Source organism: Trichomycterus rosablanca, chromosome 1, assembly GCF_030014385.1.
Source record: "Trichomycterus rosablanca isolate fTriRos1 chromosome 1, fTriRos1.hap1, whole genome shotgun sequence".
Classification (NCBI taxonomy): Eukaryota; Metazoa; Chordata; class Actinopteri; order Siluriformes; family Trichomycteridae; genus Trichomycterus; species Trichomycterus rosablanca.
This window is the reverse complement of record NC_085988.1, coordinates 59596515-59720568: the sequence shown is the minus strand read 5'-3', so window position 1 is coordinate 59720568 and position 124054 is coordinate 59596515. Positions and strand designations below refer to the sequence as shown.

General features: G+C 39.4%; 2 protein-coding genes across 2 annotated transcripts; both read left to right on the top strand.

Moving 5' to 3' along the window:
* The first annotated feature begins 8564 nt into the window (after positions 1–8564).
* c1h11orf98 (chromosome 1 C11orf98 homolog) lies at positions 8565–11703 on the top strand. Its single transcript, XM_063004828.1, has 4 exons — positions 8565–8644; positions 8888–9012; positions 10900–10997; positions 11596–11703. The coding sequence occupies exons 1-4, from the start codon at positions 8609–8611 to the stop codon at positions 11682–11684; spliced, it is 348 nt and encodes a 115-aa protein (XP_062860898.1). The 5' UTR covers positions 8565–8608; the 3' UTR covers positions 11685–11703.
* A 27479-nt stretch (positions 11704–39182) lies between these two features.
* On the top strand, positions 39183–111029 carry lrp6 (low density lipoprotein receptor-related protein 6). Its single transcript, XM_062994695.1, has 23 exons — positions 39183–39262; positions 44081–44480; positions 63937–64134; positions 65673–65869; positions 66794–66928; positions 70925–71321; positions 71714–71885; positions 80709–80925; positions 81711–82000; positions 84523–84749; positions 88830–89014; positions 89581–89907; positions 95980–96182; positions 96366–96577; positions 97003–97193; positions 102041–102250; positions 103675–103800; positions 103945–104181; positions 105337–105447; positions 105799–106029; positions 106130–106266; positions 108467–108564; positions 110412–111029. The coding sequence occupies exons 1-23, from the start codon at positions 39208–39210 to the stop codon at positions 110713–110715; spliced, it is 4860 nt and encodes a 1619-aa protein (XP_062850765.1). The 5' UTR covers positions 39183–39207; the 3' UTR covers positions 110716–111029.
* The last annotated feature ends 13025 nt before the right edge of the window (positions 111030–124054 follow it).

Sequence of the window (124054 nt, the reverse complement as noted above, 5' to 3'; positions counted from 1 at the left end):
TGATTTATGTTCCCTACATAGTGCACTAGATAGGGAATTAGACAATTGGTTATGTTCCCTACACAGTGCGCTAGATTGTATATCAGATAACGGATTTAAAACACGATCGGAAATAAAGTCTGTGTCGCCTGTGTGCGCGTTTATGTGCATGAAGCTTGTCGTTACTGGCAACGCATCAGCGAAGTAATACAGTTGTGGTGTGAAAAGGCCATGCTGTTGTATAAATATATATATATGCTGATGTATATATATATATATATATATATATATATATATATATATATATATATATATATATATATATATATATATATAAATATATACAGTGTATCACAAAAGTGAGTACACCCCTCACATTTCTGCAAATATTTTATTATATCTTTTCATGGGACAACACTATAGAAATAAAACTTGGATATAACTTAGAGTAGTCAGTGTACAACTTGTATAGCAGTGTAGATTTACTGTCTTCTGAAAATAACTCAACACACAGCCATTAATGTCTAAATGGCTGGCAACATAAGTGAGTACACCCCACAGTGAACATGTTCAAATTGTGCCCAAAGTGTCAATATTTTGTGTGACCACCATTATTATCCAGCACTGCCTTTACCCTCCTGGGCATGGAATTCACCAGAGCTGCACAGGTTGCTACTGGAATCCTCTTCCACTCCTCCATGATGACATCATGGAGCTGGTGGATGTTAGACACCTTGAACTCCTCCACCTTCCACTTGAGGATGCGCCACAGGTGCTCAATTGGGTTTAGTCCATCACCTTTACCTTCAGCTTCCTCAGCAAGGCAGTTGTCATCTTGGAGGTTGTGTTTGGGGTCGTTATCCTGTTGGAAAACTGCCATGAGGCCCAGTTTTCGAAGGGAGGGGATCATGCTCTGTTTCAGAATGTCACAGTACATGTTGGAATTCATGTTTCCCTCAATGAACTGCAGCTCCCCAGTGCCAGCAACACTCATGCAGCCCAAGACCATGATGCTACCACCACCATGCTTGACTGTAGGCAAGATACAGTTGTCTTGGTACTTCTCACCAGGGCGCCGCCACACATGCTGGACACCATCTGAGCCAAACAAGTTTATCTTGGTCTCGTCAGACCACAGGGCATTCCAGTAATCCATGTTCTTGGACTGCTTGTCTTCAGCAAACTGTTTGCTGGCTTTCTTGTGCGTCAGCTTCCTTCTGGGATGACGACCATGCAGACCGAGTTGATGCAGTGTGCGGCGTATGGTCTGAGCACTGACAGGCTGACCTCCCACGTCTTCAACCTCTGCAGCAATGCTGGCAGCACTCATGTGTCTATTTTTTAAAGCCAACCTCTGGATATGACGCCGAACACGTGGACTCAACTTCTTTGGTCGACCCTGGCGAAGCCTGTTCCGAGTGGAACCTGTCCTGGAAAACCGCTGTATGACCTTGGCCACCATGCTGTAGCTCAGTTTCAGGGTGTTAGCAATCTTCTTATAGCCCAGGCCATCTTTGTGGAGAGCAACAATTCTATTTCTCACATCCTCAGAGAGTTCTTTGCCATGAGGTGCCATGTTGAATATCCAGTGGCCAGTATGAGAGAATTGTACCCAAAACACCAAATTTAACAGCCCTGCTCCCCATTTACACCTGGGACCTTGACACATGACACCAGGGAGGGACAACGACACATTTGGGCACAATTTGGACATGTTCACTGTGGGGTGTACTCACTTATGTTGCCAGCTATTTAGACATTAATGGCTGTGTGTTGAGTTATTTTCAGAAGACAGTAAATCTACACTGCTATACAAGTTGTACACTGACTACTCTAAGTCATATCCAAGTTTTATTTCTATAGTGTTGTCCCATGAAAAGATATAATAAAATATTTGCAGAAATGTGAGGGGTGTACTCACTTTTGTGATACACTGTATATCCTTTGGTGTGTGTGAGAGCTTTTTTATTTCTTTTTTTTCTCTACGGAGGTTCTTGACTTTTTCTTCTTCTTGTTCTTACCTCCCTGAAATGAGTTTTTGCAACTTGGGATGTCTGCTTTGTAGTGTTAAACTTTATATTCGTTGTGGAACTACTTTTTGGCGGAAGGTATTGTCAATATTAAAGCATATTTATTATGAAATTCAGGGCTTCTTTGATTTATTTTCTTTCTTTATTTTGTAAAAACTGTTGTATAAAAGCAATAGAACACTTGAGGTCGTGTGTTATCGCGAATAACACACTCCCTCTCGTGTTCTATTGCTTAAATATACAGTGGGGCCAAAAAGTATTTAGTCAGCCACTGATTGTGCAAGTTCTCCTACTTCGAAAGATGAGAGAGGTCTGTAATTTTCATCATAGGTACACTTCAATTATGAGAGACAGAATGAGGGAAAAAAAATCCAGGAAATCACATTGTAGGATTTTAAAATAATTTATTTGTAAATTATGGTGGAAAATAAGTATTTTGTCACCCACAAACAAGCAAGATTTCTGGCTCTCACAGACCTGTAACTTCTTCTTTAAGAAGCTCTTCTGTCCTCCACTCGTTACCTGTATTAATGGCACCTGTTTGACCTCGTTATCTGTATAAAAGACACCTGTCCACAGCCTCAAACAGTCAGACTCCAAACTCAACCATGGCCAAGACCAAAGAGCTGTCGAAGGAGACCAGGAAGAAAATTGTAGACCTGCACCAGGCTGGGAAGAGTGAATCTACAATAGGCAAGCAGGTTGGTGTGAATAAATCAACTGTGGGAGCAATTGTAAGAAAATGGAAGACCATTGATAATCTCCCTCGATCTGGGGCCCCACGCAAGATGTCATCCCGTGGGGTCAAAATGATGAGAACGGTGAGCAAAAATCCCAGAACTACACGGAGGGACCTGATGAATGACCTGCAGAGAGCTGGGACCAAAGTAACAAAGGCTACCATCAGTAACACACTACGCCGAGAGGGACTCAAATCTTGCAGTGCCAGGCGTGTCCCCCTGCTTAAGCCAGTACATGTCCAGGCCCGTCTGAAGTTTGCCAGAGAGCATATGGATGATCCAGAAGAGGATTGGGAGAATATCATGTGGTCAGATGAAACCAAAATGGAACTTTTTTGTAAAAACTCAACTCGTTGTGTTACAAAGTATTGAGTTGAACTTTTGTTATTGACCAAACGTCCAAACGCACATGTATAAACCGGGTGCTGCATTTTGATTGGCTGCGCTGAATGTCACTCACATCTCACCACTACAATATTGTAATATATTAATAACGACCTGGCGAGTGCAGCCAATTAATGCGGTGGGGGTTGATTTCATGTCGTGGAGGGCCCCCCCACGCCATGTGCCCCAGTGCACCTGCCCCCCCCGGTAGTTACGCCCCTGCTTCCCATGTCTGTGTGGGTTTCCTCCTGGAGCTCCGGTTTCCTCCCACAGTCCAAAGACATGCAAGTGAGGTGAATTGGAGATACAAAATTGTCCATGACTGTGTTTGACATTAAAGACTTGAAATGATGAATCTTGTGTAATGAGTAACTACTGTTCCTGTCATGAATGTAACCAAAGTGATTAAAACATGATGTTAAAATCGTAATAAATAAATCAACTGATATCAGTGTGAATTGTCATATTAATGAATGCTCTATTCACCACATTTAGTGAGCTGCCTTGCTGTCTTACTGCCTACATAGGCAGCTGCCTAAGTAGAGAGGATTCTAATAAGTCATTGACTTATAAGGCATGTTTTTCAAATGCGCTACCTAGACAGCGATGCCATCAGTTTTTGCTAACAAAGCTAACACAGTTAGCCTTATGCCATTCAGACCAATGGGATGAGATGGCACAATGCGCTAGCATGTCAACTAACATCTCCCTTCGTGTACTGAAAACGGTTAAATTAGCTGACAAGCCCAAATTTGCAAATAATTGACACTTATGCAAGTTTATACAAATTAAAAATCAATGATAATTTATTTACATTCGTTTCTCTGCACCATCCTCCATGTTTTGTTTTGTTTTTTTGTGAGAAAAGTTGTGCTGCACTGAATGCTGGGATTGCCTCCACCGCTAAGGCCGCATCGAATGCTTCCTCGTTCTCCTGTCAAAATAGCATTGAAATTTTAAGATACCTTACTAGTGAGAATATTAAGGCATTTAGGATTTCGAACAGGCTTCTTCGCGCATAGGATGACGTAAAGTGCTTTCATGTAGAGAGCTCCCTAGGTTTTCGAACACACCCTTAGCATGAAATTCATCTTTCCAACCCTTCGGAATGAAAGGGTGGTGAGCCAACCACTCAGAGCTTTACTTTATTTTTTGCATGCTGACAGCATGAACAGTTATTAAAACATAGTAATTAACTAGCATTTTAAGGCTGGATGTTCCGCAATAAAGTGGAGGATGTCCTTACAGAAAGGGGTTGCGAGTAACAACCAATGAAATACAAGTCATTTCTTTTGACAAGTTCATACAGCCAATAACAGGCAAAATAACTATTATTGTTATAAGCATATGGTTAGCTTTCAAAGAAAGACAAACAGGTGTCCGTCCAGGTATTACGCTGGACTGCAGACAGGCAGTGAAAAACCATAGTTTCTCCATAGTAGCTCTATAGTTTCAGCTCTTTCGTTAACCACTTCATCCTGTACAGTGTGGATACAGCATCATCCAGAAAAGTGCAAGAAAACACTCTAGAATGGGTGGCAGTTATCACAGCGCACACACTTATAACACACACTTTTCCACTGCATGTACCCTATAGTATGGTATGTTTTTAAATCCATGCTACCACATTTATTGTTTTTTTTCACTGCTTGGTGACCCATACTGTACCTAAGTACCAGTGCTAAATTTAATTACTCCTCTTGACCATGGACCAAACATACCAAAGTAGAGAGAGAAACAGTGGTTGACTGCTCAAACAGAATTGCCACTGGAGTGATAAAATACAAGCGACATATTTAAACCCAACTGCAACTGATTTTATTTAAGTTGTGTCATGACAAACATAAACACTTAAACAGGACTACAGCAAATTAAGCATCGGGCAGCATGGTGGCTAAGTGGGTAGCACTGTCGCCTCATGGCAAGAAGGTCCTGGGTTCGATCCCCAGAGGGGCGGGGCGGTCTGGGTCCTTTCTGTTTGGAGTTTGCATGTTCTCCCTGTGTCTGTATGGGTTTCCTCCGGGTGCTCCAGTTTTCTCCCATAGTCCAAAAACGTGCAAGTGAGGTAAATTGGAGACACTAAATTGTCCATTACTGTGTTCAATATAACCTTGAGAACTGATGAATATTGTGTAATGAGTAACTACCGTTTCTGTCATGAATGTAACGTGTAAAACATGACGTTAAAATCCTAATAAACAAACAAACAAACAATTAAATGAAGCATCAACACTACCGCATTGAGGCAAAATAAATATCATCCTGTTGTTGCTACTGCTATTGTTTACAGTTAATCATATTTGCTCTTAGCTTCTGGTGGAAAATGCTGTCACAGCCTCACTTTCATCAAACTCCTCCTACTTTCATTAATACCCTTGTGCAAATGGAAAAGCCCAATGGGACATTAGATATAGCACAGATAGTATTGTGCAATGGAAAAGGGTATTTTACTCACACTATCACACTTAAGGACAATTTAGATTAGCCTATTCTTTTTTTAACTTACATACAAAAAAGCTTACAATAATGTGCTTGCATTAAACTAATAAGCTAATATATTTTGCCGAAGCACCTTTTGATTATGAAGCATTCCGTCTTTTTTGAGTAGGAGTGTCTTTGTGTGTTTATAAGCACTGTGCCATTTGTTAGCATAATGCCCACGGTCCTTCTGGCTCAAACAGGTTTTATATTTTGTTTAGATAGCATTCATTGTCACATATTAATAGCAATGTGAGCATCCCAATGCGACCAGTGTATGTGGGCTCCACATTTCCAAACAGTGGTTCTGGTGGTGCGACATAATAAGCAAACAATTATGAATATAACCTTTGAATACCTCTTCATTTTAGATTTTAAAGAAACTGTTGCATAAATTAAAGCACCTGTTGTTAAATGAATACATGGTAAACATTACCGTATCTGGTCATTACATCTGGTCGTCATTAATTAAAATTAAACCAAGGTTACTTGACTCTTTATTAGCTACGGTCAATGATTCTGTTGATGTAGGCTGCAGAACAATGGCCACAACCGGATGCTAGACTGAAGCTGGTGGGTTGTTCCACGGCTTATCAACCTGACGTATGGAAAACGTCCCGTGAGGGAAAGCAAGGCAACAGACGCACTGACCACCATCCTTACACTCCAATCGAACATTGAGGCATTACACTGGGAAACACATTCTCAATTTTAAAGGAATGCAAGGACTGTCCTTGGTCTGTTTCAACCCAACATACTTCTTCTGAACACAGCATACACAAAGCCTCATCACAGCATCCTCCACCAACACCTCTGGTTGTGGGAGATTCCGTGGTCAAACATATTAGAAGATTTTTGGCTGTTGTCCACTCGTTTTCAGGAGCCAGAGTTGCAAACATTCATATACAGCTTCATATACAGTCATATACAGTCTGCTAGATAAGCACAATGTGCTAGATAAGTAGAATGTGATTATCCAAATTGGATGTAATAATATCAATGACCAGAGGCTGGAGATCGTTAGATCACTTGCGTCTAAAGTCGTAATTGTAAATGAAATAATCACAGATGACTGCCTTAGTATACTTTGTCTAACTGAAACCTGGACTAGCCCTGATAAGTATTTAGGTTTAAATGAAGCAGCTCCTTCTGGATACAGTTATGAACATAAGCCACGTCTTAGTCTATGACAAGGACATAGGCCTTACTGTAAAAACAAATTATATACATAACTCATTTGAAGTACTCGTTTGCTGATGTGGCAAATCAATCTTTATTTAATAAAAAATAAATAAAGTATGTTTAAGCTAATTACTATTTATCTGCCCCCTGGTCCCTGTTCTATAAAGCGCTACATGGACTTGAGTGAATTCATTGAGCACCTCAACCCAGCACATTTACTTTGTTCACAAGGTGCAGGGCTACTTATAGTTCCTAGAATTAAAATATTACATCATGGGGAAGAGCATTCTCCCCACAAACTTGGTCACAAACTTCAAGTCTAGATTGAAAACATATTTACTGTACATACTCAAACTTTTAATTAGTCTTCTCAAACCATGAAAGTTATTTTTTTCTGCTAAGCTGTCATAAATAGGAAATGGAGGTTCATGCTGTATTCTGCACTGCTGACATCTTATTGTAATGATTTTGTTAGTTTAAAAAATAAACCACTTCTTCTGTGTCCTAACTCCAAGATGCCTCTCACGTGAACCATTTCACTGACCTGAGGTGGAAGCACATGGAAGTTTAAGGCTGCCATGTGTTGGAAATCAGCAGTGACTGCACACACAATGTGATTTATGTTTTTCACTTAACCTTTATTATATTATTGATACATACTGGAGCTAATCTATTTCATCACATTGTAATGAACTCAATTATCCTCTAGGCCTCCTAAGGAAGATGTTTCTGGTTCCTTTCAAGGTTTCTTCCTTCTAAATTTAAGTTTTTTCTTGCCCCTGTTGCCCTCAGCTTGCTTATTAGGGTTTTCTTGGTCCTGAAATCTGTTAAGTTACTTTTGGACAATGTCGATTGTAAAAAGCTCTATTCATATAAATTTAACTTTCCTGCTTACTGTCTCACACAATTGTGGACAGGCCAGAAAGTTTCCTCATAATTTTTCCTGACTCAGGAGCAAGTTTCTATCAGTCTGTTTGTGTCTAGAAGAACAAAAGAGTAAACTGTAAGAATCTGTGTTCAGGGATCTGCTATTACAAAACATCACTGTTTCATCAGATAAATAATTACCAAAGCCAGCCAGTGGCACAGCTGGTATAGGCAAATTCTAGGGGTGCAGTCATACCCAGTTGAGAGAAAAAAAATTATTCTAATTTTTACTATTTTTTGTTCATAGGTACAAACTATGCAAAACAATTTTGAATTAAGCCCAATTTGGCTATTGATGTGTGTATTTGTGAACCGACCTTATTGCTGCCATGTTTCCAGCATGTATCTATTGTAAATGTTTTAGACACAAAGAAATCTTAATGTGTTTATATTTAATCTGGCGATTTAAATCTGGCAGGTAAAATGTGGTTTATCGCGCCCCCTGTTGGGTTGAATGGTAAATTGCTGCGTCAACAGCTCTGCCCCCAGTGGAGAAACTTGGTTACTTCACCTGACACGTGGACGAATTTAATCTTATATAGTATAATTTTATGTCGTATAAGTTAATTAATTATATTGTTAATTAATTAATTGTAGTTTTTATTGTAATATATTTTCTTTTTCCTTTTAGAGATTTTAGTTTTGAGAAAAGACTATTAGAATTAGAATGTATTATTTACAAAAGTAATTACACCTGGTAACTACACTGAAACTGGCAAAACATTAAATGTGTATTTTAAATTCAGAAACATTTAGTAGTAGTCAATAGTGACATGCTATGTATATAATAAAAGCATATACTGTACAGTGTGAAAGACTTTTATTGTAGTCTAAATGAACCGGACGTACGGCGGTACTAGTAAGGAGATCACGTTGTTATTAGAAAGCATGGCTCCAGGTGGGAAGATCAACAGACCCAAAACTGTACGTCTTTATAGTAATGCTGCATATATTTATTTATGTTATGTGGAGTGGGAGTGATTTGCTAGAAACGTCTAACGTTGTGTTTCCAGGATTATTAGATCTGAAGTTAAGCTTTAGAAGCAGTTTGGTTGCTTTATTGACATTACTGTAGCCCACTGATCACTGCCATTCTGCGTTTGTCAAAAGTCATTTATAAATGTCTTAACATCCTACTAATTCACTGTATTTGCACGTGTCCTTCAGGAATTGGGGAAAAAGCTCTTCAAGAGGCGAAGGCTTTTGACCAAGCAGAAAAGAAAAACTCCTCGCATTGTTGGAGCAGTGGTGGATGAAGGACTCATAACAAAACATCACCTGAAAAAGAGAAGGTGGATCAGCTGTACCAGATCAGAACCATCATTACTTACCATGTTTAAATTATGCCTTACTAAGTTTGTAACCAGTAAACAAAGAGCCCAGTAACAATAAGCAGTAGGGTTCTGGAAGTTTGTTTTGTTTTATTAGGATTTTAACCCCATGTTTTACATTTTGGTTACCATCATGAAACGGTAGTTATTCATTACACAGGATTCCTCAGTTCACAAGTTTAATAATCAAACACAGTCATGGACTGTTAGTATCCCCAATTCACCTCACTTGCATGTTTTTTTTGACTGTGGGAGGAAAACCCACGCAGACATGTGGGGACCGCCCCACCTGGGGATCGAACCCAGGACCTTCTTGCTGTGAGGCGACAGTATTACCCACTGAGACACTGTGCCGCCCGGTTCTGGAAGTACATGTTATGAATGTTAAGTAGATCGATATTTACACCCAGCAACACTCGCCAACCATGAACCAAGAGTTTGATGATCAATGATAAACACATCAGTTTTAGCCATAGAACAGTTAGATTTAAGTTTTTTTCTATTTAAATTGTGGTTAATTATTAAGGTAATACATTGCCCATAATCCCATAAAAGTAGATTCAGAGACTTTTTTGCACACTTTCTGTTCTGTGAATTTGATTTTTGAATGGATGTGATTGCCACTTGTACCCATGAATCTACCCTTAATCATCAATAATAAATTCCAAAAAGCAATTACAAACCAAGAACTGTAATCTCGTATTCACAAAAGTATCTGTAAAAGTATCTGTAACTTTTATACAATACTTTGTTGAAGCAATTACAGCTGCAGTCCTTGGTTACATCTCTAGATTTGAGCAGTTTATTCTATTCTTTATGGCACTTCCCAAGCATCTGTGAATGGCCTTCAGGTCTGCCTCGTAATTCTTCTTCGGCTTGGGCACTCGGGGACATTCAGAGACTTTATCAAAAACCAATCTGTTGTTTTGGCTGTATGCTTTGGGTCACTGTTGCATTAAAAGATTAAATGTCACCCCAGTCTGAGTTTGCATATGTGTTGAAGGGGGCTTTCTTCAAATGATATTCCTGTATTTGGCTGCAGTCTTAGGTCCCTTAATTCTTACCAGTCTCTTTGTCCCTGCTGTTGGGATGCACTCTTTAGAATGCCACCTACATGTTTCACTGTAAGGATGGTATTAGCCAAGATAGTATTAACTCAAGATATTTAATGTTTGGCTGTTCAACTTTATTTCATTTGTTTTAAGTTATAAACATATATTTCTGCATTCCCTTGCTGCAACACATTAAAAAAAAGTTGGGACGGTAGACCATTTACCAATTTGTAATGTTGCTGTTTTCTCTCACTTCTTTTTGGCACCATGGATACCATGTGATGAAGTGTTTCCAAACTGTTATTTTGTCCCATTCTTTCTGCAAATATGTCTTAAGGTGTGCAACAGTATGGGGTCTCGTTGTTGCATTTTTCATTTTAAAATACTGTAGTAATTCTCTATTGGGGACAGGTCAGGACTGCAGCCAGGCCAGTCCAGTACTCACTCGTCTTCCTCAGCCATGCCTTTTTAATGTGCTTATTTGCATTTTTCTTACTGTCCCAACTTTTTCTAATTTGATTTTGCAATTAATGTAAAAATTTGGACCAGACCCACTCCTAAACATTGTTTCCTTTTTTAAATACAAAAATGTAACTTTATTTATTAATTCATTAATACATCATTCTTGCAAGTTTATCTTTCTATATTGTAGCTCAGGAAAAAGGCTTTTTAGTATTTTAATTGCACAGATGCACAGACTTTTTCTTAGTAGCCATTCTCAAAGAGACAATTAAGTTACTTTTCATTTAATACATGTTTTATTATTTTAATTTAATATACCTTGTCTTTTCTACAGCTCAAGCTCAAGAGCAAACATTACCCTATCTGGAAAGAAAAGACGAAAACTGCTGAAGCAGCTGCGCCATATGGAAAATGAAAAATCAACCATGCAAGGTAGTGTCTTTATCCAACCTTAAGTATGTTGTTTTGATCAAAAACTTGACCAAATGATGGTCTGTGAAGCATGTAGATGGCTGCATATGCTGCTGCAAACTGCGTATGTACACCGTTGTATTAATGGTGCCTTACAAGGGCCTTATGCAAGTTACCCATGCCATTGGCACCAACTCACTCCATACTATAAAAAGTTCACACTGGCTTTTAAACTTTGCGTTGGTAACAGTGATGCTCCTTATCTTACTATATATACTGTTTATTAAGTAGCCTGAAGACCCAAACAAAAGAAGTGATGTTTCAGAGAAATAATATCCATATGGTAGCCAGAAGTCTGAATTTACTTGATGGCACTTAATATACCTAAATGTAGAGCTGTTAAAATCTCATTCCTGAATTAGTGTGTATTACCCTTTTACATATTCATTTGTGTAGATTTCTGGGTTTGGCAGTTGGCGTGGTCTAGTATAAAATATTAAACTTGTTACGAACAGGTGCCATTAAATGCCACATACTAATCAAATAACTAGATTGCTTAAATAATATCTAAAATATATTTTCTATGTAATCTAATATTGTTTTATCGTTTATGTTACAGTTAAGATAGAGCCACAGAAGAAATCGACCTCTGCTGACAAAACGAAGAAAACAAAAACTGCTAATGTGGAAATGATGGATATGGAATAATTAAACATATTGAACTTTTTATTGCTGCTATCCAGTCCTTTTTTTACATGCAGACTGGATCTGCACATCAAACATCTACAACATACAAACATCAACATGTGCAAAAATGTTTCCCAATGTTTTACTGACCAGCTTTATTAATTCATTCACTGTTTGTTTAACCAGTGCTTTATCCTTGTCATGGTGGCTGTGGGTCTGATTCATTGGGCTTAAGGCAGGAAACACCCCATACAGGTTGCCAGTCCTTCACAGGATACACACATTCATACAAACCCTCCCACATATAGGTCAAATTTCTGTAGCTCCAGTTGACCCGACTGCATGTGTTTGGACTTGTGGGAGGAAACTCGAGCACCCAAACACATGGAGAACATGCAAACTCTACACAGAATGGACTCTGGCTGCCTAGGGGGAGAATCGAACCCAGGTCCTTCTTGTTGATAGGCAACAGCTCTACCCATATCACCACAGTGCAGCCCTTGAACCACTTAATTGCATTTGTAGAATTGGCTTCCTGCAACACACTTAAAAAGTTACATCACCTTTTCTGTTGATTATGCTTTGTCATTAGTATCCTCAGTGACCAAGTGTTGTTTTGTAAGTGGAACTTATTCATATAGCCTATTCTTGCTTGATACAAAACTTCTACAGTGTTATGGTTATACAGTGGATGGTAAAAGACCAAAATTATTTGCAACCTTGTGGTGTTAAGAAATTTGTTTATTTAACCAATTGACAATTCTGTTTCAAAGTTTGACATAAAATGGTAAGCTACAAGCCATCTGGTAAAGATTGGATTGTCCTTATTATTGTGGATTTTTTTGTGGATGGTGTAACTTAAATGTTCCTTAAACTTTTTATTCTTGCTCCTGCCCCAGTTTTTTGAGAGTGTTGCATGTATTTAATTAAAATTGTTTTATATTTACAATGAAGTTGGTCAGCCAAATATTAATAGTCCTTTCTTTGTACCTAAACAGTTTAATACAGTTTTGAAAGAATGGTTTATTGTATTTCACAAAATGTCTTAACTTTTCTGGAAATGGGGGTTGTGTAATTATCACAACACCATATTGACTACATTGATAATGCACATAACGAACCAAAAAGATCTGAATTCAAGAAACACTTTCAATTTCTGTTAAAAAATAAAAGTTAAACCTGTCATTGGCTGTCTGATACTGGCTGGATAATAAATCACCCAGTCCAAGCTAAGCCTTTCACCTTATTTTGTGATTTAAATAACTTCACCCAGCATGTATCTCAATAATCAGCATTTCACTGTTATTTTTTTATTGTGTGTAATAATTTTAATTACACAGTCTGTGTTTGTCATTGTCTCAAACTGAGAATATGAAAATGCAAATTATACATCAGATACTGGAACCTCACAAGTGGTTACATAAAGGACACTGGTAGCTCAGTTGTTAGGGTACTAGTGATCAGAAGAAGCTAATTGGTTCAAGTGCCAAATGTACAGTGTAAATGTACAGCTGAAACCAAATGTTTACCCACATGTGGGGGGCATATTTGTAAACCTAAATGACAAATGAAATAAATCGTTCACACTACACAACTGGATCTTTTGTAATCGGGAGTCTTTCGAGTCAGATGGCAGAGATGAGTTTTGGTGAGAATTCTATAACTTGAAATAATTTGATCCGAATTTCAGTTGGCATTTGTATGTGAATATGTCTTTTGATTGCATATAATGCCCTACATGCTTTCTCATATAGCTCATTGACTGTTGGACTGAAGTTTCCAGCTGATAATAACTAATCTTCAATCCTAAATAACCTATATATCCTATTCTTAACTCCTGACAGGTGTCCAATTTGTGTGTTCCTAATATAAAATAGGATATTTTCTTGAGAAAAATATTATTTATTGTTTTTGGTCGTTTTCAAGTGTACTGCCAGGGCCCAAGTCTGGTAGTATTGCTCATCAGGTCTAGGTTCTGCTGAAGACCCTGTTCTGTAGGGGGTCTGTGATTGCTTGGGTAACATACGGGGTTTTGAGTAATGTGTGTCGTCATTGCTCAGCTGGTCGCGCGGAGGACAAAAGAGCAAAAAATGGTAGACAGTCCTGAAAAGGCTTTATTGCTTTAAACCATCTATTTCTTATTCAGTAACGGAACACAACGCGCTCGGTTTAATGAACGCTGCGTGGGCGGTGGTGCCTTCAAATGCAATCTCATTTCCGTTCGTTGTGTAATTGCTCGGTGCGTTGTGTCTCGTTCTGTTGTGTAGAAATGGGAACCGACAGGAGTTTTATCTATTAGAGTGATCTAAGATGTTCACGGGAAAGAATTCTGCATTTGTAGACATTAAAATCTGCTGTATACTTTTGGGATCTTTTGGAAAGAATGATGTATTCGCGTTTTGATGCTGTACCTGAATGCACCATTTTAGACGGCAATGACTGTGTGCATCTTTAAGAAACACAACGAAATGAGCAGTGGAAATCGAGACTGAAACATTTGATCCAATAAGATTCACATAAGAAGAGCAAAGCCATTTACTGGATTAGGAGTTTTGCTGGTGTTATTTGTGAGAGCTGTTTCAGCGCTTTCAGTGAACGTAAGTAAATTGATGTTACAGAAGCTCGACAAAGATGATACACTAATGGAATTTTAACGCGTGGTTTAACAAATCTGCCATCCAGTAGGAAATTAAAAGCTTTTTGGCCTTTAAGAAGATAAGCGTTACATATTTCATTATAATTGCATCACGGGTTTGGAATTACAGCAGGTGGCGCTCTGTACTGTATCCTAGCGACGCATCAACATCAGCACCACGGCCATCTACAATATACACCGATCAGCCATAACATTAAAACCACCTCCTTGTTTCTACACTCACTGTCCATTTTATCAGCTCCACTTACCATATAGAAGCACTTTGTAGTTCTACAATTACTGACTGTAGTCCATCTGTTTCTCTGCATGCTTTGTTAGCCTCCTTTCATGCTGTTCTTCAATGGTCAGGACTCTCCCAGGACCACCACAGAGCAGGTATTATTTGGGTGGTGGATCATTCTCAGCACTGCAGTGACATGGTGGGTGGTGAGTTAGTGTGTGTTGTGCTGGTATGAGTGGATCAGAGTGAGTTTTTAAACACCTCACTGTCACTGCTGGACTGAGAATAGTCCACAACAGCTCCTCGTGGGCAGCGTCCTGTGACCACTGATGAAGGTCTAGAAGATGACCAACTCAAACAGCAGCAATAGATGAGCGATCGTCTCTGACTTTACATCTACAAGGTGGACCAACTAGGTAGGAGTGTCTAATAGAGTGGACAGTGAGTGGACATGGTACTTAAAAACTTCAGCAGCGCTGCTGTGTCTGATCCACTCATACCAGCACAACACACACTAACACACCACCACCATGTCAGTGTCACTGCAGTGCTGAGAATGATCCACCACCCAAATAGCACCTGCTCGGTGGTGATCCTGTGGGGGTCCTGACCATTGCAGAACAGGGTGAAAGCAGGCTAAAAAGATATGCAGAGAAACAGATGGACTACAGTCAGTAATTGTAGAACTACAAAGTGCTCCTATATGGTAAGTGGAGCTGATCAAATGGACAGTGAGTGTAGAAACAAGGAGGTGGTTTTAATGTTATGGCTGATCAGTGTATACTATCCTATTTTAGTGATTTTATCAAATATATGTTACATTATCTTTTAATAATGAGCTTTAGAAAGCATATTGCATGGTGCATATTAAATGTGCACTGGTTATTTTTTAGTAGTTCCTTTGTTAAACATTGCTTTGTTTAATGATCTGAATTAATTTAGAGCAGTGGTTCTCCGTTTTTTACTTCTGAACCAGACTAATTCTTAAAATAAATATATAAATATGAGCATGATGTATTACACAAGGCAGTACGCACATCACTTGCATCACTTGCTGCCATTTCAAAACAGCCAGATTTGCAAACAGAGAAATATCTTAAGGTTCCACATAGTAAGGATGTAGAATTTCCCCTATATTTATTAAAAATGAAAAACCAAAATCTCTTAAAAGTAGGGATGCATCAATACCATTTTTTCCCAACCGAGTACGAGTACAAGTACATGTACATGTATTTTTGTACTCGCCGATACCGATACCGATACCTATTTAGAATGATGCAATCTGGAGCATTATGGGATAGTGTAGTTTTTAGAGTAAAATAGTGCAGTGGAACAGTTGCTTCGGTTGCCATCACTTGCTAAAAAAAAAACACCGCACAGACATCATTGAGAAAGCTTCTGACAAGCTAACGTTAACGTTCATTAATAAACGCACGTAATTAACGTTGTGCACATCATACATGCAATGCGATTCTGCTGATTGAAATATTTACTTTAAAAAGATAATACAGTCCGATCCCATCTGAGCCGATTCTATCAGCACGTACATTCGTGGTTCACCTCGGTAAATCGTAAACGACTCTGAGTCGGCTCCCGCTCTGTGGTAATAACCAGTATAATTAAGCCTGAGCTTTATAAGGTAAGCGAGTCACACAAAATGTTCTGTAGTAGTTGGTGTTTATTTACAACCGCATCGTTCATTATAACAGTAAACACTGATAATTGACTGAGAAAAGAAACTTACGCTGCGCTTAAAACGAGTCGACTCATGAATCACTTGTATCGACACTGTAAACAGAGTATTGAACACACACACGTCCTGTAACAGCGGTCGCTGCTTTTGTAACCGGTTATCTTCACTGTTAGCTCTATTTTAAAGGGTTTTTTTTTTTTTTCTCAAACGGAACTAAATAACATTAAACGTGTGTGTGAGCGTGGTCAGTGAGAATAATTCAGTCTGTCTCCTGTGGGTGAAAATGAATTGCTTTAGTTTTAGAAGTGAAAAAATCTCGTAATGTCACGCCCCCCGGTCAGGCACTCGCGCCCCACAGGTTGAAAATCCCTGCGTTAACGCAGCAACGTGCACTAGGTACACGGTATCGGATGTTAGTATCGGAGCCTCGTTTGCGAGTACGAGTACGAGTTAATGAGCGCGGTATCGGGCCGATACCCGATACTAGTATCGGTACTCATCCATCTCTACTTAAAAGTATTAGACCCTTTGTTATGGCACTCCAGATTGTGTTTAGGTGCATTGTGTTTTCTTCAAATCTCAATTCAACCTGTTGCAATTTAAACTGACTGGACAGTTTGGAAAGACACACATCTGGGCATATAAGGGCCCACAATTCACACTGCATTATCACAACAAAAACCAAGGCATGAAGTCCAAGGAACTTTCTGTGGATCTCTGTGATCAAATTGTGGCAGAATAGATCAGGGCAAGAATATAAAACAATATCAGAATCATAATCAGGCTTTATTGGCCAAGTATGCTCACACATACAAGGAATTTGAATTTACACACACATTCATACCTGTAAACATAGAAAACATTGTAAACATCAGCATGTGCAATTCACATTGTGGGTTTAAAAAGGTGCAGTGTTTTGTGCAATATAAAAACTATAGAAAAATATATAAATAAAAAATGGAAGTAAATGTGAAAATCCTGTGTATGCCATTACATAAATTAAATAGGTAGTTTTTGATGTTCAAGCGTCCCGAGCATTAACATTTCTGTAGTGTTCAATTGTTCATGAGCAGAATGGAGTTTGGAAAAAAGCTTCTTTGTAGCCTGGTCGTTCGGGTCTTCATGTGGCTGAAGCGTCGGCCTGAAGCGTATTTAAGGCTTTGAGTGTTTACAGGATCACAGCCTCAATTATTTTGAAATTAAAGGAGCTGGGCACAATATTGAACCTTCCTTCAGGCAGGAATGTCCTTGTTCAGAGCGACTTACAGAAGTGCTTCCATAGTAAACATTACCTTACTCTAGTTTAAGTAGACAACAGTACAAGAACACAAATCTTTTAAGTAAGTAAGTACAAGTCAGCTTAAGTGCTTAGTAAAGAGGTGATGAAGGTTTTTAATCGTTTTTTAAAGACAGCAAGAGACTCAGATGTTCGGACAGACAGAGGAAGTTCGTTCCACCACTTGCAAGTACAGAGAAAAGCCTTGATGCTTGTCTTCCTCTAGTCCTGGGTGGAGGATCAAGTCAAGCGAGACTGGGGGCTCGGAGGTTGCGTGGTACAGAGCGGGGTTTAATTAGACCTCGAAGGTAGCTTGGGGCTGGTCCATTTTTGGCTTTGTAGGCGAGCATCAGTGTTTTAAACTGAATGCGTGCAGCTACAGGAAGCCAGTGAAGAGAACGCAGCAGTGGGGTGATGTGGCAGTGTTTGGGCTGGTTAAAAACCAGACGGGCAGCTGCATTTTGAATGAGCTGCAAGGGTTTAACAGTGGACATAAGAGCAACTGTCAGCAGGGACTGCACAAGAATCTGTAAAACAGCTCCAAAAGTCTTGTGCAAAGATAGGAGAACCTTTCGTAGCACTTCATAAAACAGGCCTTTAGCAAGATGGAAGCACTGATGGAACCTTACCATTCTTGCACCAGACAAACCACTCATCCATATAGCCAAACAGTTCAGGTTTAAATTTTTTTTTCACTCAGCAGAACTGTGTCCCAAAACTCTGCAAGCTTGTCCAAATTCCTTCTGGCATATTTTAGTTGACCCTTCATGTGCTTCTTGGGTAAGTGACATGTATCATGGAGTTTGGCCATGAAGTCCTTGGTTGTTAAGTGATCCTCTTATTGTTGCCTGTTACTGTCACATTTGTTTTGGCTTTTTTTCAGGTCAACAAGTCTTTGGCAGTAACAAGGTTTTTTATCACTGTCATGATCAGATTGTAAAAGCCTCTAGATAAAATTTTGAACTTTTTCCCACACTCATGTATGAGACCTTGAGAGACACCATTGGGAAGTTCCAAGCTTAAATCAACAACAAACCTACATGAGTGTGGGAAAAAGTTTGTATCTAGAGGCTTTTACAATCTGATCATGACAGTAATAATTATTGTATATTGTAGTGCAATACAATGACCTCCTTAGTTTTCACCAATAAGATCAGCAATATTTTGTTGGGGTTGAATAATTGTGACATGGAAGTATTAACAAAATATCCTGCTACTCTTAAATACTACATCATTCATTTTCTTTTTTTCATTTGCTGTGTCATTCAACTACGAAGCCCCTTATGCCAAGTTCACACTACACGACTTTCCAAGTTGTCAGGTCGCTGTACAGTTCACTCTACACAGCTGGATCTCTTGTAATCGGGAGTATTTTAAGTCGGTGTGGCTTTTACACTACACGACTGATCGGCGATAGGGGGTTTCACACTACACAAACTATCACCAACTTGAATCGCAGGCAAGCTTCACTGGTCTGCATGTCAACAAGCGAGCGATTAAAGTTTGTGCGCTGATGTGTAGCGTAAAAGCAAGGAGAAAAAATAAATGAATCCGAGTGGATTGGGCTACACGACCAGCAGGGTTTGTTCTATAGTGAGTTGGAGATTAATAAATATTTTTTGCAATGCAGTGTTGGTATTATAGTTTGTAGAGAACGATAAGGTCAGAAATACTGTAAAACGTGCGTGCCGATATATTCTGACATAATATATTCTTTTTACAACTCTTCCCGTGTTTCCCCTTACACCTTATCTTGCGTTCATATTGGCTGTTCGACATAGTACTCATTGCCAGTTGGGCGACTCATATCCAAATATTTGACATGCTAGATATCTCTCTTCGGATCGAGTTGTTGAGTAGTTCACACATAGTGACTGAGAGCCGAGTTTCGATCGGTTTAGTAATCTGTACTCACGGATTTGTAAACTGTACCCACAATTTAGCAAAACTGTGCCCACTGATTTGTAAACTGTACCCACAGTTTTGCTGAATTGTGGGTAGTGTTTACAAATCTGTGGGTACGGATTGCTAAATTGTGGGTAGAGTTTACAAATTGTGGGTACGGTTTGCTAAATTGTGGGTACAGTTTACAAATCCGTGAGTACGGATTACTAATCCGTGGGTACGAATTACTAAACCGTGGGTACAGATATTGCTCTCTACATATTTTTTTTTTCATTAGTGACCCCTAATAAAAACTTCATTTAAAGCAGAATCTAGCTCTGCAGAAAAGTTCTGAGATATAAATCATTGTTTTCTTTGAGGGGTTGAATATTTCCAACTGTGAAGTGCACAAGGTGCACATTTATAAATTATAATAAGAAAAAATATTATTTAATATTTTTAAAGTAATTGGGCTTTTGGCTTTTACCAGGATGCACAGTGTATTCCCCAATTTGGGCAAAAAACATCATTTTAAAGTACTTCCCAACACAAGGAGTACGGCAAATGGCACATTATTTTGTCAAATATTCATTTGCTTATAGCCTTGTAATGGTATTCATATTGAAAGTGTAACAGACCTTTTATTCATTTCTGATTACTTGACGTTAGGTACTGTATTACTACTGTATCAAAACAAGCTATTAAGATAATATAAAATATGTTACAGAAAAAGGAGCAAAGTTCTTCTACGATAAAGGAGTGTACATGAACTGTGGAACTAATGGACTTCAGACTGTCTGGGAGAGCTTTACCTGGATAGAGCACTGGTCAGTACCATATTTAATCTAATGTTATTACTTTTCTGTAAAATGTTAAAATGTTCTTTTAATATTTAATTTAGTTAAGAAACAGAAAAGTCATCAGTAAATAATTTAATGTTAATTAAATGTTACAAATAATAATTGTTTAGTTTGCTTATAGGTTTTTCTGTAAATCTGGTTAGTTACACAAGTTAAGTTACATATTTACATACATATTTACATAAATGTGAAGTGTTTTGTGGCATATTATATTAATAGTAAGTACATCTATGATCAGGTTGCTAAAAGAGCCATTGGATTTGTGAATAATGACCAAACCAACACTGAAACACTGTTTTTAATTGACTACACAACTGATCTGTATGTTTTAATCCTTATTTTGGTGTAACAAATACAGTTAATAAAAGTTATGGTATATAAAGAAAGAATTAAGTAAAGAATCATTTGTACCTACAAACCTTAAATCAGAAAAAGAAAACAAAATACAAAATGCAGTGTTCCTTACATTTACTTTGACTTTTATTTGATTGCAGACAGGATGAACCTGAGATATTTCATGTTTTATCTGCTCAACTTCATTTCATTTGTTAATATACCTCCATACCTGCATTTCAGGCTTGCTACACATTTCAAAAAAGTTGGGATGGGTAATTTAGAGCTAGTAATGAGGTGTAAAAACCAAATAATGATGTGATTCCAAACAGGTGATGTCAACAGGGGATTGTAATCATGGTTTGGTACAAAAGCAGCATCCAGGAAAGGCTGATTCTTTGATGAGCAAAGATGATCAGAGGATCTCCAGTTTGTCAACAAACGTGTGAGAAAATGATTGAAATGTTTAAAAACAATAAACCTCAAAGAAAGATTGGAAGGGATTTGCATATTTCTCCCTCTACAGTGCATGATATCATTAAACCATTCAATACGTAAAGTCAAAAGTGCAAGCTTTGATCCCTCAGACGGCACGGCATCAAGAACAGCCTCTCAACAATAGCTGATATAACCACATGGGTGAGTGATTACTTTGGCAAACCTTTGTCAAGCACTACAATACGAAGTTACGTGCACAAATGTCACTTAAAACTTTACTGTGCAAAAAAGAATCCTTATGTTAACCATGTTCGTAAGTGGCGTCGACAAAAAGCACCATCCAGACTGTTATTAGCAACAAGTCCAAAAGCCAGGGTCTGTCATGGTATGGGGCTGTGTCAGTGCCCTTGGCAAAGGTCATTTACACTTCTGTGGTGGCAGCATTAATGCAGAAAAGTACATTGAGATCTTGGAGCAACATATGCTGCCTTCAAGACGTCATCTTTTCCAGGGACGTCCATGCATTTTTCAACAAGACAATGCAAAACCACATGCTGCTCACATTAAAAAGACATGGCTGCGGAAGAAGAGAGTACGTGTACTGGACTGGCCTGCCTGCAGTCCTGACCTGTCCCCAATAGAGAATGTGTGGAGAATTTTGAAATGAAAAATGTGACGACGACCCCGTACTGTTGCACATCTTAAGACGTGTTTGCAGGAAGAATGAGACCAAATAAAAGCTGAAACACTAAATCACTTGGTATCATCAGTGCCAAAACGTCTTTTAGATGTGGTGAAAAGTAATGGCAACATTACAAAGTGGTAAATGCTGTACTGTCCCAACTTTTTTTGGAATGTGTTGCAGGCCTGAAATGCAGAATGGATGTTTATTAATAAATGAAATGAAGTTAAGCAGATAAAACATGAAATATCTCAGGTTCATCCTGTCTGTAATCAAATAAAAGTCAAAGTAAAATTTTTTCTATTATTTTTATTTTCTATGCTGACTCTTTTTCTGATTTGGGGTTATAAAATGTCTGAGGAAACCTAAGTTAAGTGATTGTGTGATTTTCCTTACTAGCCTTTTACATTTGTCATCCAGCAGAAATTAATCCACTCACACCAGGACTCTGAGAAACCATTGAACCTTCTGAGCCATATAAGCCATGTTCCAGACCCATAAAGACTTCTTCAGGGCAGCTATGCTGCTGCTTGTGACTTTGCTATTTTTCCAGGCTGGTTCTACCTTAAACACCAACAGCGAAACATGTTACTCCAGACAGCATCGAGAGACCAATGTGAATGTACGCATGGCACTGAATAATCAAAAGACCATAATGGAAGCCACTCTGAAAGAGGTTGAAAAAGACTGTATTTTAGCCTGCTGTTCAGAAGAGCTGAAACCAGGTATGTTACAGAGGATGTTAAAAATAGGCTGTGGAATTTAACTGCCCATTTAACTGTTGTGTTGACCTTAGGGACTGTTGACCAAGCCGCACCTCTTAAATAATAATGCCTTTTCTTTAGGAAAGCGCCTAACTCGGAATGGTTTTATTTTTCAGCATGATGACAATCTCAAGCACACTGCTAATGCAGTGAAATCATGTTTGGAGAGAAAAACAGCTGATAAACACTGACAATAATGGACATATTTGAATATTATAGAGGCAGCATGGGATCACCTGAACAGAGAAAGAAATACAGTAGTCTAAATCTAAAGAAGAACTTTTGGCAAGTGCTGAAACAAGCCTGGTATAATATACCAGAAAATTACTGCAGAAAACTTCAGGACTGTGTCCCTAAAAGAGTTTAAGATGTGCTTAGTGCCAGGTCACACTTAATACTGGCTTTTGTCTGTAGAAGTCATTTTGCTTGTATTTTCTGTTTAAGACAAAGATCGATAAATAAATAAAATAAATAAATATGTATAGTCACTAAGTACTGCGTATGCACATTGATCAGCCACCTGCCTAATACTGTGTCTGTCCCCCTTGTGCTGCCATAACAGCATGACCCTCTGAGGCATGGTCTTGTGGTATCTGGCACCAAACAATTACAAGCAGATCCTTTAATCCTGTAATTTGAGAATTGAGGCCTCCAAGTATCGGACCTGTTTTTTTGGCACATCCCACAGATGCTTGATCAGATTTCAATGCTCCATGGTCCAGCTGTAATAAGTGCCCAATGTAGGCGCTTTCAGTGGTGGACAAGGGTTATAGTGGGCTCTCAGACCGGTATGCAGCTATGCTACCCCATACACAGCAGGTTGTGATGCACTGTGTGTACTGACACCTTTGAGTTATAGCCAGCATTACATTTTCAGTTAATTTACATTATAGTAGCTTTTCTGAAAGATCGGACCAAACAAGCTAGGCTTCACTCTCTTTGCTCATTATTACTAACCTCGGCATGCCAGAAAGACCTTGTAAGACCTGCTGTTTTTTAGATGATCTTATACACATTAGTTGGCTCTTGTTAACACTGCTCAGATTGCTTGCCCAATTTTTCCTGCTTACAACACGAATACAATAACTGATTTTTCACATGATGACTAATATGAGGCACCATTGTAACAAAATAAGCAGTTATTTACTTCACCGCTCAGTGGTTTTGAAGTTGTGGATAAATAGTGCATACAGTGGTAACAAGTCTCCACACTCCTGTTAAAATGCCAGGTTTTTGTGACGTAAAACATAAGACAGAGATAAATCGTTTTAAGGTTAATTTACACTTTTAATATGACGTATAATCTGTGCCACTGCGATTACTTTCTTACTGGGGATGTGGCTGTGGCTGTTAACCAATCACATTCAAACTCAAGTTTACAATAGTAGTCAGTACTCACCTGCTATCAATTAAAGTGACTCTGATTAACCCCTCATAACATGAAGCTTTTCTAGTAGGATTTTCCTGACATTAACTTGCATCTTACAGCAAAAACCATGGTCCTCAAAGAGCTATCAAAGAGATACTCAAAGAGTATCAGAGCATTCATTTAGGCCTCAAATGATGCAAGAAAATCAGTTGAGTAATAAGTATTTGGTGGGAAAAGCTATCACGGTTTCAGTCCTACCTTTCATGTGTCCTGGCATGCTCTCCAATAATCTTTTACATTGCTGTTCTGTGACTTCATCTAACTCCTGGTTAAAAATTTCAATCCTTCTTCCTCTTGATCTTATTAAGATTTTCATTGGGGTTCAGGTCTGGAGATGCTATTGGCCTTTACAGGATCTTAATCTGCTGGTCCCTCATCCACACCTAGACCTGACTGTGTGGTATGGAGCATTGTCCTGCTGGAAAAATCTACCCTCCATGTTGAGTATTGTCATAGCAGGAGGAAGCAAGTTTTCCAAGATTAGCTTGTAACTGGGTTGATTTATGTGTCCTTCACAAAGACAAATGTGCCCTATTCCAGCCTTGCTGAAGCGCCTCGTGATAATCACAGATACTTCACCAGGTTTCACAGTGTGTGGCAAACACTGTGGCTTGTAGGCCTTTCCAGGTCTGTGTATAACTATTAGACGACCAAGTATATGGCCTTCTGTATATATACTTCTGTATATGGCCCTTTATTTTATGGCCATTTATTGCTGAGAAGGTCCTTGATTCTGATGTCACATTTTGCACTTTAATAATCCTAAATAAGGAAAACAATTCTGAGAGCATGAAGATTGGCCTTCTTTATAATAGTTAAACAATGGCTGCCAATTAATTAAATGAAATGAGCTGAGTGTCATCTGAGCTTGTTTAATGGAAATGATGATCCAACCTTTTGTACAAAGGAATTGACCATGTTCTTGTAATTACAGTGCTTAATGGTCCACCATCTAAACATAATCTGGTCAGAGGGTGTCATATGGGAGTTCCTTTTAATTAATACATGGGTTACAGGGGGATGACAATGCGTACAGAGCAACAGATGGGCTATAGTTAGTAATTGTATATGCATAAAGTTAGTCTTCATGGTGGGTGTAGCTATTAAATAATTGTGCATACCAAATAGAAGTGCTTAGTGATTGTATAGAACAGACTATATTTGTTATAACAAGTCTTAAAGTCTTAATTAACATTTTGATATTAAATGCTTTAAACATTTGTTTTTCAAGTATTGTATATTGCAGGGACATAGTAGGCTTTATATTGTGATAATACCCTATCTACCTTTAGCAATCAGCCACTTGTTATTCCTGGTAGGCATGACAATTAGTTTACCAAAATTATTTCAATATTTTATAATAATAATTTAGGCATTGACATACCTAAAGTAACTCCTACTTTACCTTTCTCACAGGGCAAAAGTGCAATATGGTCGTGTACAAGCCATTTAGCCAGACTCTTATTGAGAACTGCTACCTGTTTTATTGTGAGACTGAGCAGGACTGCCCTCTGATGCCAGCCAAACCTGGAATCAACACCTATAATATTTTCAAAGGTAATTTCTCCACTAAATGCACAAAGTAAACTGTGGGATTTACCTTATTAGTGACTAATGGAGGTTGTTTTATGAGAATTATAAATGAATATCATTTTACAGTAACACAACTAGAATTATTTTAACTGTTGATGAATTTAGACCCTGTATAATAACTCACTGGTTTGCATGCTTGGTATAATGTGATGGCTTTTTTTGTTTGGTGATAAATGTGTCAGTTAATGATTTATATTTTTTGCAAGGCATGACTCATCCTGCTGCAAAAGAAACTGATAGAAAACCCTCCATGACTACTACCAACAACACACTGAGTACTCAGCCCAACACAACAACCATGAAACCAACCACTACGACAACCACCACGACCCAGCCCACTACCCAAAATAAAACACAGCTCCCTACAACCACTTCAACCACATCACCTACAACCACCACCACCACCCCCAAAACCACTGCCCCTCCATCTACAACCTCCACCACCATTGCTTCCACCAAACCTGCCATTATCCTTCTTACAATGCCTGCTGTAACCATGCCTATAACTACAGCAACTCCCACTACCACTAAAACTACCACTACTACTGCAACTACCTCTACAACACAACACATCACCACAGCCACAAAAGTACCTTTCAGTACACCACCAAGCACCACAACAACTTCAACACCACCTCAAGCACCACATCTACCCCCAATTCCAATCAGGCCTCCTAAAAAGCCTAGCAAACCATCAAGAAGGCCAGATCCTCATGGTAAATCCAACCCCCAGAAACAAACCACACATAAAATGAGTACACATATTACCACTTCAACAGCAACTACTACAACCCCTACCACAACTAAAACTACAACTCACACTACCACTACAACTACTACTACAGCTCCTACCACCACTGCTACTACTCCCACTACCACTACTACAACTCCTACCACCACTACTACTACTCCCACTACCACTACTACAACTACTACAACCACTACAAGTATATCTACAGCTGCCACCGAAAGGACAACTTTAGTGGTTGTGGAAATGAAGAATTATCCAAAGGATGAAGATTCAGGGTCCAATTCTTTGATCCATCCACTAGCCACTACACCAGATAAATCGAAGGAGTTGCGAACAATTTGGAAGAACAGCCTTATTGTTCTGGTGGTACTCACAGTCATCATCCTCTTGTTGATCCTAGTCATCGTGGGCCGCAAAGCCATGGAATCCTTTGACAGGAGACACTACACAAGACTAGAGCTCAACGACCTGCACTATGAAATCTGAAACCTGACCAGACCTTTGAAGAGCAAAGAGACAATCCTGCTCTTTTAAACTTTTAAACTATTTTTTCCCGTCCACTTGCTCATTAATACAGGGCATTTTGGGTGAGAAAAAATTTGTTTTAATGTGTTGTAAGTTCAGGAGAGACTTAAACAAGATGGAGACCAAGAGAGATGCAAGGGTAGAGAAAAACAAAAAGCAATACTTCAACCTCAGGAAGATTTTAAATTTAGAATTTAGGACTAACCTAAAGTTGGGGATCCTTTGCTATGGTAATGCAAGTCATTACCAAGGACACATGCATTAGTCATTTATGTTTGCTTGGTGTAAAGGTCTAAATCATTTTATCTCTTTGGCTTGTTTTGTGTTTAAATTCAGTTTAGGTTAAGTTTGCAGTTTAACCGTGCTATGAACAAACTTTGGGTGAATGTTGTAGTTAAGGTAAAAAATAAGGTGAATATTGGTGAAATGGGATCATTTTGAAATTATAAGCAAATAATGCTAATGTTATTAGAACAGTAAACAGACTTATAGACATAAGATTTACAAGTCTAAATTTTGTAATGTTTTTGATTGAAGTACTTTTTCCTCTATTTTATTTTTCAGATTGGCAAACTAGGACAAGGTATTACTAGTAATATAACACAGGGTATTACTTTTAAAGGATGACAGCAATTCAAGTCAGTAAGGTTTATACACCGATCAGCCATAACAGTAAACCACCTCCTTGTTTCTACACTTACTGTCCTATTTATCAGCTCCACTTACCGTATAGAAGCACTTTGTAGTTCAACAATCTGTTCTCTGTATGCTTTGTTAGCCCCCTTTGCTGTTCTTCAATGGTCAGGACCCCCACAGGACCACCACAGAGCAGGTATTATTTAGGTGGTGGATCATTCTCAGCACTGCAGTGACACTGACATGGTGGTGGTGTGTTAGTGTATGTTGTGCTGGTATGAGTGGATAAGACACAGCAGTGCTGCTGGAGTTTTTAAATACTGTGTCCACTCTATTAGACACTCCTACCTAGTTGGTTCACCTTGTAGATGTAAAGTCAGAGACGATCGCTCATCTATTGCTGCTGTTTGAGTTGGTCATCTTCTAGACCTTCATCAGTGGTCACAGGACGCTGCCCATGGGCGCTGTTGGCTGGATATTTTTGGTTGGTGGACTATTCTCAGTCCTGCAGTGACAGTGAGGTGTTTTAAAACAGCAGCATTGCTGTGTCTAATCCACTCATACCAGCACAACACACACTAACACACCACCACCATGTCACTGCAGTGCTGAGAATGATCCACCACCTAAATAATACCTGCTCTGTGGTGGTCCTGTGGGGGTCCTGACCATTGAGGAACAGGGTGAAAGCAGGCTAAAAAGTATGTAGAGAAACAGACTACAGTCAGTAATTGTAGAACTACAAAGTGCTTCTACATGGTAAGTGGAGCTGATAAAATGGACAGTGAGTGTAGAAACAAGGAGGTGGTTTTAACGTTATGGTTGATCAGTGTAGAACAGAGTGCTCAGGTGGCACAGTGGTCTAATGCGCTAGCCCACTACCACTGATATCTCGAACTCCTAAGAAATATAGGGGAAAATAAAACAAAACATTATAGATTTACCAGTGATTACAATAATTAGTAGTTAGTAATTAGGGATATATCTCTTTTATAAAATGTGTAAGTATGGTTATTATATAACTCTGTACAGACACACGAATATAAAAGAGTGTCACTCAAATTAAGATTCAAATCAATACTAGTGTTATTGCTTGATTTTAGCTTCTAATACTGTAGACAAAATGTGAGTTTTTTTGTTCCTATTTTTTTACATTGGGAACATTGTTAAAAGTGACCAAAAAAGCATTTATAAAAGTGTGACATCTTTTAATATTTTCCTCATTGTGTAATTGTATATTAGATTATAAATTTTTTCTTGTATGTTAATTGTGATAAAGTGCTATTTATTTGGTTAATGTCTTTGTTAGTACTATCAATACATTCATAGACTACATTACAATTGATTTTTATTCTTTAAAAGCAACTTTATATGGTCACAATCATTTAATATAGTTTTCCTAGTTGAACACAACTACTCTTTAGAGTTTACTTATTTGCTGTACATCTATTATTCCTTATTGTATTTTTACTGTGATCTTCTGCTGTATTTACACATATTGCATTGATTCATATAAGACTCTCTGATGCAACATTCATATTCGTAGTGCACTTTTGTTTGGTGTCAAGATATACTAATTCTTAATGTACATTACACTGGATGTGCACTATTTTCATATAAATATTTTCTGTAACAGTTCTAAACATGTGCATAAACTTTACAATGTTAACGCTGTGTTTTGATACTGATTTTAACATGTCATTAATAACTACCCCTGCTGAAGTGCAGATTGACAACTGTTTCGCATGTTTTCCTTATTTATGTGGGTTTCCTTTGGGTACATTATTATTCAAAAACATATTTTAGTGGCCGCTCAGGTGGTGCAGTGGTAAAAACACATGCTGGAACCAGAGCTGCGATCTCGAATACATCGTATCGAGTCTCAGCTCTGCCTGCCGGCTGGGCTGAGCAGCCACATGAACAATGATTGGCCTGTTGTTCATATAGGGGTGGGATATTGGGATGGGATATTAATTGCCGGATAGGGACTCCTCGTAACTGATGCAATTGCGACCTCTGCTGGCTGATTGATGGCGCCTGCACAGAGACAGGAAAAGAGTGCGTCTCTCCGTACACAGTGCTGATCCGCATTTCACTTGTCAACGAATAGGTGACAAAATGCATATGGCTGCTGCCCACGTGTCGGAGGCGGTGTTGGTTAGCTTCGTTCTCCTCAATCAGTGCGGTGATCGGCATTGGTGGAGAGGAAGCGTGACGCAATCGAGCAATTGGACGCGGTAAAAAAGGGGAGAAAAATGCATAAACAAAATATATTAAAAAAAAAAAACATTTTAGTGCAATAGGGCAACAGGACAAACAACAATCGTGAATAAAATACCACATATTTAAAACATGTCAAAGTCAGTATTGCTTTTAATACTTTTTTTAATGCTTTTTCTCCCGATTTTTAGCGCATCCATTTTTTTACCCAATTGTGTTATGCTTCCTCTCTACTGGAGCTGACCCCCGCTCCGACTGAGGAGAGCGAACAGACACACGCCCCCTCGGACACATGAGCAGTAGCCGACTGCATCTTTTCACCTGCACGAGGCGAGTTCATATGCGATCAGCCTTGTGCACGGAGCGCCACACCCTGATCAATGCATTATTCTTCTACCCTGTGCAGACGCCATCAATCAGCCAGCAGAGGTCGTAATTGCATCAGTTATGAGGTCCCTATCTGGCTCCCTTCCTGGACAAACAACAGCCAAAGATTGTTCATATAGCCGCCCAGCCCAGCTGGATGGCAGAGCTGAGATTCTATACGATGTATTCAAAATCCCAGCTCTGGTGTGCTAGCGTATTTACCACTGCGCCAACAGAGCGGCCATCTTTAATACTTTTAAATTAATTTTACATTTAACCCTTAAACTATCATTACAATTAATTGTCTGTTTTAGCACCACCTTATCCTGTTTAGGGTTATCACTGGACAAAAAGTAGGAAGCACCCTGGATAGGTCACCCCGAATAAGTCACCAGTCTATTTTTGACTTTGCCTTTGGGATTAATAAAGTGATCTATCTATCACATGGCAAACAGACACACATTCACACCTAGGGCAATTTTAGTAGCTCAAATTAACTACAGCTAACTAACCTGTCTTTGGACTGCGGGAGGAAACCGGAGTTCCCGGGGGGAACCCACACAGACGGAGAATATGCAAAACTCCACACAGAAAGGACACAGACCTTTTTGCATTGAGGTGACGGGGTTACTCATCAAGCCACCATGCTGCCCCTTCATTGCATTGCTTTCATAAGGCTGAACATTTGTAATGTACATTATTAGACACGTTTATCATAAAATGTTTAACAGCTGATTAATTTCTGTGAAGAATGTTACTTTAAACTTTTACATGAGGTATGTTATTGAGTTTATTTGGCTTTTTAAAGGAGTTGTTGTGATGCCCTTCTGGACAGATTCTGCTCCTGTAGTTTTATACAGTAATGTTGATACTTTTCTTTTTGGCCTTTAATAAATGATCCAACAAACATTACTGAGCTTACTGAGCCAATAAAGAGATAAAATGACGATTATAAGATTATAAGAGATAAGATGGCGACGTTGATTCTCTCAATAGGACAATTGCGACCTCTGCTGGCTGATTGATGGTGCCTGCACAGAGATGGGAAAAGAGTGCTGTCAGGGTGTGTCTCTCCATACACAGTGCTGATCCGCATTGCACTCGTCAAAGTATAGATGACAAAATGCATACGGCTGCTGCCAACGTGTCGGAGGCAGTGTGGGATAGCTTCGTTCGTGTCAAGAGGACAATGGTGAGGAAGTCCTGGAGGGCGTGTTAAAAACAGTATTGAAGCTTCTGCTGGTTGTGTTGAGAAATTGAATTAGATGTAATTGCAGTCATTTACTGCAGGTGGCAGCAGTTACTCAATAACTGATCCTGCAGTTCAGTCTCAAGTCCTTACTACTAGCTCGTCGAACCAACTTGGTTGCACATATCATCTATCCTGTTCTTTAATTTCCTTTTTGTATTTTATAGTTCTGTATATTTGATCTTGTTTTTTTTGTGAGTGGTTGCTTTTAACAACATTTTAAATTCAATGTATTCAATGTAAATAATAAAACATTAATCTTTTGGAAAGGTGAATCTGGTCCATGAGCAATCAGCAGTTCACATTAGTTGCATATACACTGATCAACCATAACATTAAAACCACCTCCTTGTTTCTACACTCACTGTCCATTTTACCAGCTCCATTTACCATATAGAAGCACTTTGTAGTTCTACAATTACTGACTGTAGTCCATCTGTTTCTCTACATACTTTTTTTAGCCTGCTTTCACCCTGTTCTTCAGTGGTCAGGACACCCACAGGACCACCACAGAGTAGGTATTATTTAGGTGGTGGATCATTCTCAGCACTGCAGTGACACTGACATGGTGGTGGTGTGTTAATGTGTGTTGTGCTGGTATGAGTGGATCAGACACAGCAGCGCTGCTGGAGTCTTTAAATACCGTGTCCACTCACTGTCCACTCTATTAGACACTCTTACCTACTTGGTCCACCTTGTAGATGTAAAGTCAGAGACGATCGCTCATCTATTGCTGCTGTTTGAGTTGGTCATCTTCTAGACCTTCATCAGTGGTCACAGGACACTGCCCATGGGGCGCTGTTGGCTGAATATATTTTTGGTTGGTGGATTTTTCTCAGTTTTAAAACTCTATCAGCACTGCTGTGTCTTATCCACTTATAACAGCACAACACACACTAACACACCACCACCATGTCAGTGTCACTGCAGTGCTGAGAATGATCCACCACCCAAATAATACCTGCTCTGTGGTGGTCCTTGGGGAGTCCTGACCATTAAAGAACAGCATGAAAGGGGGCTAACAAAGCATGCAGAGAAACAGATGTACTATAGTCAGTAATTGTAGAACTATAAAGTGCTTCTATATGGTAAGTGGAGCTGGTAAAATGGACAGTGAGTGTAGAAACAAGGAGGTGGTTTTAATGTTATGGCTGATCGGTGTATTTATTAACAATATCAGACGTACATAATAACAATATAATAACTACTGTGTATGACCTCACTATACTCAAACATGCGTTACACGTCCCGTTTTACATGTCCGTGAAGAACCATTGCAATTAACACTTCTATATTACACCCGTGTCTGCACAGCAAGCGTAACTTGTTATAAAGTTAGTGATGACAAGGCCCACCCATTTCGAGGCAAGATGTGATTGGTCACTTTTACTGTGATTTGAAATTGGTCCTTCATTACATTAGCCTATATGCACACGGGGTCCATACATACATTCGGTAAAATCTCAGCTAGCTTAGTCACTTCCCTTGTCTGCACTGTTGTAGTAAGTTTTGTCAAGCTGCAATCATGTCTCAGAAAAAAGTGGTTTAGGTTTCAACAAACTGACAACACTACTGCTGAACATTGCTGCGTGCCTTTGCGTTAAGCCTGAAGTACTGAGTCTTCATACATTTCACTTCTATGCGGAAACCAAAACTGGGCTGTTGCTATCCAAAAGGAGAACTTTACAGTCAGTCTGCATACCCGTGTCTGTATCAAGAATTTAAAAAAAGAGGATGTTTGTAAGCCAGAGTTGGAGGCATGACCTCAACTGCACTGTATGAGTGAAATGATTTCAAGACCCACTTTCAAGACCAGGGGTTTGGAAGAGGAGAAATTGACTGGCAGATGATGGCACACCTGTCGAGGAGGCTGGTAAACTCCCCGAGGACCATGACTACGCTTCAGCTTTCGATCCCGCTGCTGTTGACTTGGTTCTCATAGAAAATAAGTCTTACAGACAAGAGATCCTCCAGCTGAAGAAACAAAACGACAATTCTTTCTCTGAAACAACAGTTTGGCATTCACCGTTTTGCTGGCTCAAGTAGAGAGATTTGCAGTAGATTGACCACAATTCGTTAAGCTTACACTTGTCAACAACCCGTACACTGAGAACAAGTGCATCAGAAACTTGGCAGAGGATGATGAGTACTGAGCTCCACATGTGATTAGGCTCTCACATGACAACATAGTGTAGAAAGCAGTGTTGTGACTTGTGGATGAGGAGGACCAAAAATACATTGGATTGACAACATCACTATATGTGGATTGCATTATCAGGGGTTACTCTGATACAGGCGACACAAGACAGAGGGCATTTAGAAAGGCTGACCAGTCTGTGCGGTGTAGTGATGTGACATGATGTTGTTAATCATTTGCACTATTATTTACTTATTAAATATTTGTTGAGAAAGCAAATTGTTTAAATCTTAAAATTCCCAGGTTGCCACATTTCTGACCGTGTTGCATCACCAACACAGACATGTGTTGTGCTGTTTACAAACGTTCAAGCAGTAGATTGTGAAGCACCATGATATAAAAATGCTGCCACAAAAGGCCAGGTATAACTGATAACTTTGCTGCATTGCAAATGATTAATAGATAGAGGGATGGATGGATGGATGGATGAATGGATGGATGGATGGACGGACAGACGGACAGACAGATAGATAGATTTGGGTGGGTGGATGGGTTGATGGGGGTTTGGATGGTTGGACAGACAGACAGACAGACAGGCAGACAGACAGACAGACAGACAGACAGACAGATAGATAGATAGATAGATTTGGGTGGGTGGATGGGTTGATGGGTGGGGTTTGGATGGATGGATTTATAGACAGGTAGTTATTGACAGGTATTATATTGGTTGTTATTCAAGACAGAGACAGAATGGTTAAGTGTATGAACCCAAAGACTGCCCTAAGTGTGCGTTTCTGTGTGTCCTGTTCAGGGTGTTTCCTACCTTTCGCCCAGTAAATTGGACCCATAGAAACCCTGGCCAGGATAAAGCGGTGGTAAAACAGACAATGAACAAATGAATTAATGTTTTTTGTCTGCAAAAAAAATTAATTTGACTGCTGTTTAAGTAAATCACGCCAAACATAAAGTCAAAAATAACTCAAGACTGGTCTTTAAGAATAAAGGTGAAAGTGCTTTCAAGGCCTATTCAATCTCTTGATTTGAATTTTTTTACATTCATGACATTTTAACAATTGAATTCGGTCAGAAGGAAGCCTCTTACTTTTGGGAAATTAAAGACAATTTGCTTAATGAAACTTAGATCACTATGATTGTCAAATTAAACCACTATGATGAAGAAAGCTATTTTTATTGCTGTAAACAACTTACATCTGTAATTGCAACAGCTTTGCATGTGTCTAAGCACATTTTTAAAGGAACATCCACTAAAGGATTACTCTTTACAAGCTATCATGGGTCGGGGCTCGCCACTTTATGCCAAACTTCAGGAGAGAACTGTCTAAATTGAACTGAATCAAAAAGCTCAAAAAAGAACTTTTCACTATGCAGGACAGCAAATAATTTTATCTTTCACCATCTACTGTTCATAATATTGTGAAAAGATTTAGGGAATCTGGAAAAATCCATCACGTCCATGTAGGGGCAAAGTAACTGTTAAATGTGTGCAACCATTGAGCTCTCAGACGGCATTGCATATGAAACCGTCGTGCTACTGTGATAAATATAGCCACACGGGCTCAGGAGTACTTAAAAAAAAATTATCACTTAACACAGTCTGTCTCTGCATCAAAAAATGCAACCTGAAACTCTATTACACAAAAAAGTATACATCAATTGTATGCAGGAATGCCTACGCACACATGTAGCATTCTCTGGGCCCGAGCTTATCTTAGATGGTCCGAAAGACTATACATGCTGTGGTCAGATGAGTCCACGCTTCTGCTTGTTTTCTGGCCTGCAGTCCAGATCTGTCTCCTCCCAAAAATGTATAAGAGAGGAATCAGATAACGGTGACCATAATCTGTAGAGCAGCTAAAGTCTCATATCAAGTTATATGGACCAAACCATTAAAAAATCTCATTAACAGGAAAGTGGATGAAACACAGGAGTACACATGCCACTGTCCCAACGTTTTTTGAGAGTGTTGCAGGCATCAAATTCTAAATGTGTTTATATTTACGAAATACAATGAAGTTGATTAGTAAAAACAGTAGAAATCTTTTCTTTCTGTTAGTTATATGAAGATTAACAAATAACATGTTTTTTTTGCATTTTACAAAACGTCTCAGCTTTTCTGGATATGGGGTTTGCATAAACAATGCAATAATAGTAACTAAACAATATAAAATATGCAGTCAAAAATATAAACAGTGAAGATGGTTTAGACAAGCCGACCAGCCCCTTTGGACGCCATGATTAAACAAGTACATGTAACTAATATCTCGGATTCTCTGAAAGAATCTGGGAAAAATTAAAAGAGGATTGTCTCTGCTTACATAAGGTGCAATGGTTTTGTGTAGATAATTCATGAAACACACAAGCCCTTAGATATAGCATCAACATATATATAAATATAAATATAAATATTATATATATATATAAAGCACTTCGTAGTTCTACAATTACTGACTGTAGTCTATCTATTTCTACTGTACATACTTTTTAGCCTGCTGTCACCCTGTTCTTCAATGGTCAGGACCCCCACAGGACCACTACAGAGCAGGTATTATTTGGGTGGTGGATCATTCTCAGCACTGCAGTGACACTGACATGGTGGTGGTGTGTTAGTGTGTGTTGTGCTGGTATGAGTAGATCAGACACAGCAGCGCTGATGGAGTTTTTAAACACCTCACTGTCACTGCTGGACTGAGAATAGTCCACCAACCAAAAATATCCAGCCAACAGCGCCCTGTATATAATATAATATATATATTGTGTGTATGTATGTGTATATATACAGTGTATCACAAAAGTGAGTACACCCCTCACATTTCTGCAAATATTTCATTATATCTTTTCATGGGACAACACTATAGACATGAAACTTGGATATAAGTTAGAGTAGTCAGTGTACAACTTGTATAGCAGTGTAGATTTACTGTCTTCTGAAAATAACTCAACACACAGCCATTAATGTCTAAATGGCTGGCAACATAAGTGAGTACACCCCACAGTGAACATGTCCAAATTGTGCCCAAAGTGTCAATATTTTGTGTGACCACCATTATTATCCAGCACTGCCTTAACCCTCTTGGGCATGGAATTCACCAGAGCTGCACAGGTTGCTACTGGAATCCTCTTCCACTCCTCCATGATGACATCACGGAGCTGGTGGATGTTAGACACCTTGAACTCCTCCACCTTCCACTTGCGGATGTGCCACAGGTGCTCAATTGGGTTTAATCCATCACCATTACCTTCAGCTTCCTCAGCAAGGCAGTTGTCATCTTGGAGGTTGTGTTTGGGGTCGTTATCCTGTTGGAAAACTCAGTTTTTGAAGGGAGGGGATCATGCTCTGTTTCAGAATGTCACAGTACATGTTGGAATTCATGTTTCCCTCAATGAACTGCAGCTCCCCAGTGCCAGCAACACTCATGCAGCCCAAGACCATGATGCTACCACCACCATGCTTGACTGTAGGCAAGATACAGTTGTCTTGGTACTTCTCACCAGGGCGCCGCCACACATGCTGGACACCATCTGAGCCAAACAAGTTTATCTTGGTCTCATCAGACCACAGGGCATTCCAGTAATCCATGTTCTTGGACTGCTTGTCTTCAGCAAACTGTTTGCGGGCTTTCTTGTGCGTCAGCTTCCTTCTGGGATGACGACCATGCAGACCGAGTTGATGCAGTGTGCGGCGTATTCGTGTGATTCAGTGTGCGGCGTACTTGTACGTCTTCAACCTCTGCAGCAATGCTGGCAGCACTCATGTGTCTATTTTTTAAAGCCAACCTCTGGATATGACGCCGAACACGTGGACTCAACTTCTTTGGTCGACCCTGGCGAAGCCTGTTCCGAGTGGAACCTGTTCTGGAAAACCGCTGTATGACCTTGGCCACCATGCTGTAGCTCAGTTTCAGGGTGTTAGCAATCTTCTTATAGCCCAGGCCATCTTTGTGGAGAGCAACAATTCTATTTCTCACATCCTCAGAGAGTTCTTTGCCATGAGGTGCCATGTTGAATATCCAGTGGCCAGTATGAGAGAATTGTACCCAAAACACCAAATTTAACAGCCCTGCTCCCCATTTACACCTAGGACCTTGACACATGACACCAGGGAGGGACAACGACACATTTGGGCACAATTTGGACATGTTCACTGTGGGGTGTACTCACTTATGTTGCCAGCCATTTAGACATTAATGGCTGTGTGTTGAGTTATTTTCAGAAGACAGTAAATCTACACTGCTATACAAGTTGTACACTGACTACTCTAAGTTATATCCAAGTTTCATGTCTATAGTGTTGTCCCATGAAAAGATATAATGAAATATTTGCAGAAATGTGAGGGGTGTACTCACTTTTGTGATACACTGTTATACACATATATATATATATATATATATACAGTATATATGTATACATACACATACATACACACATACACACATATATATATATACACACACTACACACACACACACACACACACACACACACACACATATATATTCATATACAACAATAAAGACCTGTACCTGTATTTTACATGTATTGGATAGCTGTAGCAAGTCAACACCGCAAGTGAGGTTGAATAAATGGATGAATTAATGAATAAAAAAACGCATATGCAAATAAATAAATCCATTTTTTATTTCTTTATTCATCCATTTATTCATCCTTACTTGTGGTGTTTACTTGCTACAGCAATCCAATACATGTAAAATACAGGTACCCTCAATGTCTTTATTTTTTGTATATGTTCAGTTCTGTATCTGTACTGTTATTTGTACGATGTTCTTCACATTTTTTGTTATTTCGCATTTGAATTTTTTATAGTGTGTACTTTAATTGCTGTTTAATGCTACTGGGGCTTTAATTTCCTTCGGGATCAATAAAGTATCTATCTATCTATCTATCTATCTATCTATCTATCTATCTATCTATCTATCTATCTATCTATCTATCTACCTACCTACCTACCTACCTATCATCTATCTATCTATCTATCTATCTATCTATCTATCTATCTATCTATCTATCTATCTATCTATCTATCTAGTATATGAAAAAAGTTACAAAAGAGTCGGTTCAAAGTTGAAGAAGTGAAAATCAAAATCAAGAGGTTTTCAAAATACAGTGAATTTTTTTCTTAGTTTTACCTTTAAAGCTAAGGTGCAAAATGAAGGTATACCAGTTTTTAGCAATTGTTATTGCAATATTTAATTTACAAGTCCTTGTTTCCTGTCCTGTCATAAGCGTGATTGACCTTCCAACACCTGGAATCGACTCTGAGGTGTCTGGAATCGAACAGCACTACTCGAGCTTCATTATAGACTCTGCCAGCAATCTGCCGCATCACTACTTAGTCAGTGAAAAAATAGTCCCTCTGGAATGCATTATGCTTCTTGCAAACAAGCGACACCAACGACCGACTTTTAAACACCCGATCATTTAGTGTCGCGAAATTTTATCTGTAAGGTTTTTTTGTAATTTAAAAACCCCACAATGTAATAAACAACAATAGCACGCTGTGGAGTGTTTACAGAGGCGGCTAACAGGGGGTTGGCATTTTTCCAGGCGGAAGGACACGGATCGGGAAGCGGCGCCGCGTCCAGCGAACCATTTCGGAACAGCAGCGCCAGTAGAGAGTGATAGAATGGAGCTGAGTTGGGAATAATCGAGCTATGTTGTAACTACGGGGAAATTCTATTGCAGTTCTGCTGCTGAAAAGGCGAGCACACACGAGAAACAGTGTAAAAGAAGAGAAACGAAGCCATGCGCTGAGGAATTAAGCGCGACGGAGGCGAGTAAACGCCGAGGAAAAAGATGGGCGCCGTGCTGCGGAGTCTCTTTTTGTGGAGTTTTTGTTTGCACATACGCGGTGAGTTTGGAGTCGTCTGTAATGTGGAGTTTGATCATATTTACTTGCAGAAGTAGCCGTCAGTATAAACAGAACGTTCTAGGTTGCTTGGTATGCTGCTTGGCAGCGAGTCAGCACCATTTATCTGTGTGAGAAGTATGCCTGTAACGTTAGTATCCCAATAAAACTCCTGTTAGCCTCTGTGCTTGTAGTAGCGCACGCATGTTATTGCTAAAGCTACGTTGTTGGGTTTGCACTTTTTTATTAGGCACATTAAATAACCAGTATATAGTCGTGGTTACCAGTCAGTATACAGTTTGGCAATGTCATTTGAGCGTTAAACTGGACACAAAACAGCTTACATACCTTACCTGGTTATGGTCAACATTGCTAGCTTCGTTAGCATTGCTGTTTGCATTGTTGTGCAGTGCTAACTGGTTGATACTCAGCTAACCAATGTTTGATCGAGACTTGCATGAAGTTGACTTATTTTTAAGAATGATTTTTTTCTGTTCTCTAGTGTTGTTACAAAGTGACATAATATATCAATAACTGTCTGTTTTGTGTTGTTTTGCCACGTAGTTTGAACATCAAACTTGTGTTGTGGTTAAATCTGAGGCTGTGTTCCAAACCACACATACCGTTCCAGACAGTATGTCACAACAGTTTGTGACACACTCTCAGTCTAGCAATTAACAATCTGACATGTCCTGATTATAAAACGTGAATAACCACTTAATCGCCACTTTTCTAATGTAAACATATAGCCAGTGTAGTTACATATGTATAAATATGCATTTTCTGCGCATTATAAAATAATGGAATTCCCATTAAACATCCCATTTAACATCAAACATGATCGAAAGTGCCTGTCACCTCAGATTATTTAAAATCATTAAGAGACCACAGACCTGTCTAGTTACAGCATGTATTCATAGCTTATTAGCTGATTTACAATTTTATTAGATATTTATTATGCAGGTATTTTTGTTCTGGTTGGTAAAGCAAGTGTCCTAACCCTCATACTGTTGTACTGGCTAGTATGTCAAAATGTCATTTATAGACCTGTAACAAACATTAAACATTTAAATGTTCGTTAAACTTGGCAAGTAATTAGTATGCACATTACTGCAAGTAATAAAACAGTGTGGCTAAGTGGGTAGCACTGTTGCCTCACAGCAAGAAGGTCCTGGGTTCGATTCCCAGGTGGGGAGGTCCGGGTCCTTTCTGTGTGGAGTTTGCATGTTCTCCCCGTGTCCACGTGGGTTTCCTCCGGGTGCTCTGGTTTCCTCCCACAGTCCAAATACATGCAAGTGATTTGATTTGGAGACACAAGATATGTGTTCGATATAACCTTGTGAACTGATGGATCTTGTGAAATGAGTAACTACCGTTCCTGTCATGAATGTAACCAAAGTGTAAAACATGACGTTAAAATCCTAATAAACAAACAAACTTAATTGCAACAGTACTACAAGGCTGCACTTACACTTTGCATTTCCAAGTAATAATAAATGTTAATATGGCTCAGTTACGAATTGTTTACAAATAGTTTATAAGTCAAAGCCTTTGACTAAGATTTCTTAGTCATTCATACTCACTAACCACTTAATTCTGGTCATGTTCACAGTGAGTCCAGAGCCTCTTGACAGGAACACTGGCTCAAGGCATAAATGCACTTTTGACAGAGTGTCAGATACTCATTTACTTCCTTTCACCTACAGTTAGTCCTCTTAAAATCTTGAGTACTGAAACCCAGGCAGGCACAAGAGAACAAACTACACAGACAATAACTGAATCAGATAAGACCCAGGATCCTAGATCTGTTCTGCACCAGCAATAACTGTTGCCCTGGACTCCTTAGCTAAAATGTGGTTATATGATCACTAGCTATTTGATTCGTCATGCTTGGTCACACCACGATTTCTTGCATTTTATTTGGAGTACTCAGCTCCAGCAGAATGTTTTTTTTGTACCAATTTGTGTTGGTGTAACAACAAGCAAGCATGGTTGGCATCCTTAAGTTAAGCTATACATTGTTATAGCTTAAAAACAGTTAAGCTATATAGCTATAAACAGTTAAGCTATAAATTGTATAGAAAACAGTCTTACAAATGTAATTATGCTATGTCATGCTCCTTTATTCACTTACAAGTATTAGTTATCAAAGTAAATATATATTAATCCTACCCAAATTTGTATTGTATATGTCAATTAAAGAGAATGGCAGAGAGGCATCTGAACTTAGGATTTATGTAAAAATTTACAAATGTGCTAAGATCTGTAACAAAAAAGTCAAACACCAAGTGACAAAAATGCAACTTTTCATGTATTTTCATTTGGCTGGTCAAGCAAAGGGTGTCAGGCAGACTTTAAAGTGCTGTCCCAGTGTTCTGCTCATTTCTAAATATTATGAGAAGGAAATTCCCCATATTTAAAAAACATCCAGGCAGTAGAAAGCTGGGAGCTTGAGGTTGCCCTTGAGAGCAACGCACTGGAGTGCAGTGGTCAATGTGTCAAATTGAGGTTTGAGTCAGTGCCAAAAGCTCTGCAGTGGTATGAAACACAGAGTTGAGGAAGTTCTGGGGTTAGTGTGATTCTTAGTCAAGGTCTTCTCAATAAATAAATACACATAAAAAGCTAAACTTTATAGGTTTTAGAAAGTTAACAGTAAATAATAACAGTAAAGTAACAGGTAAAATAATTTGTAGATTGTTTTTTAATTAGGTAAATTGGTTAATAGAGCATTAAAAGATTTGGTTTACTGTGCCAAACTGGTTGGTTGGTTTGTGTGTGTGTGGGTAAGATCTGAATTATTAATTATTATAATAATTATTTGATTATCCTAAGAAGCTGATCAAGATCAGGTTGTGACAGTTAATTCAAGACTTGTAAATGGGGAACTGCCTTGGGTTTGAATTTCTATGTTTATGCATGTGCAACCAGAGAATTGATTCCCTGAAAATAGTAAACACTACATAAGGCTAAGAAATAAACCTAATTACACTGCGTGTTGACGATCTGAATACGTTCAAGCAGTACCTCCATACAACGTAATGAACCATCACCATGCATTCACTGACTTGATGGGTGTTGATGGACCAGTTTTGCATTACAATGTCTAAGTGTGCTGTATGTATGTATGACTGGTAAAATACCTTTGGCCTGTGGAAATGTTTTGTGTTTAGCCGTTAAAGGAATAATAATGCAGTTTAACAATCAGGATGTTATGAATTACTGTCTGTAGTGTAACCTTATTGCTGTTACTCGGGACCAAAACATTTGGAAATTTTACACACACAGGGAATAAACATTCACACATTTAGTCTACACTGTTTTATTGAAACAGTACATCCAAGGGATATTCACACTTAATTTGAATTAAGAGTGGAGCTAGAAAGCTCTCTAACAAAATAAAGAATCTCTTCTTAGTGCAACGGTAAAGAGCACTACTGTTTTAACTCCGAAGTTTTTATTTCATTAAAATCATGAATGACTGAATTATTACATATTACATTTCTACAAGTCTGATGAGTGCACTCTGCATGTAACTTTGGCCACAAATATAATAATATTTTACATGTTGCTCCAGTATAAGGGTGAAACTCTTTAGCTTCTTGTAATAACGTCTCTAATGCTGTCAGGTTGAGCTTTAATATACAGACTGCATCGTTATTCATTATAAAAAGCACGTTTAGTTAGTTGTTGTAATGAACTGTTCGTTACCAGCTAAAATCTACATTTTGAAAGCTGAACTAGTTTTGCTTAGTGTTTGTGTTTATGTTTATCTATTCTGCATTATTGCCATGTTTGCTAAAGACTTGTTGATATGAAGCTCTGTCATGTGTTGATATTTTGATAAGACTCTATAAGCTTGTCGGGTAACAGTTGATCTTCGTTATTTTTGGTTGGTTAATTTTTGGTTACAATTGGCAAAATTAGTATTCATATTTATTGCCTACTAATTAAGTTTTGTTTTGGCAAATTATGATACTTTAAAGTTTTGAACAGAGTTTTTGCTGTGCTTTCTCAGTTTTCATCTCCATTCCTCAGTTTACATCCATTCCTGCATTTCCATCTGCCCTCAAGATGACATCTTTTCCAGGGACATCCATGCATTTTAATAATAAAACGAAATGCTTAATTGCTTGGTATTTTTGATTAAATGAGAAGGAATGGCAACATTACTAGATGGTAAATGTTTTACCATCCCAACTTTTTGTGGAATGTGTTTCAGGCCTGAAATGCAGGGATAGATGAAGTCAACCAGACAAAACATTTTGGGTTCATATAAGAATAAAATTCAAAATAAATATAATAAGGAACACCATTTTCATTTTCCATGCAATCACAACTTTGTTTGATTTTGGGTTGTGCTTGTCGTACCTTTGATCTTTGTTGTAACCAAACACAGTTTATCACCAGCTCTTTGTCTTCTGTAGAATGTGAGGAATTTCTAACACTATAAATGAATGTGTTATATGGTCCTTTACTACACTTGACAATTTAAATACATTTAAATTAGGATAAAAACAAACCAGTGTGTTTGTGAAAGACTGCATGCAGTTCTTGCATGACAAGGGAAGAAAAGAATGCATCTTATTGTTTATCATTGTTTAGAGCACTCACAGACTTAAAATCTTACATTTCTTTGGATAATAATAACTGTACATATCAGTACTTGTTTAAGACAGCTTGCATTTATTTTAGAAAGTTACCTGAGCTATTTAACCTGTGTGCGTGTCCTGTAACATTTGGTCTATTATCTATTATTAAAGAAAATACTGATGCAAATAAAGGTCAATATGTATTCTAATTTTTTTTTTTTTTTTTGTGCAGCTGTACCACTCCTCCTGTATGCCAACAGGCGTGATTTGCGGTTAGTTGATGCGGCCTCTGGGAACACTGCCAACGCCACAGTGGTGGTAAGCGGTCTGGAGGATGCAGCCGCCGTGGACTTCGTCTACGCCCAAGGTTTTATATACTGGAGTGATGTGAGCGAAGAGGCCATTAAGCGCACTGTTTTCAACAGCTCTGGATCTACTGTTCAAAACACAGTGGTGTCTGGCTTGGCCTCCCCTGATGGCCTTGCGTGCGATTGGCTAGGGAATAAACTATACTGGACAGACTCGGAAACAAACCGGATTGAGGTTGCCGAACTTGACGGCTCATTCAGGAAAGTTTTGTTCTGGCAGGACCTGGACCAGCCAAGGGCAATCGCTCTGGATCCGAGCAGAGGGTGAGTGCAAGATGTTTATTTTGTGTAGCTGAATTTGTTCTTAAATACGACACGTTTAATGCTCTGGAAAATATGGCGCCTCTCTCCCTCCCCCTTGTTTATTTTTCACTTTTTCCCTCTTGATTGTGCATCCAGCAAAAAGGGCAGCTCAATGTATATATGATTAAGAAGGACAAAGCTAGTACTAACGCCTTAAAAGAGGTGAATTTGTTTGCAGGCTAATTTGTGGCCCTGTGTAATTAGAGCTGCCCCTGAGTTAGACAAATCAGTTGAGGTCTTTGAGCTTTTGCTATTATTATGTTGGTCATGCTTGGGGAGTTGAAATCCAGTGCTATTCAAGAATGAAGCAATAGAACACAAGAGGGAGTGTGGTATCTAGAATGCCAGTTGTGTTTCATTTCTTTCATACAACAGGTTTGTGTAGTAAATATAAGAATAAAGCAAAGAAACCACATTGTTGTTTGAAATGCCTGTATTTAATATAAGCTATTTTATTCACCAGAAATATGGTAACAGTTTGCTTGTTATTATATAGTGAGATAGACTGATGCAGTCGTGAAACAGTGTGTAACTAGTGGACAGCTGCAATGATCCAATGGATCCAATGATTTTTTTTCTTTTGCTTTGTTCTTTCCTTCCTTTTTCTTACACTTGTGTTCATTGTGCAGTTAGAGAGAACAAAGGCTGTAGGTGCTGTATGACTAGCGTTGAAATCAAACAGCACTCCCTTTTTTGACTGTGTGTCTGTCAGAGAATTGTCCAATGACAGTTCCTGAATTTACCCCACTGATGCCCTGCACTTTCTCATAGTCTGGCTAATGTAAACCTTGAAGGACAGATGAGTTATACTGTCCATTCATTATTTATGATTAAATTGTTTGCTGGAGCCGAAAGTACCATTACTGTTACTTAGCAACTGGGACAACAATTACAATGGCCTGCTGTCAGATAACATCATGGTTAGAGTGTTTATCAACCAATCGTCTTTCATGCTTGGAACTAAACTCTGTGTAGTATAATTTAGAATCGAGGCCCTATGTAATTCACGGCTGTGAAAATCGCATCACGGACCGTGAAATGAGCCGTTTCCTGTGTAATATGCAATTTGCCGTAAAATTCAAAATTTAAGGGCTGTGTGAAGCGATTTAACGTTTTTCATTCACGTAGTGTATAAAATTTGAGGCCAAAACACTGATGAGAATTTTCGTCTTTCAGCTATTAAGGTCGGCTGTGCTGTGTATTGTAGCTTCCATTTATTCAATAATTTAGTTCATGAGTGTTATTTAATAACTGCTGTGAAGTGTGGCAATTTTCTTAAAAAATCTGTGAAATCTGTGATTTTTGAAAAGTCTGTGAAATTAAACACATTTTCCTGTGAATATAGTAGGGCCCTATTTATAATATAATTTGCAAAATGATTGATAATGGGTTGAGACTGAGTGCACTGCAGACTGAGGTTAGGACCAGGCAAACAGAGCAAAAACAGTAAGACTGTCTATTCCGGTTACCTAAGCTACCATGAGTGTGCTTAAACCTGAGGGACTGAAAGAGGTTCAGGCTCAGTGGGCTGCTTCAGAAGTGCAGTGTTTTTTTTGTTTTGGCGAGCTATATAGATGTTATTGATGTGTATTTACCTGCTAATTTAAAGGTTCTGCATTGGATACACTAGTAACTAAAAGACCCCCACATTGATTGCGGTTGGCTCTGTTTACAGCTGTGTTAATAGCTACATAATGACCTACCAGACATGGCAATGCATTGCTCAATTTTTGCTCAAAGCTTGGTTCTTGTGAAAGAAAATGAATGTTTAGCAAATTTGGGTTTATGTTTTAAATGTCAATCTATTAAATCACCACTGAATTAGAGTTTCACATATTGTGGATTTTTAAAGGCCTTAAACTAGTAACTTTGTGTATAGGCTAAATATACAGTAAAGACCATGCAGTGCTGTGAAGTTTAAAGTGTCCATATTGTATGAATTCACTCACTTCTATTAATATGTTGTATTTATTCATTTTAGGCAGCTAGTAAAACTGATTACCTGATTGTACTCTGTAACAAACAGTTGAACTAATAACTTATTCATTGAAAATGAGTGATTACACCATATATAGGTTTTTATTAATAGCTACTAAGTTATTCTTGTGTTAAATGCAGCAGGTTTGATGAGGCATAAAGATTTGAGTAAATTTTTATAAGGGCCAAATCATTATGGCCAGATGACTGGGTTGAAGTATCTCCTAAACAAAGAAGGGACAAGCCACAAACCGCAGACAGGTAGGTGGGTAGCCAAGTCTCTTTCATGCTAGAGCACACACAGGCAATGGGATCCGGTATAAACCGTATGGTTTGTACGTAAATCTTTCATTGATACAGTAATTTCTTGCAGAACCAGAGATTTTATATCATCCGCTATAATCTATAAAGTGACAAATATATTTAAGGTACATTGGATTTAAACACAACTGGTGTCATCATGATGAAGAAGTAGTGTGGGCAGCACAGTTGAGGGGTCCTAGGAACTGGGATTTGATCCTTCCCTTGGGTCTTTGTCTGTGAGATAAAAGGAAAAACTGTATGAGAACACTGCAATTCCAGGTTTTTACTCATCATATGAATTTCTGCCCTCTCTGATTGCATTTGAGATATTTTAGTGTAAGTGAATTTAGGGCAAAGTCATGAAGCACAAGAAGTGGATAGTTAGTGAATAGGAGAACTAATAAACATTCAGATGTTTGTGCAACCGGCTTCTATCCATCTGTGTCTGTTGTCTTTTCACCCATATGCACGCGGATAGAAAAGTTTGTGCACCACCATCCCCCCATTAGGGGACTCAAAAGTTTGTTTGGTAACAGGACACCACCATATAGTGGTCCACTCAACCTTATAGTATGTGAACCCACACGTCTACAAAATCTGAGCTTATTCTGCCATGTCGCTGGTAAGCAATATCTTTATGCTGGACATGCTTATACTGTTCTTTTGTTTGTTTTTCACATGTATCTAAAAAGCTTAAAGTCTCTGAACCTGAAGCACCTGAAATCTCCACCCACCTTGCTAGTAATTAGTCAGTACAGATGTGTGAATAGCTGTGGGTGAAGCTTGAACTCTGCTGCATGGCTGGTGTGGTTGGTGTATTTACATATTTGCACGCTTGAAGCTGATACAGCGTTCCAAACCACATACTAGTAGGTTGTAGTATTAATTAGTTCTTATTTAAAAAAAAAACTGATTGTGTTGGAAAACATGCAGCGTTAATATTTTCTATTATTATTTTGTACCTTGCACACAAACAAATGTATTACTTAGTACTTATTCCTTTATCATTTTGAGCTGTTGTAAGCACAGGCTGCATCAAACAGTCACATAAATAAATGTAGCTTTATGTGATAAAAATGCAACTAAAAACTATTAGATTTATGCTGTTTATAACTACTATTTAATGGTAAATGGTCAGGGTCACAGTGGGTCCGGTTTCAACAAAATCGCCGGGTGCAATACCGTAACACACCCAAACAGGACAACAGTCCGTCTCAGGTCCCCTTCCCCCCTCCCAAATTATGTCTGTCTGCAGACACCCGACTGGCTGATAGCACCACTGATAAATTCAAACCCTACATTGCAGCAGTTGTGGGCTAGTGTAACTGGCAGCTGCATGACCAGAGCACCCCACAATGAAGATTCCATGCTTTTAATGTTCAATTTGAGTCTTAACTGCCTTTCTAAGGAAACATATCGCTGCCTCTGACTCTAACGGTGGTGTTTTCATATTTACACTTTTGGTACAAGTGGCAGCAGTGTGGTGTATATTTGGAATTTGACTAGGTTATTTGTTCCGCTAAGCAAGCTTCTACATGACACACGCAAGGAAGTCGTGGGTTCGATCTCCAAGTGGGGCAGTCCGGGTCCTTTCTGTGTGGAGTTTGCATGTTCTCCCCGTATCTGCGTGGGTTTCCTCCGGGTGCTCCAGTTTCCTCCCACAGTCCAAAGACTTGCAAGTGAGGTGAATTGGAGATACAAAATTGTCCATGATTGTGTTTGATATAACCTTGAGTAACTACTGTTTCTGTCATGAATGTAACCAAAGTGTAAAACATGACGTTAAAATCCTAATAAATAAACAAACATGACACACAGCTGGACTTTCTCACTGATCAAATTGTAGAACCTGTGACATCATTGCACTGCTGTTTATCAGCCCCGCTTCATTTTACTTTCATTGCCCTATCTCAATAGAGGGAGGTGTATTATCATTAAAATTAAGAAGATTGTAGATGAAAGGCGCACTCTACTATTTATCTATTCATTAGATTTATTTAAATTAAACCTCATTGCCTCAGATTGTGTGAAAGGGAACACATTAAACAAAGGCTTCATCCATTACACCTGCTATTTTTCTCTTTAGGCTTTTGTTGTTGGTTAAAAATAGCCACACAGTACTTACGTGCGTTGTCATGTTTTTTATTCTTGCAGAATATTAGATGAAGTGAACTTGAATGCATTAAATGGATTTGAATGCATTTATATGAATTAAACAATACACTTCTTATTTTCGGACTAACATTACGAATGCCATTTTTATCAAATCCTTTAAATTAATTAACACCATCAATTTCACCATCCCTGTAAAAGGGGGTGTTGGTTTTTTTCCATGTTGGAATGGTTTGGAGACCTTTGGAGACCACTGTGGACCAGATTAGAATTAGTTAAAAGCAAAAAAGTAGAATGGACATAGTAAACAACTTTTATTGCAGAATTAAAATGTCGGTAGTGCCATTTCAGACCTTAACTCCTTTAATCTGATAACTTACTGTCATTAGTTGACAGGTAACTGATTACCAACAAGCTTATAGTGTCTTCATATTCTATTAAATATAAATCAGTGTAACATAGTCAGTCATGTAGAACAGTAAGATTACCATAAACTCTGTGAGCAATACCAGTGCTGCTCTCAAAAGGTTGATTTTAAACAGAGCCTGTAGAGAAAAGTGTTAACTCTACATACTAATCATATTTTTACAATCAGCATTTTTACAAGGCTTTGAATATAATAGCAATTAAGTTTACAATAGTGGTAAACTTAAGGATTAATGGCTCATCGGTTGGGTTAAAACCAATGCTGTGAGTAGTTGTGCTTTAAAAAAAAAAAAAAAATTTGTTTATGCTTTTCCGCTTTCTAGTGCGTCCAGTTGCCCGATTGCGTCACGCTTCCTCTCCACTAATGCGAGCCCCGCTCTGATTTGAGGAGAACGAAGCTAACCTATGCCCTTCCGACACGTGGGCAGCAGCCATATGCATTTTGTCACCCACATTAGGCGAGTGCATATATGCGAATCAGCCTTGTGTACGGAGAGACACACCCTGATCTGCACTCTTTCCCCCCGTCAATCAGCGCCGTCAATCAGCCAGCAGAGGTCGTAGCTGCATCAGTTACGAGGAGTTCATGTGGCCGCTCAGCCCGGCCGGATGGCAGAGCTGAGATTCGATACGATGTATTTGAAATCCCAGCTCTGGTGCGCTCGCGAGCGAAGTTGTGCTTTTTTAACGAACAATTCAAACTCTTAATCAAAAGAGAGGAAAAAGCTGAGTTGTATTCATTATGCAGTGATAGCAGCAGCAGACCTGTGTTACAGGTAGTGAAGGGGCTCACCAATTAATTCCAGCCGTGGAATAAGATTGCAAAATTTACGGATCCAGGCACTATATTTATGTTTCATTATTTCATTTCCCTGCACCTGGTCCAGCTACTTAGGAATCTGTATAGCCAACAACATGCTGCTGTCAGGACAGCCAATCAGCATGGTTAGGGTAAGAATGAAATCTGACATGGATGTACTGTATGTCTCACCATGTCTGTTAAACATCCTTGGAGAACAGGTGATGAGAAAAGCACTACTAGGATTTCTACTATGAATTCAGGATTGGTGGAAAGACCACTAGCAATCTCTGATGCAATCTTGGGCATGTGATGAGGCGCTCACACGACAATATTGCAGGCAGTGTTATGACAGGACTTGTAGAAGGACTCGGAACTTGAGAAAGACCAAATAAAAACTGATGTCAGCAACACAGTGGTGTAAATAACAAAGTGTCATGTCAAAACTTTAGGTAATAGAGTAAAAGTGCTAGTATGGGCTTAACATAAAAACAAATCTATGCATTTTACTGTAAACTGTGCTGCCAGAACAGTGTATCCATAGCTAGAATGCGAAGTCTTTGCAGCTATACTAATTGTCACATCAAGGGGTCTTTTCCAGCTTACATTTCCTAGTCCCATACTGGCCTTGCCCACAATTGTTACTGAGACTTCTGATAGTGCAAATCACTGCTAAATAAAATACTTCACCATATAAAAAGCTTAACTGTAAAAAAGAATGGCAGTAGAAACATTATGTATTTATGTATTTAATGAGTCTGTAGTAAGCTATTACATAGATGAGAGGTCTATGAAAGCCTCTTTTTCACTGCAGTTGTAATTCTAGTGCATTCTAATGCTTTGCAGCAGCTAGGTGAGGTACAGTAAAATTGTTTGTATGTTGTTAGTCAAATTTCGTTAGCCCTAATTTGATATAAACCGGACGCTTTTGATCCTTCTTCTGCCATTTTTCTATTTGCTATAATCATTAGCTCTTTGCAGTAAAACACCCAGTACACCACTTGTTTTTCCATGTCTGTTTTCTCTTTTTTTATACAAAAAAGAATAATTTAAATTAAATATAATTGTGAAAAGGTGCAAGCAACATTTAGCGCATGTCAATAAAATAGAGTGAGAAAGGGGGAGAATTAGTAAGAGGGTAAATGCTCCAGCACAATGCTGTGTGGGCTAGTAGGGAGAGTGTGAGTGGTAATGGTTCTCACTGGGTGTCTGGCTCACACGTGTGCCACCCATTTGATCCTCTAAACAATCCTTTGCCGGCCTGCAGCTCGACCCCCTACGTGCAACAGAGTTTACTTACTCATACACTCTGCGGGGCTTTCACACTCACTCTCTCTTCCTAGCTCTCACTTATACACTCAAATGCAAATTGCATAAACTGCATTGGGAAGTACTGTTACGTTACCTTTTAACTAACAAATGGCATGTAAAAAATCCTTGTAGCATTCAGTAGGCCTTAAAGATCTAAATACTACAACATGTTTATCATAAATATTCGACTCCCATTATATTATAAGGTTTTATGGTGATGTACATAGAATTGAGTGAAAAAATAAAGCAAGAAGTCTCAGTAAACATCTGGTTCTTTTGGCAAATGTCCTTGTGTACTATTATTCAACCTCCAGCCTCAGTACTTGGTGGAACATCTTCATAACTTCTATTAAGAAATTTTAGTAAATGCTAAATTGTAGTAGGTGCTTCAAGCACCTCTCTTGTGAAATCTTCACCCATTTTCATGCAAAACCTTCCAGCTCATTGAGGCTTGATGGCCTTTATGCCGCAGCTGCTTTCTTCTGTCTCACCTTCTGTGGGATTTAAATCTAGAGACTGAAAAGGCCACTCAAGAATATTCCAGGACTGATGCATTCCTCCTTAAAATGCATTGATCTTTCTCTAAATCCTTGATGCCATCCATTCACATGGTCAAAATCACCAGTTCCTGGCTTAGGTGGCGCAGCAGTAAAAACACGCTAGCATACCAGAGCTGGGATCTCAAATACATCATATGGAGTCTCAGCTCTGCCTTCTGGCTGGGCTTGTTATCTTGTTATAAGACCTCTGAACAAGCTTTGCTATGCCATAAGTTTGGAACTTCAAGACAGTACTCCCAATGGTGACTCTAGGAATGTTCAAGATCTTAATAATCTTATTATTTTTATTGCCCATTGGTGCAATAAAATAATCTCCTTTCTGTGTCTCTCCTTAGTTTTTACCATGGTTGCAACACACCTTCAACACATCTATGGGTGCTGTCTATAAAACACATGGCAGCTGAAGCAAATTAGTATTGTTATCGAGTTCTCAATCACTTAATCATGTTGGAACCTACCTTTAGGTCTTACACAGAGACTAGCAGTAGTTTTTGGGATCAACAGCATTATGTTGGGGTTGAATAATTGTGACGTAGCAGTATTAACAAAATATCCTGCTACTCTACTAAAATATATCTATTTTTGTTCATTTGCTGAATCACTGAACTGATATTCATTTAAAGCAAATATTTCTTATTGCAACAATATAGATTCTGGTGTCAATTCAGTTTTTTTTTTGCTTGTGTAGTTTTTCATTCACAAAATTAAAACCGGGTCAGTTGGAGTGCAAAATTCCTGTCTGGCTCTGCTGCTGAAGCACTGGTGTGTCATGAACTAAAACTGGCTCTAATCACAGCACACTCCCTCCTACGAGTCACAGGCAACACCTAGGATGGAATTTTGCCAGTTTCCTTTAACTGCTATCCAACTGTCATAAGTCGACTGTTAACAGATAACTGACGGGCTTAGCATCCCGTCAAAATATAAAGCATGTCAGTGTGTCATATAAACAAGTGTTTACTGCTATGTTCTCTGCTGTACAATGATTACCATTAAATAAGTGACAATGTGTACCAGTCAGATCAACATAAACACTGTAATCAGAACCAGTTTAGCATTCAGGATGTAGTTTTTAAGCATAGTCGATAATGAACATTTCATTACAATGGCTTATTAAATATGCTAAATGATAGAGATGAAGTTTAGTGCATTAAAGCTTTTCCTGACAACATTAGTGGTGGTGTTATTAGATTAGCACACGGCTGGAAAGCTAGCTGATGCAAAATCACAAAAAGGAGAAAGCTGCAGCTCTTTTATACTAAATCAAATATGGACCATGCATGTTGTGGGCACAAATATTGGCACCCTTGCATTTTATCAAAATAAACCATTTTATTTTATTCTCTATACATGTTTGTGCAATAAAACAAAACTAAACATGGGTTAATGGGTAAACGCAGTGGGTTAATGTTACAGCCAGCTTCCGGCGTAGTGATAAAGTGTCGCTCCCTATTCCCTACACAGTTTGAAGTTCACTTCATTCCAACATTTATGTTACCTTTGGACTGGAATCTCACAATACCCTATGTAGTGCACTTCACAGGAACAACTGGGGTGAATGGAACACTCCTACAGAATTGGCGCTAACGGTTGAAAAACTGCTTTCTGAACCAATCAGACATGATTTTAATTTTGTTTTACTTCACAACCAGGAAAAGTTTGGAGGTTTTTAATTATAAGCACATTTACAAAATAACGGATTATATTCCTAATGGGGGACACGGTTATAAATTTAATAGCATCTGAAAGAACATAAGCTAAGCTAAGCAGTGGTTATGATTTTTTTTGCTGTGTTTTGGATTTTGGCCGCTGTGCCGTGATTTATCGCGTGCTTTTGTTTTGCAATGAAAACAAAACGTATCAGTTTAAGCTTTTAACTGGTACCTTCTTGTTACGAAAATTACATTCATTTGCACAATGACTGGGAAAGTAAAGGCACTAAGTAAAACAGCAAAATACAGTTGCTAATTTGTTTTTGTTTTTATCTGAACTTACATATTTATTTCTACTCTACATTTCCAGTATATGTTTTGTGTATATTATTTTGTCTCCTGACTGGACTCGGACTCTAGCCAAAAGGACTCGGACTCGTATTTTGTGTCTTGTGAACATCTCTGCTGTCCAGCAAAGCCATTCTAAAATAGCTTGGGCAAAAATTGTTTTACATTGCTGTGCAGGATTCCATAGTCAAAGGAAAAGTGTGCTTCTCTACACACATGATCATCTGTGTGCTGCACCTCAAAAGCCTAGTCAACTTGTTCTCCGCTGCTGGGGATCCCGATTGTGTTTGAGTAGGGTATATTGCTGCTCATGCCCCCTCCGACAGGTGTGCAGTCCTTCTTTGTCGCCGAGCTTTGGTGGATTCGCACATGAGACTCTTCCACTTTCTGAACCGGCACCTCGGTCTGCTTGCACAGCGTTTGAAGACCCCACCCACTTAGTCCGCTCATTTTCCCCACCCAGCAGACACTGTGGCCAATTTTTGTCTGCTGCAGGCACTGCCTATAGTGCCCGCTAGATGGTGCCCAGCCGACCGGTAGCAGAGCCAAGATTCAAACCGGGCTGTTCAGAATCTCAGTGCTGGTATTGCTGGTGGAATATTCCCACTGTGCCACCTGGGTGCCTTTACTGTATTATTTTACTTACACAACACTGGGGTCTCTGGGACCCCAAAAAACAAGGTGGTAAAGTCAATGGCAACTGAACACAGGGGTTAAGAGGGAAAAACATGCAGCAGAACATACTTATGTTTGACTGTAGAGTTTTTTAGACTGGTCATGGTAAAACATGCAGTTTTAGTCTGGCTGTACAGGTAAAACAGGTAAAAAAAAGGAAAAGCGTTTTTAAAATTCTTGTGTTATTGTGGGGTGGGCCTCAGTGGTACTCTAATCCCATAACTTGCTGTATATGCATCACTTCATGTTGGAGTTATACCTCATACTGTGAAGGAGAAGACTTTTACCACTAGTGACCAATAAGGCTTTGAATAACCACGGCTTTAAACACTACTTTTGGTGTTTCTTGGAAGGGGTTTGTGGTAGAAGCTTGGACACCCGCACTGTTCAGTAATATCTGGACTTGACTTGAGTAGACTGGATGGTAAAACTCAAAAACCTTAAGACATGATGATTTAACAGGTTGTATTTTAACCTCGCTAATAATAGTAATTACAGTTGTGGCAAATTTTTATCTGCACTATTTATTCTTCACCAAATAGTGACCCACCCTACCCTCTTACAAAAGCTTTAGGTCTCACACAAGCACACATTTCACCCCCACCCAGACACTCGTGTGTATTTTCAGCAGTGTGTGATGAGTGGTAATAAATGAGCTGGCCTGCTCAATGGATCTGCTCGAGATGTTGCATAGAGATTGTTCTAGAAGAGGCAGATTGGTGATTTCTTGGACTTTTATTACTAAATACAGTATTTAAAAAAATTGCTATTCTTCTTCTTGAACGTTATATTACAAATGTTTTGAAATAGCTCCTTGGATTGTTATCGGACAGTTACCTGGCAGTTTGTGGTTTATTAAATTGTATTGAACCAACTGTTGTGTAGCTTTACAAAACCTTTTAAACTTTTATGAAACAATAATCAAACATGTTTTTAAAAACATTGTTTATAATTTGAAACATTTTTGTTTATACCAACCAAATCAAAAATGGTTTAATACTTGTTTTTCCTTACTGTAAGTAAGGCCCTACCTAATTCACGGCAGTAAAAATTGCATCACGGACCATGAAGTGAGCCGCTTTTTGTAAAATGACCCATTTCCCATGAAATATGCAATTTGCTGTGAAATTCAAAATTTAGGGGTTGTGTTAAGCGATTTAACATTTTTCATTCACATAGTGCATGAAACATGAGGTGCAATATAAGGCGGTCCTAGCCTAGTGTAACAGACTTTTCTGTAGTGTAGTATTTTGACAATGTCTGATATGTGTTTACATGTTAAGTTCATTTTGTCCCTTTGGGGATTCCATAGTCAAAGGAAAAGTGTGCTTCTCTACACATGCGATTATCTCTGCTGCATCTCAAAAGAACAAGCCAGTAAAGTATTATGCTCCCGATAATTTGAATATGTACAATTTATTTTATTTCTTAAGTCTAAAGCAGCTAAAAACACTACTCGGGTAACTGGGTTTGGAAAACTCCCAACCAATTCTGTGGCCGCAGAGGGTCGTTCGTCTAAACACAGACGAGTATTTTAGTCTTTGAGAGGGAGCTATTAAGGTTGGCTGTGCTGTGTATTGTAGCTTCCATTGATTCCATCATTCAGTTTATGGGTGTTATTTAACTGACTGCTGTAAAATGTGGCAATTTTGTTTAAAAAATAAATCGAAAAAAACCTGACCCTCCTTAAAAAGAGAAGAACATTGTTTAAGAAGAAGATTGTTTTTTTAAATTAAATAAAATTTACCATCTTAAGGTTGGGTTTTTTTTTTTGCTTCTATTTGAACTAATAGGAAATTGGTAAGCTATTTAAGTCAACTTTGTAAAATATAAATCATATAATGTATTGAACCTTGAAACAAAAAAAAACAAAAAATCAAGACATGCAGTTTCTACTGTACAGCGATCTAATTAAATTGGGCAAAGCATTAAATTGTGGAGGGGGACACAAAGTGATCTTTAGGAGTCTGTTGAACCACAGTGAGAGCCCTATGCAGATAACTTGTAACAGTGATTAATCTGCCTAGGAGTGGCCAGTCTGCTAAACATTTTGAAAGGGCTCAGTGACATTTCATTCCTTTAGCTTGACTCTACAATTTACTATTGTTTTGTCTGGTGCTAGATCATAAAATAAACTATGAACATTGCCATTAAAATGCCAATAAAATATCTACTGTTTTGTCAAAAGATGTATAGAAAGCAAATATTTTCTTTATCCTTTGCTTTTGCTCTGTTGGGTTTTAAAGTGAACTAGAAAATGCAACAAGGTAAAAAAATATACAAATAATGCAACTAATTTTAAATGCCACAGATTAGAATATCATGCATTTGCAGAACAAAATGTATTTCCTTATACAAAGTGTTAGTCATCCTTTCTCGATCAAGGTTTCAGTAGTAACCTTTGAACCATCACAACCCTCTTTTCATCACAGCCTATTTTTCCTTGGGTCTGGCCAGATAATGGAGAGGTTGACACAACCAACTCCACTTGGACTTTTTTTTTTAAACTGCCTCTCTTTAATGCACTGTTGTCTTTGCTTCTCCCGGTTGCTCAGTAACAGTGTCCCGGCCTACATATACAGTGTGGGTCCCATGCCTGCTATATGCTAACCAACTAGCTTAGACATGTATGTTTGATGTTTTTCCTTTGGCTTGGAGCTCAAACTGCTTTAATGCCACTGTTTGGCCACTGTTTGGTCAGGGTTTTACTCCTGCTGTAGAACCCTGACCCTTTTTTCTATCATCTGCAACCTAGAGCATTTCCTAGCCACATGACCATTGCTGTCTCCATTGCGGCACCCCACATTGTTAAAGGTGAAAGGTCAATGCTCCCTGGAGTCAAAGGGTTTGATTTATGGTTGATGGCCTTTCCTTCATCAGAGAACCTTTATCCTCTAGAGGTACACAAAGGCGGATGTTTGTGTGTTCAGCACCGTGCTGTGTTATATGTATAGATTGGCTTTGGGATGTATCTAGTTTTTCTAACCTTTCATGTTTTGCTTTTTTAAACAGTAACAGGTGGTGCCTGTAAGCAGCAGGTAAAAGCTGCTTTTACGAATGCTTTCTATGCAAATCCAATATGTTTTTACTTATTTGCTTTGGGGTTTTGATTTTAACAGTTTGTCACTACTTGCTGTTCATTTTTACATGTTTAGTTGATATGAAACAATACACACATTTAAAGATTTATTTTCAGAAATAAAACGTATTGTCCATTCAAATATTGAAACCAATAATCCGGTCTACCTCAGAGACTCAGTAAAGCTGTTTTTTAATATGGCCTGAAACTGATGTACTGTATTATGCATTGCTATAAGTCATTGTCATTTACATAATTTATACACTATAACCAAAAGTGTTTGGACACCTGACCATGAGCTTGTTGGACATCCCATTAAAAAAATATTATATAGTGACTTATATGTGAATTTTTCAGCTATTGCAAAAGCCACTCCTCTGAGAAGGCTTCTCACAAGTCTTTGAAGTATGTCTATAGGAATTTGTGCGTATTCATTTAAAGGATCATTTGTATAGCTGGGCATTGGTCAAGAAAGCCTCGACTGATATTCCAGTTTATTTCAAAACTGTTAAATGTGGCTGAGGTCAGGGCTCTGTGCAGGCCACTGGAGTTTTCTATTGCTGATATTGCTTTTGTGCACAGGGCCACAGTCATGCTGGAACAGGAAAGGGCCTTAGCTAAACCTTTGCTGCAAGTTAAAAGCATATTATTTCCTTCATATAATTGATTTATTTATTGTTTTATTATTTATTTTATTGTTAGATTGTTGTGGCTGAAATACATGAATTCACTAGCAAGGAGTAGGGGTGTAATAGGTCACAAATCTCATGGGTTAGATCATTTTGGATCAGTATCAGTAAGACAAGTTAACTTTACTTTCTGTTAATTAATACAGAAAGTATTGCCCATGGTCTTAAATGAAAACAACACTTAAGATGTTTATAATGTTGATACTGAAGTGTATGTTTGAGGGGATTTCATCATATTTGTAAATGTAACGTATTTCCAAAACGTATCACCTTGTGTCTAGTTATAAACATCCAAAGAGATTTGGTAATTGCTTTAGCTTGCTCTGAATCTGCAACGAAGGGCTGCTTAAATGCTGTGGTTAAGAAGTTGTTGTGTCTTGGCTCCCGATTCCGTCCCTGACACACTGCGGTGATGTTGCTTTAATTGTGTGGCCAAGTGCTTCCTCTTCCCTAGTAGCCATGACTGTCACTGTTAACTGCTTAGAACTTGCTTCGTAACGGCTTTGTCTGTATCTTTCCACTGCATCTCCACTGCATCTCCACATCCAGATTTAGAAAATTATCACTTTACTCTTTTAAATTTTTTTATTTCTAATTTCAAAATGATTTTTTATAACTTTATTATTACACACTTATGGTTAAACTTTGGCAATTGAGTCAAGGTTCACGTTTGTACTGAACTGTCGGGTGATCCGTTAAGATCACAGATTAGGCCTGTTAAACCACTAATTAGAAGGGGTGTTCCGGTACTTTTGTCCATATAGGGTCTGTCTTGCTGTCTTACTGCCTACATAGGCAGCTGCCTCAGTAGAGAGGATTCTGATAAGTCATCAACTTAAAAAAGTCAGGTTATTCGAACACACTACTTGGACAGTGATTCCATAAGTTTTTGCTTACTAAGCTAACACAGTTAGCCTCATGCTATTCAAACCAATAGCATGAGGTGGCACAACTTGCTAGCATGTGAACTAACATCCCCCTCTGTGTACCGAAAACAGTTAAATTTGCTGACGAGTTGAATTTGCAAATAAATGACACTTGTGCACGTGCTATTAAATCTATTATGATTTATTTACGTTTGAATTTGTTGCTTCACATCCGTCCGCCATCTTTGTAACTTTGCCGGGATCGCTTTCACCACTAATGCAGCATCGGATGCTCCCTCGTTATTCAGTCAAAATACCGTTACTAGACAGCATTTTAAGGCATCTAGGAATTCGAACAGCCGCCTTCTCTGGAGCGTGCGTAGGATGACGTAAAATGCTGTCTGTGTAGAGAGCGTACTAGGTTTTCGAACACACCCATATACTGTATTTCTGTGTATGTGTATCATATCACTCAGCACTCGGTCCTCAGACAGCCACTGCGTCAAGAAATGCAAGTGAACCCAGTGTTATTCAAAGAAGAGAAATAGCCACAGAGTAAAGCCACATAAGTTCTCTAGGTCCAAGCTTATCCTAAGATAGACTGAAAGGAGGTGAAAATGTGTTCTGTGGTCAAATAAGTACACATGCTTATTTAAAAAAAAAAAAAAAAAAAAAAAAGAACATCAAGTTCTCTGTGCCAAAGATGAAAAAGACCATCTACTCCTATCAGTGAAAAGTTAGGAGTTTTTCGTCGATAATCCGTTCGAAAAGGCTGTTCCAAAGTCGAAACATACGAAAACCGAAACAATAATTCCCATAAGGAATAAAATAAATACAATTAATGCATTCATGAAAGGCAAAAATATTAACAAAAATAAATTTTTTAGAGAATAAATGTAGTTTTAAATACAGAAAACAATGAGAAATGATTATAAATAAGTAATGAAATGGATAAATGAACATTTAACATCACATTTACCTTTATTGAGGAGTCCTGTTGGCGTATGGAAGGCGGCGAGGAAGGCAGTGGGATACCCCGATATGGCCACGTGAGTCTTTGTTTACGCTGGCCCGTACCGAGTCATGTGGGAAATGGCCGAACGCGATCGGTACGGTTCAACGAAAACCGAGTCAGCGTTCGAAACTCGAGGTAGAAAAAAAAACGACGAAAGTCAACGAAAACCGGGGCATACGAAAACCGAGGTTTGACTGTAAGGGTTCAAGAGAAATAAAATGCACAGATTGTGTTATTGTATTTCACAAGTGTTTTTAAATTAAGTTTTCCAAACAGGCATAAACAACCTTAACCAAACATTTAAATTCTGTCTGTGTTCATCTTTCAAATCTGAGATGATGTCAAGTCAACTTTATTTATATAGCGCTTTTTACAATAGACATTGTCTCAAAGCAACTTCCAGGACCAACAGATACAAAAACCCCTGTTGAGCAAGCCAAGGGCGACTGTGGCAAGGAAAAACTCCCTGAAAATTACAGGAAGAAACCTTGAGAGGAACCAGACTCAGCAGGGACCCATCCTTCTTGGGTGGTCTGGAGGATACTTTAAATAAATACACGATTTACACAAAGCATACAAACACAGAATTAAATGATCTAAAAGTTATAACTGGTAATAAATAGATAAATAAATAATAATAGAGTTGTTATTCGCTCTAGTCTTCAATAAAGTCTGTAGTGAGTTCTTGTCATTCTTGGTGCAATTACGCCAAACCCGTCACATCCGGCAGGAGCAGCATCATTGTCACGGCAGTCTCGACTTTAATCCTTAACCTCGGCGGGTAAACAGGTTTCCATCAGAATGCCCTCGGGGTAAAACAACAGATAATGTAGTTAAATAATGTACAATGCTAGTTGAGTAAAACAGTTTTACAGAGAGTTTTAGACTCCGGCAGCCCTAATTATTACAGCATAACTAAAAGGGAGAGCGAGCAGGTAACAAGGTCATGAAGGCTTTCACAGGACATCAGCGCCCACCTCTCCTACCCAAACCGGAGTGATCGGACAAGAGAGGCAGAACGACAGCAACCCAACATCCCTGATCACCACAAGTTTCTATGACCAAGAACCCCCAAGCTCTGCTCTTTTGTCTATACTAATCAAAAGCCTGAGAAAATAAATATGTTTTCAGTCTAGACTTAAACATTGAGACTGTGTCCGAATCCCGAATAGAGGCAGGAAGATTATTCCAAAGTTGTGGAGCTTTGTAAGAAAATGCTCTTCCACCAGCCGTGATCTTTTTAATTTTAGGAACTATAAGTAACCCTGCATCTTGTGAACGAAGTGGACGCGCTGGGTTGTAGTGATTAATAAGTTCACTCAGATAATGTGGAGCCAGACCATGTAGCGCTTTATAGGTTAGTAAAAGTATTTTGTAATCAATGTGGAATTTAACTGGCAGCCAGTGTAGAGATGATAGAACAGGAGTGATATGATACAATTTTCTAGTTCTAGTTAGCACTCGAGCTGCTGCATTTTGAACTAACTGGAGTTTGTGTATGGATCTACCAGAGCATCCAGTTAGAAGAGCATTACAATAATCTAACCGAAAAGTTATAAACGCATGGATCAGTTTTTCTTCCAGAGCCCACTGTATTAAATGCATGCAATGTTTCTGGTTTTAAATTTTGTATTGACAAGAAAATATATTTTATTTTAGAGATTTGTGATATCTATGTCTTTTTACTTTCATTGGTCTGTTTGCCATGTAATTTACACCAATATGTGAAGTGTAAAATGTATTCCAGAGGACTACAGTAACAAACAGTTAGGCAGTGTCAGCTCATTGTGCTTACATGCAATATGAAAGATTCCAGTTGAGTGTGATGTATCGAAAAGGCATCCTTACACCTGCTTCACGTAACTGTAGACATTTACAGCAAATGTGTAGCACTGAAGAACTTAAAATTTCAGGGCATAAGCAGGTAATAGAGATGCATGAGTACCGATACTGGTATCGGGTATTTGCCCGATACAGCGCTCATTAACTTGTACTCGAAATCGCAAGCGAGGCTCCGATACGAAACATCCGATACTAAACATCCGATACCGTGTGCCTAGTGCACGTTGCTGCGTTATGCCTGGTTCACACTACACGATTTTTGCTCTGATTTTCGCTCAGCGACTGGTCGGCGCTAGATTTGCCGGCTCGGGAGCAACTCGGCGTTCGCTCGGCGATCAAAACTCGGCTCTCGAAGTGTGAACTATCCAACAACTCGATCCGACCGGCTCACCGAGCGCTCGAGTTTTCTAGCACGTCAGATATCTGATCTGAGATGTGCGACTGGGAATGAGTGACATGTCGAACAGCCAATGAGAACGCAGGATACGGTGTGAGGGGAAACGCTGGAGAGGAGTGTAAACAGGTGGGACAGGGGGATAATATAGTTTATATCAGAATACACCGGCACACACACACACACGTTTTACAGTATTTCTGACCTGATCGTTCTCTACAAAACATAACAACAAAACACCAACATTGCAAAAATATTTATTAACCTCCAACTCACTACAGAACAACCCATGCTATTCGTGTTGCCAAATCCACTCAGATTCATTTATTTTTCCTCCTTGATTTCATCACGTCAGCGCACAAACACTTTGATCTCTCGCTACTTGTTGACGTGCATTTTTGGACGGGGTATCATTAAACTTCTCGTCACTTCTCACGTGTTTTTGTTTAAAAAAAAACGGTATTCTAAATAGGTATTGGTATCTGTATCGGCAAGTACAAAAATACATGTACTTGTACTCGTACTCGGTTGGGAAAAAATAGTATCGATGCATCCCTAGCAGGTAACATTTTAATAACTAGATGGTAACTAGGGCATTACAATAATTACTGACTGTAGACTGTTTCATATACCTTGTTACTTCCCTATCAGACGAAATGGGTTCTCTCTTCTCTATTACTTATATTATGATTTAACTAGAACTGTCAAAAAGCAATTTGAATACAATTACAGAACGAACGAGTTGTTGAGTTAATTTTGTTGATTGCTTTAGTGTAGACATTTACAGCGTGTGTGTAGCACTGAAGAACTTTACGTTTCAGGGCATAAGCAGGTAACATTTTAATAACTAGATGGTAACTAGGGCATTACAGTAATTACTGACTGTAGACTGTTGTTTCATACACCTTGTTACTTCCCTATCAGTCAAAATGGGTTCTCTCTTCTCTATTTCTTATATAGAACTGTCAAAAAGCAATTTTGCTTCCTCCAATAAGTAAAGTTGAAACCTTGCAGAGAACAAGTCCCACCTTAGAATGCAATTACAGAAAGAACGAGTTGTTGATGAGTTAATTTTGTTGATTGCTTTAAGAATTGCGTATTCTGATAAAATAAACATGTAAAGTTCCTTGCTTTAAAACAGTTAGCAAAAGATCATTGTAGAGCTTGTAATTACGCTGCCTGAAGACATGGTGGATGTGAGACCAGAAGGCAGGTTGCATCCAGATTAAAAGAAAGGTCACCCGGGAATCACAGAGATAAGATAATGACAGGTCGTTATCACTGGCAGGGTGTGCCGCAGGGTGCCCTCTGCTTATAAGTGCAACGTAAAGAACAACACTAATAGGTCTTCTTTCCCCTTTCTTTGTAGGTATGTGTACTGGACAGACTGGGGGGAGATCCCGAAAATTGAAAGGGCGGGTATGGATGGTACGAACCGAGCGGTAATCATCGATACGAATATCTACTGGCCCAATGGGCTTACCTTGGACTACAGCCAGAAAAAACTCTACTGGGCAGATGCCAAGTTCAACTTCATTCATTGCTGCAACCTTGATGGCACAGAGAGGTAAGTCATGTAATCGTAGATTTGAGTGTATTGTGCAGTGTAAGACACTGAGGTGTGGTGATTGGGGACAGGCATTTTGTTCACTTGAACTGTCAAAATGAACATGGGTGTGGTGCTGTAAATGCAAGATGTTTTGTTTTACTCTTCCTGTCACTGCAGTCAACCCAGACACTGTTCAAGAGAATTGTGTTTATTAATTATTTATTTTTTAATTTGGTGCTGCTGTAAAAGTAATAATGCTGGTTGTCTTTTCTTACTATAGCCATATAAGCCATTCTTATTGCCTCGTTCAAGAATGGAATCTTTTGATTTACACAATTGCCTGCATGCATTGCTGCAATCCCTGTTTTACTGCTAGAAGCTATATAAAGATCACTGTAGTTGTTTGCCTGTTATGTCACTAACCAAAGCTAGCAAAAGAAATATAACTTTAATTCTTTTAAAAAAAGAATACATACCTTTTTAGCCTGCTTTCACCCTGTTTTTCAATAGTCAGGACCCCCACAGAGCAGGTATTATTTAGGTGGTGGATTACTCTCAGAACTGCAGTAACACTGACATGGTGGTGGTGTGTTAGTGTGTGTTGTGCTGGTATGAGTGGATCAGACACAGCAATGCTGATTGAGTTTTTAAATACCGTGTCCACTCACTGTCCACTCTATTAGACACTGCTGTTTGAATTGGTCATCTTCTAGACCTTCATCAGTAGTCACAGGACGCTGCCCACGGGGCGCTCTTGGTTGGATATTTTTGGTTGGGGGACTATTCTCAGTCCAGCAGTGACAGTGAGGTTTTTAAAAACTCCAGCAGCGTTGCTGTGTCTGATCCACTTATATCAGCACAACACACACTAACACACCACCACCATGTCAGTGTCACTGCAGTGCTGAGAATGACCCACCACCCAAATAATACCTGCTCTGTGGTGGTCCTGGGAGAGTCCTGACCATTGAAGAACATGGTAAAAGCAGGCAAAAAAAGCATGCAGAAAAACAGATGGACTACAGTCAGTAATTGTAGAACTACAAAGTGCTTCTGTATGGTAAGACACACAGAGCCATATCACAAATGGAGAGCCACGCTAAGCTCAATATGACCAGCCTAATTCACCATTTGCTTTGTTAACACTCTGCACTGGTCTGCTTGCATTTTAGACCATTTTGTAAATGTATATCTTTATATGCTTATTACATTTTTACATAATTGAATACATTTCAATAGTAATCGATTAAATCTAGGCTTTATTTAAACAAGGAATGCGATCAGTATTTTAAACTCTTACGTTCTGCTTTTGATGAACTCCATAGCTGCTTTCGACCATACTACATATAAATTTAGTTGTGTCTAATTATGAGCGTACACTGCACATTATAGCATGAATATGGTGGTTTAAGTGGTGCATGTGTTTTGCACATCTTTATATGATTTTAAACACAAACTACTATTTGTAAAAAAAAATTTAACTAGTATTTGTTACTTGTTATTCAATTTAGAATTTATGCTTGTTTACTTGTTTAATGATCATTTTTAATTTTCAGAGAGGTGGTGGTGAAGGGCTCCCTTCCGCACCCCTTTGCCCTAACACTGTACGAGGACACACTCTTCTGGACAGATTGGAATACACACTCCATCCACTCATGCCAGAAGCAGACGGGGGAGGAACGACGTGAAGTCCACTCGCACATCTTTTCGCCCATGGACATTCATGTTTTCAGCCAAAAAAGACAAACCATGGGTAATGTTGCCAATATTAACATCCTTTGTGGTTCACCACCTAGTAAGCTTTTTTTTACTTAGTGAATGCCTGGAACAGTATTACAAGCTTTTACATTAAAAAGTTTTATTTAAAGTTAATAAATAAATAAATAAATGTGGCTTTTTAAAATTTTCACTATACAAGCTTAGGTTCCATTCTCCATGCCTGATTTATTTTATAGTCGAATGCATCACGGCTCAGCTTTATGAGCCAGAGCATGGTTTGGAGAGTTTCCTAATGCTACCATTTCTAGTCTTTTCATTCATCAATGCACAAAGGTCTCTTGGCTTGTTTGGTAATACTACTCTGCAGAGATGATTATGGCACAGTCACCTTTATGGCTCTCTGTGCGATGGTTGTACAATAGAGGCACTGTTCGATTTGAACATGGAGAATTTCTCATGGCCTAGAGAAAAACCTGGAACACACTCATCGCACCACTCCGTTTTTTTTTCTTTTTTCCCCCTCTTGCTCTTTGTGTGCTTTTGTATTTTATTGCTACTAACTCCTCTCTTAAATGTATTTATTTTTATGCAGGTTTTTATGTCTGGTTCCTCTCAAGGTTTCTTCCTGTAATTTTAAGGGAGTTTTTCCTTGCCTTTGTTGCCCTTGACTTTTGGTCTGTCGTTTCTGGATTCTGCAAAGTTGCTTTGAGACAATGTTTATTATAAAAAGTGCTATACAAATAAATTTGACTTAACTTGAGGTCTGTCAGTGGGAAACCTATAATCTTACAGACTACACCTGCTATAAATAATTGCATAGTGGGTCAGAGAGTGACCTTATAATACCACTTAAAGCAATTCTTGTAATAAATGCTGTTAGGTATTTTTCTAATGAGTCCACTGCATTGACTGCATTATGCTTGGTGCTTTTTAAAAAGAAATGCATATTTTTTTACAGATGTGATGAGTCCTTGCTCTCTGAAAAATGGCGGCTGTTCCCACCTTTGCCTGCTTTCTCCAGTAAAACCCTACTATCAGTGTGCCTGTCCTACAGGCGTGCAGCTTCTGGAAGACAACAAGACCTGCAGAAACGGTGATTTTTCTTATACATACAGACAAATGCATTTACATTATGATTCCATATTAAGCCATTTGCACATCAGGCATAACATTATGACCACCTTCCTAATATTGTGCCATCCACCGGATGTAAAAGAAGACGTGACTCATCGGACCAGGCCACCTTCTTCCATTGCTCCGTGGTCCACTTCCGATGCTCACGTGCCCATTGTTGAAGCTTTCGGCAGTGGACAGGGGTCAGCATGGGCACCCTGACTGATCTGCGGCTATGCAGCCCCATACGCAGCAAACTGTGATGCACAGTGTATTCTGACACCTTTCTATCAGAACCAGCATTAACATCTTAAGCAATTTGAGCTACAGTAGCTCGTCTGTTGGATCGGACCACACGGGCCAGCCTTCGCTCCCCACGTGCATCAATGAGCCCATGGCCCTGTCGCCGGTACTGCTGTTCCTTCCTTGGACCAGTTTTGATAGATACTGACCACTGCAGACCGGGAACACCCCACAAGAGCTGCAGTTTTGGAGATGCTCTGACCCAGTCGCCTAGCCATCACAATTTGGCCCTTGTCAAACTCGCTCAAATCCTCACGCTTGTTCATTTTTCCTGCTTCTAACACATCAACTTTGAGGATAAAATGTTCTCTTGCTGCGTAATATATCCCACCCACTAACAGGTGCCGTGATGAAGAGATAATCAGTGTTATTCACTTCACCTGTCAGTGGTCATAATGTTATGCTTGGACGATGTTTAATGGCTTTTGTAAAAAAAATTTGGGAAATGAACCGCAGAAGCTTTGTATTGTCGAGTGGTGAGAGAAAGGGCAGACAGTTTTACCAACGGCAGCTTTCATCCAGCTATATTAGCATATTTAATATGCAGCCTATTTGTTTGTGCCCAAAGTCATTATCCTTTAACTTTTTAAGCCTGTGCATTCCACTCCACTCCAAAGCATTCTGTAGCAGAATTTTCTTGGCCGAAGCTCCCCCACTGTTTAGGAAGTCCCAGCTGAAGTAAGACAGAGCCTGATTAATTGAGCTGATTCACAGACATTCCTTTTTTAAGAAGGGCACTGAGGTTTTTTTGTTTTCCCTTGACCTTCATTCCTCAGCCAGTTGAATCCTGCATATGAACAGCTTGTTTGCACTACTGCAGTTTTTTGCTCTCTCAGTTTTGTTTTTGCTCCTGCTTGGTCTGCGCATGCAGCTGAAGGTGCACGGTGGAGCCGACCTTCAGTCGCTATAGCAACACGACTGCACTGACACAGGTGTAGACCATTATTCCTGTGGCCAGTGTATTTTGCAAAGCTAAACTACAATGGGTCTGATTATATCTCAAGTATTTCTTTCCAAATCCAAGTACCTTGTTTTGTTACACTGTTAGAAGTGGGATAAGGTTTTTTATCTACATTTCAAGTTGCAAATGTTACACTGATTACTTTTAAATTTAAATGTATACCTTGTGAAAACGATTTTTCTTCAATATAATAAAATTTTATACTGTAATTTAGGGCTGCACCTAATCTAACGATAATTTTTTCAATTAATCGATTGGGCTAAACGTATTTACTGCTTATTTTAAAGGGGTTCATGTGTGCACTTACATAAAATAATGAAAAACAGAATTCATCCTAATGTTTTAATATTGTCTCTAATCTTCTCTTAACACAATATGCACTTCAGGGCAGTATTCTCAAAAATACTTGTGTTAATATGTACCTTTATTGTAATGTCAAACATTAAATCTCCCATAAAATTAAAGCAAGAGTGTGTACAATTCAAGTAAAGGAATATAGAATGTCTATTTGTCATATATACATATACAGATGTACAGTACAACAGGAATTCTTTCTTTGCATATTCCAGCTTGTTTGAAAAGTCATAAACATAAAGCAGATCGGAATTACAGTGATAGTGGCATCATCACTACTGTGTTGTCAGATGTCTCATCAGAAAAACACTAGACCTCAAATTTAAATTGCTGTGACAGTTTTATTTTATCATTGTATGTCACAGTAACTCTTTACCTGAAATATAGAATCAATATTCTACTTAAAAACTAGACTTCAAACTTAATATGGTTATGACTGGGAATTACTTCATTGTGGTGTAATACGTAGTTAAGCTAATCACTGGTAAATGTATTTTTACATTGATGAAGTGCAAAGAAATAAATACAGCTATTTACAGGCTGTAGCGACAGGATGTAATGTTAGTTTATTCTCTTCCTTCAACCCGCCATTAAAGTAAACAAAATAAAAAACAAAACAAAAAGAAAAATCTGAAACGGCTGAATAACAATTTTACATAACGCCGTTGCTAAATTACGTTACCACAACTGCAACGGAGCAGAAATTACTTTGATTGTTAAATTTATTTTACTAACATTGGGCAATGAAGACAGAAAATCAACTACTAACATTAGCACCGTAGCTACATTTGCTAATTACATGCTTGTGCTTTAAATGCTCATGCATAGTCGTACTGCTGCGATAAACCATCTTCACTTTGCGAAGTTTACAGAGCACCACATTGTTGTGTCTTTGTGAAAAACACTCCTAAACTTTAGTTGCTCGTGTGTGAGTATTTTAGCCACAGCTTTCCCAGAGAAAACCTTGTTTTTAGTGGGCGTGACCATCTTCGCAACGCGTCGACGCACATTTTTGCAAATTGACGTATTTTCGTAATAGATTATGTCGACGCGTTGCCCCACCCCTACTGTAATTTACAATTTAAGTAAAAAGTTGCATCTTTAAAACATTAATGAATTTTGCAATTTCTTAATATTTCGTATGCAGTAATGACAGCATGCATTCAAATCAGCATGCACTCCAAAAGTCCAAAATCTGTCTAGCCAAATTATTCCAGGATTACAATTTTCCTATTGAATATTGTGCTATTGAATGCCTGGTTTTGTCTGTCTTTATGTGCCAATATAAAGTTTAGGTCAGGTGGAGGAAAGTTCATCATCACACCCTTAATCACTGGTCTTTATGTAGTTGTTGCAAAGAAGCCAAAAAGAACCTAAAGCAGAGTGTGCAACATGTCTGATAAATGTGGTGGTATTTTTTGTCAGGGTGTAGTTGTTTCTGTGTGGGTGTTAAAATCCAGACAATGTTTAAACCACCATGTTTCTTGTGGTGCCAATCTCTTTGCTGTTTTTCGCCTTACAAATATTCTTTGCTTAGAAGAACTATTTGACTTCTGACACAGTCATTTAATTATGTTGCCATATTTTTTTACAGTCTTAGTGCTAATAAATTTGAAAAGATCTGCTCAAAACCTTTAGGGTTGCAACAATTGCAAATGTATTCACTTAAACAAGCGATTGATAAATAGATCTTATCTATCACTCAGCCTTTTCTGAACACATGCTTTAATTAAGTATAAGTTTGATCTTTTGTACGAAGGAATTGACCTGGTCTACTAGTTTTATGATTTAATTTGAAGTATAAAGGATTCAGCTTTTCTGTATGATTTGTAACAAAGAGCATTGTATTAAATTTGAGAAAAATACAAAATAAATGCATTTTTATTAGTCCTTTTTTTTATTAGTTTTATTTTTAATAGTGTTTTCAGACTACTGGCCCAAACAGTATCTGTATGCTTTACTGTATGCATCATTAATTCTTTGTGCTGAGGTTTTCATAATGGGGAAACAAGATAGATGTTTTATTTTCAAAATATGGCAAGGTTTATTTACTTGTCAATCCAAGATTTTAATTGTATTTCTCTTGTGCATATTGTGGTTTTTAATAAAGCATAGAGGGAAATAGTGTATGGTCCAGTAAGCTGATTGTTACAGTGAGTACAATAGAGTTGTAAATGCCACAATACCCATAATAAAATTATTATGGTGTTAATATTTGGCAAAATTAAGATCATGTGTTACTGACCAGCCATAGCCATATTACTTGCTGTGCATTAATTAGCCCATCATCTACTGTTAACAGAACTGACATATAAAATCAATGGTTGTTTATCCCCATTTTGATCATTTTCCCTGCAGAAGCCACAAAGTTACTTCTCCTGGCACGACGAACAGACCTGCGGCGGATTTCTCTGGATACGCCAGACTTTACAGACATTGTACTGCACGCCGAAGACATTCGGCATGCTATCGCCATCGATTACGACCCTGTGGACGGTCACATCTATTGGACAGATGACGACGTGCAGGCTATCCGGCGCTCTCAGCTGGATGGCAGCGAGTCGCAGCTTCTCGTCACTTCACAGGTAAACCATCCAGATGGCATCGCGGTGGACTGGATTGCACGGAACCTTTACTGGACTGACACCGGCACGGACCGCATCGAAGTGACACGCCTCAATGGCACCATGAGGAAAATACTGATCTCTGAGGACCTGGATGAGCCTAGAGCTATTGTTCTGGATCCTGTCGCAGGGTAAGTGTCTAATAGTTTTTTTAAGCAGATGTCTGAATGACTGGGTTCTATTTCAGGACTACTTTATAGATATTGCCAAACATATTGTGCGTATTAGATGCTTATTACATCTCTTTAATAATGACCAATACCAAAAACATAAAACATTGGAATAGGAGGTACAATGCAAATCAAAACAGAAAGCAGTCTTTTGTAAGCATATGAGAGCAACTTTATTTATTAAAGCTGCATGCTAAAAATGGTTTGTTTTGGTGTGTGCTGACCGACTGTGTCCCAAACTAGTAGTACTACACCACCAGTACTGTTGTTACTAATTTGTCATACTATTTAGTATGTAAGTAGTGATGCAAATAATCTTATAATCTTTTTCTGCATCTTTGTATTTATTATAGACACATGTACTGGACTGACTGGGGGGAAACGCCAAAGATTGAGCGTGCCGCTTTGGATGGCACAGAGCGAGTGGTAATGGTGAACACTTCTCTAGGCTGGCCCAATGGACTAGCACTCGACTACACAGAAAGAAAGATCTACTGGGGAGATGCCAAAACTGACAAGATCGAGGTAAGTTTAAAGCATATATGGTATCTCCCACCTTGTAAATTTTTTCTTAGATTCAGTATTTACACTTTTCTCTGTGTGCCTTAAATTAAGTATTTAGGGTTTATTAAGCTACTAAAGGTGCAATTTAGTGACTTGTGAGCTTTAATGACTTCAGAAACAATTAGTACAACCAGCATTCAGACATTGAGCAGGTCTTTACAATTTAGGCTGGAGATGGACAGATAAGCACACTGTCAGATCAATTCCAGCTGCAAATTTATTTAGTGTGATCTGCCAAACAACAGTTGAAAAATAACAAGCTAATGGCATCTCTTCAGAAAATTAAACACATTAAAAACCCAGTTTCCCTCCCAATCTAGTCATATCCAGTTACCCAATTGCATTATGCTTCCTCTCTACTGATGTTGACCTCCACTCTGACTGAGGAGAGTCGTGACTAACACGCATGCCCCCTCCTACACGTGTGCAGTAGCCAGCATGAGGCGAGTTCATAGGTGGATCAGCATTGTGTACGGAGAGACACACCTTGGTCCTCATTATCCCAGAGGTCGTACTTGTAAATGCATCAGTTATGAGGAATCCCCTCCGGCACCATCCTCGAACAACAGCCAATCATTGTTTATGTAGGCGCTTAGCCTGCCGGTAGCAGAGCTGAGATTCAAACCAATGATTTTAAATGTTAGCTCTGATGTGCTAGCGGGTTTTACTGCTGCGCCACCTGAGCGCCACATCGCAGAGTTTTATATGAACAAGTCACACATGCTTTATTGAATAATAAACAGTGTAATGTAGTGAACTTAGCAGTAATGTAGAACAGTAAGATGAACATGAACAATGTGTGCAAAACCAGTTCAGCTTTCAGAATGTAGATTTACACAGTAGCCGGTAGCAAACAGTTTATTACAAGTGTTAACTAAACATGCTAATCAAATAATATATTTTTATAATAATTGTTATTATAAGATAGGATAGAACGCCTTTATTTGTCATATATACATATACAGGTGTACAGTACAACAAAATTCTTTCTTCACATATCCCAGCTTGTTTAAAAGCAGGGGTCAGAGTGCAGGGTTAGCCATTGTACAGCACCCCTGGAGCAGAGAGGGTTAAGGGCCTTGCTCAAGAGCCCAACAGTGGCTGCATGGCAGAGCTGGGATTCGAACTCTCAACCTTTCAGTTGATAACCCAAAGCTCTACTCACTAGGCTACCACTGTCCCTTGTAATAAACTATAAACTGATGATAATAATAATAACTGATAATAAACTGAGTTTTACTTTTATAGTGGAACATGATGCAAAATGTTAGACACAGATCCAGATGTGCAGAGATTAACAGTGGCAGTCAGACTCCATACTAGTGTAAACTGACCTCACTGTTTGTGATTGTAATGTGAAATTGTCTTACCATTCATTTTTTAAGTAATGTAAGTGCATAAAAAAGTTTTCTTGTTCATATTAAAATCTCTGAATGTGTCTGTAAGCTAGTGCTGCGCACTAAGAGTTGGTTTGGGTTTGTTTCACATTAGCACCTACTTTGTAGAGATTTGTGGATGCGCTCTCAATTGGAATTAAGCATAGTTATGTAAAAGCATAGCTCGAACGAGTACTTTGTCGGCTTTTGGTTAACTGGTTAATCATTGACATTTCTACTTTAAAGTGGTCTGATAACAGTTAAATCAGCTGTTGCAGCCAGCTTTGATAAAGTGTCAACAGCTGTGTGGCAAAATGCTACATGTCCTAAACTGTGGGTTTAAACTGTCAATTATTCATAAAAAAAAATTGTGAGTACTTATAGTATTAGCATCTATTAATTTGCATAGGTGCTACTCAGTGGTGCTGACTTGTGGCACCAGGTGACTAAAGCTTTTGTAAATGGCTCCCCAAAGGCAACCACTGAAAAAACACTTATTAGTCAGTAATTGTGACTTCCTCCGCTGCTTTGTGTAGTTAAACATTCTTGGGGGCGGTGTACGATATTACTGATGGTTCCCCGTGCGAGTGTGTGCATGCATGGATGTGCGTGTGTGCGCACACTTTAGGGAGTCTTTTGTGCTTGCCCTTATCTGCCAGCCTGCAGCAGTTCTACCCCATGCTGGGATCTCTGCTGCTGGCTTTGTCACAACTCTAATGGCACACGCCACCACAGCAGCAGAAGACTGGCAGCTACAGCATACAAATTCATTTCTTCCACAAATTTAAATATGCACATGAAGTTGGTAAAGCTGACTGACTGTGTGCAGCTTTGATTGGATAAATGTTTAGTTTAATTTGCATAGTTGTGAATTTGTTCTTTGTACAATTTTCTGTGTTGTCAGGTTTGTCTATTCATTCATCTTCACCTGTGTTTTAGCTTAATGTAATTTATAGGCTATGGTATGCTGGCCAGTGCTTACAGTTTTGTTTGCAAATTCACCTTTTTAATCTGAACGGTTTCTCTTTTATCTGAAGTGTTTTAAGAAACAATTTAAATCGGACACGATTTTGTCTCAGTACTACTCTTTGCTCTGTAATGAAGCTCTCTCTGCCCACACAAATTTCAAGCCAAATTGTTTTTCATGGTTAATGGAAAGCCTGTACGTGTACACAGACCCCAGCCTCTTAAATCACAAAAACACGGTTACGCAGAGCGTGTAATAATGAAATACAGCTTGTAGTGCTGTAGGTTGCCATTGCCCAGTCCTGTTCCACTCTGTTTGATGCGTGCCTGTATAGGCTAATCTGAACAATTAGGTCCTGTTTGCCACTGTCTGGTTTGAATGGCCCAATTGCCAGGCATGTTTACATCATGTTGTAGCCCCATATAAACTCACTTTTATCCCTTTAAGCCCCACTTTACAATTCTCCAGCTGCTTGGAAATCGAATAGTAAATGTTTTGTGCTTTGCAAGGTGTCAGCATACAGACACAAGACATGACTTACAGGCTGTTTAGCTTATGCCCAGATGTGTAAAGTGATGCGTTATGTCTGCTTGTTAGAACTTTGCACTAGTATTACAGCTTCTTCCCCTGTTCATGGGTCAAATGAATAAGCCTGATTACTTTTACTTGACTCCTGGATTACTAATATAAACAAATGTCATTGTCCTGTGCCATTGAAATGTACAGTACTACTGGGAATTTAAGGGAGATTTAGATTTACGGCAAATATACTTGTTTTATAACAAAAAAGACAATTTAAGACATTAGAAAGGTTAGGTAAGGGGGGTTTGGGAGGTCTGGCATGGATTAATTCAATTTACATGATTTCTTATGGGAAAAATAGGTTTAACTAACAAACATTCTGACTTAAGAAAACCAATTAAATTTCAAAAACATTTTGACTTTGGAACCAATTAAATTAAAAAGAAAACCCAATAAAGTCAATGGTCTACTGTGTGTGTGTGTGTGTGTGTGTGTGTGTGTGTGTGTGTATGTGTATGTGTATATATATATATATATATATATATATATATACACATACATACATACATACATACATATATACATATATATATAGGGGCCCATGAGCTCCTAGTTACCCCACCGCTGACAGCGTAATGCTGCCGTTCAGTATGGCAGAAAAACCAGTGTTTTTTACGAACTACCAGGAAAAACATACATTTTTAAACAGCAATCCCCAACTGTACAACCAAGTGAAACGCATCATTCTCAGAGATTTGAAAGAAATCGACTCAGCAACTGCAGACTCGTGCTCAAACTCAAATCTGACATGAGCTTAACAATACCGATGACTATACCTGAGAACAACACGGCTGATACTAATGCCTTTAGTCTGCTTTGGCATGTTAGTATTCATTATTCAGAATCTACCTAGCCAGTAAAGAACAGATGTTTTGGTATTTTTGACCATTTGTGATATTTTGAAGCTTATATAAATACAAATTCTTTAGTTTTATTGTTTTTCAATATGATAGTCTGTGTGTGTGGGGGGGGATATATTGAATGATTGCAACAGCCCTAACTGCAAATGGACATTAAAAACTCAAGGAGAACAGAAGCAAAATGAATTTTAATACAACTACATGACACAATATGTAGGGCTTTCGACTGTACTGGGTTGCTTCTTCTCGCATAAAGCCACAGCAGTTTGCTGGTCTATGTTTGTGAGGATTGTCAACAGCATTTCTGCTTAAAAATAGTGGTTTGTTGGCTACTCATTGTGAACTTGAAAATATGAAGCTATGCCTCAGCTACCAACACAAACCAATCAAATATGATGTAATGCTGATTCTTACGTTTTCTGGAGTAGCTTTGCAGATTTTTTAGCAGAATTGGTGAGTGTAACGAGGTGCCTAGAATTTAGTAACTTGTTTATCATGTTCACCCTGACACATTGGCTTTGGACTTGGAATGAAGGTTCGAGCTTTCATGCTAGACTGCGATAGTTCTATGAGGGGTTTAAGATGGAAACCCAGGCTAGCTCAGCTTTACTTGGAAAGGTGGTGCTTTTTGTGTCTGCAGCCTACATCTGGTTCCGATTGCGGCCTCTACTCCAGCTGCGGTCTGTACTGTTTAGAATAGCCCCAGAATCTGAAACCAACACCACACTGTGGTCACAACTCCCAAACCACTGGAGACCTTTTGGCTGAGGCCATTTCACTAAGAATGGAAACTTCATTTTATATGTGCTTGTGTGCGTGCATGTTTGAGAGGTGCGGGTGGGTGGGTTTTGAGTGCCAAAATGTAGCATGCCGTAACAATTTTAATTTTTCATTTTCATATCAGATATGTGTATGAAATGTAATTATACTTTAATCGTGTAAAGAAAGTTTGCACATACTGCTTTTGTAGGCTGTGAACAGTGAAAAACGGTAGAGAAACATTTAAAGGGATTCTCAGTGTACTGGTATGTGGCAAAAATATGTGTCTCTATAGCCAGAACAGCTGGTAAGAGAAGTGGTACAGGTGTTTTATTTACAGGAACATACACATTTTAAATGCAGTAGGGAAAGGGCCAATTTGTCTTAAATGAGTCTGTGTTTGCTTCAACAAAAACCTTAAGTTGTTAAGGAAATACTCACCACACCGTTTGTCTCTCCCTTTTCTCTTGTTTCTCATAAACAAGCCGCACAAATTCAGATTGGTTGTAATTGCAATGTGGGGACCATATGCACAGCTATTTGTTTGCCTGGCTGCTGCTAATTAATTTGGGCTAGTTGGTTTACCAGATTTCCAAAGAGCTATCATTTGCACTCCACAAACACACACATGTGCATCATCATCATCAAAAGTTTTGCAACTTGCCTCTATAGAATGGGAGTATTTAATTAAATCCCCAAGAGACCCATTTTTGTCAGTGGTTGTCATCCATTAAGTCTTTTCATCATGTATTGTTGGTTATCTGCCAAAACCTTAAAACCACGTCCTTGTTTCTACACTCACTGTCTATTTTATCAGCTCCACTTACCATATAGGAGCACTTTGTAGTTTTACAATTACTGACTGTAGTCCATCTGTTTCTCTACATACCTTTTTAACCTTCTTTCACCCTGTTCTTCAATGGTCAGGACCCCCACAGGACCACCACAGAGCAGGTATTATTTAGGCGGTGGATCATTCTCAGCACTGTAGTGACACTGACATGGTGGTGGTGTGTTAGTGTGTGTTGTGCTGGTATGAGTGGATCAGACACAGCAGCGCTGCTGGAGTTTTTAAATACCGTGTCCATTCACTGTCCACTCTATTAGACACTCCTACCTAGTTGGTCCACCTTGTAGATGTAAAGTCAGAGACGATCGCTCATCTATTGCTGCTGTTTGAGATGGTCATCTTCTAGACCTTCATCAGTGGTCACAGGACACTGCCCACGGGGCGCTGTTGGCTGGATATTTTTGGTTGGTGGACTATTCTCAATCCAGCAGTGACAGTGAGGTGTTTAAAAACTCCAGCAGTGCTGCTGTGTCTGATCCACTCATACCAGCACAACACACACTAACACACCACCACCATGTCAGTGTCACCGCAGTGCTGAGAATGACCCACCACCCAAATAATACCTACTCTGTAGTGGTCCTGTGGGGGTCCTGACCATTGAAGAACAGCATGAAAAGGGGCTAACAAAGCATGCAGAGAAACAGATGGACTACAGTCAGTAATTGTAGAACTACAAAGTGCTTCTATATGGTAAGTGGAGCTGATAAAAGGACAGTGAGTGTAGAAACAAGGAGGTGGTTTTAAACTGTTTTAAACTTAGTCACCGTAATAAAAATAAGAAAATGCAGCTCACTTTACACACCTCATTAAAGTCTGCAATATTTTTGTTTTTTTCACTGCATCTCCCCAATGTACAGTATGCATGAATATCCAGTTCCCTGTTGCCTATTTCAGTCCTATGTTGCTTGCACCATCTCATTCAGGCCACAGGATGGCCGCAGTCTGTCACGTGCCCTCTTGTACACACACACACAAATATTGCCAGCCACATGTTATATACTGGCCAGCGGTGAGGCCTCAGACAGAGCCACTCCCAGCCAGGTTTGAGCTCTGATCTCAGCAGTGTGCTAGAATAATTAACCCAGGTAATTCTTTTCTATCTAAGGCAATTATGGTTGTTTTTCACTATGTATTGACACTTGACCACTTGATCTGCTATTTATAATAAGCTTGGTCTTAAAACATTTTAAACACATTTTTTTAGATTATGCGTTTTTATCTTTCTGTGCTTCATCTCTTTGTCAAAAACCATTGCCTTGTTTATGGTGCACAAGTAGGCTTAAATGGTAATAATATTCATAAAATAAATCAGGAAAATATTCTAGGTCAAAAAGTAGTCTGTAGCTGGGCTGGGTGGCTACATGAACAACGATTGGCTGTTGTTCACAGGGTGGGACAAGTTGAATACGACCTCTGCTGGCTGATTGGTGGCATCTGCGCAGAGTTGGGGAATAATGCTGATCAAGGTGTGGCTGTCTGTGCACAAAGCTGATCCACATATGAACTCGCCTCGTGCCGGTGAAAAGATGCAGTTGGTACTGCACGTGTCGGAGGGGGCGTGTGTCAGTTGCGAAGCTCTTCAGTCAGCAGTAGAGGGTTGTATCGGTAGAGGTGAAGCATAACGCCATCAGGGTAATTGGATACGACTAGATTAGGGGAGAACATTGGGGGAAAATTTTAGAAAATGAGAGAAAAAAAAATTGTAGTTTGCTTTTTGGTTATCTCTGTTATACATGTTATACAAAAACCATTTCCGTCTGTAACAGGCAATAAAAACAAGAAACTGTTAATTATCTTAGGTCTTTATTTGTTTAACAAAAGTACAAAGTAAAGATTTAAATGTTTTGTCTGACAAGTTTCATTGTAATTTTTTAAATATAAACACATTTGGGATTGAACGCCTGCAACACTCCCAATACAGCTGAGACAGTTGACTTTTCCACCGTTAACTGCTGACCGCCTTTGGCTCTGAGAACCCAAAGTTTTTTACGAAAATGAGCTGTTCACTGTCTTTCGGTCCATCTGAGATTTTCTTGGCCCCAGAGAACTCTGCATGCAGTGTTTCTGAATTTAATTAATGAATGATTTACTTTCTTTTTTTTCCCTCTCCACTAATGCTGACCCCCGCTCTGTCACCCACACTAGGCGCGTGCATATATGCGAATCAGCCTTGTGTACAGAGAGACACACCCTGACAGCAGTCTTTCCCCGCCTCAATCAGCCAGCAGAGGTCGTAGTGCATCAGTCATGAGGAGTCTCTATCCGGCTTAATACCCCACCCCTATATGAACAACAGGCCAATTGTTGTTCATGTGGCCGCTCAGCCCAGTCGGATGGCAGAGCTGAGATTTGATCCGATGTATTCGAGATCCCAGCTCTGGTGCGCTAGCGTGCGTTTTTACCGCTGTGCCACCGCTGAGCGGCAATGATTTACTTTCTTCATAAAGAGTTTTAGGTTGCATTTTTTTGATGTATGGTGTTTTCCAAAGTACTCCCTAACCCATGTTTCAGTATTTATCACAGTAGCATAGCTGTTTCTCGTGCAGTCCATATAAAGGGTTGGAAGTCCCTCAAATCCATCTTTGGTTTCTGTCCTGAGACTACACAGACTGAGATTTCTTTGTACTATCTAATCTTTGTGCAATATTATGTAGGGTAGATTGTGATTTTGCGCTTTGCTTTTTTTTTGATTGACGATTCTCTCAAAGTTTTGCTCTTAGCGGTGAGCCACAACTTCTGCTTGCTTTAGTAGATCCTTCTTTTATATCCAATCACGATAGCCTTACCTAATACCACTTCACCTGCTTATTGGAAAATGTTCAAAAATTGTGTAATGAATAGTCTATAAACTAGTCCCGTTTTGTGAGTGGGTTGCAGGCATCAAATTATTTCAGGCTTCTAAATTACTTAACAGATGTGTTACCAAATTTATTGGCACTAACAGACCACATTCCATCCATCTCCTGTCATACCATGGGGAACTTTGCCTTGGTTACAGTGTGAATGGTGTTTTTGTCTTTAACTTTTAAAATTTGTGTTGCAGTCATCAAATTAAGAATTAGCGTATATTTATAAACTTCAAATGGTTCAAATGGTAAAACCTTTTGTGTTGGTTTCAATTAAATACTTCTAATGGAAGTTTTTTCCATACTCTCACAAATTTTTTTAATAGGGTGTGCAGTAATTAACATTGTCTGAGAAAATCCCAGCCTACTGTATCATGTTGGTTATCGTTAACAAAAGGATTCAAGCCATTTTCCTTTTTACACCTCACCTGTCTGTCCATTCCACCATAGTGGTCTGTGCACTGAAGTCATGGAGTGGCTATTGTTGGATTCATTGCTGCTACAAAGCCAGCTAGTAATCATTTACTGTTCTCTTTTACAGATGATGAATATGAATGGAACAGACCGGAGGATCCTGGTTGAGGACAAACTCCCACACATATTCGGCTTCACCCTCCTGGGCGACTTTATCTACTGGACAGATTGGCAGCGACGGAGCATTGAGCGTGTGCACAAGTCTACAGCTGAAAGAGAAGTGATCATTGACCAGCTGCCTGACCTTATGGGCTTGAAGGCCACATACGTCCACCAGGCATTTGGTGAGTTAAAATGTCTCGTAGGTCCAAGAAGAATAACAGAAATTAAATTAAATTCTTGATCTTAAATTCAGGCTATTGTTTTGCATGGAATAAGGAAGGATTGAATGTTGTATAGTTATAAATATATATATTTACTGCACTGCTGTATTGTCTGGATTGGTGGCTGAGCAATTGGTTTTAACGTCTTTCTTGGTCTCACAGCAAGAAGGTTTTGGGTTTGATTCTCAGGTGAAGGGGTCCAGGTTCTTTCTGTGTGGAGTTTGCATGTTCTTCCCATGGGTTGCATGGGTTTCCTTAGGGAGCTCCGGTTTCCTCCCACATTCCAAAAACATGAAACTGAGGTGAATTGGAGATACTAAATTGCCCATGACTGTGTTTGACATTAAACTGATGAATTTTGTGTAACGAGTAACTACCTGTCCTGTCATGAATGTATCCAAAGTGTGTAAACCATGACTTGAAAGCCTAATAAATAAGAAGAGATTTAGAGACTTTTTTTTTACTTATACAAGGTATGTTGCGCAACAGTGTGTCTCATCACTGTTTTTGTGATGTGTCTGGTGGGTTTCTCGTTGAGGTTCCACATTACTTGGTGCTTCACTAGGACACTGCATGACAATCGCAAATGTCATTTTTACTTCTGGAACCTTACTGTTACGAATGCTTTTTAATAATGAAACTAACTATCTCTAGACTTTCTCTCTTTTCTTTTGTTTGTTTGTGGTCTAGAGAGGAAGGGGACCAATTTTCCAATACCCCACACTCACATATTCTTTCTTTCTCAGGGACGAACGCATGTGCAGAGAACAACGGAGGCTGCAGTCATCTGTGCTTGTACAAGCCGCTGGGCGTGGCGTGTGGGTGCCCAATCGGACTGGAGCTCATGGGCGACATGAGCACCTGCATCGTGCCCGAGGCCTTCCTGCTTTTCTCACGCCATACTGACATCCGACGCATTTCACTTGAGACCAACAACAACAACGTGGCCATCCCGCTTACTGGCGTCAAGGAGGCATCAGCGCTCGATTTTGACGTTACTGACAACCGAATTTACTGGACAGACATAACACTAAAGGTAGGTAGAATGAGTGGGGTGTAAACTAGGTTGGTCAGATTAAAATTGTCACTGCATTAGTTTTTTGACACTTAAGCAGCTTACAAATATTTACAAAAAAACAGATTGAATAATTGCAATAATTAATACAAAGTATATTTCTAGTGAGGTGATACCTCCATGCCATACTTTGACACATGCGACCTAACCAAACATTGTTGCACCCTTTCACGTCAGCAGAATTCCTTAATGCTGCTTTCCCTTTGCAAAAATTTTCCAAAAATGGTTTAACAAACATGACAAAGAGAACAAATTTCCCAGATCTCAATCTGACCGAACATTAGATTCATCGAGGCCCCACCTCGCAACGTTGAAGGTGTCCTGTGGTATCTGTCACTAAGACGTTAGTCTTTTACGAGGTCTTATGGAGTCCATGCCACAACAAGGGGTCCGAAAAGGGACATCATTTTAATCCTTGTACTGAAATCAGTATGTCACAACACAGTGCGTTGAACCCTTCTGTGTATAGGGCTGCGTAGTTGCAGGCCAGACAAAGTGCCCATGCTAACTCATGGCCACCATTGAAAGCACTCACATTGGAGCTATGGACATCGGAACAATGGAAGTAGGTCCTGCTTTCTTTAAGATCAATTAGACACCCAGGCACTGTTGGAAAATTTATATTTAAGAATACTGGTAGCGTCTTATATTATGTAGCATGAATGGTCAATTTTCTGTTTATTATACTATTTAAAACATTTTACCTTCTTGAGGACTTTTAATTGGTGCTTAGTTTTGCTACACTGTGATAATACACCAATAAGGCATAACGTTGGTCCCCCTTTTGCTGCCAAAACAGCCCTGCAACTGTGATGCACTGTGTATTCTGACACCTTTCTATCAGAAGCATTAACTTGTTCACCAATTTGAGCTACAGTAGCTCGTCTGTTGAATCGGACCACACGGGCCAGCCTTCGCCCCCCACGTGCATCAATGAGCCTTAGCCGCCCATGACCCTGTTGCCAGTTTACCACTGTTCCACTTTTAATGGATACTGACCACTGCAGACTGGGAACACCCCACAAGAGCTGCTGTTTTGGAGGTGTTCTGACCCAGTCGTCCAGCTATCACAATTTGGCCCTTGTCAAAGTTGTTTAAATCCTTACGCTTGCCCATTTTTCCTGCTTCTAACACATCAACTTTGAGGATAAAATGTTCACTTGCTGCCTAATATATCTCACTCACTAACAGGTGCTGTGATGAAGAGATAATCAGTGTTATTCACTTCACCTGTCAGTGGTCATAATGTTATGTCCGGTCTGTGTATACCATAAATGTCTCACCTTAACACTCCTAGTGAGAACATGAACACGGGCATATACGCCTGTGCTTACACCCTGCCAGGGAACCTGTCTGTTTTTCTCAACCAGCTGCCTCTCAGCCTAAAGCAAAGTTTAGTAATGGGCTCTCCAGAGATGTCAGTTTGGAAATTATTGATGGCTTAGTAGCCCACTCTCCCCTTTGTTTTGTGCATTATTTTTACACTTTATTCTGCCTCTCACTATTTCATTCTGTTTTTACTTTGTTACTCAGTCTGCTGCATATCTTTTGCATGCATTTTCTTGTTCTCTTGTCTCATTACAGCAATATAGTACATTTCCTTCCAATATAGTATTATTTCCTTTTCAGCCAAGTTTAGTGCATTAAATGAGGTACTGAATTGAAAGTAAGACACAACAGCCTATTAGGCACCACAACTCATGGTGCAGAGTTTTGCTCTAGCACTTATTTACAACTTCAAAACAGCAGATTTTTGGCATCTGTGGAGAAGGCATTTAAATGCACAGCCAGAGACTGTTGTGTTTACTGCTGTGAATTGCTAAGACATTATTTCGAATGGTTGCTAAATATACTGCTTAGAAAATGCATGCCATTGGTATTGTGCCTCATAAAGCTCATTCAACAATAATAAACTGTTGATTGCAGCACTTAAAGTGCGCATGAGGCAGACAAAGAAGGATGGTGGGGTAAGAGTAGTGGACAAAAATGTTGTAATAGTGTGTGTATTTATTTATTCCTTTTATTTCATTTTTACCATCACTTCATTCTGGTCAGGGTTGCTGTGGGTCTGGTTTTCACAGAAACATTGAGCTCAAGGCAGAAATACACCCCTGACAGGACAGCAATCCAGCGCTAGGCTTTGGCCATCCACCAGCCTAAGACATAGTTTATTATGTCTTTGTAGGTACCCAACTAACAGAAGAATTAGTCTTTTATTCATCCAACAAACAAGACATCCAGGACCCTCATTAAACGGAGGCCCTAATTTTCTTTTCCCTTTATATTCTTGCTTCACCAATTATCTTTGTTATCTGTAACATAACATAACCCCTGCCCTTGCGTTTCTGTGGCGCACGATTGTAGAGTGCCCGAAGCTGGTGGTACTTATAAATGTAAATCATTCCAGATTAAAAGAATAGTCAGAAAGCAGAATGGTCTTTTTTGCTTTTAAAGTTTAAGCTTTGTCTTTCTTTTTCTTAAAGACCATCAGCCGGGCGTTCATGAACGGCAGTGCACTGGAGCATGTGGTGGAGTTTGGCCTGGACTACCCAGAGGGCATGGCGGTGGACTGGCTAGGGAAGAACCTCTACTGGGCAGACACTGGAACAAATCGCATTGAGGTAGCTAAGCTGGATGGCCAGCACAGGCAAGTTCTGGTGTGGAAGGACCTGGACAGCCCACGGGCACTGGCACTGGACCCTGCCGAAGGGTAAGTCTATTTAAAATTGAAAAGAATTATCTCTTTTTTTAAACTTTATTTTGTATAGCTGAATACTTTGTGTCTACATTGTGTTTTAACACAAAAGGTTTTAAATTTCGGTACTATAATGGGTAAAGGTATTTTCTATTCTGGATTTCATTTTTCTTTAAATATTCATATTAGCAAATACACATACAAAATCTAGAATAAGACATCTATATCAGTCTTATATACGTATATACACACATACAGTATATATATATATATATATATATATATATATATATATATATATATATATATACAGTGTATCACAAAAGTGAGTACACCCCTCACATTTCTGCAGATATTTAAGTATATCTTTTCATGGGACAACACTGACAAAATGACACTTTGACGCAATGAAAAGTAGTCTGTGTGCAGCTTATATAACAGTGTAAATTTATTCTTCCCTCAAAATAACTCAATATACAGCCATTAATGTCTAAATCACCAGCAACAAAAGTGAGTACACCCCTTAGTGAAAGTTCCTGAAGTGTCAATATTTTGTGTGGCCACCATTATTTCCCAGAACTGCCTTAACTCTCCTGGGCATGGAGTTTACCAGAGCTTCACAGGTTGCCACTGGAATGCTTTTCCACTCCTCCATGACGACATCACGGAGCTGGCGGATATTCGAGACTTTGCGCTCCTCCACCTTCCGCTTGAGGATGCCCCAAAGATGTTCTATTGGGTTTAGGTCTGGAGACATGCTTGGCCAGTCCATCACCTTTACCCTCAGCCTCTTCAATAAAGCAGTGGTCGTCTTAGAGGTGTGTTTGGGGTCATTATCATGCTGGAACACTGCCCTGCGACCCAGTTTCCGGAGGGAGGGGATCATGCTCTGCTTCAGTATTTCACAGTACATATTGGAGTTCATGTGTCCCTCAATGAAATGTAACTCCCCAACACCTGCTGCACTCATGCAGCCCCAGACCATGGCATTCCCACCACCATGCTTGACTGTAGGCATGACACACTTATCTTTGTACTCCTCACCTGATTGCCGCCACACATGCTTGAGACCATCTGAACCAAACAAATTAATCTTGGTCTCATCAGACCATAGGACATGGTTCCAGTAATCCATGTCCTTTGTTTACATGACTTCAGCAAACTGTTTGCGGGCTTTCTTGTGTAGAGACTTCGGAAAAGGCTTCCTTCTGGGGTGACAGCCATGCAGACCAATTTGATGTAGTGTGCGGCGTATGGTCTGAGCACTGACAGGCTGACCCCCCACCTTTTCAATCTCTGCAGCAATGCTGACAGCACTCCTGCGCCTATCTTTCAAAGACAGCAGTTGGATGTGACGCTGAGCACGTGCACTCAGCTTCTTTGGACGACCAACGCGAGGTCTGTTCTGAGTGGACCCTGCTCTTTTAAAATGCTGGATGATCTTGGCCACTGTGCTGCAGCTCAGTTTCAGGGTGTTGGCAATCTTCTTGTAGCCTTGGCCATCTTCATGTAGCGCAACAATTCATCTTTTAAGATCCTCAGAGAGTTCTTTGCCATGAGGTGCCATGTTGGAACTTTCAGTGACCAGTATGAGAGAGTGTGAGAGCTGTACTACTAAATTGAACACACCTGCTCCCTATGCACACCTGAGACCTAGTAACACTAACAAATCACATGACATTTTGGAGGGAAAATGACAAGCAGTGCTCAATTTGGACATTTAGGGGTGTAGTCTCTTAGGGGTGTACTCACTTTTGTTGCCGGTGGTTTAGACATTAATGGCTGTATATTGAGTTATTTTGAGGGAAGAATAAATTTACACTGTTATATAAGCTGCACACAGACTACTTTTCATTGTGTCAAAGTGTCATTTTGTCAGTGTTGTCCCATGAAAAGATATACTTAAATATCTGCAGAAATGTGAGGGGTGTACTCACTTTTGTGATACACTGTATATATATATATATATATATTAGGGCTGTCGAAGTTAACGCGATAATAACGCATTAACGCGATTTCAATTTAACGCGATTAAAAATAATAGTGCCGTTAACGCAAATTCTAGTTAATGTTGAGACTTGACTGGTAGAACTACAACGCTCGGTTACATTATGTTAACAAACCGCAAAATTTGCGGTTTGTTAACATAATGTAACCGATCGTGGTAGTGATGCACTTATAAAGAAATAAATACACGCTATATTCACAAGTTGTCGGGAGCAGAACACTTTTATTAACTTATTCTGTTAAGGTACCAAATACCGGAAAGCTGAGTCAAGCACGTTAGTCCATGCACTATGGAAGCCCCAAAGGGTCAAAACACACTCACTTCGTGTAGAAACGGCCATCAAACCATTGTCACAATACAACCACAGAAAAGTCTGTTACAATAACTACGCATTATCCCACCTAAAGCACCGCTGATCTACAATGTTTGCTGATGGAGAAATTCTAAACTACAATCTGACATTTACTGCCTAGTATGTGAGTGAATAAAACTCCCTTACAGTTTTCTCTTGTCCCAGCAGTTTTTAACATCAGTACATTTAGCATAAAATGTGTTCACCATTTTAATTGTAACATTTCACATAAAAATCCTTGTTTTCTATAACATTTACACAGATTTTTTTTAATGCGATTAATCGCGATTAACTATATGAAATTCTGAGATTAATCGCGATTAAAAATTTTAATCGTTTGAATATATTAGGGCTGTCGAAGTTAACGCGATAATAACGCATTAACGCAATCTCAATTTAACACGATTAAAAAAAAATTGTGTCGTTAACGCAAATTCTATTTGGCCCTGCGAGTCATCCGTAGTTCATGTTGAGACTTGACCGTGCACCAACGTTTTAACGTCGGACTTGCCACCGTTTGTTTCATTTGCGGTTTGTTAACATAATGTAACCGAGCATTGTAGTGATGCACTTGCTTAATAAAGAAATAAATACACGCTATATTCACAAGTTGTTGGGATCATAACACTTTACACTACTTTACACATAACACTCTGCTGGATAGTATTACTGCCTAGTATGTGAGTGAATAAAACTCCCTTACAGTTTTCTCTTGTCCCAGCAGTTTTTAACATAAGTACATTTAGCATAAAATGTGTTCACCATTTTAATTGTAACATTTCACACAAAAATCCTTGTTTTCTATAACATTTACACAGATTTTTTTTTTAATGTGATTAATCGCGATTAACTATATGAAATTCTGAGATTAATCACGATTAAAATTTTTAATCGTTTGACAGCCCTAATATATATATATTGAGTTGTTGTGCCACCTTTTGCAGCATCAACTGCAGTTAAATGCCTCAGATAAATAGAGATCAGGCTTTCACATTTCTATATTAGAAGGCTTTTGAGCAGAAACTGAACATTTATTCAAAGCAATTTACAACTGTCATTAGGGACGGCACGGTAGGGTAGCTCAGTGGGTAGCACTGTCGCCTCACAGCGTCGAACAAGGTCCTGGGTTCGATCCCCAGGTGGAACGGTCCGGGTCCTTTCTGTGTGGAGTTTGCATGGTTTCCCGTGTCTGTGTAGGTTTCATTCGGGAGCTCAGTTTCCTCCCAAAGTCCAAAGACATGCAAGTGAAGTAAATTGGAAATACAAAAATTGTCCATGACTGGTTTGACTTGTGAACTAATGAAAATATGTAATACATGATGTTAAAATCCTAATAAATAAATAACAATTGTAATTAAATACAATGCAAGGCATTGAAAATCACAGCCCCGTTATATTAGATGTAAGGTTTAAGTATTAAAAGATGAATACATATAGTCTTACATTCAAGACTTTTATTTCTGGTCTAGCAGTAGCGTTGAACTTAACAGCACAATGTGTTTCTATTTCTATTTAATTTTTGTTCATTTCTCTACTTTATTATTTTTTAGTGCAGTTTAACTGAAGGAGGGCCTGCATTTATTTGTATGTGTCTGTGAGAGAAGTAAGAGAGAGAGAGTGAGTGATTGTGTGTGTGTCAGTAAATGAGAGGTGTGGTTTTGGGGCTTTTCCTATGAACCTTATGGGGGACAGAAATCCAGAAAGGAAAAAAGTCATGTAGTGCACTCTTTTGCAGTTTCATGTACTGGACTGAGTGGGGTGGAAGACCCAAGATTGACCGTGCTGCTATGGATGGCACAGGTCGTATTACTCTTGTGCCCAACGTGGGCCGTGCCAATGGGCTTACCATCGACTATGCTGAGAGGCGGCTATACTGGACAGACCTGGACACCACCCTCATTGAATCTTCTAACATGCTTGGTAAGATCCATTTTTATTTGTATTAATGTGTAGTTGCATATTTTTAAATAGCTGCATTTATTTCCCTTTGACATTGCTTTGGTTTATTAATAGTTTTATTAACATTATTGTCCATGTTTTTGGAAAGGGATGTTAAATGAGCTCTCTAAATGACAGGAGTGCAACCTGTTGTGATCATCTCCTGTTGTAGCTCATAAGCATCAGGGTTTGACATGTTGTGCCTTCTAAGATGCTTTTTGGTCACTTTGGTTTTAAAGAGTGGTAATTTAATTGGTAGTTCTTGTCAGCTTTAACCACTCAGATCAGTCTTATTAACAACCAGTATTTCATAGTATTTTATAACCCCATGCTTCTGGTATTTTAATGAAAGAGGGTAAAAAAACTATTGAACAAATAATAGATGATTGGTAATGCATGTCCCTTCACAGGCCAAACACCAGTGCATTACATAATAACATGAAGTCTTTATTAATGTTAACCATCTCCTCCTTATGTCTATTTTTTCCATTCCCATTTTATTTCATTTAGGTTGTCAAATGTGATTTTTTTCTTTTCATCTCCTGCAGGTCTTGAGCGTGAAGTCATTGCAGACGATTTGCCACACCCCTTTGGGCTCACACAGTACCAAGACTACATCTACTGGACAGACTGGAGTCAGCGCAGCATTGAACGCGCCAACAAAACCAGCGGGCAGAACCGAACACTCATACAGGGCCACCTTGACTACGTCATGGACATCCTAGTGTTTCACTCCTCACGTCAGGGCGGCTGGAATGCCTGCGCCTCCACCAATGGCCACTGCTCACACCTGTGCCTTGCGGTGCCCGTCAGCAGCTATGTGTGCGGTTGCCCAGCCCATTACTCTCTCAATGATGACAACAAAACCTGCAGCGGTAAGCGAAATGAACTCATTGTGCCTTTCACACAGAAACTCGGACACGACTGATTCAGTTCCCATTCACTGAATCTCTCAGACTACAGCTAGCAACGTAGAAGAGGAAATGTGAACACGTGTTCCCACGACACACAAAGCGCTATTATTATATTAACAGGCTTGAATGAAGGCTCATGAGTGATGAGTGTAAGCATTTAAAGCAAGCTACATTTTACAGTGTACCCATTTGTAAAAATGTAAATGGTAAACCTACAACACAGATGGAGCAAGTGAGTGCAGAAATGCCAGACTGGCTAAGCCATGCTAGAAATATCTATTGAAAATATCCTTAAATATCTTTACATTTTTAGCCTGGTTAAGTTCCATTAGGTCCACTGGGATTGCAAAAATGTTGAGATAAGAGGCTCTCCATTGCTGCCTCCATTCCAGTATGCAACACCAAAAGAATGGCCTTCAATATTCACAAACTTCTTTTTAGCCTATTATCCTTTAGATATGCTTGGTTGACGCATTGGTCTACTGCACTAGCACACCATGTATGAGTTTGAATCTCAGCAGAGCCACCAACCTGGCTCAGCATCTACACAAACACAATTGACGGCGCCCAGGTGGCACAGTCACCAGCGTTCACCAGCGCCGAGATTCTGAACTCCTCGGTTCGAAACTCGGCATTGCCACTGGTCGGCTGGGCGCCATCTAGTGGGCATAATTGGCAGTGCCTGCAGGGAGGGATGGCCGGAATATGTGGGTGGGGTCTTCAAATGCTGTGTAAGGACCCTGATTGGCGGATAGAGGCGCCTGTGTAGAGTGCGGAGGAGGAGGCGTGAGCAGCAATATGCCCTGCTCAATTTAAAAAAATTGGGGATCCCCAACGGCGGAAGACAAATTGACTACGCTAAATTGGGAGAAAGTGGGAGAAAAACGCATAAAAAAAAAAAAAAAATATATATATATATATTAGGGCTGTCGAAGTTAACGCGATCTCAATTTAACGCGATTAAAAAAAATAGTGCCATTAACGCAAATTCTAGTTCATGTTGAGACTTGACTGGTAGAACCAACGTTTTAATGTCGGACTGGCCACCGTTTTTCATTTGCGGTTTGTTAAAATAATATAACTGAGCGTCGTAGGGATGCACTTGCATAATAAAGAAATAAATACACGGTATATTCACAAGTTGTCGGGAGCAAAACACTTTATTAACTTAATCTGTTACGGCACTGAATACCGGAGTCAAGCACGCTAGTCCATGAACTATGGAAGCCCCAAAAGGGTCAAAACACACTCACTTCGTGTAGAAACGTCCACTTTTCACATTTCACTTAAAAAACCTTGTTTTCTATAACATTTACACAGATTTTATTTAATGCGATTAATCGCGATTAACTATATGAAATTCTGAGATTAATCGCGATTAAAAATTTTAATCGTTTGACAGCCCTAATATATATATATATATATATATATATATATATATAGGTCCTTCTCAAAAAATTAGCATATTGTGATAAAGTTCATTATTTTCCATAATGTAATGATAAAAATTAAACTTTCATATATTTTAGATTCATTGCACACCAACTGAAATATTTCAGGTCTTTTATTGTTTTAATACTGATGATTTTGGCATACAGCTCATGAAACCCCAAAATTCCTATCTCAAAAAATTAGCATATTTCATCCGACCAATAAAAGAAAAGTGTTTTTAATACAAAAAAAGTCAACCTTCAAATAATTATGTTCAGTTATGCACTCAATACTTGGTCGGGAATCCTTTTGCAGAAATGACTGCTTCAATGCGGCGTGGCATGGAGGCAATCAGCCTGTGGCACTGCTGAGGTGTTATGGAGGCCCAGGATGCTTCGATAGCGGCCTTAAGCTCATCCAGAGTGTTGGGTCTTGTGTCTCTCAACTTTCTCTTCACAATATCCCACAGATTCTCTATGGGGTTCAGGTCAGGAGAGTTGGCAGGCCAATTGAGCACAGTAATACCATGGTCAGTAAACCATTCACCAGTGGTTTTGGCACTGTGAGCAGGTGCCAGGTCGTGCTGAAAAATGAAATCTTCATCTCCATAAAGCTTTTCAGCAGATGGAAGCATGAAGTGCTCCAAAATCTCCTGATAGCTAGCTGCATTGACCCTGCCCTTGATAAAACACAGTGGACCAACACCAGCAGCTGACATGGCACCCCAGACCATCACTGACTGTGGGTACTTGACACTGGACTTCAGGCATTTTGGCATTTCCTTCTCCCCAGTCTTCCTCCAGACTCTGGCACCTTGATTTCCGAAAACAGTACTTTGGACCACTGAGCAACAGTCCAGTGCTGCTGTTTCTGGTTCAAAAGTGGCTTGACCTGGGGAATGTGGCACCTGTAGCCCATTTCCTGCACACGCCTGTGCACGGTGGCTCTGGATGTTTCTACTCCAGACTCAGTCCACTGCTTCCGCAGGTCCCCCAAGGTCTGGAATCGGCCCTTCTCCACAATCTTCCTCAGGGTCCGGTCACCTCTTCTCGTTGTGCAGCGTTTTCTGCCACACTTTTTCCTTCCCACAGACTTCCCACTGAGGTGCCTTGATACAGCACTCTGGGAACAGCCTATTCGTTCAGAAATTTCTTTCTGTGTCTTACCCTCTTGCTTGAGGGTGTCAATGATGGCCTTCTGGACAGCAGTCAGGTCAACAGTCTTACCCATGATTGCAGTTTTGAGTAATGAACCAGGCTGGGAGTTTTTAAAAGCCTCAGGAATCTTTTGCAGGTGTTTAGAGTTAATTCGTTGATTCAGATGATTAGGTTAATAGCTCGTTTAGAGAACCTTTTCATGATATGCTAATTTTTTGAGATAGGAATTTTGAGTTTTCATGAGCTGTATGCCAAAATCCTCAGTATTAAAACAATAAAAGACCTGAAATATTTCAGTTGGTGTGCAATGAATCTAAAATATATGAAAGTTTAATTTTTATCATTACATTATGGAAAATAATGAACTTTATCACAATATGCTAATTTTTTGAGAAGGACCTGTATATATATATATATATATATATATATATATATATATATATATATATATACTATATACAGTATATATATACTGTATATATATATACAGGGTGGGCCATTTATATGGATACACCTAAATAAAATGGGAATGGTTGGTGATATTAACTTCCTGTTTGTGGCACATTAGTATATGGGAGGGGGAAAACTTTTCAAGATGGGTGGTGACCATGGCGGCCATGGATCCAACTTTAGTTTTTTCAATGGGAAGAGGGTCATGTGACACATCAAACTTATTGAGAATTTCACAAGAAAAACAATGATGTGCTTGGTTTTAACGTAACTTTATTCTTTCATGAGTTATTTACAAGCTTCTCTTTGTTTACAGCCATTGACATGTCGCAGAGGTTAACACGTGAGGAGCGGATAGAAATTGTGTTGATGTCTGGTGAACTCAGTACCCGGGTCATTGCAGCAGATTTCAATGCAAGACACCCTACGAGACCACCCATCTCCCATGCTACAGTTAGCAAACTGCTTGCCAAGTTTCGTGAAACTGGTTCAGTGTTGGATTTGCCAAAATGTGGACGCATGAAAACTGTCACTAATGAAGAAACATCAGTGGCTGTCCTAGCTTCATTCAGCAAGAGCCCACAGCGTAGCACTCGCCGCATGTCACTGAAGAGTGGCATCAGTCGAACATCCCTTCGGCGGATATTAGCTACTCACAAATGGCACCCTTACAAACTCCAGCTGCTGCAGCATCTCAACGAGGATGACCCAGATCGGCGCACTGAATTTGCAGAATGGGCAAAACAAAAATTGGAACAAGACCCTCAGTTTACACAGAACATTTTGTTCAGTGATGAGGCAAACTTTTATGTGAATGGTGAAGTTAACAAACAAAACCACCGCTATTGGTCTGACACTAACCCACATTGGATAGATCCCTCCAAGACTGTTGGAACACAAAAATTGATGGTATGGTGTGGTATATGGGGTACAAAGATAGTGGGGCCATTCTTCATCAATGGAAACCTCAAGGCCACTGGATATTTGAAATTGCTACATGATGATGTGTTTCCCTCTTTATGCACTGAAGCTGGCACGTTCCCTAAATTTTTCCAGCAAGATGGTGCACCACCACATTATGGGTGTCAGGTCCGAGCATTCCTAGATGAACAGTTTCCTGGAAAGTGGATTGGTCGTCGTGGGCCAGTTGAATGGCCCCCAAGGTCTCCCGATCTGACCCCCTTAGACTTTTATCTTTGGGGTCATCTGAAGGCAATTGTCTATGCTGTGAAGATACGAGATGTGCAGCACCTGAAACTACGGATACTGGAAGCCTGTGCTAGCATTTCTTCTGCGGTGTTGCTATCAGTGTGTGAAGAGTGGGAGAAGAGGGTTGCATTGACAATCCAACACAATGGGCAGCACTTTGAACACATTTTATAAGTGGTCAGAAACTTGTAAATAACTCATGAAAGAATAAAGTTACGTTAAAACCAAGCACACCATTGTTTTTCTTGTGAAATTCTCAATAAGTTTGATGTGTCACATGACTCTCTTCCCATTGAAAAAACTAAAGTTGGATCCAAAATGGCAGACTTCAAAATGGCCGCCATGGTCACCACCCATCTTGAAAAGTTTCCCCCCTCTCATATACTAATGTGCCACAAACAGGAAGTTAATATCACCAACCATTCCCATTTTATTTAGGTGTATCCATATAAATGGCCCACCCTGTATATATATATATATATATATATATATATATATATATATATACTGTATATTTATATATATATATATATATATATAAACCCCACAATTGACTGTGTGAAGGAGGGAAGGTCGGATGGTGTCTCTTTGTGCTGCCGCTGTAATATGCGATCACCAGAAAATGGTCTTGGAGGTTTGCGCAAATGGGAGTGTCTGTCTGTATACGACTTGACTCTGTGTGGGGAAACCAACACTAACGGGAGATACGAAGCGGTCACGGCTTTGTCACAGGTCGAAGGAGGTGTGGAGTGATCTGGCTGTTCTTGTTCAGTTCCACCATTGTGCAAGTGGAGTTATGAACGGGATCTGGAAATGACTAGATTGAGAGATAAAGAGGGGAAATCCATAAAAAAAGGATAAAGATAAAGCGATTATTGCGGTCCCTAAAGCACACCTTATCTCCTGTTGGCAACATTAGTTTTTTTTTTTAACCTGAAGCACACTTATGACTATTAAGAGACATTTTTTTCAGTACTGGAATTGTAAAGGCTCAGTCAAGCATATGGTTAGGTGTCCACATAATTTTGGACATTTTTAGACATACTTCATGAGTATTTTACTTTCGTTGATCACTTTCTTGTCATATTCCGCCCTTATACATTAGACCCCAGTTGCTCCTGACGTGTGAGTTTGCAGAACCTGCAGTTTGCTGCACTTGAGTTGACTGAGGCCTTCTTAGGGGGGAGCCTATTGAGTTTTAAGCTAGCACTAAGCTTTAAAAAGCTCTCATAGTTCCTTAGGCCACTGCCAAGTTGGCAGGCACCTGGAAACCAAAGCCTGGGTGAAGCCATTCTTAACTCTCTTGCTATGTCTGACATAGTGAAAACACTCCAGAATCCTGCTGAGGCTCACATGGGGGAAGCTCTTCAGGGGCTACGTGTGCATTTGTGTTCGTCTTTGTGTGGGTAATGTATGTTTTATTGAAAAAGACCCACAACTTAGTTTTAAATGCAGCTTGAAATAATAGAGCTGAACTTGCATGCTACCATAAAGGTGATAGAAACTCAAAGGAGACCAGCATGCACAGAAAGGCTTAGGGCTAACCAGAGACTTACTTACCTGTTTATTAGAACTCATAGCCAAAACTTTGAATTGTTGTCAAAGCACAGTCAACATCTGTTGGAATGCAGATCTTTTTTTAGGTTTGTAAGATGCTAACACAGGTCCTCAAGTATGCCATCCATACAGCTGGAAAGTACCATTGTGTCTAAGTGCTTGGTAGACCTATTTAATAGAAGCTACTGATTTGATCCTTCTAATAGTCTTCTTATTCTGTCTTCTTCAGCACCCACCTCCTTCCTGCTGTTCAGCCAAAAGTCAGCCATCAATCGCATGGTGATGGATGAGCAGCAGAGCCCTGATATCATCCTCCCCATTCACAGCCTGCGCAATGTAAGAGCCATCGACTACGATCCACTCGACAAGCAGCTCTACTGGATCGATTCGAAGCAGAACGTCATTCGGCGAGCCCAGGAAGATGGCAATCAGGTAAACGACTGGAAACACATTGCAGCTGTATTTACAAATTGATCACAGTTACACCTACACTTTTCTTGCACATTCGTCTGCATTCACGTGATGCTCCTGTACAGTTCCTGGCACTGCTAAAAGTCGGTCTGACTCGGGCTCAAGCATGATCAGTTCTAACCGTGATTAATCATGTATCCTCAGAGTATGACTGTGGTGTCTAACTCGGTGGGAGGGCACCACTTAGGCCTGCAGCCGTTTGACCTGAGCATCGACATCTACAGCCGCTTTATCTACTGGACCAGCGAGGTGACCAACGTGATCAACGTTACACGCCTGGATGGATCACGTGTGGGAGTCGTGCTGCGCGGAGAGCACGACAAACCCCGTGCAATTGTGGTCAACCCAGAAAGGGGGTAAGTGACTTTCAGGATGCCTACAATCCACTATGGATAGAAAATGCCTGATTTAATTCCAAGCCTCTTTTCCAAATCTTTCTCCCTCCTTCCAATTTGGATGTATCCCATTTTCTGCCACTTGCACAATATCTTTGCTGGTTAATAAAAGCCACAGGCTAGCACGAGCCTCTTCTTACATTCGCAAAGCTGCTGATTGCTAGTTTACATGTTGTTGCTGTTGTAGCGTCCTCCCTGTGGTGGGCTTGTGTATGAGACTACTGTGCCACCAAAGCACCCTGCCGTCTGATTCTTTGACTGCATAGTAACTGTCTTAAACATCGGAAACACACGACTGGACTGTTGAAGTAAAACGCTTGAATAACAGACCAGTGGTCCTGTCTGACTTTCTGAATTATTTGGTAACCCATCCTTGTCACCCACAGGTACATGTACTTCACTAACCTGCAGGAGCGTTCCCCTAAGATCGAGCGTGCGGCTCTTGATGGAACAGAGCGAGAAGTGCTGTTCTTTAGTGGCCTGGGCAAACCTGTTGCTCTTGCTATCGACAATGAGCTAGGCAAACTCTTCTGGGTCGACATGGACCTCCGTCGCATAGAGAGCAGCGACCTTTCTGGTGAGTGGATTTGGTTCTGATATCATTCATGTTCTTGTTGGTCTATGTGTATGTTTATTTGATGAAAATGTATAGTCAGTTTTCTATTGTGTAAATAAATATAACCACAACGAACCATGTGAGAACATTCACTTTGAGAAAGAAAGTGAATACAAGAAAAAGGCCCTGTGTTTTGGACTGGTGCATATTTCAATGCTTTTAAACAGCTGTAGTAATTTTGTGGGCCTTTTCCCACTAATTCAATTCTGACAATCCTAACACTAAAGTAAATTTCTCTAAAGTAGTGGACATTACTGCAGGCTTTTCAGAAGGCTTTGTTTTGCACCAGGAATCATTTGTTTGTTGTAACCTATAATTATAATGTGGATAAATGTTGCAATGTATCAATTGTACACTCAGTGTAGTACTTTAAATTGGCATGCCCCTGGAGCATAAGTCATGAGTGAAATAAAGGAATGTGCATCAGCAGAATGCCGAATTCACTTTGAGGGCACGTCTTGAATATGCTGTACTGCTTTAGCCTTCCTGAAGAAGAAGTCTTGCTTTCAGATGACTAAGCAGATTAAGGAATCTAAAATAGAGAATGTACAATGACATTCTAGTTGGGTTGAATCGAGGTCAGACCTCGTTCTCACCACAAACGGGACAGAGACCACCACCTCTCAAGGGTCTTGGTTGTTTTGGTCTGCACTCACTTGCAATTGCTGTGTTCATATCTACCAAAAGGAATCACACTAAACTTAGTCTGATTTACCTGGACTAAAAATTGCAGGTGTGACTTGTACGTGTCACCCTTAGTGAGCAGAGCACATTTATTACACCTTCTAAAGGATAATAAGAGGACTATGTTTTTTCATCTAGTCTATTAGTTTTACAAGATACTGTTGTAATATACGAAGACACTTGCAGGAAAAATACTCAAGCAGTGAAAATTAAATCAGAAGTGCTTAGAATACAGCTGCTTTTCTACATTTTTAATTCAACAAAATAAACACTGGAGTCATGAAGTCAGCAAAAACCTTTTATTTACATGGCACCTTTAATTTCAGTAATACAGTTATCATCACATTTATTATGTACCTAGTTATCCTTTTATTAGATCAGGAAGTGGATACAATAAAGTTTCAGTTATAGTAAATATTAAGTATGTAGTGATTGGATTTTATTACAGATATTTTATTAAATCAGTTGAAAGGTTGAGCGTTCGAATCCCACATCTGCCATGCAGCCACTGTTAATAATAATAATAGTACATCACATTTATATAGCGCTTTTTAACAACCCAAAGACGCTCACAGAGTACAATTGGTAATACAGGGAACAACTGTTGGGCCCTTGAGCAAGGCCCTAAACCCTCTCTGCTCTAGGGGGGCTGTATTACGGCTGACCCTGCACTCTGATCCCAGGGATATGCGAAGAATAAATTTCTATGTACTATACACCTGTATATGTACAGTGTATCACAAAAGTGAGTACACCCCTCACATTTCTGCAAATATTTTATTATATCTTTTCATGGGACAACACTATAGACATGAAACTTGGATATAACTTAGAGTAGTCAGTGTACAACTTGTATAGCAGTGTAGATTTACTGTCTTCTGAAAATAACTCAACACACAGCCATTAATGTCTAAATGGCTGGCAACATAAGTGAGTACACCCCACAGTGAACATGTCCAAATTGTGCCCAAAGTGTCAATATTTTGTGTGACCACCATTATTATCCAGCACTGCCTTAACCCTCCTGGGCATGGAATTCACCAGAGCTGCACAGGTTGCTACTGGAATCCTCTTCCACTCCTGCATGATGACATCACGGAGCTGGTGGATGTTAGACACCTTGAACTCCTCCACCTTCCACTTGAGGATGCGCCACAGGTGCTCAATTGGGTTTAGTCCATCACCTTTACCTTCAGCTTCCTCAGCAAGACAGTTGTCATCTTGGAGGTTGTGTTTGGGGTCGTTATCCTGTTGGAAAACTGCCATGAGGCCCAGTTTTCGAAGGGAGGGGATCATGCTCTGTTTCAGAATGTCACAGTACATGTTGGAATTCATGGTTTCCTCAATGAACTGCAGCTCCCCAGTGCCAGCAACACTCATGCAGCCCAAGACCATGATGCTACCACCACCATGCTTGACTGTAGGCAAGATACAGTTGTCTTGGTACTTCTCACCAGGGCACCGCCACACATGCTGGACACCATCTGAGCCAAACAAGTTTATCTTGGTCTCGTCAGACCACAGGGCATTCCAGTAATCCATGTTCTTGGACTGCTTGTCTTCAGCAAACTGTTTGTGGGCTTTCTTGTGCGTCAGCTTCCTTCTGGGATGACGACCATGCAGACCGAGTTGATGCAGTGTGCGGCGTATGGTCTGAGCACTGACAGGCTGACCTCCCACGTCTTCAACCTCTGCAGCAATGCTGGCAGCACTCATGTGTCTATTTTTTAAAGCCAACCTCTGGATTTGACGCCGACCACGTGGACTCGACTTCTTTGGTCGACCCTGGCGAAGACTGTTCCGAGTGGAACCTGTCCTGGAGAACCGCTGTATGACCTTGGTCACCATGCTGTAGCTCAGTTTCAGGGTGTTAGCAATCTTCTTATAGCCCAGGCCATCTTTGTGGAGAGCAACAATTCTATTTCTCACATCCTCAGAGAGTTCTTTGCCATGAGGTGCCATGTTGAATATCCAGTGGCCAGTATGAGAGAATTGTACCCAAAACACCAAATTTAACAGCCTTGCTCCCCATTTACACCTGGGACCTTGACACATGACACCAGGGAGGGACAACGACACATTTGGGCACAATTTGGACATGTTCACTGTGGGGTGTACTCACTTATGTTGCCAGCTATTTAGACATTAATGGCTGTGTGTTGAGTTATTTTCAGAAGACAGTAAATCTACACTGCTATACAAGCTGTACACTGACTACTCTAAGTTATATCCAAGTTTCATGTCTATAGTGTTGTCCCATGAAAAGATATAATGAAATATTTGCAGAAATGTGAGGGGTGTACTCACTTTTGTGATACACTGTATATATGACAAATAAAGGCATTCTTCTTTTTAAACAGTGGTTTATTACCTGCATATAGTTATGATGAGCAGTAGCTGATTATCCATTACAAAATGTGATTTCATATCTACTGCAAGTTAGACTGTTTGTTTACTCAGAACTAACCAATAATTTGCTTTCTAGTTTATCAAATATTTTATTTAAGCATGTGCATGAAAACCTTTCATGTAACTGCTTTTGGGGGCGGCACGGTGGCTAAGTGGGTAGCACTGTCGCCTCACAGCAAGAAGGTCCCTGGTTCGATTCCCAGGTGAGGCGGTCCGGGTCCTTTCTGTGTGGAGTTAGCATGTTCTCCCCGTGTCTGCGTGTGTTTCCTCCGGGTGCTCCGGTTTCCTCCCACAGTCCAAAGACATGCAAGTGAGGTGAATTGGAGATACAAAATTGTCCATGACTGTTTGATATAACTGTGTGAACTGATGAACCTTGTGTAATGAGTTACTACCGTTTCTGTCATGAATGTAACCAAAGTGTAAAACATGACGTTAAGATCCTAATAAACAAACAAACTGCTTTTGGTGGGCTGCATTTGGCGAACTATAGAAACGTCTCAATGAAAGCGCATATAATAATATTAAGATCTAGTTTGTTTCTTTGGTCTCATTACTGTTTGTCTGACATGTAGAAAATTTGCTGCTGTCTCTTCATGAACACACAGTTTTTGTACAGAAAACTTTGCATTGGCTCTCGCAGTACGGTTCTTCCAAAGTCTTGTATCTACACATGCGTGGTGTTGGGAAATGTTCCAGCCGCAAGGGTGAACAAGGAAACAGCCAACAGAGGCCAGACCAGTTGGGCTTATGAAAAACAGAGAGCAGGAGGGAGGTGGGGAAAAAGCAGGCAAATCACACAAAATAAGGATAATTTAAGAAAGCGGTTGGGTTGGATGTCTACTTACCATGAACCCAAAAGAAAACACATTTGTGGATCGTAAATCTCAAGCCATGTCAATCACAATGCTTTGGTCACCCAGCCAGTGGAATATGTTACAGGTAGACTTAACACACCATCCAAAATGCTCTTAAGTCTGGTCTCGCTCCGGCTGTTTGACGTAGTTCGACTGCTGCAAATGTAAACACATACTTCCCCCCCTTTTCTACCATCCACACATTTTTCTCTATAGTCCCATGCAAGCACAGCTCCATTTTCCTGTGGTCAGTTTTTCTTGGAATAGATAGTTACCACAGAGCAGCGTTATGGCAGAGTAACAAAGTAACAAAATGTTTGTTGTGTTGTTCAGCATCAAACATCTTAGTAACTTGATTAAAGGACTTTTGCACCACCCTGTTAGTGCCAACACCTTTAATAATTTCAGCCTAGTTTATTATAGATCCTTTTTAAATGTTTTCAGTTGTCACAATCACAAATAAACCTAGGGTTGTAAAATCTGAATGGGTTTTAACATCAGCAGGGCGTTCAGGGAAAATGTGAAGTAATTCAAAGCACATTTTTACTTTTAGCGCAGTTTTAATGATGAAACAGGTATTGTGTTGTGGATTCGCTTTTACTGCAGAAAAGCTTTTTGTGAGGTCTGGCCCTGATTCAGACACATTTTACTCATTATGCTCATCACGCGAAAGATTTCCGTTTTTCGCCACACCGGATTGTTATGCAGTTGCTCTTTACTGCCAAATATATCCTGTTTACCTGGTCGTCTGACTTTCTGCTTCCTGTGCATGCTGTATCTCTCTTTAGATTGTTCCAGTGCTATCCTGGTCATTTAATTACTGATCTTTTTTTATTCCCCTTTTGGATATTTTTACAGGTGCCAATCGGATCGTGATCGAGGACTCTAACATCCTCCAGCCAGTGGGCTTGACTGTGTTCGGGAATCATTTGTACTGGATTGATCGGCAGCAGCAGATGATAGAGCGCATTGACAAGATAACACGTGAGGGCCGAACTAAAATCCAGGCCCGCATTGCTTCACTCACTGACATCCATGCTGTCCATGACCTCCACATAGATGAATACAGTAAGTTATGCTCTACACATGGCTGTGTAAATGCAAATAGGCAGATGTTAATCAGGCAGTCTTTAGCTCTAATGAAAATGGCTAACAGTTGCCTGTTTTGGGACTAATGGCGCTGACTTGTCTATACTGTTTTGTCAAAAATGCTTATAAAACTAGAAGCTTGCTTTTTAGCATTGGACCACATTTAAATGTTTCTGGGTGGCACTGTGACTAGGTGGGTAGCACTGTCACTGCACAGCAAGAAGGTCATGGGTTCGATTTCCAGGTGGAGCGGTCCAGGTCCTTTCTGTGTGGAGTTTGCATGTTCTCCCCGTGTATGCATGGGTTTCCTCCGGGAGCTTTGGGTTTTATCCCACAGTCCAAAGACATTCAAGTGAGGTGAATTGTAGATACTAAATTGTCCAGGAATTGTCAGGAAAAAACTTGCAGTGATGAATCTTGTGTAACCAGATTCATGAATGTCACCAAAGTGTGTAAAACATGACGTTAGAGTCCTAATAAAATATATAAATAAACATTTAAATGTTTCCAAAACCAGGACATTAAAGTTAATGGTATCTCCCTATTAACAAAGACACACAAGTGGTTATTGCAAGAATGGGATGGGGTACATGTTACTTGCTGTCAGTGGGAAACCTGAGCCTAAAATAATGCACACAACTGCCCTATTAAGGCATGAATGAATGACAGACACAAAGCTCTCATTCGCTCCCTATACTTGCTACCACTGAATGATGAAGTGAGGCAGTTGTAGCCTACTGGTTAAGGTACTGGACCTGTAATCAAAAGGTTGCTGGTTCAAGCCCCACCACTGCCAGGTTGCCACTGTTGGGCCCTCGAGCAAGGCTCTTAACCTTAAATTGCTTAGACTGTATACTCTCACAGTACTGTAGGTCACTTTGGATAAAAGTGTCTGCTAAATGCTGAAAATGTAAATGACGCTGACGGCCCAGATTCAGTTATCTTATTCTGGAGCCTTTCTTTTTAAAAACTGTTTCATGCTAGTCGTAATGCATGCCGTGGTCTGGGGGGAAAACAGTGTTTTGGCTACGTCAGCCTTTATATTTTTATACGCTGACCCCAGTGCTGACATTGCTATATAGTCAGGGGCATGTGAGAAATGTTGGCGATGTTTGAGGTGGCTAATGATCTGCATTTCCCTCCATAATTGTGTAACTATTGATTTTTAAATTTTAATTCATTTTTTTTTCTAATATTAAATGTATATTATTCATATTAATAACCAGTTGGCACCCTGGTTGAGAAGCAACGTCTAGAAGAAACATATTTTATCTCACTGCGTTCTTGTATATGGTTGAATGATCAGCTGTACTTTGTGGAATGCAAACATAAATTGTCCAATTCTAGCAAAGGTTCTTTGTGTTGGAAAAATGACCATTAATGCCATTTTGCCTCTGTTCCAGACAAACACCCCTGTACCTCGGATAACGGAGGCTGCTCCCACATTTGTATAGTGAAAGGAGATGGCACAACACGCTGCTCCTGTCCTGTTCACCTGGTCCTGCTGCAAGATGAACTTTCTTGTGGAGGTAATGTGTTCCAATATGTTACAACTTGATCAAACATAAAAACATTTGCCAAAAAAATACAGAATTCAATAACTGGTTCATGATTCACTTTTGAAGCTGAACCAGGCCAGTACTGACTCATATTTCTGACATTTTTTCCCCCAGAGCCGCCCACCTGTTCTCCAGAGCAGTTCTCCTGCGCCTCAGGTGAGGTGGACTGCATTCCACAAGCATGGCGCTGCGACGGGTATGCAGAGTGCGATGACGATAGCGACGAGCGGGACTGTCCTGTTTGCTCAGACCAAGAGTTCCAATGTGACAGCAAGCAGTGCGTGGACCTTTCACTGCGCTGCAATGGAAAGATCAACTGCCAGGACCGATCAGACGAGAACAAGTGCGAAGGTATGCCATGCACTTCTCATTCTTGGCTTCTCAAGTCTGCAAATAGTTTTTTTTGTAACAACACCATTCAACCTGCAGATTAATGGAATACATAATTATATAAGCTCAGCATGTAAAATTGCAATGAGATATATTTAATCTATATTTAAGCATTGAATAAAGTAAGAATATTTATTACTGTGCACAAGCAGTTTTAACATAAGTGGGCAATTTTTTGTTGAAATGTAAAACATCTATTTCTTTTGACAAATATTTATGTGCACTATTATTCAACCCCCAGCCTTAATAACCTCTAAAAGTAACCTCTAAAATAATTGTGACACGGCAGTGTTCTCTCAAATACATGAGTCATTTTTTTATTTGATGTATTATTGAACTGATAGACTAACTTTGCAGAAAAGATTTGAGTTTTAAATAGGGCTGACTCGATACCACTTTTTTATGTCCGATACCAATACTGCAAATTGAGTATCTGCCGATAGCGATACCAATCCGATAACGTCATTTCTCCTCTCAAACAACTAAGCAGTAATAATACATGTCTCAATGCACCATGGTTAAACTAGCTATCTAAATAATAATGCTCAGACTGTGAAACAAATATTCTAAAGGAATAAATACAGAACCTACAACATCACACTTATGCAAAACTGCTGTTTTTATTTTCACTTTTACACACAAAACATTTAGCAGCATTATTGGCTTGTTTAACAGCACCATACAAACATTTAAAATAAAATTTAAAGTACAACTTTATCTGTATTTAACAAATAAATCTAGATCTGTCAACTCTCAAGTCTACACCTTGAGGAGACAGCGAACAATTTATAAAATAAATAATAAAAAATATTATTTATAAAATAAATAATAAAAAATATTATTTATAAAATAAATAATAAAAAATATTATTTATAAAATAAATAATAAAAAATATTATTTATAAACAATAAAAATGAAAAAATTAAATGATAAAAAATAAACAAATGTATCTATCTATTGCAACTGTATGTATTAGCTTTACATATTTTAAAATAAATTGTTACCATTATTATATCCCAAAAACAAGGAAGTCATCATCTAATAGTACTGTTTATTTCCATTGTTATTTTGTTGCTTCATTTACTAACATCTATGTGTGTTTTTTCTCTTCTGCAGTTTATTGCCCACTGGATCAGTTTACCTGCACCAATGGTCAATGCATCGGCAAACACAAAAAGTGTGACCACAATATGGACTGTACAGACAATTCGGATGAAATCGGCTGCTGTAAGATCACTTTTTAACTTTTTATATACAATTATACTCGGGTGTGTGTAGGTCCTTGCAATAAGATTTATTTTTTGATATTTGATATTTCTTTTATAAATGCAAATCCCTGTGTATTGTAAGGAGGTCAAGCGATGTGAAACTGTAATACATGAGTTTTACTTTTCAATTTGGTGCATATCCTACGTTACAATAGAAAAGCACAGAAGTGTGTGATGCATTTCTTATTTTTCCACTGTAGTGTAGTGCATTTCAATTTGGCACTAATTCCTCTCCATATTCAATAGACAAAAATACCAAACACATTTTGTATATTGTACTGAGATATAAGAAATGTTTTCTTTCCCCCAGACCCCACAGAAGAGCCCTCGCCCCAGCCAACCAACACCATTGGCTCAATTGTAGGCGTGGTCATGACACTCTTTGTGGTCGGCGCTATTTACTTTGTGTGCCAGAGGGTCCTGTGCCCGCAGATAAATGAAGATGATGAGGCCATGACCAACGACTTTGTTGTGCACGCTCCGTCTTCTGTGCCACTGGGCTATGTGCCACATCCCAGCTCTTTGTCAGGGTCTCTGCCAGGTAGGATCTGCATTTTGCTATTTTCACCTGAACACAATGCATATACTTCTTACCATCTGAAGGGTTGATCCATTACAAAATCTCATCCTCTATTTTGCAGGCATGTCTCGTGGGAAGTCTGTGATCGGCTCCTTGAGCATTATGGGTGGGAGCAGTGGACCTCCATATGACCGTGCCCATGTCACAGGCGCTTCCTCCAGCAGCTCATCCAGTACCAAGGGCCCTTACTTCCCTCCTGTAAGCAAAAAGCAACCCTATTAGCTTTTCCAAACATGCTTATGTTTATTTATGATTAGCAGGTTTGCTCTACTGCTAAAACACTTTTGTTAGGGTGCAGTTTGGCTGGTGCAGCAGTCTTATATGCTAGTACATTGCTGCTGAGATCTAAGTTCGAATCTCAGCTCTGCCACGTCCTGGCATCCAATAGACAGACACATTTGTCTGTGGGTGAGAGGTCGGATCTCTCGCTGCATAATGCAATCCCAGTCACTAACTGAGGGTGGGGAGACTCACCTGGTGGGTTAGCATGACTCTCCATCACTTTTTCTGTTTGAGCTCTCAGTTCTAGATGGTAAAATAACAAAAGGCCTTCTATAACTGTGTGCTTGTCAGAGGGAACACACTTCAGTGTGCGGCCAGAGTGGGGTGCTAAAAGCAGGGGAGAATTGCGATAAGCACTGGAAATTACCAACAATTAGATTAATGCAGGGAGCCATCACCCCTACAAAAATCGACATTTGTTCCAAGAGTCTTTCTAAGTATTGATCTGTAAAAAGACAACATTCAACATTTACTGTAGTGTTTAAATAAGCCTTAATACAGCCAAAAGTTTTGAGACTGACACACATTTTGGTTTTTACAGTTTGCTGTTTGTGTTTTTAAGATCCTATGGTATACTGAAGGACAATTATCAGCATTTTAACTTATTAATAGTTTTATAGTAATTATGTTTTTTTTTTTCCTTTTATTGACAAATACATCAAGTTTATGCAAAGACTCAGCATTTACAGTGTTACTGTAAATACTTCAATTTGTCCTGGCATACTGAATATCAGCTTCTGGTCCAAGTCCTGACTGATGGCAACCCATTCTTGCCTAATCAGTGCTTGGATGCTATCACAATTTCTGTGTTTTTGTTTGTCCACCCGCTTTTTGAGGAAGAACCACAGGTTCTCAATGGGATTGAGATCTGGGCAGTTTCCCGGCCTCTATATTGTCTAAGCAATTGACGGTTAAGGGCCTTGTTCAAGGGCCCAACAGTGGCATCTGGCAGTGGTGGGGCTTGAACCAGCAACCTTTTGATTACTAGTCCACTACCTTAACCGCTTGGCTACAATTTTAACATTGTGATCACCAACTACTTAGTGCTCCATCATGCTGGAAAAAACATTGTTCATCATCAAATTGCTCCTTTGAAGAAGTTGGTCTTGGAGGATGTTTTGATACCATTCTCTATTCATGAAAGTGTTCTTAGGCAAAATTGTAAGTGAGCCCACTTGGGTAAGAAACAGTCAGTCTGTGCTTGATGCTTTTCTTGGAGAGAAATGGCTTCTTTCCTGCCCTTCTTCACACCAGGCCATCAGCCAAAAGCTTTCACTTCACTGTGCATTCAAATGCACTCACCTGCCTGCTGCCATTCCTGAGCAAGCTCTGCACTAGTGACCCGATCCTGTAGCTGAATCCTTATTAGAAGACAGTCCTGGCACTTTCTGGACTTTCTTGGGCACCCTAAACTCTTCTTCACAGCAATTGAACCTCTCTCCTTGAAGTTTTTGATGATCCGATAAATGGCTGATTTAGGTGCAATCTTACAAGCAGCAATGTCCATGTCTGTAAACCCCTTTTGATGCAAAGCAATTTTGACTGCATGTGTTTCCTTGGAGGTAACCATGGTTGTTTACAGAAGAAGACAATGTTTTCAAGAACCACTCCCTTTTAAAGCAACCAGTCTGCTTTTGTAATTCAATCAGCATGACAGAGTGCTATCAGCTGCCTTGTCCTTGTTAACACTTTCTCCTGAGCTAATGAGAAGATCACTGAAATGATGTTAGCAGGTCGTTTTGTGGCAGGACTAAAATGTAGTGGAAATGGGTTTTTTGTGATTAAGTTCATTTTCATGGCAAGGAATGACTTTGCAATTAATTTCAATTAATCTGGTCATTCTTCATAACATTTAAGAGTTAATGCAGATTGTCACCATAAAACCTGATCAGCAAAATTTGTGTCAGTCTCAACTTTTGGCCATGACTGTAATGGCAGTAGTTAACAAAAGTAAGGTATAACTGTTGGGTAAAAACTGGGCCCTCAACTGTTTTCAAAACTCCTCAGCTGCATAAAATTAACCCAATAAAGAATAATAACCTTTTAAGATGTGAAATAAAATGAATGGGTTTATTCACTTTTTCCACTATTTGTCTTGTTCTTTTATTCCTGCCAGATCCTGAACCCGCCCCCGTCTCCTGCTACAGTGCGCTCCCAGTACACAATGGAGTTTGGCTACTCGTCCAACAGTCCATCCACACATCGCTCATACAGGTATAGATTACTGTGTAGTGATAAAAGTGCTATAATACTGAGTGTTTGTATAAATTGCAAAAATCAAGCTTTTTTGGTTTAAAATAATTTTGTATTTCAAAGGAGAAAAAAGGGGGGGTAGGGGGATAATTGTTATCAGCGGTCTGAAACTACTCTGCACCAGCTATTAAGCCTTTTAACACAGTTTTGCCCGTTACACGAGATGTTGTTATTAATTCAAGATGTGGTCTCACTGAGAAGACTTGGGTGATCTAAACTCTGATCTGATTACTTGTTTTCAACAATAGCCTAACAAAAATAAACGAAGCAAATGCCAAACAATCTAACATGTCTTAGTGAAACATCTCTACACTCTTTTTAGCATATTGTTTTAGCTCCAAATAACATTTGTATCATTTTTGCATTAGTGAATCTTCCTTCTCCTTCCCTCTCTGAAAGCTTAAGATATTCTAAAAATTTTATGAAAATCAACATATGAACAAACACAGATCTAAGCACAATTTTATAGCTATTAATACTGATTTAATTTGTGTTGGAATGTGAAGGGTAAGATTAAAGAAGCTTCTTTATCACCCTCTGGTGTGAGTAACAAGAATGTCAAGCCGGCAATAATATCCCAGTGGGCTTGACAGTAGTTTTCTTTTGTTTTTTAGATGAGACTATAAAACTGACCAATCATATTCTCCCTCTAAATGGGTGGGCTTTGTTAGCACTAACATTTATTTGTTTTCTAACTTTTAATAGTATGCGTACACACGCCTCCCCACCCATTTTCCCCTAAAAACTCTAAACACTAACTTTGGCTTTTATGTATTCTGCACTGGTTATTTATTCTGTTTGTTTAAAGAATTTGTTTCAGAATTTTGTTGTCTTTTTTACTGTGAATTGCTTTCAGTAATTTTATATAAATTTTATAAATTGACAGCTGTCAGAGTTAACGGTTAATTGTTCAATATGGATTGAAAGTTTATTTTACATGAATTCCTGGGTGGCACGGTAGCTCAGTGGGTAGCAGTGTCACCTCACAGCAAGAAGGTCCTGGGTTCGATCCTCAGGTGGGGCGGTCCTGGTCCTTTCTGTGTGGAGTTTGCATGTTCTCCCTGTGTCTGCGTGGATTTACTCCTCCCACAGTCCAAAGACATGCAAGTGAGGTGAATTGGAGACACAAAATTGCCCATGACTGTGTTCGATATAACCTTGTGAACTGATGAATCTTGTGTAATGAGTAACTACCGTTCCTGTCATGGATGTAACCGAAGGGTGTAAAACATGACGTTAAAAATCCAAATAAATAAACAAACATGAATTCCCACTATGTATTACTCTACTATACCTACCCACCAAGGACCATGGTACAACCCATTTGGGCATCTTGACCCCAGCTAAAGAACCCCTGGTTCAAAGGAAGTACAGATTCATTACACATTTAATGATAGCATAGGAAATAATAATTACACTGTAAATACACTAAGCATTGATAGCAACCAAACTTTCATAAAGTCCCACATCTTTGCAAATGTAAACTTTGTCTCTATGTATTTACATAGTAATTTAAAGGTGTAAATAATTGGACATAGTGACAGAATTGTTTAAACAATGTTAGAGGTAAATAATTCCCTTCATTTCACCACATTCCTTCTTCCACATTGCTCAGAAAAGAAAATGTAGCAGTCTACTTTGATAAATGACTGGTATTTTATGTTACTGTCGTGGTGGTGGTGTTTAGAAGCAAATTGTAAGCATTCTATATAGTTCCATTAAATTATGCAACCTCAGTCAGTGCGCACCTAACCACATCTTTATTCATTATACATGATTTAGATTTTCATCCGTCTGTTTCTTTGCAGCTACAGGCCGTACAGCTACCGCCACTTCGCACCTCCAACCACACCATGCAGCACAGACGTCTGTGACAGTGACTACACGCCAGGTCGCCGGGCACAGCCGGCTTCCTCCAGTGCCATAGCCAAGGGCTATGTCAGCGATGCCAACTATGACTCAGAGCCCTTCCCACCCCCTCCCACACCCCGCAGCCAGTACCTGTCAGCTGAGGAGAACTGTGAAAGCTGTCCACCCTCACCATACACAGAGCGCAGCTACTCTCAGCATCTCTACCCCCCGCCCCCTTCACCTTGCACCGACTCATCCTGAGCCCTGTCAGTCACAAACAGAACACTGCCCCTCACTGCCATCCTGTTCAGTGTAAATAGCATTTGTGCAAAGACTGACTTCAAACAAACAAAAAAACTAAGGGAGAGTGACTGTGCTGTTCTGTAAAGAACAAAAATAAGTAGGTGAAAAGAAGAGACAGTTTGGCATGCAAAGGGGGTGAATCTTTGTTTAAAAAAAAAAATCATATTTATATATTTTCTAAACAGCGTTTATTGGTTATGCCATAGAGTTTTGTATTATTGAAAGAAATTTGTACATTTTTTAAAGAAAGTTTTATTAAATTCACACAGAAATCATGTTGCCTTAATCCAGGAATGTGGAATCGAGCTACCTTTATAATGAGGCTTAAGCACTCATGAGAAACATGGAAAGAGGACTGCAGGTGGTCACTTTTCTAATGCCAAATATTATGATAAGAGAATGGAAGGAGAAGGAGATTGGCACCCCCTAATGGCTTTCACTGGCACTACACTGGGCAACACTTTGTGCTGGGTGGCCATTTTGTCTACTGCTTAACCTCAAGATCTTACAATCAGCAAGGTTCATACAGATTTCTAATCTACAAAAGGAAGCTGTACATCTGGGTCCTTTCTGCCAGCCTGTTGTGTTAGTTTTTCTCAAAAGAAACAGCATGGTAAAGAACGGTGGGAAAAGATGATTGGATTAAAACTATCAGAAAAATAGCAATAACAAATGATCAGACGTTTAGCTTCAGCGTGTCTGCTGTTGGGTGTTTAGGATGTGGACTTAATTTAACCTTTCTGAGTAATCAACCAAAACCTACACCCCCACCTTCTACCATGTCTGACTGCCACTACAGCTGAATTTATAGAAGAGGGGTTCAACCGAAAGCACATGTACAAAACGCCATTCGCCTCACTTAACTCCTTACCAACCATCAGCACTGTTCATGCCTACAACCAGTATACAATCAAGTACAAGTTTATCGTGCCTGAGCAGTTTTTACAAACTCTTAATCATTTTGCATCTCTTTTTTTTAAAGACTCCCAGTTATCACAAAATGGCAAAATATTTTTATATCACATTGTGTAGATACAATATTTATAAGCTATGAAAGATAATACTATTGTAAATCTCGCCATGATATCCTTGCAGTGCTTCACCATTATGCTTTCAGTATATGCTTTGTTCTTTTTTTTTATGTGTAATTGTAAAAGTCCAGTGACAATCTATGCTAAACAACAGAGGTTCGACAAACATAAGTTACCACGTCCTTGTTTTGACCCAAAAAATGTGGAATGGTCAGGTGTTAAATTTCTCTCTTTTTCTCTCTCTCTCTTTTTCTCTCTTTCTCTTTAATGGTAATTAACGTATTGCAGTTTAAAGAGCTACTCATCTGATCTTAATCAGTGTTCATATCAGGTTGAAGTGTTGATTGGTCAACTCAGACTGTATTTATTAAACATCTTTTAAACCCAATAGTTCAGATTTTAGCCAAATAAGCAGGTGTTTATTTCCAGTCTTGTATTATTTAAGAGATAACGTTTCACACCATTGTCATTTGAGAATTCAAAAAACCTATTATTTCTGTTAAATGATGGAGAATACAGCAGAACAAGTGTTCTAGAATGCTCCTGATTTATTAACTTAAATATGCGATTGGTGGGAAAATATCTATTGGCTCGATTGCAAAAAATAACATTGGCATCAGTCAATGTTTAGGCAGAATTTTGATGTGACATGGTGTTCATAAATGGAATTTGGTATGTTCTCATGTACCCTAACAAAGGGGAAGCAGAAAGATTCTTTACAGCAAGACCATAAAAGAACGTGGTTTTCTAAAGAGCCCTTTAGTTTATATAGTCCTTTATTATTTTATATTGGTGATCCAATGAACTAATCAGTATGTGCTGAAAGCGTCCTTCCTCTCAGACTTCTGCCTGCAGTGTAAAACTCAATAGCTCAATAATTTACTGATTTGATGAGTCATTTATTAAAAAGCTATTTAGGAAAACAAACATCGTTCTTCTATGGCAATGCTTTGAAAATACAGCCGTAAAAGAGGTCGTCTAGGTTGTATTACCTTTTTTGGGAACAGGCTTGTAAGCCACGGCAACCCTGATCAGTTTTAAGCGGCTTCTGAAGATGGTTAAATGAATAAAGTATTGGTGGCTCATCTAACCGCACATGGGTTGCAATACTATTTGTCCTGTTCTTGTCTGAAAAGCACCATTTATTTATAGCTGTTCCATCTGATTTGGTTTTGAATCATTTGGGCTTGCTTTGAATTAAGCACCGTTTGAATCTGGTGGATTTCTGTATCTCTGAACAATCTCAGTCACACTGCTGCCTTTTCTTGTGCCCTAAACTTGGTGCATCTTCACTGTGAGACATTTCAAATGTAATCAAAAACAATGGAGTACAATCAGATGTCTGTTTACACCGTTTGTAGTAGTCTTCTTTTGCCCTAATGTATAATAACAAGGGCTTCTAGGTAACTTGTTCACAACCCTCTTCACAACCGTCTCTGGTTGAAGGACCACCATCGAATCAAACCAGCATTGTTGTTGTTCGGCAATATTTTCATTCTGTACTGCACTTTAGGATACCTCGGCTTAGTTACTGGTACGACGATGCGCAAACCTGTAACCTTGTGCATGAATGTGTTACAACGTTCTCAAAGAATGAACATGTATTTGCTGCCACCATAGCTTTTTACATATGTAGCATTTGTATCATTTGAAATCAAATGTTTAGGGCTTACCAAAGGTTTAACACAGATTAGGCCTGTCACCTCACATCATTTCACATCATTTATTTAGTCTTTGAAGCCTAGGTCTTTTTCAGGCCTGTTTAGCCTATGTCATGTCTTGTGAAGAACGTGGCAGAGTTGGTGTAAAGGTCAGACTATGTTTGTGCATGTGTCTGTAATGGAAGTGATGGAATGATGGTTTGAGAGCAAGTTGATACATGCCACTAGGGATGAGTAAAACGTTAAGCACTTTGGCTCCTGCATTTGGGGGTGGATAGAGAGTGGACATGGACAGTGGGGTCTTTCTTTTTGTCTTTCAGCATTTTATTTTCCATACCACGGTGCTTTGCAAGGATATATTCCAAGGTGACCAACATTTGGTTAGTAATAAATCATGTATTTCATTATTCCACTTACTCAGCTTTTTTTGTACATTGATTGCTTTATATGTAAAACATTGTATAAAATGAACATGTACAGCCCATTCAGTAACTACTATAAGCTATTGTAACAAATGAAATGTTGATTTTTTTAATAAAACTGAGTGAAGTTTTAAAGTGGGGTTGTTTGCTTTACTCCAAGAAGGCAGAAGATTTTAATGAAGTTTGATCAGGTGTACACTGGCTGGCCAAAAAATACAGCTGTTAAGATTTAAATAAGTGAATAATTAGGAGCTAGAAAGGACCAGGACCAGGACTCGTCCAACAGTCCCTCCACACATCGCTCATACAGGTATAGATTACTGTGTAGTGATAAAAGTGCTATAATACTGAGTGTTCAAGCTTTTTTGGTTTAAAATAATTTTGTATTTCAAAGGAGAAAAAAGGGGGGGTAGGGGGATAATTGTTATCAGCGGTCTGAAACTACTCTGCACCAGCTATTAAGCCTTTTTACACAGTTTTGCCCGTTACACGAGATGTTGTTATTAATTCAAGATGTGGTCTCACTGAGAAGACTTGGGTGGTCTAAACTCTGATCTGATTACTTGTTTTCAACAATAGCCTAACAAAAATAAACGAAGCAAATGCCAAACAATCTAACGTGTCTTAGTGAAACATCTCTACACTCTTTTTAGCATATTGTTTTAGCTCCAAATAACATTTGTATCATTTTTGCATTAGTGAATCTTCCTTCTCCTTCCCTCTCTGAAAGCTTAAGATATTCTAAAAATTTTATGAAAATCAACATATGAACAAACACAGATCTAAGCACAATTTTATAGCTATTAATACTGATTTAATTTGTGTTGGAATGTGAAGGGTAAGATTAAAGAAGCTTCTTTATCACCCTCTGGTGTGAGTAACAAGAATGTCAAGCCAGCAAAAATATCCCAGTGGGCTTGACAGTAGTTTTCTTTTGTTTTTTAGATGAGACTATAAAACTGACCAATCATATTCTCCCTCTAAATGGGTGGGCTTTGTTAGCACTAACATTTATTTGTTTTCTAACTTTTACTAGTATGCGTACACACGCCTCCCCACCCATTTTCCCCTAAAAACTCTAAACACTAACTTTGGCTTTTATGTATTCTGCACTGGTTATTTATTCTGTTTGTTTAAAGAATTTGTTTCAGAATTTTGTTGTCTTTTTTACTGTGAATTGCTTTCAGTAATTTTATATAAATTTTATAAATTGACAGCTGTCAGAGTTAACGGTTAATTGTTCAATATGGATTGAAAGTTTATTTTACATGAATTCCTGGGTGGCACGGTAGCTCAGTGGGTAGCAGTGTCACCTCACAGCAAGAAGGTCCTGGGTTCGATCCTCAGGTGGGGCGGTCCTGGTCCTTTCTGTGTGGAGTTTGCATGTTCTCCCTGTGTCTGCGTGGATTTACTCCTCCCACAGTCCAAAGACATGCAAGTGAGGTGAATTGGAGACACAAAATTGCCCATGACTGTGTTCGATCTTTGCAGTGATTAATATGTTTCAGCTGACCATTCTTTAAACCATGTCGGAAAACATTTTACTCTGTTTTACAAAGGTCAAATTATTGGCCTGAATTAATCAAATAAAACCAGTAAGAAAACGCTAAAATTACTTAAATGAAACTAAGATCTGTTAACAAATGATTCAAATTTAAAAGGATGGTGGTGAATCATCAGCCCTGTAAAAGAAATGTGATGAATGGAAAAAAGAATTAAGAAAATAAGAACATTTCTACATGCACAGTTCAACAAGAACTGGACTAAACATCTTCATTAATAAGTCACATTTACCCCACTGAAAGTCTGTACAGTGTGCTGGATAAGTCTTATAGAATAGAATAAAATGGTCTTCAATGGTCAGGACCCCCACAGGACCACCACAGATCAGGTATTATTTAGGTGGTGGATCATTCTCAGCACTGCAGTGACACTGACACGGTGGTGGCGTGTTAGTGTGTGGCTGCATGTTAGAGCTGGGATTTGAATTCTCAACCTTTCAATTGATAGTCCAAAGTTCTACCCACTAGGCTAACACTGTCCCGTTAGTTAAGTCTTAACTAAGGGTTCGGGTGTTCGGCTTCCGCATCGTCAGTGATTGGTCTCAGCCAAAAATGAATGCAACTAGACAGAAACAAATGTGCAGCTGCATCAGGTTGTTAAAACACTGCCACGGGCCGCTCAGGTGGCGCAGCGGTAAAACACACTAGCACACCAGAGCTGGGATTTTGAATACATCATATCAAATCTCAGCTCTGCCATCCACTGCTGATCCGCATATGAACTCGCCTGGTGCAGGTCAAAAGATGCAGTCGGCTACTGTACACGTGTCGGAGGGGGCGTGTGACAGTCTCTCTCTCCTCAATCAGGGCGGGGGTCAGCTCAAGTAGAGAGGAAGCATAATGTGCTAAAATCGGGAGAAAAAGGGACAAAAAAAGCCCCCACTGCCACAGTGAATGAGTGCCGTAATATAAGCTAAAGGTCATCCAATTAAATATTAGTGCGACTTTTTCTTATAGGGAATACCAGGATACTTGCAGATTCTTTAGGTTTTGTAGCAGTTGTCGCTCAAATCTGGTACATACGTTCAGTAAATAATAAAAAATAAATTAAAAAGCAGCTCAGGTGGCGCAGCGGTAAAAAGCACATGCTGCAACCAAAGCTGGATCTCGAATACATTGTATCGAATCCAGCTCTGCCTTACCGGCTCGAGGCTGGGTGGCAATATGTACAACGATTGGCCTGTTGTTCAGCTGGGGGGCGGGACAAAGAGCCGGATGTAGGTCTCTCTCTGTCAGCAATTACGACCTCTGCTGGCTGATTAGAGGCGCCTACACAGAGATGAGGAAGAGTGCACTTAGGGTGTGTCTCTCCGCATGCAACTCTAGGTGGCGCAACACTCATCAAGGTGTGGGTGGCAAAAATGCATCCGGCTTGCTGCTCATATGTCGGAGGGGATGTGGGTTAGCTTCGATCTCCTCGGTCAGGGCAGGGTTCGGCATAGGCAGAGAGAAAGCACGATGCAAATTGGACGCGCTAAACGGGGGAGAAAAAAGGGGAGGAAACAAATAAAAAATAATAATAAAAAAACTTTTTGCAAATGTATGCCATCTTAAGTTTTATTTATTATTAACAAAATGAAGAAGAAAAGAAACATGAGTGTTCCATGACGAGGATAATTTTGCTGCTAATTTATTTACATTTCTTTCTCCGGCCAGAAGGGGGTGCAACAGTTAATAGTGTTATCAAACACATTATGACAATTTTTCAGATTGAAACATGAGAATCAGTCATTTCATCTTTATTTCACTTTGGCTCTACAGGCTAGAAATGGTGAGTATTATAAAGCACAGTGAATACCCATGCTCTTTTAGATAAACCTCATATACTGAAGGCCTTTATGGCCTGTATTAGTTGTATGCGTATACCAATCAGCCATAACATTAAAACCGCTTGCCTAATGTAGAAACATTCCCCTTGTGCTGGCAAAACAGCTCTAATTAGTCAAGGCATGGACCTCTGACAACAGCCTGTGGTGTCTGTCACCAGGACGTTAGCAACACATCTTTTAAGTTGCGAGGTGGGGCCTTCATAGACTTTGTTATCCCAATCCCCACAGATACTTGATCAAACTGAGATCTGAGGAATTTAAAGTCAACACCTCAACATGGTTTGAAGCTCCTCAAACTGTTGCTGAACATTGCTGAAAGGTAGGAAAAGGTCCTGAAAGGTCCGTCACAGGCCAACACACACACACACACACACACACACACACACACACACACACACTCATACCTAGGACGATTTTAGTAACTCCAATTAAACTTACTGCATCTCTTTGGACTGCGGGAGAACATCGGAGCACCTGGAGAAAACCCAAACGAAACACAGGGAGAACATGCAAAGTCCACAGTACACATTTAAAAATATGTTTACATAACAAAAATCAGAAGTGGTTGCTTATGATTTGTGGTAAAACTCGCTAGCACACAGGAGCTGGCTTCTCGAACTTGTGAGTTTGAATCTCATTGGCTCGTTCATAGGGAGGGTGCCAGAGGGGATTTCTCATAACTGATGCAATTACGACCTCTGCTGACAGATTGATGGTGCCTGCACAGAGATGAGGGATTATGGGATCAGTACGTGGCTCTCTTGTGCGTGAATCTGATCCACATATAAACTTGCCTCCTGCTTGTGAAAAGATGCAGTTAGCTGCTGCACACATGGTCAGGAGCGGGAGTCCACATCAGCAGAGAGTGCTTATTTGATTTTGTGGTTATTTTTTTAAGGCTGTAGTTTTGGTACTTAAGAAAAGGACCAGAAAGTGTTAAGTAAGATGCATAGGAAATAAGCTAACTGATTATAACATCATATAAATCCCTCATTATCTTGGGCCCTTAAATAAGAAGCCCTAATAAATGTGACATGTGATTGTATTGAAGGCTCTTTTATAGCTTGAAGTAACAACAGTCAGAGGAAACAGAAAGACGTGTGTTGAGTACTGTTCTCGGAGTTTATTTCAACAACCAAACATACAACCAGAAATCACCAACATCAGATCCATGATTCAACATGTAGACTGCATACAGCATAAAAGAAAAGGCACACTAAGCCTTCACATACACTTTGCACACTGGTACCATCTGAAAGCTGATGACACACTGCATGCTTCATTTTTCAATATGCACATGTAATCACCATATATTAATTCAGTTAATTTTAACCCCAAATCAAAAAAAGTTGGGACAGTATGGAAAATGCAAAAAATTTACTTTTAGCATTTACTTTGACTTTTATTTGATTGCAGACAGTATGAACCTGAGATATTTCATGTTTTGTCTGGTCAATTTTATTTTATTTTTTAATACATCAATTTCAGGCCTGCAACACAAAAAGGTTGGGATGGAAAAGCAATTACCACTTTGTATATACAGTGATCCCTCACTTATCGCGGGTGTTACGTTCCAGGACCACCCGCGATAAGTGAAAATCCGCGAAGTAGCGACGCTATATCTATTTTAATATTTATACATTATTTTAGTAGTTATACACTATTTTAAGTTTTTATAAACCCTCCCCACTCACTTATACACTACATAACACTTTCCCATTCCCTTAATAACCTTTCCCACTGTACCTGTTTCTTTTAAAACACTCCTTAAATGTTCATACATACTGTACACTAAAAGTGTTTTAAACTCTTAAACCTAGATACGTAATTTTTAAAATTTGATATGGGTACTCACCATTGAAGAAGATACGTCCTAGAGGTTCAGTAGATTGATGACGATGAATGCCAACAAGACGATGGAAATGACAATGACGATGAATGCCAACAAGACGATGGAAATGATATTTAAGTGAAAACCCGCGAAACAGCGAGTCCGCGAAAAGCGAACCGCGAAGTAGCGAGGGACCACTGTATTGCCATTCCTTCTCACAACACTTGTTTTGGAACTAATACCTAGTTCACACTACACGATTTTTGCCCCAATTTTTGCTCACCGACCCAGCTCAGAGGCAAATCGACATTCGCTCTTGGCTCAAAAAACAGCCCTTGATTGCTATGTGTGAACTGTTCAACGACTCGATCCAAACGGCTTGCCAATCGCTTGCAGACTCAAGAAAAATATCTAGCATGTTAAATATCTGGACCTGTCGGCAACTCAAAATCATGTAGTGTAAAAGGTGTGACTGGCAGTGTGTGTGGTGTCAGTCTCTATAGAGGTAGACAGGCAGGCCAGTTTAGTACCCTCATCTTCCACAGCCATGCTTTTGTAATGTGTGCTTATTGAAAAATGCATGGTTGTCCCTGGAAAAGATGACGTCTTGAAGGCAGCATATGTTGCTCTAAAATTGTAATGAATTACTGCATTAATGCTGCCATCACAGAAGTGTAAATTACCTTTGCACATCCCCATATCATGACACACCCAGTCTTTTGGACTTGTTACTAATAACAGTCTGGATGGTCCTTTTAGACTTTGGTCCAGAGCACATGGTATCCATTTCTTACAAAAAAAAACAAAACCTGGAAAACTAATTCGACTGACCACAATTCATATTTCCACTGTGTGATGGTCCATCCCAGAAGCCTTAAAACCCAGCAAACTCGACACTGCTTCTGGACATGGTTAACATAAGGCCTTTTTTTGCACAGTAAAGTTGTAAGTGGCATTTGTGATTGTAACTCTGTACTGTAGTGCAAGGTCTTGTGCTCTTGCCCTGTATGTGCTGAAATTCCTCTAGATTTTTTAAATTGTTTAATGATATTATGCACTACAGAGAAAGAAATATGAAAAATCCTTCCAATCTGTGTTTAAAAAATTGTTTTTGAACACTAACAATTTTCTCACTCATTTGTTGACAAACTGGAGATCCTCTGATCATCTTTGCTCCTCAAAGACTCAGCCTTTCCTGGATGCTGCTTTTGTACCAAACCATGATTACAATCACCTGTTGACATCACCTGTTTGGAATCACATCATTATTTGGTTTTTTCACCTCATTACTAGCCCTAAATTGTCCTCATCCAAACTTTTTTTAATGTGTTACAGGCCTGAAAGGCAGAAATAAATGTATATTAACAAATAAAAATGAACTAGACCATGAACCGACAAAACATGAAATATTTTGGGTTCATACTGTCTGCAATAAAAGAAAAGTAATGTAAGAAACATTGTGTTTTTTATGTGCATTTTCCATACTGTCCCAACTTTTTCCAATTTGGATTTGAAGCTGATATTTGGATGTAAAGGTTTACCTCTAGGAATTTCTATATGCCAGCTTTGAAACTTAATGTCCATCTCATACATTCACATCAGTCACTTAAAGCAGTAGGGGCTTGAAAACATCTTTTTAAAAGTCATGGATTCTTGAGTGGCACAGTGAACAAGTGTTGCCTTATATCTAGGAGATCACAAACTTAAGCCACGGCCATCCATAGCTAAAAGTCCATTAGAGCATAACTGGCCATAACTGGGATTACATACCTTTTCCTGTAAAACTACAAAACTTGATTATGGCCATCTCAATGCTTATGTGTACAGAAAGGAACAGTTAGAGCATCTCATGAGTGGTGATCTGCCCAATCAAAGCTGCTCACTCTTGTACAGTAGCCCACTTTATCTGAAACTGTGTATCATACTGAACCCCTTCTATGTTTTTTTTTCCTGTACATGCATATGCATAATATTATAGATTAAGAACAATAACTTCTAATAAAATAGAAATCTAATATCAGTATAATCGTGTTACAACATTTTAGCAACTGCATCATACAAATTTTGGCTTGGCTGAATTGCCAGCATCACTACTTTTGCGCTTTGAGTCCACATTTGGTCAAATTAAAGTTGAACACTACAGCACTGTGATACCACGACAGTTGATCTAAAGTAGTAAGACTAGGCACCCAGGTGGCACAGCAGGATATTCCGCTAGCACACCAGCGCCGAGTTGCTGAACTCCTTGGTTCAAAACTCAGCATTGTCACTGGTCGGCTGGGCGCCATCTAGCGGGGATAATTGGCAGTGCCTGCAGCAGACACGGTTCTGCTAGGGTGGGATGACTGGACTATGTGGGTGGGGTCTTCAAACGCTGTGTAGCAGATAGAGAGGCACCTGTGCAGAATGCATGGGTGAAAAAAAGTTCCACTAAGGGCTGCGCACAGGTCGGAGGCGTGAGCAGCAATATACCCACCTCGACTGCAAACAGTGATCCCCCAGCAGCAGAAGACAAATCGACTACGCTACATTGGGAGAAAAATGGGAGAAAATGCATAAATAAAATAGAAAAAAAATGAAGTAGTAAGATGAATTCTATGTGACTAAATGTAGGAACAGCACTGGACAGAGAGATGATTTGAACACGCTACTCAAAACTGAGCGCAATTTAGAATGTATGAATGTGAATCCCTGCATAAAGGGGGACTACTGTACTGCAGATTTTATTACAGTACCATGTTCTCAGAAGCATCATTGATTATCATTGATTTGTGACAAGTGTTCAGTTTATGGAACTCTTACAGGCTACTGATCTTCACAGGTTTAGGAAAACCTTAGGAAAATAAACTCACCCAACTTGTATTACCTACAGTGTATCACAAAAGTGAGTACACCCCTCACATTTCTGCAGATATTTAAGTATATCTTTTCATGGGACAACACTGACAAAATGACACTTTGACACAATGAAAAGTAGTCTGTGTGCAGCTTATATAACAGTGTAAATTTATTCTTCCCTCAAAATAACTCAATATACAGCCATTAATGTCTAAACCACCGGCAACAAAAGTGAGTACACCCCTAAGAGACTACACCCCTAAATGTCCAAATTGAGCACTGCTTGTCATTTTCCCTCCAAAATGTCATGTGATTTGTTAGTGTTACTAGGTCTCAGGTGTGCATAGGGAGAAGGTGTGTTCAATTTAGTAGTACAGCTCTCACACTCTCTCATACTGGTCACTGAAAGTTCCAACATGGCACCTCATGGCAAAGAACTCTCTGAGGATCTTAAAAGACGAATTGTTGCGCTACATGAAGATGGCCAAGGCTACAAGAAGATTGCCAACACCCTGAAACTGAGCTGCAGCACAGTGGCCAAGTTCATCCAGCGTTTTAAAAGAGCAGGGTCCACTCAGAACAGACCTCGCGTTGGTCGTCCAAAGAAGCTGAGTGCACGTGCTCAGCGTCACATCCAACTGCTGTCTTTGAAAGATAGGCGCAGGAGTGCTGTCAGCATTGCTGCAGAGATTGAAAAGGTGGGGGGGTCAGCCTGTCAGTGCTCAGACCATACGCCGCACACTACATCAAATTGGTCTGCATGGCTGTCACCCCAGAAGGAAGCCTCTTCTGAAGTCTCTACACAAGAAAGCCCGCAAACAGTTTGCTGAAGACATGTCAACAAAGGACATGGATTACTGGAACCATGTCCTATGGTCTGATGAGACCAAGATTAATTTGTTTGGTTCAGATGGTCTCAAGCATGTGTGGCGGCAATCAGGTGAGGAGTACAAAGATAAGTGTGTCATGCCTACAGTCAAGCATGGTGGTGGGAATGCCATGGTCTGGGGCTGCATGAGTGCAGCAGGTGTTGGGGAGTTACATTTCATTGAGGGACACATGAACTCCAATATGTACTGTGAAATACTGAAGCAGAGCATGATCCCCTCCCTCCGGAAACTGGGTCGCAGGGCAGTGTTCCAGCATGATAATGACCCCAAACACACCTCTAAGACAACCACTGCTTTATTGAATAGGCTGAGGGTAAAGGTGATGGACTGGCCAAGCATGTCTCCAGACCTAAACCCAATAGAACATCTTTGGGGCATCCTCAAGCGGAAGGTGGAGGAGCGCAAAGTCTCGAATATCCGCCAGCTCCGTGATGTCGTCATGGAGGAGTGGAAAAGCATTCCAGTGGCAACCTGTGAAGCTCTGGTAAACTCCATGCCCAGGAGAGTTAAGGCAGTTCTGGGAAATAATGGTGGCCACACAAAATATTGACACTTCAGGAACTTTCACTAAGGGGTGTACTCACTTTTGTTGCCGGTGGTTTAGACATTAATGGCTGTATATTGAGTTATTTTGAGGGAAGAATAAATTTACACTGTTATATAAGCTGCACACAGACTACTTTTCATTGTGTCAAAGTGTCATTTTGTCAGTGTTGTCCCATGAAAAGATATACTTAAATATCTGCAGAAATGTGAGGGGTGTACTCACTTTTGTGATACACTGTACATCTGTATTTTGTTGAGTCTATTTGAGCCAAAACATTCTGGCTCACCATCAGACACAAAAATTGTGATTCTGCACAAGAGCTAATTCTATTATTTGCTTTCTAATGGCATTGCAAGAAAAAAATCTCACTGTTGCAACACTCAGGTCTTTTAAATACATGTGTGTATGGAGAGACACATCCTGATCAACGCACTCCTTCCCCGCATGTTGGTGGTGCAGGCACCATGAATCAGCCAGCAGAGGTCTTAGTTGCATCAGTTACGAGGAGACCCTATCCGGCTTACTACTACCCCACCCCTATATGAACAACAGGCCAATCGTTGTTCATGTGGCCGCTCAGCCCAGCCAAATGGCAGAGCTGAGATTCGATACAATGTATCCGAGATCCCAGCTCGAGATCCCAGTGCCAGCAGTGCTAGTGTGTGTTTTATCGCTGCGCCACCTGA

Coding starts and splice junctions, on each gene's coding strand:
- c1h11orf98 (XM_063004828.1), top strand. CDS start 8,609: ATGGCTCCAGGTGGGAAGATCAACAGACCCAAAACT. Junction 9,013..10,899: donor CATCACCTGAAAAAGAGAAG/GTGGATCAGCTG, acceptor TCTTTTCTACAG/CTCAAGCTCAAGAGCAAACA. Junction 10,998..11,595: donor TGAAAAATCAACCATGCAAG/GTAGTGTCTTTA, acceptor TTTATGTTACAG/TTAAGATAGAGCCACAGAAG.
- lrp6 (XM_062994695.1), top strand. CDS start 39,208: ATGGGCGCCGTGCTGCGGAGTCTCTTTTTGTGGAGTTTTTGTTTGCAC. Junction 64,135..65,672: donor AACCTTGATGGCACAGAGAG/GTAAGTCATGTA, acceptor TTTAATTTTCAG/AGAGGTGGTGGTGAAGGGCT. Junction 104,182..105,336: donor AGACGAGAACAAGTGCGAAG/GTATGCCATGCA, acceptor TCTCTTCTGCAG/TTTATTGCCCACTGGATCAG.